Below are 104783 nucleotides of genomic sequence, written 5' to 3'. Positions count from 1 at the left end.
AGACTACAACATTATCACTCAATAACAACTCAGGTAGCCACTAGGCTCAGGGGGTGGTTACACAAAGATTGTGTCTCACTGACGAGAGTAAATGAAAAAGAATAAGAATTAGAAGTTCAAGGTAAGAAAATGACCCAGAAAATACCGTGCAATACAGAGACTACCATCAGCGGAGTTGCTGGATCATCACTGTAAGTCAACCTGCATTACACCTCTATATGATTAGATCAGGGTTATGAAATTTCTTGGCAGAAAATAAGACAGACTATATGAATGCTTTTTATGCAGGAGCTGGATTGCATTAGATAGCCACATTTTTGCTGGGCTATATGAATTTGTTCCTGGGACCAGATCAGGCGTGCAGATAACCAAAGATTTCCAGTTTCCAGCACGTGATGGGACTGTGCAGTTTTATATTTTAATTTCAGCTTGGTATGCAACGCTTGGTGAAGCCACATAGCTTTTGAAAATCCAAGTTTCTCAGTGCCTATGACAGCATCAAGATACTGTGGTGCTCACAATTTCCTCTGCAATCCGCAAGGATGGTGTTATTACTCATCCATTTCACTAGGATATAACTAGTTCTCACCATAATGTTTTTAAACCTCCCAAACTCCTTGGAGAAAAAGGCATATGGAGCTTTAAAGTACTTTTCCCTCCTGCTTTTGGGGCCTGTCTGTTGAAAGAATGAGTCAGGTTTCACCATCCCTGCTCTCAACAGCCGATATTAATTACTGGAATTACACTGTTTTCCATGTCTGTTTTATCTAGAGGAAGACTGTATTCACACATATGAAAGCAGTAGCACACAACATTCCAAAGCAAAATGACCTGTGCATTAAGGGATATTTGCACCCACTCTTTGTTCTATTGCTCTGGAAACCTATTCCTGATATTTCTTGATTGGCAGGACAGGCCCACAGGATATAAACTAAGATACTGTGATTTTTAGGTAAAATATATTCCAGGAGCTATTCTGCATCATCTCACTGGATGTGGAAAGTGCAGAGAACTCAGCTTTGTTGCTCTTGAAATACTAATTTAAACTCATATTCATGTCCAGATCCCTTTCCTCGTGGACTATAACATTCAGTTGATTTATTTCCTTATGTATATTCTGGCTTCTGAGGAATCACACTAAAGATAAACCTGACCCAGTGTCTCATACACACTAGATTTACCTTCTTTTACCCCTTTTTGAGGGATTCACAGACCAGTTCAGCAAATTATCTGTTTCAGAACAGAAAAGGAACCATTTCACTATGTTATTCTACAGAGAAAAACTCTGTATTTGAAAATTTAAAAATATAGGTTCTTTTTCTTTCAGATAGCTTTTCCAATCAATAGGAATATTAGAGAGAAACTTTTTCTTTCTGAGCAACTGATACCACAAGAGATCAATGATGTTACTATGGTATCATTGCTACTATAGTAGCATTAAATACCTATAAAATAGATACTAATCATTTCTATCTCTATAGGCAACTTTACATAGTCATGTAAATTTAAGAGGCTAATTTTAATTAAGTTTTTTAACTATTTGTCAGCTGTATAATGTATTCTATATTGATACAGACAGTGACAATCCTAGCCCTGATTCTTTGTGGAACTTATATTCTAACCTCTGCTTGTAAATATTCGATTTGAATTTGTACCTGTGTTTATAAACATTTTTTAAGAACCCAAAGGACCAGGAGTATCCACTTCATGACCTACTGTGAAATATCCTGAACATTCACAACTCTACCTGGCGTGAATGGAAACAGTTTGCAGATAACTAGGAGAATTGTAAACTAATTGTATTCCACGTTTTTGCCTCTTTTTTTTTTTCCACTGAGGACTAGATGTGTTATTTTTGCAAGGGCAAGGAATGAGGGACAGAATCCAACACTCAAGTGTCTATTTCTAATTATGCTAACTAAACTGGGAGTTCTATTTGCATGAAGTGACAAAATCAGCGTACAAAACTGTCGTTATGTTGATAGCCATACATAGAAACACACATAGTTATGCCCACATGCATTTTTAGGGATTCACATTAAAGTACACCCAGAAATATTTATAGCACCTGGGGGAGGGGGGGAGAAATCGCTCATCCTTCTTGTTTTTCTTTGCTCATGTCAAATTTTTCTACCTTTGTAGAAAGAAATAGATCTTACTTGTCCACTCTAGTTTATAAAATTCTTTTTATTTCACAGACATTGCAGCTTTTCAGTATTTCTCATGAAGGATGAGCACATAGTTGTTTTTTCTCCTATAACTGCTACATGCTGCTGCATAAGTCACAGGTGGGAGGTATTACAGAATCAAAAGCCTATTTGCTGCTAACATCCTTGTAACTCAGTTTCTTGCTGGAGAGAAAATGGAAGGCGTTAGGAGTGATTCTGAGTGCCTGCAGTTCTCTTTCTCATCAATGGGAGGTGTAGGTTTCTCAAGCTTTTTAAAAACCAAGCCTCGCCGTCTCTGATGCTCGAGTTCGGGTCTCTCTGGGCTGAGTGATTACAATTGCTGCAGAACTGTTTAGATAGACTCCACGATATTAATGAGTGCTTGTAAGGGTAACGCTGCAGGTGTACACTGTGGTCTCCTTTGCTTACAAGAATCTCTGCAAGACGTGAAGCAGGAGCACAGTTTGTGCATCTTATGGTTTTACACTAATATTCATCGTCTGAGAAATCTATGTAAAATTTGCCAGTATTTCTGCAGGCTTTTACCACTTCCACAGCTCCTTTTCTTCCTTTGTCTACCTGGAGAGCATCCTATTAGCTCCACCTGTCCCTCCAGTGCACTTTTGCCCTTTGAGACCACAGTAAATTAGACCAAGGACCCCCTTAGACACCCCCCAGGAACAAATTTCCCAATAATTAAGTACAAGTTGCACATAAAAATAAACCCAGAGAACATATGAAAGAATACCTGCAAAGAAGTAATGCATGAGCTTTTGCTGTACTAGTTCCTTAGTACTGGCAACATGAACCCCATTTTTTCCCCCCAAGTCTTCAATATCAGCTGCTGACATACTGTACTTCCAGTATTCTTTCACAAACCTTTCTCAAAACAAATGGATTAGTTTAATTTTAGCTTTTCCAGAAATTGGTATAAACCTGAATGATTATTCCTGGACTGCAGTTTGCTTACCCAGAACAAAACACCTGCTTAGAGTGCTAAGCCCGGAATGGTATACAATACTTGCAGGTTGATGTTTCTATTGTTCAAAAAAATTTTGATAGCCACAATTAAATATAGTTGCTTTTATACAAGTATTAAAGGCAAGTATGGATTCATGGGGTGGGGTAGAGGACAATAAGGGGACTAAGTCAAGTCACTTTATGTACTAGTTAAGCAGCTAACACTGTTAGGGAACAGCAAGGGTAGGGCTCTTCCACAGGAGCTACGGGGTAAATCCCACAACTGGCAAAGTTACTGGTAGTCAGGACCCAAACCCAGAGCACCCAATGGAGACAAGCAGGACAGACCAAAGAAAATGGGTGTGTCCAACAAAAAGTTTAGATTATAAAGTAACAGTGCAGCAACAAGGCATGTCTAAGGTCAAGCAGAGATACCAACCTGCAAGCCAGGACTAAATCTAGTGATCTCCAGGCACAACTCTAGTAGTAAGGCTGAACTAAGAAGCCAGTCTACAAGTTAAATCAGACTCAAAGAGTCCATGAGCATGTAAGGCTAGAACTGAACCACAGACTAACACTTATTTATAATTCATCAAGGACTGATGGCCCTGGGCTGAGCTTAAATAGAGCTCCTGGGCCCACAGATGTGGGGAAAGGCCTCAGGTGGGGCTGGTCATGGCCGTTAAGGCTTATTAGCACAGCTGTTAAATTATGTGAGAGTATTGTAGTGATATAGCTGGGCACTCCTTCTCTGAAGTTAGAACTGTGTGGGTGAACTTCAGGCTACAGCAACCTCTGAGAAGAGAACAACTTTTTTTTTATAGTTCCTCAAATAAAGCTTCAAAGATCCTCATGGTCTAAAGCTTCCTAAGCATCAGCTCTGATCCAGGGAGGAAGGTGACACCATTCTTCAAGTCTTTGATACTCTTCACTATTCTTTTTATGGTGGTCTCTAACAAGGAGTAGGTATCAACTGCTGAAGGAAAAAAAAATGTTTTTCCTCCAGGTTCCTTCAACATAAATGGTCAGAGTGGCTGCACAGATGCTCAAAGATTTTTGTCCACAGTCTATATGGAGTTTCTTAAGCTTGTTTCTTGAGAGTTATTGGGCAATTTGCTGAGAGGAAAAAATAGCATTGACAGCCCCCAAAACAGCCCACATATGCCCTGCCATGGTGTTACCCATACAGATGGAGCCGCTCCCTTCCCTTCCCTCAGTGCTCTTACCTGCACACTTGTGATGTTTTCAATGCGTTTTCCTTGGGCATCTTCACTGACACGGTGAGAGAAATTTACCCCTCAGTGTGGTTGTTCCAATTTCTCTGTACACCCAGGTAGGTATTTTTACATGGATTACATTTGATGGACATCTGTGAAATCCTAGAATCATTATAAATAAAAAGTTGCTGTTTAAAACAAAACATACAGCTCAAAATCTGTTGCAGTTTTTTGTTAATCCTTTCCCCCACCACCCCCGGTTCTCTCTGAGCTGTGAACAAGAGTACTGGGTACCACGAACTGAGAGGTGTTTGAAATGCAGCACTCTCCATCCTCCTGAGTCACTGCTAGCCATCAGCTTCTTTTCTGAACACTTGTTTTCACTGCTATACTTTCAAATCAAATATGGCCTCGCACTATATTCTTATTAAAAACCCATCCCTTTTAAAAACCTAAAATCAGTTTCCTCTTTATTGTAGACAAGTGATTTTTAAAAACAAAATCTAAGTGCATTTAATGAAGCATTTGTTTGTGTTTCTGTAAAACAAACATAGCAATAACATCTATTGTTTTGCAGCTATAAACACAAATTGATGCTTTTTTCATCTATGTTGGAATGAAGAAGAAGCAGCAGAAATGCAGTAGTGTTATTGCAAGGCTCCAATTTAATCGTATCAAGTATTTCTTGTATTCTGACACTTCCACAAGTGCTGTCCTGGCACAAAGCCCTCCCATACGGGCATATCAACCATGGGTACAGGTACTGTGACCATGCTGCACAGGTGTGTTGGCTGAGCTGGATGGGTGTAAAGACCGAAGTGTGTGGGTGTGGTCACCAAACCGTACGGGCACAGTGACCGAACCCCCCAGGGGTAGGGATCGAGCTGCACAGGCTCAGGGACAGGTACCGGCTGACTGAACCTCACAGAACCACAGAATCATCTAGGTTGGAAAAGACCTTGAAGATCATCCAGTCCAACCATTAGCCTAACATTGGCAGTTCTCAACTACACCATATCCCTCAGCGCTGGGTCAACCTGACTCTTAAATACCTCCAGGGATGGGGACTCCACCACCTCCCTGGGCAGCCCATTCCAACGCCCAACAACCCGTTCTGTAAAGAAATGCTTCCTAATATCCAGCCTAAACCTTCCCTGGCGCAATTTGAGCCCATTACCTCTTGTCCTATCGCTTGTTACTTGGGTCAAGAGACTCATCCCCAGTTCTCTGCACCCTCCTTTCAGTGAGTTGTAGAGGGCGATGAGGTCTCCCCTCAGCCTCCTCTTTTCCAGACTAAACCCCCCCAGTTCCCTCAGCCGCTCCTCGTATGACATGTGCTCCAGACCCTGCACCAGCTTCGTTGCCCTTCTTCGGACACACTCAAGTAATTCAATGGCCTTTTTGTAGAGAGGGGCCCAAAACTGAACCCAGTAATCGAGGTGTGGCCTCACCAGTGCTGAGTACAGGGGTAAGATCCCCTCCCTGTCCCTCTGGGTACACTGATCGGGCCTGGGCCATACCCCTGTATCAACCTGCCCCGCGCAGCCCCCGCGGCCTGGGGACAGCCTGTGGTGCTGTGGTGCTGGGGGAGCGAGCCGGCCCGATCCCAGCGCCATCCCTGCCCTCAGAGGAGCGGCTGTAAGAGGCCTTTGCCCCTCAGGGCGCTCCCCCGCCCCCGGACTACATCTCCCAGGATGCAGCGCGGCGCCCGCGCCCTTAAGGCCCCCTGGCGGCGGCGCGCGGGTGCCTGCAGGCGCGGCGGGGCGGGCTGAGGCGGGACCGAGCCCGGGCGGGAGCGGGCGGCGTCGAGCGGGGCGAGGGGCGCGGGCTGGTGCCGGTGCCCACCGGCCGGGGAGGGGAGAGCCGGGTTACCCGCCGGTTGAGGTCGCGGGAAGGGGTAGCGTGAATTCGTCTGTGCGAGGAGCCGGTGCCGCGCCGCAGCCATGGGGAACCGCGGGATGGAGGACCTCATCCCGCTGGTCAACCGGCTGCAGGACGCCTTCGCCGCCATCGGGCAGAACGCCAACCTCGACCTGCCGCAGATCGCCGTGGTGGGAGGGCAGAGCGCCGGCAAGAGCTCCGTGCTGGAGAATTTCGTCGGGAGGTAACGGAGGGGGTGTCCCTGGGGAGCCCCGCCACAGGCAGGGCTGTGGGGGGGGGCGCGGGGAGAGCGGGTGCGTGGAGGAGCGCGGGGCGCCGGCAGAGCTGCCGCTTGCGGGGACGGGCGCGGGGCGCGCAGAAGCGCCGGTGCGCGGGCAGAGCTGCCGGCGGCGGGGGCAGCGGCGGGATGCAGGGGCAGCGCAGCTGCCGGCGGAGCGGCTGGGCGCAGGGGCAGCGCTGCGGGACGCCCGGGCGCTGCGGTGCGGGGCGGGGGGGGAAGGACGAGGGGTCTCCCTGCCTCGGGTGGTGGGGATCCCCCGTAGCGGGGTCCCCGCCTTTACCGCACTGTCGGGGCCGGTGGACACCCACATTCCCCCCCGCTTCCCCCCGCCGGGAGGTGCGCCCCGGCTGTTACATAACGGGGGGGGCTGCAATGTCGGTGGGGAGCAGCCGCATCCTCTCCCCTCCGCCGTGCGGGGCCGGCCGGGTGCCCCCTCCGCGGGGCTGCGAGAGATGGATGTTGTCGTTGGAAAGGGGGGGGGTGTGTGTGTTTAAGTTTAATCTGCTCCATCCCCCTCCCCCAGGCCAGCTCTGCTGTCCTCCATAGCGGATGCCATGTCAGGAGCTGCGGGGAGGCTATAGGAAGGACGGGGTTATCTCTTTCCTATATGCTCAAATCCCTGGGTGCTACCATTTTGTGACAGGCAATATACTGATGCCTTCCCTTCATGTGACCTTCGCATTCATCATCTGCAACTTGAGTAAATTGCAGACTGCGCTGCCTGGTTATCTGCTCCAGTGTAGACACACAACACCTGGGGAGGGGGGTTGTTCCTCAGGCCTCGTTAATTAATTGTATTCAGTGATACACAGGCTTTAGTTATCAAGGGGGTTTTCTATGCTATGAGGGGCATGCAAGTTGCAGGTGACTTGTCTTAGAAGCAGTGACTGCTGTGATACCTGGTCAGATGCTTGTGTGGGTTATTCCCTTTCAGCAAACTGCATTTGTGACAGCATCTATTGGATGTCATTCCCCCACCCCCACTTTTTCTTTTAAGCTGTTTGCTGCCGGATGGCTTATAAAGCTTTTCTACTGTTGGAAGGGTCTGCAGTGCGTATGAATTGTTTGTTTAGTTGTGAGTAGCCCCAAATTTTGGACTTGTGCAAGGGTAGCCTTGAGCAGCCGAGTGCAGGGTGTGCTGTGTCTATGAGGATGAAGGCACAGGGAGGGATATCTGGTGCAAAGAAAGCATGGTCGGAATAAGATTTTTTTTTTTCTTCACTGTAGATACACATTGAAAGAGTTTGGGATCCTTGTTGGAAGCTAACTTCCAACAGTCCGTGCAGTATCCCCCGGGGTGCTGGGAATCATGCCAGGGATCTTGCAGGAACATATTTTACTGAGCCCCATTTTACAAAGACCAGGATCCACTTGTTTGTCTATAGGCACAGGAATAAAGGAATGTTTCCTACCACCAAAGTGAAAAACTAGTTGTGCTGTGGCTTTCTAAGAAGAAAGGGAAAATAGGAAAGTGTGAGCAAAACAGGTTCACCTGTTGGCTCTGCTGTTTTCATGCTTTCTAAGTACTGGCAGCCTAACCTCGTAAATCCTTTTTAGAGGATCTATGCAGTCAGTGCTGCAGTGGCGTAATATATAATGTATGGCTGTCGGGCCAGAGGAGGGTTTGTCGAAGGACAGTCAGTGTGTTGGGGTACGCTGCCTCTCTCTTTTAGACTGAGCAAACAGGAGATATATTAATCGTTGTTGCATCTCCACTGGCACCAGTTGAGAACTGGGGATTTTATCTGCCTGGTTGAGAGCAAATGAATTAAATTGTTTTCTGTCTCTTTCTGATGACTGCTGTCCCAGGAGAACTTGTGACCTCACTGTGTCCCGTCAGTTGTCTTTCTAGCAGCAAGTTATAGTGCTGTGGCTTTTAGAAAATGAAATAATGAAGGGTCCCCTGAGCAGAAGCTGAGAGACCTGTCTGTAGAAAAGCATTTAGAGGAAATAATTGGAGTGGAAATGGAAAATATGTCAAAGGGAAGAGGTCTTTTTCCATTTGATACCCTCGAGTGCTGGCTAGTTTAGAGACTGGTAACATGAGACATCTTACCACAGAATGTATGTGTATATGCTGCAAAACCCAATCCTGTTAAAATAATGTTGGGGCCCTGCTGTAATGCATAGTCTCTTTTCTTTTTGTGTGGGTATGGGAAACTATGATAAGAAGCTATGGAAATAGTATCCAGAGTAAGCATGGCTCCTCAAGGTAATTGTGATGGGGCTGTTTTCTTGTTTGAATAAGCATAAGAAAAAATTGTGTGTAGACCTACTGTGTACAAATACAGTTATTGCTGTAGCGTGGACATGACATATGTCACTGCTCAAGCTTGATACCAGGATGGTGGTGCAGCTATCGCTCAGCAGCTGCTCACTGCACGGTGAATCTGAGCGCTGATGAGTTTCTCTTGAGTGGATGGAAATTTGTGCAAGGACAAATGCTGGTGCAGTTGGTACTGACTGATGGGCTTGATGGCGACACTTCAGCAGAGGGGCTGGATGCCTTGCCAGGGCTGGCTTCCCTGCTCAGTACCTGTGGGGCTCCTTTCAGACTGTCATCAAACCTTGTTCATGTAGCAGGGCAGCACGCTTGCCCCCACTGCCAGACCTAGCCTGTGGCTATACAGGACTTCAGCCTCGGGCTGCTGCTGGCACCTTGCAGTACCACTGAATCCCACGCATGCTGGAAACCTCAAAGCACAAAGGAGTGATGCTGACTGCAATCAATGTTTAGTTACATGTCTTACCAAACAAATATTTTTTTTTCTGTTCCTGAATGTGATCGCTTACTAGTTGCTGCTAATTACTCTTCCAGTGTCACTTACTCTGCTGTTAACAGATTATCCAACAGTGCAGAGCCTGTATTTATAATACCAGATGTCAGTGTGGCTGCTATGTGTGCATTTGCTGCCGGAGACTCAGCATGGTGACTAGGATACCAGCTGATGGTGTTAAAAATCACTGAAGAGATGAGAGAAGCCATGTAGAACCCAGACAGGTGACACATCTCTTCGCAGACTGGTTTATCCTGGGCCCCAGGACTGGAAGGAAGGTTAATCGGGTCAGCTCCAGGCATTTCCTGTTGGTGTGGTTATAGGCTCGTAGGATAATTCAGGTTGGAAGGGACCTCAGGGGTCATTTAGTCCATTCGTATGGTGTTGTTACTTCCCTGCTGCCACCTTTCTTAAATTAGAAGGTTTTGGAGCAGGCACCAGTACCAGCAAAATTGGTCAGATAAAAAGAACAAAGCATGTCGCATGTGCTAATTTGAGTTGAGAGAGCCCAAAGGACTCAGAAGAGGGATGTACAAAGCAGCCCATAAAGCTGTTTGTAAAATCATTCATGTTCATGCCACTTATTTTGCCATGTGAAAAGAACAAATATAAATGTGGGGTTTTTTTAAATCCTAAGATCTCAGAGCACTGTTACACAAGTCTTTGGATTTGTGGGAGTATTACTGTTATCTCTGCTTTACGAACAAGACAAACTGAAAGCACTAGGCTGTGTTCAGATGGCTGCATAAACGTCTGTGCCTTGTGTTTTTGTTGTCTGATCCAAGGCAGCGTGCTGCTCAGCCCTGCTAGGACAGCTGCATTGCTCTTCATGGAGAAAACAAGGCACCTCTGACTTGGGGAGAACAGATGGTTTAAGGGGGCTGCTGCGGAGGCAATGACTAAGAACTGGGAACAGTAGGTGGAGGGACTTGAATGGAGGTGAAACCATCTCATTTATGATCAGGGGAGCTAAGCAGTGCCAAAGTTTTGGGAAGTGAATCAGGGTTTACTTGACCCCAGACCTGAGCATTAGCCCAAAAGCATCCTCTCTTGGGATCTTTTATATCCCAAACCAAACAGGGGCACTTAGCGGTCTGTCACCAGGCTCTGATGGTATATGCTGAATTAGCTGATGTTTGTATGTTGCCTGGAAGGAAACGGGAAGCAGGCATGGACTTTGTTGGGTTAGCCTTGCCTCTCTTAGCAAACAGAAATTTCGGCATGGTTAAAAGAGCAGGGAAAATGCAGCATTGCAATGCCTGTGGCAGTGGTAAGGATAATTACCTATTAAGGTTGGTACTTGTGCTATTGTAATTGCCTTGACAAAACCAGGCAAGCACCAGGTAGCATGTGCTGCCAAGTGTGTCTTTGCCTTGCAGTGTCACATACTGAAAATGCAGAGCTAGATCTTGAAGCCACAGGATTTAGTTTGGTTTCAGGCATAACTTTGAGGAGCAACATTCTATCTTCATATCTCAACTTTCCTCAGCCATATAGAGATAAATACACCCCCCAAGATATGATGAGGGAATGCCTTCTTTCATAGCACTTTGCTTTGTTATGGGAAGCTTCTCCAGCAAAATACCTTCAGCAGTATTTAGCAACTGTCTAGAAGTGAAAGATCCTATAGGAATGCATATAAAGATGCAGATACTTGGCCTGTTCAGATGCTTCAAGAATGCTGTTTTGTCAGTGATCTTTGTGCTTTTAAGTTGCTCAGGCTTCTGCTGTAGTACATGCTTTGAGTTTGAGTGCTAGAGAGAGAACTGAGGGTCTAAATATTCTAAAAATTATAGATTGAGGATGTCTGCTGTACCGGGTAATGCTGAGCATCAATGCAGTACTTTAGTGGCAGGTTTAAATTTAAACAAGAAGATACGCTCACTAATTTGTTCTTCTCTGGCCACAAAAGGCGTCCTTAAATATGATTATTCTTTTTTTTAATTCTGCTTTGAGATACGTTTACATGCCTAGAGTGCTGGCAGAGAGTGTAATTGCAAGTTATGGACCTTTAATTGTAGTAAGATAAATACATCTGTGAGCTGACCAAATGCTGTTGTGTATTTGCAGGTTAAAGACATAGGCATTGCCTGGGAATGGATTTATTTAGGGTTGCAAAAGGTGATGCAAGAGCCAGGAGTAGGATTCTGCTGTTTAGAGATATAAATCGTGGTCAAATCATTGTCCTGCAAATGACAGCAAGCCTTTGGTCTTCAGTGGAGAAAATACCTATTTTCATCTCAGATTAATTGGGGAAGGAAGAAAATGTGGAGCACTGGGGGAAATGGATAATGTGTTACAGCAGACCACAAGATCAAATAATTTAACTTAAGAGAAATCTGTACAGCTCTGAGCAAACCCTTGTGGGAGGAGGAATGCTAGGAGGAGATACATAATTAAGTTAAAACATAACATAACATGGATGGCTGTAAGGGAGAGGGGGAAGCGTGAATCTCAATGTTTGTAGATGCAGTGTCTGCCTGTATTTGTCCTCTGACTACTTGCTTTAATGTTATAGGGATTGGCTCAAATAAATACAAGTCTAATCTTTTCTACTTCCTGCAGCAGTTAGATGTTCTCTGCAGATCTTGTTGTCTGACTGTATTCTTCAGCTTAACTCTTTAGTGATCTCATACTTTTGGTAACTGCCCGATAGCCTTATATTCACTAGGAAAAGCGATCCTTATGGCATGTCTCCGATCATATCAGAATTTACCCAGGGAAAGGAAACCAGCTGTTTCTCCAGTTTGGAAGCTGATGCTCAGTATTGTGCAAACTGGGGCTTGCCTGGACCTACTGGTGTGTGAAAATGACAGGTTGTGTTGTCGCTGGTGGAATTCACCATCCGATAGCTGGCAGATCGGGGGGATGTAGTCTTTGCTAGTGTGGACCTTGTTACCATGATAATCCTCATGTTGGGAACTTAGAGCATCTTGAGCTTCAATTAGTCCTTACTGTACTTTGAGATAGGTAAGTTATTGTTGTTTTTTTCCTATAAACAGTATGCTGTGATATAGGGGTGTAAAAAGTGCAAAACTGGTGTTGGAAAGAAGTCAGAAGTTCCTGAAAGCATTCCCCTAAGCTAAAACTGTCAGCTGCTACTGTTTTTCAAAACTTCATGTATCTTTTCACACAGGGGAAAAAAAAAAGGCGAAGCCAAGACAAACTTAAATGTTTTAAGGCTACTGATTGTTTTCATAAGTCATAGTTCAGTACCTAGCTGGGGATGCCAAGTCAAGTCCTTGAACCCACCTTCTCCAGATGCTCTGAGCAGACAGAACTCTGCTAGACTTGAATAGAAGGTGTGGGAGTCTGTCTGCAGCACCTCCTATCTGAGGCAGCTTCTGAAAATGTTATTCTAAGGCAGGAAGCTAATCCCCTTCCTGATCTGGTGAATTACTGAATGTCCCTACTTTGTACTTCAAGTTTGAGCCTGTACAAGTGTGAGTGAAAATTCTTTTGAGTAAGGATTTCCTAGTGTCTTTAAGATGAGCCTTTTTGAGGAGAAATGGAAGAAGTTGACAACTTAGCATAGATTAGTCAAGAAAACAGTTCTTGCTGTGTTCTAGCTACTGGGGTGAAACTTGTTATGGTGCCTTGAGCAGCAAATTCATTAGGCAAGAGCAAACCCATGTGTGCTCCACCCATGCGAGCCAGTACTCAGATTTTTTTTGTTTCAGGCAGTTCATTTGAGTGTCAAACCCAGAAGATTTACTGAAGGGGTGGCAGGCAGTCACCTAGAAGCATATGGTGTTCAGCGTATATGCCCAATGTAAAATTGATTTTGAGATGGCACCTGTGAAAGGAAATTTACTGGTAATACGCAGGGTAAACCTATTTCCTTGATACGCCACTAAAAAAAACCCACCCAAAAAACTTTGGGTGTAATACTTTCCTTCTTGAACTTGCAGATCTGTAACCGTATGAGTCAGAGTACTGCTAGTTGGGAGGAGAGCTAAAACTAAATCTGGTCCAAAAAAATAGAAAGAAATCTAGTCATGCATGGTGGGAAAATAACTCACTACTGGGACAATTTCTCATTCCGCTTGAAATTTTCTTTTCCTGATCTCAGACCTGGTTTTGCATATCCTCATAGAGAGTGAAAGCTCAAGGTAAAGGAATATTGTCTCTGATAACAGGGAGACAGGCATGTTCAGCCTTGAGATAAGAGTTCTGTTCTCAGCTCTGAAGCTAAATTATTGTGTGACTAATTTTTTTTATACCTTTTTCTCCATCTGTAGAAAGGACAGGCTGTTCGTCTCATGTCATGTAGGTGTATATCATTAATGGACACTTGAAATAGCACTAGAAAACGTTAACCATAAAGTAAGAAACTATTTTCCCTAACAATCAACTAAAACTCTGCAAGGGTGGTACAGCGATGTCTGCCTGAGCCCTTTGGAAGACCTGCCTTCTCTCCAGAAGTGGTGTGCCAAGAGCTGTAGCTGTTCATGCAGCCTCATTTGCCCAGTGTTTCTGGTTAGTTAGGTCTGCTCTGCAGAGAGGCTGGGACTGATGCAGCCACCTTTAGCTGCTGGCATAGGTCAGATACTGGATTTGAGGAAGCAGGGTATTCTTAGAAAGCGTTGTGAGATGAGAGGCTGCACTGGATGAACTAGTAGCACTTATATGTTTGAGCATTGTCTCTCAGAGCAGAGATGGGTGGCACAGCCCCGTAGAGGAATGAGCCCAGGGTCTTGTCCCTAGTGACTTTAAACACTCAGATGGTCTGGTCAGACCTGGAGGTGGTCAGACTGCAAGCAGGACTGGTTTTGAAAAGCTCCAAAATCTCTTTCTCTTTATTTACGTTTATCTGTGATCCTTCGTAAAGCATGCATCATGCTTATTTTTCAGTGACTTAGTGGAATTTAGTCATGAGGATTGGATGTCTTGCTCAGGACTAACTACTTTAAATACTGGGGTGACTATGAAGAGAGGACTGAGACAACATTTCAGTGTTTACTGAGGAGCAGGCAAGAGTATGCATCAAAACATTGTGACTGGCTTCCGAGAGCACGATTTAATGTTAGATATTTAAACAGTTATTCCAGGTGACCCGTTGATACTTTGTACTTATGTCCAGCTTTTTGTTTTCAAAGTCCTATTAGTGAATAGCTTAATAACAATTGAATGGAAGGGGCTCAGTAATTTTCTCAAGCAGTTTTATATAGATGGGCAGACAGGACAATTAAGTTGTTGGAAGTTTGCTTCCTGCATGACCTTCAAGCTTGTCACAGCTCCTAGGCTGGTGCTGACTATAACAACTGCTTTTCTTTCCTTCAAGACACAGCATGGGAAGAATGAGCCCTGAGTCTGAAAACAGTGTCTCTGATTGTTCTCTGCCATGTTAGATGCTCTGAAAGGTTTGGCAGATCCAGCCACCACCAAATGGTAGTGAGATGGTGTTTCAAACCCTGGTCAGTAGCTTCTTGCAGTTCAGCATAACATGCTTTTGGAAGCATCTTGGAAGCAGACGTTATGCAAGCTCCTCAAGCTGTGTCTTGCTGACTGGAGGCAAACTCGCCAACTTCTGCCACTTTTTTGCAAGTCTTGTGACTTCTGTGGCTTTTCTTAGAGCCCTGGACACAGCAATTAAGCTAACAGAAGAGCAGTGTATCTTTTGGGTTGAAAGAATCGATTTCTAACATGGATGCTTGAAGGTACTTTTTTTTTAAAGATGCTTGCTGTTCCCTAAGTGCTCCTGGAGACAAGTATAAAGAATCCCAGAACTTCTGAGACCTGTATTGTCAACTGTTCCCTTCCTAAAAATCAGGGCTTAGTCCCAGAACTATAAACTCTGCTAAAATACTTGTGTTTCAGTCACAATGAGCAATAAATTATACAAAATGAGGTTTGGAGTAAACCCAGTTTCTCACTTTTGGCTGAAATAGGAATTGCACTCAAGTCTCTGGGGGTGAAAATACTATTTTAATAATGTATTGCCTCAACAGTCCCCTTTAACACTCCCTTTCCTGTTTCTTACAGCTTTAGGTTGCAGCTGTGTTGAAGGGTGAAGAGTTAACACTACTGTAACAAACATGAGAATTGCTGGGATCCTGTCTGACTATGCTAGGACTGTTATTTTGTGGCTCTGAAACAGTCTTGATGGAAGAGTGGCCAGTGTAGTATATGGGGTGCCTGAGAGAGGACATAGCTGCTATTAAACTGATACTACTGTGGATTTTGGCTGAAGAGCCAGGCAGTGTTGCTGTAATACTGTATAAAAGCTGAGCATAAACTGCAGCTGTGTTTCAGAGTAGTTCTTCAGCTGCATGTAGACCTTTTCTCAAAGCATCAATAGGCAGAAGTCTACAGAGATGCTGAGTACTCGGTTCTCAACATCTGCAAATGTTTTTACAGCAGGGCTAACTTACCCTGGAGAGCACTAGGAAAAACTATTATTTTTGCTTTTTTTTTTTGAGAAATCCAGGGATGGGGGAGGCTGTGCTGAATTTCTTAGAACAAGAAAAGAGGTACCTAAAGGCAAAAGTCTTGAAGTCTTTGTTCAGTTCCTCCTCTTTGCTTTCCTGCCACTCTTGCATGTGTAAAGGCAGAGTAAGTTATGTAGGATCTGACTCGGTGCTCTGACAACAAATTAACAGGTAGTTTCAGTTCTGAGAACTTCTCCCCATCCAAGTAATTATAAATTTCTAGAAACAGGGGCTTATAAGGAAAATAACTGTCCATTTGCCACCTACCTGCCAGCACAGGAACAATTCTCTGTCAGCAGGGGAATACACCTGATGACCTGTTAGTTTAGAATTAAGCCAGTAAAAAACAAAGCTCTAACCCTCACAGTTTTTATGCTGATATTTAGCTCCATTGACTTGTTTATGATTTACTTTAGTCTTATGCTACTCTGGATCAGGATGAGGCCTCTTCATTGTAATACACATATTCGGTTTTCTCTCTTTTTGGCTGCTGTGATCTCTTGAGTAATCTCTGGCTATTTCTTAAGATGATTGTGCTTTTACTTTTAATAGAAGCTCCTCAGTGAATAGCTGGGAAGTGTCTGAGCATGACTGTGGCCATGAGAGGAGATCTGTTGCAGTGGGGTTATAGCCAGAGGTAAGGAAGAGATTGGTATATACCAAAATGCAGAATACTCTGAGATTGGTGCATGACAAGGGTCACACTGCAGAGCTGGTGCTGTAGCTCTAGTGCTGAAACTCAGGTCATCTCTTCTACACCAGTGCAGCTCTCAGCAGAGAGCCCAGCAATGTACTTTCCTCTGGGCTGTGCTACTTTGATATTCCTGTTCCTAGGCACTACTCTCTGCTTATGCCCGTTCATACAAGATGTGTTTGTTATGCCAGGACTGCATACTACCTGGCACCCCAAACTCATCTTGGAGAAAGAGGTCCATTTCCTGAATGAATTTGTATAGACTGTTGAAAAAATGATATTTGAAGAATACTTACTTCAAAAGAACAAGTGAGGCACTGCATTAGCACTTGATATTTTGCCGTCTTCTGTTTGGACTTAGTTGAATTCAAACTGGACACCTGGACAGGCAAAAGCAAATGTTATTAGAAATCAATGTATTGGTTTGAAGGGGTGAGGGGAAGATACCAGGGAAGGAATTTAGATTTACTTATGGAAAATAGGGAAAGGAATGGAAGACTGGAAGACTCTGGTCACTACACCACAATTTTTCTGTAGATTCAGAGTGCCTGTTAATAGGCAACACCAATTTGACCCTCCTGCTTTTTGAATTTAAGCCCTAAAAGTTTTCCATGAAGACTTGGACTCCTTTAGAAATTCTGTGAATGTGTATCTGTATATAAACCTGCCTTTTTGTCACCTCCTGTGGTCACTGCCCAAACTTAAACAGAGAAAAAAATGTTCCTTGGAACATGAAAACTGCTGTCCCACTTCTTGGTCAAAGGGGCTCTGGCAGACACATTGGAACCAGCCAGGAGGTCAAAAGCTCATCACTTCTGGGACTACTGATCCAATGTTCATTCTGGTATAGCCTGAAATGGAGATGTCTTGTGTGGTTTTTGAAGTAGAGTTTAATGCCTCTGACTTTGCTCTGCACCAGAGGTGTTAGCAGTCAGTCTGCTGTTTTTTCTTCAAGGGCTTAAGAAGCAGTGCCTCTGCACCATGTTTCTAGCCAGGGCGATCCTAATTATATCTGAGACTGCAGAGGTGCAGTGCATAGCAAGGAGCTTGGCACTGTTCCTGCATACTTAAGGCAGAGCAGAGAGATAAATTGGCATCTTAAATTCCCTCTGCAGGACAACCATGCACCTTGGACAGTTTGGTCAGGATGCTCGAGTGGGGCATAACTCTGTACCCCACAGAACTCTGTCCTTCCTGCCTGGCCTGTTGGAGGGGAAGCAGCCTGCCTCCCTGTCCACAACACACTCTGCCTCTTGCTGCTGAACCAAGATAAATTATTAGGGTACATGCATTCAATTTCATAAACCCACCATCCATGTCTGGCCACTAATAGCACATAGTGGCTTGAGGTACCACCTCCTTTCTTCATACAGCTTCTGTTTGGGTTTGTGTTAGTGGGCTCATAAAAGTGATTTTTGCCTTTTCCAGTGAAGTCTTTCTGTTGTCTGTACCCTTTATGGCATTCATGCTTTGGGGAGACTGTCTCCTTTTCTAGCACACAGTGCTGTTTGGGAGTGGAGGAAGTGCCATACTGCTGTGATGAAATGTGCCTTGAACTACATTTGTTCTTCTCTTAGGTCTTGCAGCAAATACCAGGACTCCAGAGGTGGTGGAGTTCTGATAAGAAATTTAAGGTGATACTTACCATGAGTGTTTGGTATCTTTAAGTCTGCCGTTGTACCTGGTTTCCTTCTCTGAAGGAGAGAATGGCAAAAAGGGACAGAAACCCCTTTTATCCAGAGTTCTGTGACAAATAGCTTGAATATTAGTTACTACTGCATAGTCTATGGGCGTCCCTGAACACGGGAGAGCCTTTACTGTTGGACAACCTTTAGTCTAGACTCAGCTGCAGCCTGACTCCAGAGAGCTAGGACAGATTAAGACACTGGTGGTGGGAAATAGCAAGGTCAGCCTGTTGCTCATCAGTCTTAGCATACATTAATCCTAGGGTGTTATTGTGGCTGTGCTTTCCCATCAGTTATTCCTGTCCCAGAGTTTTAGTGCACAGCTTGTCCTTTTGTTTTCTCCCAGCTCAAGTTGCAGGTGCTGTACAGGTCATGTTTTTCAGGGCTGCAACCCTTCTGTCATGGCAAAGCCAGGATTTATCAGTAGATTTGTTTGTGCCAAAGCAGAGTAGTGTTACTGCAGTATTATGACAGATCAGTGCGGCTTGAGAAAGAGACAAGCAAAGATGCTGGGTCATGGATTTACTTTTATGGCCATAAAAAAACCCTGTGTCTCTTCATTACTGCCATCAGGACTGGACCAATTTGATGCTCTAGGGTGCTGTTGATGCCTGGTATTGTCGTCTTGGGAACTGGAAGTTGCAGGGAGATTCTGAGATAACATCTATGTGACTTTTTTGTCAGGATATATATGCTTCAGAGGGAGCAAAAGGAAAACTTGTTTTCATGCTATGAGCAAGGCAGACAGAAAGGTCTGGTTTACAGCTTCTGGGGTGGAGAATACATCATGCTAGTGCAGTATTTCTTATACCTGTGGCTCTGGAGGGCTCTTGACCCAGCCAGTGCTGTGGTGCTTTTCCCCTGAATCCTGGTATTGCCACACAGATCTGGCGTTTTTTTTTTTTTTTTTTTTAAATGAGTGAAACCTGCCTTGTTTTCTTTCTCCTGGGATTGTAATTCTTGAAATAAAAGCTGCATTTTCCACAAATGTGTAATCCTTACAGCCACATCCATTCAGGATATATTAGGCTGCTTATTCCCTTGAGTTCCTGATATTGTCATGTAGAATCAGCACTGTGTCGTTCTTTACCTTGAATATCCCAAGGCAGCAGACGAGATCTAGGACTTCATTTTCTATTACCCAAAAGATCCCAGAGGAAGCTGCACAACAGCAGTGCTGCAATTTTTTACTCTCTCAAGACTCTTTCCTTCCCCAGCGCTGCAGCCTAGAGTCAATGCGGCATTTGCTATAATGGGCAGTGACTTTTTGAGAACAGGCAGTGCACTGTAGGCTGTACCACTCTAAATAATCCTCCACAGTAAAATGCAGAGTTGCAAATAAGAAAATCCCTTTACAGTTTTTACCTGCAAATATACAAAGAGGAAACTGGCTCACAAGTGCACTTGAGGTGTTGGAGTACCCTCCCCATCTGTGTTCTACATCCTCACGTATTCTGGGCTAACCCATCTGCAGAAGATAGCAGGGAGGGATCTGGCAGATAAGTCAACCTCCAAAATGGAGGAGAAGGATGTTGCTGATTAATTCTCTCACAGCAGATATGAATTTAAGCAAATGACATCTCAAGTGAGATGGTGGGTTTTGTATGCCAGGAATACACCTTGTTTCTAATGCAAACTCTTGACCTATAGCTGTAGACACTTGCTTAAAATCAGCTTCAGCAGCTTGGGGCTGATGCACAGCAGTGAGGGATGCAGGAACTGTGTGGACATCAAACTGATTTGTTTCTATGGAAACAAGTAGATTTCACCATGTTATAGGGAAGTAGGAGGGGAATTTTCCCCCTGGGTCTGGTTCTGGCTCTGATGGGATTGGTTGCTGCACTGCAATTGTAGAGCAGCAGCCCATGAAGGGATTATCTATCTAGACAGTGATCACAATTAGGGAGAGAAACGTGTGGATCCAATCTGCTCCCATTTCTGGCTTCCTCAGCAGGGATGACACAAGGCACTGTCGTGTGCCAGGATTCCCAGGGTCACAGCCCTCCATGGCACTTAGAAGCAAGGAATTAACCTTGGTCACTGATAGCCAGAAAGGAGGCCTGCATTACAGTATAGGCAGCTGTGACTGTAGCCTGCCCAGACTGTTCAATTGGGATGCCTAAGGTGATGAACTGTGCTTATATACTACACACATTCTGGGCAAGAGCTGAGAACTGTTTGTAGTATCTGCAAGGACTAGGGGAAGCTGAGAGCTTTCAGGCAGGCTTCAAATGTTGCTTGCTGATGAGATTACTGTATGCCCTGTTATATTTGGTGTACTCCTTTGGGAAGTCCAGCACCTGAAGTCCTGTGACTGGAGGTGATGATTTTAAAACCTTTTTTTCTAAAATGAAAGTTAATCTCGTGATACCAGAGAAGAAACCAGAGCATGAATATAAACATCCACCAACAGGTTCTAATAAAAACGGTACTTACTAAACTCCATATATTTCTAGTGGGATGTAGTACTGAGAGTGAATGGACCTTGTGCAAGGTTCTAGTGCTGAACATTCAAAAGGGGCTGACCAAGACCTCTGTATTTCAAGACTCCCATGTCCTAAAGGTACTTGTCCATCTAGGCCCCAGCAATGACTCTGAGAGGGAAAGTTTAGATTTCTAGATAGAAAGCAGACCACTGGCAAAAATGGGAATACCTGTATGTGTGTGAAACCCTTCCCAAGGTATTCCCTTGTCTGTTCTCTTCCTCACCTCCTACAAATGTAGTGCAGGAGCTATACAACCCTCTAATGGAGAGAAATTCCCTTTGCTTGGTTTTTTTCTCCTCTCCCTGTATATAGGGACTTCAGCACATGTTATATAAGCTGAGTTAGGGATGGAGTGGAGCTCTATCAGAAATTCTTGCTTCATGCTTTGTGACACAGCCAGTGAGTTGATTGGATGTGGTAACCCTTGGTTATGAGTTTGCAGGGGTGCATCAGAAGAATGTAGCAACATCTCTGCCTTACTTTCAGGTCATTTAAAAATACATATAGTGCACCCTAAGAGTCAGGCCAGATCCTGCTGCAAGGTCTAGCAAGCATTAAGCTGGGGTATATTGGCTTCCTTGGAATTACTGTAGACATTCAGCAGCAGAAATCCCTGGGGCAAACTCTTGGCAGTTTACTCTGTGGGCTGGCGGGCCCCCAGGCCATTGAATAAAAGTGTAATAGCTAAGGTGTAAGAACGTTTCTGACCTCCTTGTCTGTCTCTTGCTCTGTGGAAGCAGTACAGCTATGAAGCTCTGTAGGTTTGCATCAGATTAATTTGTGCACAGAGGCTCAGTTGCAGCCATGACTTGGCATAATGCATACAGCTGTCTTCCAGATTTTGATGTACCCTGAAGCTAGTGGAGTGTGAAATGGAAAAGTCAGCCCAAAGGGTTCAAATAAAAATAAACAATAGAAAAAATTTTTGTTTTATCCCACTGCTTTGAGAACTGCATAGAGGCATGTGAAGGAGAGGGGCTGAGAGACATGTGGAAAGAGTGAATGAGAGAGGCACTGACTGCAGTGACTCTTGGGAACCAGTCTGTGCAGCCAGAGATAAGCCAGAAAAGCAGAATTTAGTGCACTCTGGAAGAGATTTAGTGCGCTGTGGGAGGGGTAGGGGAGAGTGGTGTTTCTAAGCAAGCGTTCATGTAAAAATTGCTATGCGCTTTTCTTTTTGCTTTAGCAGTGTTTATGGAAGTGCTGCAGGCTGAGGTCTGAACACGGCCACTGCAGCTGAAATATCAGGGAAGTGGGAGAAGATTGCACAGGGCCTCTCCCCTCTCTAGTTGTCTGAGCCCCCTCAGACCGCGCTTGACTCAACGAATGTGTTCTGAGTGAGGGAAAACACATTTTTGATTAACACTTTTGATGTTCATGGCATGTGGGTCCTCTGAGAGACCAACAAGAGCACATAAATATGATAATGCATTTCGGTAACAAAAAGCTTTATGCTGTTCCATAGGAAAGAGAAGATCCGTGCTCTACCAAGAATTACCAGGAAGGTGACACAGAGTACAGTACTGGAAACTGTCACCTCTGTATATCTAGATAAGTGACCAAGTACTACTTCTCTGTCCCATGATGAGAAGGCAAGCCCTACGGCTGAGATGGAAGCTCATTCAGCTGCTGTCTCTCCATGGCACATCGTTTAGTCCCAAATGTCAGTGAAACAAGCCCCACTATTATGCTTGTTCACGAAGAACTGGATTTGACTCGCCACACTTGGTGTATGTAGGCTTTCAAACAGCCAGCCATGCAGTTTTCTATGGAGGTGGATTCTCTCGGGGCGGGGGGCAAGTCTCCGGAAAGGTTTCCTGTCATTTTGGCAAAACCTGTGATGTGGGATCGTTACGGCTTTTGAAATGCTGCCTTTTGCCGTAAATATATGTTTCTTATGTGGCTTTATTTACTTCATATGCTAACTCTGTGAATACACTACTTTGTTTTCTTTGAATAAAGTGGGAGCACAGCATAGGAAAAAGATGCAGGAGAGCTCCAGAACACCACGCATCCTGGTCAGTGGTAAAAGGGTCAGAGGAAACAAAACAGAAACATGATTATTGCAGTGAGAATCGTGTCAGGTTTGGAGCAGGATGTGTGTGTGAACATGTAATACAACCTACTTCTGCGCTTTTTTTTTCTTACAGTGAATTATCATAGTTGCGTCCTTGCATGTTTGAACACCAGTCTCTGCATAAAACCTTAATAAAGTCATCTCAGACAGAATACCCTTCACACTTGCTGGGGACCTGTGCTGGTATCAACTGCAATGTTGTGCAAAGGAATATAAGAACTCAAGGCAGATGGGGGAATAGGAGAAGGTGCAAACTTCAGAAGTTACTTTCTAGTTGGTTATCGATCCCCTCTAGCTCTTGTTTGCAAATTATCCAGTAGTATGCTATAAATGTGTCCGGCTTATACTAGCATTTGTGCTTTGCCCTACTCAGACAGCACCTCTGAGACAGTCTCGGGGAACTCACTCTATGTACAGCAGATTCTGAAACTTGAAAAGAGATCTGCTTGGCTCTTCTTGGCCTACTGATCTGAAGAGCTGTACTGGGGAGAAATGGCTAGGTGTTGGAGATGCTATTCCAGTGCCAGAACTACTTAACAGAGCAATTGTAAGTGTTCTAAGTCAGCACAATAGTGTTAACCTCCCTTAGTGCTACTGTAAATAGGAACTCAAGGTACAAGGCAGTGGGAAGCCTTCTCTTTCGTTTTTTTGTTTCTGCTAACATGTATATTATGATGACACTCATGAACTATTGCCTGTCTTTATTTTTCACAATTGTATTCTTGAATAATGAATCATTGTGGACAATAATATTGCCAGTATGCTGGAATGTGGTGTACTCACAATAGATCTTTATTTCTATATGTATTCATTGTGTGACCAGTACCAATTACACCCTAAGAAATTATACCAAGTGCGTATGAAATTGCTTTCTTTCACTGTGGGTCAAGGCTAGGCGCACTCTTGTGCTGTGCAGGTTGGCAGATACATAACATGCATCTCCTGGCTTAAACTTCTTTGAGTCTAAAAGTGCTAACCTTAATGCAAAAAAGAGTGGCTACCTAGGAATGAGACTTATGTGGTTATGAGGCTGTAGGACTGGTGTCCCAAGTTCACTTGATGCAGCATGAAAGGAAGATGAAAGTTAAGGGCAGAGAAACAGAATAGCAGGTTGATGGGTGCTTTTGTTCCTAATGCATCCACTTTTAAATGCTTGCTGTTCATTGTTGGCCTGTCTGGCTTTTTTTGTTTGAGAAATACTTAGGTTCAGGAAAGGTAAGGGCTCATAGAGGCCACAAAGTCAGCAGGAAAGTCAAGTCTGAATCTGTAATGCAGCTTCTTGTTATCCTAATGGGTGGCAGAGAAAGTTCTGGAATTGTTTATGAATGTACTTGCATGTCACTTGAAAGATCAGACCAGGAAGGTGTTCTCGAGGGCAGTTCCTGCGTCAGGTTTCTACCTTCTGGTGGAACTAGATGGTGTCTATTATAAAGGAGCAACAGCCTTGAGTTAGTGTCTAAGAAGTGGAAAGCTACTACCATTTCGGAGGTGATTGTTTTAGCAGTCAGTAAGATTAATAGCAAATTTTTTTAGCCTTGCAGGTATTCTGTGTTGCACAGGTGTCAGCCTGTGTTTTAAGGATTCATTTGAGACACGTGCTGGAGTAAAAATATGTTTGAAAAAACATAGCTGTTGTGCGGTGAGATGAAGTGCTGTTCAAAGAGATTTAGAAGCTGTTCATAGAATGCAGCCTATATGAAGAGGATGTGAATGTTGCTCATCAGTGCAATGATCAGAGGAGTTGTATATCAAAGGTACTGATACCCTAGATTGTCTTGGGATTCTTGTAATGCATTGTGCCATGATGAGCTAATGAAGAACTTTTGATTGGGATGTGTGTGAACGGTGAATGATCAACTATAAGACTTGACAGATGAAATGAAGATGGTTCTAAGCTTAAGCAGGAGCAGGTCCCAACTGTGTAACCAGATAGTAAAACCCGTAGGGGCAGGAACTGTATTTCTTGCAGTGTATTGGCACAGTGCCTTGTGCCGTGCAGTTCTGGTAGGATTGCTGTCCCTGCGCACCACCAGAACACAGGAAATAACAAATACTGGATTTAAACAGAAACAGCCATGTGAAACTGTGGAGGCTGTGTGAATCTTAATTTTCTGAAACTAATATAATCCAAACTGGGTATTAATCACATCCCTTAATACCCTATTTGTCTGTAGATGTTTAATAAGAAATCAAATAGAAATTAATGATCAGATGGTGGTGGTCACTCTTCTGTTCTTTGGAACTACTTTTATATCTTCATAAGCTGCTGTTTTGGCTTTTTAATTGAGGCTTTACCTTCTCTAGTGCATTCTAATCCAAGAATCTCAAATAATAAACTGCAAGGATGCTGTATTGGTGTATATATAGACTATGCCTAGATTTGTGTTTCAGAGCCCTCTACAAACAGCTTTGCAAGCTTTCCAGCTTCCCCGGAGGGCGGGAAGGTAAGTGGTGGTAGATGCATTTGGTCTGTCTTCCATTTTGAGCAGGAGACAGTACCATGGGCTTGGTTCTGTTGTTGGCTGACGATGACTTTAGTTGCAACTTCAGTGAAGAATGAAACTATGCATGAAAAAGTTTTGACACAAAGTCCTTTCAGAAATACAAATTACCAGTGGATGGAGAAGGTGCAAAACCACTTTAATTCTGCAGTACAGAGTAACTTGTTCATGAGGCTTGGTAAACCGGGGGCAAAATTAATTGTATAGTCCAGAGTCCTAACTGCCTGTCCCGTGAACTGAGAAATGTCTTTGGGTTTCTCTGTGTGTGTATTTTCTATGTATCCTTCTGTTTTGAAATTGAGTTCTTGCTGGGTTGAGAGCTGGGCTTGTTAAAATTCGTTTGTAGTGTTGCATAAAGGATTGGGGTAAGCTTTCTTATCTGGCCACATTAAGGTTACTAGAACATAAGAGCAAAAAGAAAGTGTTTCTGTTGGGTGTCTCTGAAGATCTGCGTTAATGCAGTTGCCTCTCATGGGTATGTTTATAGCTGAAATAAATTTCTTGGTCAGTACTACATAGTGATCTGTTGACAAACCTCAGGAGGCCTCTTATTAAAGCGATGAGCTGCAAAAAAGTAGACAGTGTCTATATGTGATGCAAAGGAGACAGCTAGCAGAGGTGCTTTTCCATTTGAATTTGGTGGAAGGAGGGAATGCACAATGCTCACGCTTGCAGCGGAAGAATATCTGTTAAGCAGTTGCAGTCTGATGTTCAGGGATGCCATTAGCATGTTACCTTCCTTCGCTGTTAGAAGTTATGGAATTAAATGCCACTGTAACTGTCACGGGGAATCTCTAAGTGTTAGAGCACTAACCTGTAACAGTGAGCTAACCACTCCTAGCGAAGCACGAAGGGATGGACTTGCTCATGCAATTGCTTTTCTCTTGTGTTTATCAGGTTTGAGAGCATTTATTCTAACAAAGCAGGCAAACCAAGCACATTATGCCCGTGATGATCACTGAGATGCTGGAAGACTAGTTCTTCCTCGAAAGATCTAGTTATGTCTTGTTTAACAAGAAAACATCAGATCAAGATGAAGTGTTTGACCAAAGGGGTAAACAAATTGGGGTTTTTGACTAGCAAATTGTGCATGTTCTTTAGGAACAAATGCTGCCATACTGCAGCAAACCAGCTCATGCATGTTGTCTTTTAATGGAGACAGTCACATTTTCTTCAATGTAGTAGCAAAGAACACACACAACAGACTTGTTTGAAAGTTTCAATGTGTGCCTCTTCAGGAAGTCCCAAACTTTTCATATAGGTATCTGTCCTCCTTCTTTTGACTGCATCTATCATGGTTTCCTTCCCTTTCCATACAACATATGTTGAATTATCTGAACAGTTTGTCAGTCTCCTGTGTCTTGCAAATACTCTAGTGGGAAATGTCTTTGGTCCATGTTACCTTTAACTTCTAATCCTCTGTACTGTGCAAGTCATTAAATGAACTCGGAAACTTGTTTATAGAGCGAACGTGCTTTTTCTGTCATTAATAGCACCTTCTTGTTCTGTAGCATTCCAAGATACTGAATCCATGCAGGTTTTTCATATAGAGTCTGGCTTTAATTTAAAAAACTAGTAGGGAAACCTCAGGTTACCAGTGTCTTGATTGTAAATGTATTTGTTGCATGACATTGAGATTGCCTTAATATGTTTCTGATGTGTTTGGATTTTGTTTGAATGTTGCTCTACAATAACTGCTAAATTGTTTTCCATCCCTCAGTTTATTTTTTTTACTATTGCGTTACTAATGCAGCTTTCAGCCCAAAGCTGTACTTTAATGCAGCTCTGCATACTAAAATAGAAATAAGACTGAAAGGGATGATGTGATTGGGCTTGCCCTGAGGTAGCTGTGAAGCTAGTTGAGAACACGTATAAGCACTCCAGAAGTGAGCAATGCAAAATATAACAATAAATGCCTTGTCAGGTCAATTCCCTGCTTGAACTTTTTCAGCCTGAGACCCATCAGGGTTTTCATCCTTGGCTCTTTTTGTTGTCTTGGTTTAGAAGAGGAGATCTATCACTGGTCAGATCAAAAAATTTACCTAGCTCAACATCCTCTCTCTGACAGTAGTTAAGAAAAGATGAGTGTGAAATATGTATAAGTCAGTCTTCCAATAACTGACAGTTTGGGGAATGTAGCTGATCTGAGCTCAGTGTTCCAACCCTGATAAAATGCTTGGAATTGCATTGCTAAAACTGATACCTCCGTATCTTAATAGGGAATTTTGAGTCAATAGCTAAGCAAAAAAGATACAAGCAAATTAAGTATTCCCTGAATACAGCTTTGCTGTTTTAGCTGCTACTTTGCTGTGTTTTCTGGATGAAGCCCAACCTGAAGCAGCACAGTGTGGTATTCCTACTTAAAAGCATACGAAATCAATTGTTGGCATGTCACTTCTGCATGTTACAAACAACGCAACAAAAAAGTAATTTTCAGTTCTTAAGACACAAAAGTGAAGGAAGAAAACAGGGTGTTGGTGCCCTCAATTGATTAACGTATTTCAGATACAAAGTCTTGTATAGTGATGTATGTAATGAGGCTGCTTTTGATGTCATGCTAGAGGTTGCCTTGTCTTACAAGTGGAATCCCTGCTGACCTTGTTCCAGCACTCAGAGCCTTACAGCATGTTATTTATGAAGACCTGTTCCATCCTTTTATATCCCTCCTTCAGCCTTGCTGCCATACATCTCCTGTGCTGGAATTGAATAAGCCAGTTTATCTCACCCTTCTGTTTTTGTCTGCCCAATTCATCTGGCATGGGATTGTTCTTATCTCATGTATCATTTCCCTGATTCAGACTTAATTTCATCACTTTGTGCTGCTCTTTCTGAAGCTATAGGTGTGTGTGTATGTGTAGATCTGGCTCCTCAAAACCTGGGCTGTGTATGTTGTCCATGCCACATGTGCTCTGTTGTTGTAGTTTATTTACAGAAGCAATTTATTGTGCCTACTGCAAGAGGGCAGGCAAGACTCCCTACAGTGCCTTCTACTTGGCACCCAGCCAGCTTGCCACAGACTTTACTAATCTGTACTTTTTAGCGTTTATGATTTGAAAGGCTTAGCTGGAGCAGGAGGAAGGAGTTTGTCCCAGATACTGTAGAGAAAAAGGAGGTGAATAAAATAATAGGGAATAGTGTAGATACAATGGGGTGATACTGAATCAGTTGGTTTTTATAGAGCTTTTTGGCTGTAACTCTTGACAGGAGTCATGCATAGAGAAACTTAAAAGTTGAACTGTATGTACCCCCCAGTAGTTTGTAGACAAGAACGCACATACCTTTTTCTGATATTAAAGATCAGATTGCACATATTTTCACTCACAATCAAAGCGGCACTAAGGTTGTTGATTTAGGTGACTAGACTTGGCTAATGGGTTTGTTGTCTTGTCTTCTATGAGGACATAGTGTTTTTTCCTTGGAATAGCCTAGCTATTCCATAGCTACTCAGTTTACACAATAAACTGGATCATTTTTTTTATAACACTGGAACCCAGATGCCACAAAAGTTTTGCATCTACCTTTGTCCTGAGTTTTTCCCTTAGCAGCTGTGACAAGGACAGCAGAGAAATCAGGATTTTGGCCAAAGCAGAAAGCATCAGGAAAACATGGAGCACAACATGAGTGGAATCCTAATTCCTGGAGAGGTCATGCTTGCAAATGCAAGTGGTGCTTTTCCTACAGTAAACCAGGATTTGATACTGCAAGTTGGAGGTTGATAACTAGAGTATTGTCTCAGTGTGCTAGAAAGGGAATCTATAGTAATAGGTTACCTTTTTCTCAGGTACAGTAAATTCAAAATAAGTCAGTGCAGCTCAGATGGATTTGTTATGCTAAAAACTGATGCTAGGGTAGGACTTTTTCACATATTGACCACAGACATCTATAGGAACGGTGCTGACGCAGCAGAAAGCTGCTGGAATGATGCAGTGCCTCAAAGATTCCAGGGTTAATCCCACTGGAATGGAAAAACTAGAGCTGTATTATTTGAAAAACAAATGAAAGACAAACCCCAGTTAACTCTTTATACTTCTGAAAAGTCTGAAATAATGAAAATGGGTTACAGTCTTATTTTAACCAGTAGAGTTGTACCAGAGGTCTCATTACTCCAGATTTAGTAACTTACAGGAGACATTTTTGGAGATGTTAGAGATTGTAGGATGCCTCTTTACTCTCCCTTCACTTGAAACTACTCTGCAGTTTTTGATATTATCAAGTTATTCTGACAGTCCCACAGATGGAGAATTACTTTTATAGCTGAGGAAGGGGAAATACAGAGAAGTAGAACTTGCATAGGATTACACAGGAAATCAGTGGCCAAACCAGGAGCTGAAACAAAACTGCTCAAGTCCTTGTTTGATGTGTTAAAAGCTCATTCCTCATCTTCACACCCTTTGTCAGTCTTAAACTCATGCAAGACTAAAGAGCAAGATGCTCAAAATGGGTAGCCCTGGATTCCTCACTCACCAGAGCAGTTAGTCCTTACTGAATTAGTAAAATTATTCATTGCCCCATCTATCAAGAGAGGGAAGATTGTGCACCAGAATCCCAGCGATGTAGGTAGGACTTCTTTTAATAAACCCCCCGATATTCATACTGTAGGAACCATGTTTTGAAGTGATGCTTCTCCCACTAGGCAGGGAAGCAATTGATCATATTTTCAGAAATGCTCAGTGGTTCTTGAAGAGCCATGTGAACAGCTGAGTACTTGAAAACCAGGCCACAAACTAGCAAGGTCATCAGCAGATGCAGAGAACATGCCTAGCTTTGCTCAAAGCACTTGGATTTGGTAAAAGAAAAAGCAAAGGAGAACTTGTGGGCTGTGGCTGCTAAGTCAGCATTTGGAGAAGGGTAGTGGAAGGCTTTCTTCCTTTGAAATGATTTGAAGTACACAAAAATTCAGGATTCTTGTGAATATAGAATGAAGCTGCTGCTTTTGCCTTGGCAATACTTATGTCTTGAGTAGTTATCCAGGAGAAACCCTGGGTGGAGCAAGCCTTTGACTGCTGTTTAATCTTTCAGATGTATTGTATGGTGTTTGCATGCTGGAACAATGGTATCTTCTCAAGTCCCAAAGTGCAGGGCGTGAGTGATTTTATTATAGTTCAGGTAATTGCCTCCTTTTGACAATATACATGCTAGTTTTCAGGCTCTGCTTCAACTTCTCTTTCTGATGAAATATATTATTTTTTTCCAAAGTACAGACATGTATTGAATGGGCCTGTTAGCTTGGAACTTCAGCTGAAGGAGCTATACGTGTTACAGGATTAGAGGGGATGTGCTGTGAGTATAGGCTTCTTCAGGAGAACAAGCTCTTATCCTCCTTAAGGAGGAGCACTTGGTTTTTAGCGTCTTAAACTTTTTTGTGCCTGTGGCTGAGTCTCCCTCTTGGAATCCCTGTATGCTTATAGAAGCAGAAAAGCTGTGAAAAGGGAAGGAAACAATCATTCACTCATCTGAAACTTCCTGTTTCATTTCAGGGACTTTCTGCCACGTGGATCTGGCATCGTAACCAGACGCCCGCTGGTCCTGCAGCTGGTGAACTCCAGCACGGGTATGTGAGCTACCTTCCCTGTGTGTCCAGCTGGATTGCTGTCTTAGTCAAGAAGGGTCTTGCTTGATCGGTGGCACTGCTCAGTGTGGAAAAAATAAATGAGTTTTCCCCAGTAAAAATGATCTGCAGCTGGTTTTCAGTTCTACCTATTTAACATCTGATGCATTAAGTGTTCAGAAGCAAAGTGCTTCTTAAGTTTTTTTTGTTTTAATTTATTAGGCAAGGCTCCATGCGTACACTTACCGCAATTTTCTGTTACCTGTGCAGCTGTGACTCGTATGAGTGGGTAAGACCTAAAAGCCAGATGACCCTTCTGATAATCTACTGAAATAAGGGGGTGAGATAATGTAATGTACTGAAAACCCAGTGTGAGAACACTGGGGTCTGGAAAATAAACTACAGAGTTCTGGGCAGTTCACTGGTTTTGCTACAACTTGCAGGATATTTTCACTACCATTCTCCTTAATGTAAGTTAAGATCTCATCCAGGAGTTGACAAGTGAATGTTTCAAGATACTTTTCCTCTTTTGCCAGATGAACTTTATCTATCCATGGCAGTCCTCTTGTCTACAGTAAGGAGACAATTTGACTTTTAGGCTTTTAAAATTAAAACAGAGGGTTCTTGGATTGGTTTGCCTATTCAAAGACTGACACTTAAACCCCAACCACCAGCCAGTTCAAAACCATGTCAAGAGAAGGTTTTGGTTTTTTGCTCTTGAGTCTGTTCTCATTACATAATGAGACTGTTACTTACTCCCAGCACTTTAATACAGAGCTAGTCCAAGTTCTCCTGAGTACCAGGGTATCTCCCAGTGTAGCTGTGGAAGTCACTGCTGCTGCAGGCAGGTGCGTGCTAAGTTCGCTTAGTATCAACAGAGAAGGTCCTGGATTATTACTTGAATGAAGGTAAGTGAGAATGCCACCTCTGCTGAGATAAAAGTTGGGTTGTGAAGATGTTGGCCTCAGATGAATTCTCTCAGATGCTGATCAGATAACATGACTGAAGTAACTTTTATGCCAACCTGCCAAGTCCTAGTGGGAAAGGCCCTTGCCAGCCTTCATCCCTTCAACTGTTTTTTGTTTTGCTTTGGGACATGATGTTTTCATTACACTTTGAGTGTTTCTCTGATTTCAGTGACTACTTCTGACTCTCTGCTTCTGTTTAAATAGAATATGGTGAGTTCCTACACTGCAAAGGAAAGAAGTTCACTGATTTTGAGGAGGTCCGTTTGGAGATTGAGGCTGAAACGGATCGTGTTACTGGCTCCAACAAAGGGATTTCACCTGTGCCCATCAACCTTCGAGTCTACTCTCCCCATGGTGAGTCCTAATGCAGCATCTGAGTCAGGAGATAGATGAGGCAGGTTGCTGCTTTGTCATGAAGACAGAAAGAACAGAGATGAAACGGGGAGTGTGCATGGTTTTGACTGTAATTTCCATGTGCCTGGGCCATGCTGTATCAAACTGCCAGCCTTAGCCATACTGCTAAAACAGGTTTGTCTGCCAGCTGAAGTAGCTGACTGCTAGCAGAACAACTTCTTGAAGTAACTGAGGTCTGTGCAGAAACTTGTTCCTGAGGCTGTTCCTTTCCATCAGTATGGGCATTACAGCGAAGAGCTGCTGTCTCTTCCTGCTTTCTGCTACTGCTTTATTGGGCAAATAAATGGAACAAAAAAAAATTGACGGAGAGAGTGGCTTTCTCGAAGAGCACTTGTCTTCTGTTTGCATGTAAATAGTAAAAACTACTTTGTGTAGTTCTCTTCAGGTGGTGCCTGTGTCATACATAGCTGATATCAGTGGAAGAATTCTGCTTTAAAAAGGGAGTGACATAGTCCCAAATTTGCCAGTTCTTTAAATGTGAGCAGCTGTATGGGCATTTTTTGGAAATCAGCAGCTCAGTGCTAGAAAGCATTTGGCTGGGTAGAACTCGCGCTTGATTTTTAGTTGGGTTTTTTTTTTTGTCTCAGCGAGACAATTGAACAGTTATAGGGCTGCATATTGTAGACCTTCAGGAGAAGGCCCAGCTGACTTTGACCGGAGCCTCCCTTGAATAAGGGTGGCAGGACTGAGCTCTTCAATACCAGCGACAACTCTTAATGAGTGGAACCAACTCTTCTGTCTCCTGTCTTTGTTATGAAGTGAAAAAACGTACTGTCATCCCTGCCCTTTCAGTGTAGCATATGTAGAAGGACTTTGAGGACACAGTTTCCCTGATCAGTGTGAAAATAAGTGGTTTAAAGGGAAGGGTGATGAGAACATTGACAATCACAACTAGTAACAGCTAGCAACTAGTTCTTACTAAGCAGTAACAAAAAGGAACGAGGAAGCTCTGTGTGATTCTGTGTGTACATCTGTTATGCCTATTGTATATTGGAGACACTAAAGCTACAGGTGGTACTTATAGACCAGAACGTTCCTACCTCACCACTCGCTTGTGCTATCTCCTGTTTCCTATGTCTAGTCCTGAACCTGACCTTGGTGGATCTACCGGGTATGACAAAAGTTCCAGTAGGGGACCAGCCCCCTGACATCGAGTTTCAGATCCGAGATATGCTCATGCAGTTTGTCACCAAAGAGAATTGCCTCATCCTGGCAGTATCCCCAGCCAACTCCGATTTGGCCAATTCTGATGCCCTGAAGATTGCAAAGGAGGTGGATCCTCAAGGTAAATATCTCTTAATTGAGCATGACATTACTAGACAGTGGTCTGATTTTCCTTTTACCTTTTGGTTGTGATTAGCCCAGTAGCTGTGGGCTCCTGCCTGTTGTCTTGGGTTGTATCTTCAGGCATTCTTCTGAGTGGTGTTAGTGTCAACAGTTATTGTAATAGAATTTTTGTTATTCCCCTCTTCCTTTCTGAGCCCCATTTCTGAAGTGATGAAGGATTTCCTTTCGTTTAGTCATCTGCATTCTGCCTGGAGAAAAGTAGGAAAATCTGCACTAAAATCCCTCTCTGCTGTGTCATAGCATGTGCATGTTTCAGCAGGATATAAGTGAGAACTGAGCTTGATTGTCTATTTTGCTCTTGTGGCCTCTTGGACATGATAGGAACTGTAATATTTTGAGTTCAGGCCCTTGAGTAACCAAGTTGGGCAATATGTAAGCTCTGAACAGAGGAAAATTTTTCTTGATCAAGTAAACAACTCGTATGTTTGTGTTTTTTCCATAGGGCAACGCACTATTGGAGTCATCACTAAGCTGGATCTTATGGATGAAGGAACTGATGCACGAGATGTATTAGAAAATAAATTACTTCCTCTTCGTAGAGGTATTTTTCCCCATGCTTTGTCCGTGATCTCCTTCCTCTGTTTTCCGTGTGTGAGGTGTCCTGGCCTCATCCCCTTCCTCCAGTGCATCCCCTTCCTGCAACATCTGTTACAACTTGTGGTTAAGCCATCTCTGTTCCAAGCTGGAGCTGAGAAGTTGGGGAACAGGGATCAGTCAAGCTGTTAATGGGAACTTTTTAAGTATTCACACCTTGATATGTAGTCCTAGCAGAAGCATAGCCTTATCCTTACATTTACTTTGTCTTTCCTTCTTTTAATAAGGCAAGCTGCAAAAATGGAACTTCTGTCTAAAAGACTCCTTGTGTTTTGTCTAGATGAGATCACCATAGTATATCAGTTGAAATAATTGTGGACACAGCAGTACATGCTGTGTATAGCCATAGCAAAGTACCTATCCTAAGGACTTTAACAGAAGAGTCTCAAATGAATGATACTAGGGTATGCTTTGTGATTGGGGGGACAGTAATAAATAGGCTAATTCTCAGTTGCATAGTTATTTTTGTTCTGCATACAGAAATATCAGAACCTGGGCCGTTCAGAGGAAATTCTAGTTTTAAACTCTTTCAATTTGTTCCTAATAACGTGTTGCAACTAGAATTCCCCTTTTGCAGTGCTGCCAGCTGGGTAACTTCCCTCTTGGTCTGAGTCCTGTTTACATTCTCATCCTTGGAACCATCTGATCTCTAACCCCACTGTTACAGGTTACATTGGTGTAGTCAACAGAAGTCAGAAGGACATTGATGGCAAGAAGGACATTCAGGCAGCTCTGGCTGCAGAGAGAAAATTTTTTCTCTCCCACCCAGCCTACAGACACATGGCTGATCGCATGGGAACCCCCTACCTGCAGAAAGTATTGAACCAGGTACTGTCAAGAGTTAAGAACTGCTGCCCACTATGTCACAAGGATGGCTAGGCTGGCCATCAGGGCTCTGCTGAAGTAGAAGAATACAGGAAAAGCTAAGATTTGGTCAACAAACTAATAAATACTTTAAATTGTTTGGCTGCAGTGAGAAGATCGGTTAAGTCTTCCGCCTCTGAACCATAAAAGGCATTTTGGTGCCAAGTCCTATGAAGTTTGCCTGACTTGTGTAATACTGATACAGTGAAACACGTTAAGGCCAATAATGGGGCAGACACACTGCAGCCAGAGCACTGCTTTATCCTCTGTGACACTGGTGCAAAATCAGTAGTTGGTTCATGGCATTTACACTATCAGAATGCAAGGTCCTTCTGGTTAAGCTAAAAGATACCTTCTAAATTTCTAGTGGTCTCTGTACCTAACAGTAAGCTGCAAAGATGGATTTAAATATGATACTGGTAGTTATTTTTCCATCTATTAAGGCTGTCTTATCTCCTGTCTTGTACAGTAGCAACTTACTGTTGCTTCCCTCTCTCCTCCCTTGAAATACTCCTTTAACTGAAGAGTTACTTTGTCTTTTTTCCTCCTTAATTAAATATTCATCCTTAAACTGGAGTTTTCCACAGCTGTGCTCTGTGGAAACCCTCTTATTAGAGCCTCATCAGTGGCTTTGGCTCCTTCCACCTTTCCTTGTCACCCTTATCACTGAAAAAGGACTTAACCACCATCTTGGGTGTCAGTGGTGTGCTAATCTGAAGACAGAATAGCCTTTACCCTGGTGTAGTTATCAAATGCTAATGCTTGTATGTGAAACTTATTCTTGGATTGGAGACAACAGGCTTGTATGAACGGGAGTTTTGTACCAGACTAGAAGGCAAAATGAAGGTCAGGAATACAGGGGTGCAATATGTAGGAGCTGGGGAGGCAGGATACACCGAGCTCGTAACTGGTATATGTGCTGGGATAAACTTTGTATTAGGACCACTCAGAAGGATTGAACGCAGAAGAGAGGAGCATCCCCCTGTATTTTGTGGTGCGGAGGTAGCATACTCTTCCCAGTAACCACCTAGAGGCTTATTATCATCTTAAACCTTCTTCTTGTGCAGCAATTGACCAACCACATCCGTGACACCCTGCCAGGGCTGCGGAACAAGCTCCAAAGCCAGCTTCTCTCCATTGAGAAGGAGGTGGAGGAGTACAAGAACTTTCGCCCTGATGACCCTGCTCGCAAGACCAAAGCTCTGCTTCAGTAAGTGGCCTCAGCTGCGTGTCCCTGCCTGGAGGTGACTGCTCAGCCATGGCTTCTACTTCATGCTTTTTGTTTTCTTTCAGGATGGTCCAGCAGTTTGCTGTGGACTTTGAGAAACGCATTGAAGGCTCTGGAGACCAAATTGATACCTATGAGCTGTCAGGAGGAGCTAGGATTAACCGCATCTTCCATGAGCGTTTCCCCTTTGAACTGGTGAAGGTACTGTTTCCCTGTGCTGCTGAGATCCACACTGTCATCTTGCCTATTGTCTGTTACCTCTTCTGTCTGTGTCCTTACTCCTCTTGGTATCTTTGATCATCTGTCTTTCCCTTTGTCTACTTTGTTTCATGTTTTTCATTTTATCACCTTTCTTATTTATTTTGTCTCTCTTATTGGAGCCTTCCCATAGTACTGACCTTTCCCTTGGTCCCTGTCCTTGTGAGAGTACTTAACCTTCTCTTAGTTAAATTACAATATTTCTTTGGCTCAATTCATATATGCTAAAATAAATGTGCAAATATCTTCCTTTAACATAAACAATAGTAAATCAATGACTGAATGTCCTTGCAGATCTGTTGCATCAAAGCTACTTTGACTGAATTTCACATAGTACAAACGGTGCTGAAACTTATACTTCCTTGATCCTGAGCACCAGACTAGACCTAAAGTTGCCCTGATATGCAAGAAGCAGGAAAGAGGGTGTAGATATACCTGGGATTACTTCTGTCTCTCCCCTGTCAATGGCCTAGAGGTGGGAACAGTGTAGAAACGGTTCTGCTGTCATAATAGTTGAAGAGGATTTTTATTGAATGATAGTTTTCTTGGATGGCAGAGTACATTAGCCTGATTAGAAGTGGTATGGAAAAACTTTTTTTATGTCAGTTGGAACAGACTTGAGAGCCAAATCATTCCATTCTTGGATTTTCTACATCTTGTTTCCTTTTTTTTTTGCATTTGAATAGGATGAGGCCTTTTTAATTAAATACAAGAGCCTGCCTTGCATGGGATAATACATTTTTGTATCTCCATTGTAAATCTGTTTGTGATGTTCACTGAAAAAACAGCTGCCAAGACTTCACGCTAAATCTTGGGAGACAAAACAGTTTGTTTTAGAAAGCAATCTAGCACTTCAGTCCTATTGCTTTATCTCAAAGAAGCTCCTTGAGAGCTGCTGGGGCTTGGCATCTGTAAATGTAGGCCCTTGGCTATTCGTATTTGTTGAGGATGTCTGCATTGGCAATAGAAGCTTTATGGCTGGACTCTGTATGCAACACTTGGGCTAATATCTCATCTGTCATGTGATGGTGCTGGCATGGGACCTCTTCTCTGTAAAGCATGCTGTTGTGTATCCTGGGGTTGCGTAAGTAAGTGTTGAACAGTTTCTGATACAATTTTCTCTTGGTGCAGATGGAGTTTGATGAGAAGGAGCTGCGGCGGGAGATCAGCTATGCCATCAAGAACATCCATGGTATCAGGCACGTATCACGCACTAGGCAGACCATTGGCTGCATAGCCTTGTAAATACCTCTAGACCTTCCGCATGGAGTTGAAGACTTCAGAGGTACGGTAGGTCAGCTGAAGGGGAGGGATAAGCTCCTTGGACCACCCCGGTGGCTTGAGTCTGGGAGTAGGGGCAATCATTCAAGTCAGTTTTCTTTCTCTTCCCATGTGAGAGTCGCAGAAGCCTAAAAGGTAAAACTGCCTTTGTGACTAGACACTTTCTCTCTCCTTCTTGTGTCTTGACATAAGAAAGGATAGAAAGAGGGATGCAAGCCCATATTACTCCTTCATTTAGTTAAAACTAAAATGTTGGTTTTCACTTTCTGCCTCCATACTAACCAACAGTCAGTTGTTCAAAACAGTTGTTGATACCAAGCACCTCCTTCCCTAGAGATCTGAGGGAGCATTGGGGTGCCCATCACCAGGATCCCAGTGTCCCCAGGATGTAGTTAGCAAACGTTCTTGTGTTCCCCTCAGTGGAGGTTAGCTGTCAGAAACCACAGCCCTGAGACCCTGAGCTGTGCTGCTCCTGGGAAGGTGGGCAGGGTCTGGTGCCTGTGAGATCCCTTCCTGCATACTGGGATGTGAACAAATACTGACCTAGATTTATTTTCATTCCTTTCGTTTGCTCAGTCACTAGCTGAGCTTGATAAAGGGTATCAGATGTTAGTGTCCTAATCGTTAAGAAAAATCTTTCAGAAAAGGCCTCCCATCTGCTGCACAACTCTGAAGTCAAATATTCTGCAGAGGGATCAGCCCCTGACACCCTTAGGCCTGGTGGCTGAGGTGAAATGGTGGCTTGGCCATGGCTGTCCAGCTGGGATCCATTTTTCCCTCAGCACCTCCTTCCTGGGAGGTGCCATGCGTCCCCCATTTTCCATGGACTCCAGTCAGGGCTTGTCCAGGAGACATGACACTCCCCAGCCCCACGTGCCGGGTTTCAGTGATGGCGGTGCCTTCTCCAAGATGTGTGTGTAACGCTGTGACATTCTCCTTGCCCCTTCTCACCCTCCTGCCTTGTCTTGTCCCCACCCTGGGTGTTTAGAACCGGTCTCTTCACACCCGACATGGCCTTTGAGACCATTGTGAAAAAGCAGGTGAAGAAGATTAAAGAACCTTGCCTGAAATGCGTGGACATGGTCATTTCGGAGTTAATCAATACCGTTAGACAGTGCACCAAGAAGGTAACCAGAGGCAGCATGGAGCTGGCACCTTCCACCCCCTCGCTGGCTGCAGCGCAGCATTGTGACCTGGGCAGGGACTTGCCTGCAGCCACACTCGGTGTTTCTAACCACCTCCTCAGCATGACTAGACCTGAGTGGTACCAGCCTGGGGCCATCCAGCCAACAAGCCAAACAAGAAGCCCTGTGGGACATGGACTATGGCCCTGCTCCCTGAATGTTTTAGAGCTGAGGGGTGCTGGAGATGTCCCCGCCACCCTTCTTCTGTAGCATGACTCCTAATTCCTTCTAAAACCAAGGGTATTTCTTATGCGGCCACATTTGACTTGAAATTTAGTATCTGGGGTTTTTTTTCCAAGCTGGAAACTGGGATTTAAATTTTGTCCCCTCTGTTCTTGTAGAAGTGAGAGGGTTAATCCCAAACTAGCCTTTGAGTGCTGCTGGTGGGGGTGTATGGGGCTGAACTTCAGAGACTGCAGCAGTTATAGCTGTGGGCTGTATTGCAGGGAAATGTTCCTGTGGTGTTTGGCTTGGTTTCTGGTTGGCTTGGTCCATATCCTGTTCTGGAAGAGCAGCACATGGCTGAGGAGAAGCAAGTTAGAACTGTCCATCAACCTCTGGGGTCCTCCTGCTCTCTCTGAGGGGGCTTTAGGTTTTGCCCTTTGGGATCCATACTGTTGTTTGTTGGGGCTGAGGGAGGGAACCTGCCTTGATTATGCCCTTTGGATATGGCACCTTTTGTTTCTGAGGTTGGGGTCGAAAGGCAGCAAGGTAAAGACTTGTGCCATTCCTCTCAGCCATGGCTTGCTGCTTCAGGCAGGACTAGGTGCTGGTGAAAAGGCACCTCAGTTAGGTTGGTGGTATGGGCACTGGAGACTGGAATCGCCACTGGCTATTCAGGTGCAGGTAAATGGACATTGCAGGAGGTGTCTGGAGAGTCTGACACCCTGTCCCTGCAAGGGTGGGGAAAGGTGCCGAAGTGGTGATACTTGCCATTGCTTGTAGCAGTGCCTAGTCCTTAGGGCCAGGAGCCTCTGTAGAAGGACTCAGGCATGCGGGCACGTGCTTTGCCCCCCCAGGACAGACTGGGAAAGTAGTGAGAGATTGCTCAGGTTTCTAGAGTGCTGGAGGAGCTTCCTTTTTCTGTCCCGCTGTCCTCTCTCGGGGTGTGTGACTGTGGGGAGCACCCAGAAAATTGCCATTAGAGCCTGGCGACAGGTAAGCACAGGCCCTCGGGCTGCCAAGTATCCAGAGTCGCCTGCTAACTGGATCAGAAGGGCCCTCCTTTTTCATGCCCTCTGAAGCTTCTCTTGATTTGTTCTCTATTCATCGGTTGCTACTCAAAATCTCCCATTCATTTTTTCTCTTTGCATCATTCCCTCCATTTCCCACTTCTTTCTTCATTGTTTCTTTTTGTTTCCTCTTTACTGACAATTTCAGAATAGACCATCTGTTCTGACAGCAGCAGGTTCCTCAAGTGATCAGGTGGTGGGTACAGCAGGGTGGGAAATAAGGGAGGAGAAGAGACCACAGGGATGGGGGGAAGGAAGTGTCACAGATTCAGGATTAAAGCATTCTGTTGTAGCTTAGCTCCTACTGCTAAGAACTTGATGGTTGACTTCAGCGTTAGTTGCTCTGTGTGCTCTAGTAGCCATAGTTACAATTTTGTATCTGAAGAAACAAGATATTGTCATTCAGGTAATGCTCAGGTACTGGAAGGGACTGATTTTTTTAAGTGGGGGAAACAGTGTATATTGAGCTTAGCAGGGCAACTGAATTAGGAAACTGCTGCTGAGTCAGAGGATGTGAACTTAACTCTGGAAATGCCCTTGCTTTGCTCAAAAGGGGCATTGTTGGCACCTTGAGAGAGACTCTTGGGTGAAGCTGAATCCTGTAACGTATTCCAAGTCTCTGCTGCTTAAAAGGCAGACTAGTTGTAGGTCCTATAATATGTGTTGAAGGGTTATTTTAATATTGGTGTTGCTTGGGGTCTTGCAGCTGTTATCCACAGACATGTGAAAGATGAGGTGAAGGGGGAAATCCCTGATTTAAATGAGGTGGTGGTTATTTATAGCTAGTCCTGGATTGGTTGTTAGCTGTAGGCACCCCAGGTTTGACTATTAACTGTACCTTTAGAAAGGCAGTATGTCGTTCCCATGTCAGGGGGACATTGCCCCCTTGAAAGCACTTGCAGAGGAGTAACGCCCCATGCTAAAGCGAGTCACTCAAGATTGTGTAACAAAGAGCATCCTGGTAGAAGCTCTGAAGTGTTAAAGATGTGCTGGAAAACTTCTTTGGGTGCAGTATTCTTGAATTGGATTAATCTTGGCCATATTTTAGTAACTTTAGTTTTTGTGGACTTTCTGCTCTTTCATAGTGGAGCCACTGAGAATACAGGCCACTTAAGTAGTATCAGTGGAAATTAATATTTCCCTATAAACCTCAATAGGCCTGTATTGGATCTGATGCTACAGGTTAGCAGGGGCAGAACAGATGCTTTATATAGCTATGGATGCCCTGTAGCATGTTTGCATTTTCCTAAATACTGGGTACATCTGTTCTTACTGAGGAAGTTAATGTTGCAGGGAAGGCAAGTGAGATGAAGTATGCTCCATAAGTGGGACAGTTTGTCTGAATCCCTGAAACTGAGAGACATCAAATCAGTTCAGTTCTGCCAAAACAAGATGCAAGTGGCAGACCTTTGCAAGACAGCCGGGCTCCTGTTCAGGCTTTCTGCAGCTGGAATAAGGAAAACATGAAGGGGAGATAACCGTGGTGGGAAGGAAAGGGGAATGGCTGAGACAAAGGGAAACGAGCCATGGTGAGCCTCTGGGAAGAGAGACAGTGGCTCACTGTGGCAAGCAGCTTTGTCTTAAAATCTAAAGAGGCTTTCCTTCAAGAGGAGATCACTTGAGCCGTTTGGGGTTCCATCCATTCATCTTGCTCTTGACAGCTCACCATTTCACTGGCCCAGCTACTCCTACCTCATTCCCCTTTGTCACTTCCATTTGCCTGTAGACTCTCCAGATACTTGGCAGTGCACAGGCCCCATAGCAATGCTCACCTGGTTCAATAAACTAATGGAATGAACCAAAATCTCACTTCTCATTTTGCCTTGTGTTTTCTCTCTTTTCCCTTTTCCTTCCTTCTCTTTCTTCCTCCTTCCTGCTCTTTCTCTGCTTCGCTTTCTTCTTCCTCGTTGCTTCCTCCCACCCTGCCCCTGCCATGCAGAACGGGTCTCTTCACGCCTGACCTCGCTTTTGAAGCCATAGTGAAAAAGCAGGTGCAGAAGTTGAAGGAGCCGAGTCTGAAGTGTGTGGATATGGTAGTGAGTGAGCTCACATCCACCATCAGAAAGTGTAGCGAAAAGGTAAAGAAACAAACAATGCAAAGAAAGGTCAATGCCCGCCCCCTTCCCACACACTTCCATGCTGTTTCTCCACACATGCCCCAGGAACTCCAGCAAACCTAGTGAGAGAAAATGGGTAGAAAGATGCATCTAAAGGAGAGCAGCAACCTGCAGGTATAAGAGCAGTATGAAAGCAGGCCAAGAGAAGTCAGCTCATGGGCTTTTCAGCTGAGCAGTGAGCTGGAATCCAGTGGATTACTCTAGCATTGCGTTTTCTTCTCTCCGGCTCAGTGGCATTCATCTCAGTGTGGATCAAGCCCCATTTGCTGTGCTGCTGCCTGCACATTTGGAACTTCTTGTTTTTTTTCTGAGATTCGCTTAAAAAAAAAATCCAGATACCCTAGAAAAAAGATAAAAAGCTAGAAAAAGACCTCCCATCCCCACAGCATGAGTGGTCAGCAAGTTTCATTGTCTGCAGAGCTATGTTGAGCAATAGCCTATATAAAACAGTTGATTAGAAGTTTGAGGTGCAAGATGTTCTGCAAGAGACATTCAGAGTCAACAGAGTACTGTCCCAGAAGACTTGGAGAAAAGCTTTTCCAGGCATTACACCCTCTGCATCATTCTCCTGCTGATCTCGCTCCATGGACTATGCTCAGTGGGAGGTAGTGTGGATACTTTTCTTTGTATGCTGTGAACCACAGGAGGTGAAGCCTTAGGCTAGGGGAGGGCAGCAGCAGTGCAGCATGTCCAACACTGCTCAGCGGCTGGGGCAGGAGTGGTTTGTTTCCCAGGCTGGTTCCTCCAGGAGGGGGCACCACATGCCTCCTTTAAAAAAAAAAAAAAGCAGATGTGGCAATTAGTGTTAAACTTGCCAGTGAGGGGCCAGAAACCTGTGGCACAACAGAAGTATGGTCTGGAAACTGAGTTGGAACAGGCTGTGTCATGAGTTATTTTAGGACTTGAAAATTACAATTCCCTTCCTCAGGGTTACAGCCAGACCCACCAATGTATACCCCTAAATTGGGAAGGAAGGGAAGTTAAGAATTGAAGGTGTTGTACTTAAGAATATGCGCCTCCACTTCTGTTAAGGAGACATCTTTGACGTGCCCCGAGTTCTGCTCAGTCTATTTCTTGCAGAGTTCTGCTGTTGCCAGATTGTGGGGACTGATGTGGCAAGGCAGAATAACTCCTTTCCAGCCAGTTTCTCTTGTGGATTTTTATTTTGATGGGTTTGACTGCTTACATTGTTTTCTGTATCTGGCTGGAGATGTCTGTTCTGGGTGGGAAGGGAGAAGGATCATAAAAACCTCAAGGGTGTTGAATTCCAGTTTCTCTGTCGGACCACATCATTAGTGGTTGGATACCTGCTTGCTCAGTGAATTTTATTCATGACATGGTGGAGGAGCCTGTGAGGATGTTCCAAGGTAATGCAACCAAGATACATCCTGTAAGGAAGGTGATAGTAGCAGTGACACTGTAGGAGACTAATGGCTGTAATAAAAGCTGGGAAGGCCAGGGAGGCAGATGTTAAATAGAGATAAGAAATAACTGCCTGAGTGAAGATATATACAATAGTATTGGAAAATAAAAGGAAGGTTTTGTGAGAAGCTTAATCGTGCCTGTATCTTGCTCTGAAAGAGTAGAAGGTAACTGCCATACACCACTTTAGGATAGCAGCCAGCCTGAGATGGGTTCTGATGGCATAAGGTAGTAACAGCACAGGGGCATTAGTTAATTTCTGATATTTATCTTGCATGTTATAGCCCTGACTGCTTGATGTGGACAAGAGCATGTGCAATTAGGGAAGGCATCTGAAAAAGGCTACTTTAGGACTGATGCTAATTGTAAGGTAATATACAGCCCGCTGTGTTGTGGACTGATGCTGCCTTTCAGATGACAAAAACAAACCTTTAAACTCACAAGAAGTCCTGCAAGGCTTCTTGAAAGGAACACTGCTTGGGCTAACATCTCTTGAATTAGCTTAACAGTCCTGTAGCCTTGGTTTGTTGCTGTCCTGAACTATCGTGTGTTACTGTTTGTGTGCTGTCACAATTATTTCATTTCACCACAGATGGTGGAGAAATCTTTGTATGTGCAGTTGGTAAAGCTGCATAGATGGAATAATATGAGACTATCAATAAAGAACACAGAAGGCGGCAAACCCATCTGTTGTCTACAGAAATACAGCTTTCCTGTATGAAAAGAGATTTGCAGTTGACTACCTCTTGCCTATTAGACAAAGCTGAGGGCTGAAGAGAAGGTAGCCATTAACAGCTGTTCTGACTGGCCTGATTCTGAGCTTCTTCCAGTTGGTTAAATGGAGACTAGCTCCAAAATCAACAGAAAGCTGATGTAAGCCTGTAAGCCCTTACATTTAGGAGGATATGTTCTAGCTAGTGTTTTTCCAAAAGCAGGAACCTTCTGTGCCAGACTGCACTGCAGCATCTCTCAAGTGCAGGAAGGTCTTGCAAGTCAGCAACCCTTCAGCTAAAGGTTGATCTTTGGTGTGCTGGCAAGGACTCCTGGAATCTGCAAAGGGAACTAAGGAACATTGGGACAAACTGGTTTTCAAAGAGGGCTGTAAGCTTGTGTTTTGATTGAACAGGCAAATGCAGCTAAAACAGGATTGAAAACCCACTTGAGCTGGGACATGATCCCAGGCTGACAGACTTAACCCCTTGAAGGGTCGCCTGCTCTCCTGTCTTTCAGAGTCATGGCGTTTCTGGGTGCTGTTTGTACTGCTGGTGATAACTCCTTGTCCCTCTATGCCCTACTGCATGTTCCCTCGTGGTGTGACATTCTGTGGCTTGTCTGTGTCCTCTTTCCTTGCCCACCCTTGCTTCTCCTGTGCATGCTTGAGGTTGGAAGCTCCTGCATGGGGACTGATGCCGTTAATTTATTTTTGCACATGAATGTTGCTGGATGACCTGGGTTCTGAATAAACCACAACTTGTTTTGCACTTTGCGTGCATTTGTACTGGTTGGGAGGGGGGGTGGTGGTGGGAGGTTTGATGTGGTTTTTTGTTTGACTGTTTTTTTTAATTTGAAGTGGAGAAGCTGAGACTTGCTTAGAGGTTTTCCAACTTCCTGTTTTTCTGTTAGACATAACTTGCCCATCTATCCTTTGCCAACCCCCCAAAGGAAACAGGAAGCTTTGCCTGTGTGTCTCTGAAGCAACCAGCTGCCTGAACCAAAAAGATCATGGAGAACACCCAGTTTGTGCTTTCAAGACAAGGTGGTGGGGAACACTAATTCCACTTGTTTTTTCCTGCCTCTGTAGGGTCATTGGCCTTCAAAACAAACCACACATTTGAAAAATGGGCAGTGTCAAAGCTAGTCCTCAATTTCAGTTCCAGGCTATTGCAACTTGCTTGATTGCAAGGGTGTTGAAAAGGTTTGAGACCGCTTATAGTCAGATGTGAGGAATATTGTGGCTGGTTAGTGTGGAACCTGGCTTCTAGTAGTGATGCTGCACACTTTGAGCCAGTTTCTTCTAACATGTTATAATTGCTTATATATACAGAACAAAAGGCCAAACCAGTTTAAGAAGCTGTCATGTAAACTGAAGGAACAAAACAAATGTAGTACAGATCATGGACAGATGAGATTTCTTTTTTCATAAACCCCCTTGAGGGGACATAAAGGACTGATGTTAGGAAATGCTGTTTGACAATATAGTCAAACTGGAGGTAATATTAAAAAAAATAGGGAAATGACTTCACAGAGGATAGGCAAAGTGGGGAAGAAAGGGCTAGATCCTGGGTCTGGAGGATTAATTTCATTTGATTGTGCTGGGCCTGACCTGAGAAGTGTACAGTTACTGCTCTTGAAATCACTAGAGGCTTATGAATCTGGGCAAGTAGGTAGGTGCCATGTGAAACCCAGAGGGTGCTGATTTTGGAAGTGTTTCTCATGTATGATCTCTGTAGATATTCTTCTTTTGAACCACAACTAGTAAAGTCCTTTTGTTTGTCTGGGTGGAAAAGGATTCCCTCAGTAACGTGCCAAAAAGTGGTGTAGGTATGATGTGAATATAGGCCTCAGCTATGTAATCCTCCCCCAGTACAGGTGGAGAGCAGGTAGAAGCAGCTAGGTGCCTGGAGCATGGTGTTTCTTGAAGACACATACCCTGGAGTTGGTCAGATCCCCTGTCTCTGCTTGCAGATGTTGATGGAGAGGGCCAGATGCTTTCACATAGTGCCTCAGCAAATGGGGATTGAGATCCACTTCCCAGGGAGACTTCCCATAGGATTTAGGAGGTTGTAGCAATAGGCTGTTCACCTACTTAGCTGACTAAAATGAGATGCTGAATATCTAGAGAATTTGTTCACTTTAATGGGAAAAACCCAATAAGAAATAAGCAGTGTGTTTATATCTGGAGTTTGTCAAGAGCCTCATGCCAGGAAGAACGTGGTGGGTTTGGAGCAGGCCTCCAGTGAGGCAGAAAGGTTGCTGCAGGAGTGTAAAAGGCTTTTCTGTGAAGCCCAAAGCAAGAGGGAATGAACTTTCCCCCAGCAGACCTCCAGGAACTTGGAAACATCTGTGTGCAAGTCCAGCTTTCTAGAACTTCCCTTGAAAATACATGATTGCAGGGTGTATGTAAGCATGCATACATGTGGGGGGGCTGCTCCCCCCTTTATACCTCCCTTTCCCATGTGCACGTGTTTTCTCTCTTCTGCAGCTCAGCCAGTACCCTCATCTTCGTGAGGAGATGGAGAGGATTGTTACCACTCACATCCGTGAGAGAGAAGGCAGGACCAAAGATCAGGTAGGGGATCAGGAGTATGTGTAAGAGGAGGGATTGGGTCGGGTGGGGGACACCTTTGAAGGGACAGTCTAGGCTAGAGGAGCCTGAGCCAAGGGGTGTCTGGCAGCAGAGGGCTGATCAGATGAACAATGTACAAGGCTCTGTCTGCCCCTGACTACTAGCAGTGTCAATCACTAACCTCTGTCTTGCTCTGTCTGTGCCTCTGTTTGGCAGGTCATGCTTCTAATAGACATCGAGCTGGCTTACATGAACACAAACCATGAGGATTTCATTGGCTTTGCCAAGTAAGCACCCACATCCTAGTGCCTCCTCTTCTCTGCATGTGTTTTCCTGTGGCTCTGTCCTGTAGCTGCTCCAGTAAATGGTTGCAAAGGCCCTGGTGCAGATGCTGTGGTCCCAACGTGTGGTTCAGCTCTCAGTATTGCTTGTTTTTCAGTGGCTCCGGATTGTAAGGCTGGGGAGGAGAATAGGGATGTGTAGAAGGGGGAGTTAGAGTATTAGGGTTGTGTCAGGGGGAAAAAAAGCAGAAGCTGTGGAGGGTTAGTGACCCAAGCGTTGTTCAGGTGGGAGTGAGAAGATGAGTAGACCAGCCTGAGAGAGCGGATGAAAATAGATTGGGTTATCAAGGCTTGGAAGCCAGTGATGAGGGGCATGAGCTCACTGTAGCAGCTATCTGATGGGAGCAGGATTCAGGTGATCGAGAAGAGCCTGAGGAGTTTTGAATGTCTCTGCTGTTGTTTGCAGTGCTCAGCAGAGGAGCAGCCAGATGAGCAAGAAGAAGGCAGCTGGCAACCAGGTAGGCCAAGTTCCATCTCCTTCACTGCTGCAAGAAGGACGTGTTTGCTACCTGGAAGCTACCAGGTGGACAAGTGCTGGGCTGGATGCAGCAGTGCTCTAAGTTGGTTTTTTTTACACATCAAACTCCGTTTATACCTGGAAGATAGTGTTTTAGGTTCACTTAGTCAGAACTGAGCATGTAGCAGCAATGGAGAGAAAGTGTTGTAGAGGGAAATGGATGCTTGATAATCAAGATCTGGTTCTGCTTTTCTGGTAGAAATCCCTATTAATATTGTGTAAATCCCTGTTTGAGCTCCTTCACTAGCTCTGATAACTCTTCTGCTGAAGTGAGGGGTACAGAACACTAGGTCTGAACTGTTACAGTACAGAATTGTCTTTCCTAGTTGTCTTTCCCATCAGTGGTATCTACTTTCTGGAAAGGGGTTTCAAGAGAGTTCATGGACTCTCTTCTGGAAAACTTCACTGGAAATGCTTAAACCTTTGTACAGGGAGACAAAGGATCATTATAGTCATGGTTGCACTGGGTATGTATGAGAACACACCCATGGGAGAAGACAGCAGTGGAGGGGAGGAGTTCCCTGTTCCTTCAGGAGCTGTAAGGAGTGTACATACAATTAAAAAAGGGGCTAATGACACTTTCTCCCAGATTTGCTGGGAACATGGCAAGGCTCTCTGGGCTAGAAGATCTTGTAGAAACAAAGCCTTACAAGCAGCTTCATGGAGAACGGAAGCAAATGGTTTTGCTCAGTCTTTTTAAAGACATTCTCTCCTGATATCAGTCCTCTTTATAACATGTTTGACCACCTTTCCCTGCACATAAACATGCAGACCGTTTCAGTACTGTTGGCAGGCAGGTAGGTCAGCAGGTTGGGCTGGCCAACCATCCATTTCATGGGATCTTGGAGCAGCTGTAGGGAGCCCCATCTTCTGCAGTATACCTTGCAGAATTGCTGAGTGTAAAAGAACACAAAGGGCAAACTCTGGATCTACCTTGTAAGGTGCTTTGGCTTTCCCATTAGCAGACTTTATTTGGGGATTGGGGGTTGCTTTTGTTAACACCTGGGGTAAAAGATTTGGTACCAGCTTCCAATTTATTTTATTTTTGAGCCTCTCTTCTCCTGCTCCAGCTTTCCTAGTAACAATCTCTCCTCTCTTTGCTCCTCTCCTGCTCTCTGCTCTGCTGCTGTTGCTATGGTTCCCCTTTGCAGGATGAGATCCTGGTGAGTAGAAGGCCACTCAGCAGGGTGTGCTAATGAACATTAATGTTGCATCTGGGAAGGCAAGAACAGTGCATAGACAAATTATTCCCTCTGCTGCTGAACGTGGAGAGGAAGGCAGCTGGCACTAGACACAGGTGAAGCAGAAATGAGGTGAAATGGTAGTATGTTGAAGAAGAATTCAAAACTGCTGGTACGTCTTGTGAGTGGGTGGAGATAAAAAGCAGTAATCCAAGGATGTGTGGTTCTGTTTCACTGCCCCCTCCTGTCCACAGAGAGAAATGGAGTATCTCGAGTTTAACAGTAGGCATGAGACGAAGATCCAGTGCTGCTACATTTACCTTTATAGGGCAAACTGACAATTACAAGGATTATATATCTCTATGGTAGGCTGCTCACACAATGCAACTAGCTAATATGCAGTGCAGTCGCGTGGTTTTTCAATGCCAGGTCATTTTCAGCAAGCACATCCATACAACAAGGTACACACACAATGCATGCAGGTGGTTTTGGATGTTAACAGTGCAGTACTACATATAAAAGCTTAATGCATTGAAGCTGACACGTACTTGTATTTGATTACTGCATGTGTGAGGCTCTAAACCAGCACTTCATGAATTGGAGTTCCCTAGAGAGTAATAGCCTGGCTTCTTTACAGACAAAATTTAAAGTAACTTGTGCCCTAAATTAATATGACTACTCAAATACCTGGGTATGCTGAAGTCCAGGGTACTAATTCCAGATGCACCATTTTGTTCTGTTATACTTAGTGTCTCCTTTTTACTAAACTCAATTCTTTCTGGGTTGCTTGCCCACCTCTTCTTGAACTGGTTCCCCCCACCCCTGAGTTGGGTGAAGCACTCCACACGTGCAGTGTGCCAAAAGGTGTGCTGGTGTCCTGGTTTTCTCTAGGCATGGCCTTTTCTGGGTGTGTTGCTGTGATTTGATGCTTGTAGGTTGTGCCAGTGTCCGAGACACTCTTGATGCAGTTTGTCCTGCATCTCTTTCCTCTTGGCAGAGGGTATAATGCACATCACTGCCAGGTTCCTTCCTGCGTCCTTTTTATACTATTCCTGGCCCTTTCGAGGCAAAGACCTTCACTGGCCAGTTGAGTGGGGGGCTCTTTTGGCAGCAGCAGAGAGCACGGTGTTCCTTGTCTTTCCATACTACTCTGTGTGTAGGGATACCCTCTGATCTTTCCTCTGTTGCCTAAGGCCAAGCTTTTAGGGCCCTTGTTAATGCTCACTGCTTCCACCCCCTTAGGTCATCCGAAAGGGCTGGCTCACCATCAACAATATTGGGATCATGAAAGGTGGCTCCAAGGAGTACTGGTTTGTCCTGACAGCAGAGAACCTCTCCTGGTACAAGGATGATGAGGTGAGTAGCTTAACTCTGCAACTTGAGTCTCAGGCATCTGATGAGGATCAGTTCACTGGGTGTTGCAGATGTATCCTCAAGTACTGTCTCCAGCCTGTGACACAAGCTGAAACTATCCTTGGGCTGGGTTCCCTGTGGTCTCAGCACTGCTGAGTGTTTCAGAATTGATGTGAACTTGGCTTTTTTGATGCACAGGGAGTAACATCTATGCTTGAAGCCCTGGCTCAGCAGAAAGTTGACAGACACTTGGAATGAATTTGACCTTTATTTGTCTTGTGGCAGCTGTGACCAAGGGTGTGATGGGTTAGTTCCAAGATTTGGACTTTCTGGTATTTGTGGGGCAGCCATGATGAGTTTCATGAAGGAGTATGACAGAGCTTTTCATGCATCTCTCCTGGTCACAAGAAAGAAGCTATCTCCTTTCTGAGCATAACAGGAGCTGTGGACCTGAAGCTGCAGCTCAGGTGCTGGCTCCTTCTGACTTTGAGTAAATTACTTAACCTCTCAACTATTCAGTTGTTAAACCTGCAGAGCAGGAATGTCTTTTTTTAATGTTTCTGTATTGAACATGCCAATTAAGGCATTACTTGTAAAATTGTTTGAATTGTGGATGGTTAGAGTACTGCTGATCAAAAAAGTACAGTGAAGTGTGGAATATCATTGATAGGAACAGGAACCTACTCTGTAGAGTTGCTTGAAAATCTTGAGTATTAGGAATTCTGGCAATGTGCTGTGGTGTCTTTCTGCTTCAGTAGGAAATGATATAAGTGGACCGAATTGTCCCAGCTGAAATTATTGTTGTCAACAGTGTGTTGCTTCCTGTGCAAGACAAAGGTAGATAATTGTCTTTTCTGATTACTTTGAAAAGAGAAAGAATAGCTGGATGGTTTTAGTAAGGACATGATCAGAAGGGTTAGCCCCACTCCATGTGCTGGGGGATGAAAAATGCCTGGTATGGTATAGTCATGCATTTTGAGTTGATGGGGGTTTCTGATTGCAAATAAACTGCTCCACCTCTTCCTGTGGTTTGTGTCCCTCAGGTGTCCTGAGGTGCACAGTGCTGTGCCTGGGAGCTGCAGCTAGGCCTGTCTTCTTGTCTAGTTCCTATCAGTGGGCCTGTTTCATTCTCAGCAGGTGGAAATGATGACAAATATGGTAATGAATCAGCCTCTAAATACTGCTTTCTGCATGGAGACTGCCGCTGTGCTGCTATGGATGAGCAGGCAGCAATTTCCTAATTAAAGAACCAGGCATTGAAATATCTTTTGCTAAATCAGTAAATCTCGGCTATAAGACCCCTGCCCTTTGTATTCAGAGTTGCTTGGGGAGGCCTCACTTTCCTCTAGGTTGCATATGCTGGTTGAGTGGCTATAAACATCAAGTAGTTTAATCAAAGCCAGCTGTTACATCTGTATTACAGAGATGATCAGAACTCCCTGTTCTTCCCCGGGGAGTGGGAGGGAGGGCTGCAGTGGGGATGTGTAAACTGTTGATAGATTCCAGTTGCCTGAGATGGGGATTGGACCTCCCTTCCCTCCTGAGGGAGGGCAGCCTTGGGGGACAATAGCAACTGGAGGTCTGCACTGTTTCCCTTCTGCATAGCAAGAGGTAGAGCTGCCTAATGAAAGCAGTGCCCTGCCAGCCTTGGTCCCTTAAACACAGGAGAGCCGCTGCTGGTGAGGTCTGAGCTGCCTTTGAGAAAGGAGCCTTTGTCTTCAACTGAGTGGGAGCAGGGGGGAAAGGGAAGCATGTTTTTATTTCTTCCCCAAGTTCAACTCCTTGGTCAGTGGCAGTTGTGATGGAGAAGGGAGGCAATGGACTCCATAGTTGAGTCAGGCTAAAAGTTGGTGTATTTGAGGGGCAGCTTGGAGAGCCTTGAGCATGGGGACTCCCATCCCAAACCTCAGTCCTGCATGGAGCTGGCTTCATCCCGAAGAGCTATCTACAGTGCATGGTCCTCTGTCAGACAGGGTTGTCTTTGCATATCTGTCCCAGAGCTCTCCTTCTCCACCAGTCCAGGAGGACTTGTGTCCTCTGCAGCTCCTGAAATATTCTCATGTGTTTTTAAAGGCTGTACACTATGATCTTTCTTCACTTAAGCTCTGGGAGGAAGGGGAAGGCTTTGTCTGCCCCACCCTGTGCTTCTGTGGGCTCTCTTGTCCCAGTTCCCCTGTGCTCTGGCAGCTTTCCAGAGGGAACGAGGAGGGAGCTGAATCCCTTTTGTGTGGATGGGAGTGCTGGTGGCAGAGCTGTGTGTGGTAATGGGGGAAGAAGCAGAGTGAGAAGGTGTGCAGTGGGGTGAGGGTGAAGGCTAGGCTAGCACCTCTGGAGCTGAGAGGAGTGGGGGCACAGCCTTTCCCTGCCCCATTTTGGAAGCCAGGACCCAGAGTCTGCGGAATGAAGACATCTGGACCCCATTAGTGAAATACCAGTCTTTCCGCAGTGCTGGCTTGTTTTTCCTTTGCCTCTGAAAAAAGGAACTGAAACTTAAAATGTCTTAAAGGGCCCAGCATTACATGTTAGCAGGGATATGTCTGTTGATGTTCTGGAGGGGCCTGAAGGAGTGTGCTGGGGAATGGGAGGGGAAGGAAAGAGCAGGCCAGGCGGGGGTGGAAAGTTGGCTCCCCACTCTGCCTTGCTGCCAAGAGCATGTGTGTGTGCTCCTGGGCTCTCTGTTTTTCTTCCTGTCTCCTTTCAGTGAGTCAAACACTGGCCCCATGGAGAGCGGCCCCCCAGAAAGCTGGCCGCCCAAGACCTGCAGACCCTGCTGAGGTACCTGCACCTCCTGAAGCCTGTGGGATTATGCTGCAGGCCAGAGGAGGGAGGGAGAGGTGGGGAGGAGCCTGCTCTGGCTGCTGGCAATAGAGTGAGATTTCCTCGCTTGGGGAGGCCAGAGTTTCCCCAGGGCTGGAGCAGCAGCACATCACCACAGCACACTGGCTAGCTGCTCAGCAAGCACCACAGTGGACACAAGAGCTTGATTTGAATAGTCCTTCTGCCTGAACCTCTTATGAAATTCAGAGTCCACTTCTCTGCAGGGCTTTCCCACCTGCTGGAAAAGAGGGTCTGTGAGCTGGGCTGGAGCTGCTGGTGATGGGCACCTTGTAGCAAGATGAAATGAGTGCTCTGCTCAGTGGTTCCCATTAAAGCTCACTGCCTGCTGGAGGGGACCCCATGCTCTCTGCTCTGCAAGGGTTTCTGCTGGAGTGCCTGTGGCTGTGTCACTGTGTGCCGGAGTGTTTGCACGACTGGGTAGATGGATATATCTGCTGTTTCCTTTGGGAATTTGTGTGAATGTACAATACAGATGGGACCTTCTGTCCTTACTCAGGTAAATCATGTACTAGAAATCTGGGGCTTGTAAGAACAGGTGACTATGAGAAGAATATGGCCTTATTTGCTTGTGTGAAGGTATTCATGTGTTGCATGCAATGTCCATGCATTTGGGTCCTGTGTGTGTACAGGAGGGGTGGGCACAGAGTTTTAGGTACTTTCAGGTGCGTGGGGGGTGCTTCGTATTCTTTATGCATCGTGTTGGTTCCAGCTGCCTCAGTTGTGCTTGAGCTCTTTCTCTGTCTTCGTGCCTTCTCTTTTGCTTGAAGTACAAAGGTATTCTCTCCTGTTCTGGGGAAGATGTGACCTTATCGACAGTCACTAGATAGCTGCTTATTCTGTACCTGTCAATGTCTTGTACCCAAATCTAGTTTAAAAATAAATACATTGATCGATACTGAGATTGTTCCCCCACTGCACACACATGCACTCCCCCCTATTCTTCCCACTGACCCCCCAACAGTCCATGTCCTTGACGCCCAGCTCAGCTGATAGAAATCCTTTTGTCTTTGCTCTGATGCCCACAAGTCATCAGAAACTTGCTGTGATGGGTCTGGCTGCAGCCACATTTTTGCATCCAGCTTGTTTAAAGACCATAGGAGCAGGTCTGCTCTGAGGTTCCTCTCCTGCTCTCACACTGCTCTCAGGTGCTCTGGAACATGTTCCTTCTCTTTACATCCTCTGTGGAGCTCTTTCATTCATTCACTCATCTTTTTTTCACAAGTGCATGTTTTCTCATGGATAATATCTTAGTCTTAATCGGTGCTCATGCTTTCACTCACTGTTTCTCTTCTTTCTTTTCAGACAAACATCAAAGCAAACAAACTTCCAGAGCATCCAAACCTCCAATTCTCAATCCTTTGTGGGTTTTTCTTTATATTAATGACCAGCATTCTTTACAATGTGAAATTCCCCTTTCTCCAGTCACCTTGTTGTGCTTGATCCTGCCTTCTCAGGTAGCAAAGCACAGTGCAGTTGTAACTCTGCCAGGCCCATGTGTCTATCTCTGCATTTTATGGCAAAGTTTAGCATGTGAAACAAGCCATCCTGAACACAGCTACCCCTGGCACAAGTGCATGAAGCTGAAAGGAATAAGAAGGGGATGAAGGAGATGGAGGAGAAGAGGGTTGTGAGTAGGCTGGTGAACAGGCAGGTAAAAAGTTATCATCAAGCATGGCTCCGAAGAGTTATATCCTCCCAGGCTGAGGGATGAGTGAACTTTGCATGCAGCTATCCCCACAGCCCACCCTCTCCAAGCATGTCCCTCTGCCGTGCAGGTGTTGCCGTCCCCGTGCAGCACTGGCAGTGTGTGGTGTATCCCAGCACAGCCTAACCAATGTGCAGACTACTGTACAATCTCGTAGTCCTGAACAGGTAGTCTGAACACTGGGCAGACGGAGTGGAGCCTCTGCGATCTGCTCTCCGGCTATCAGCAGCTCATTAGTCCTTTCCCCTCCCTGCTTTTGGGATGGGGCTTTGGGGGCAGAGATGGGGTGAAAGAAAGTCCAAGTCCTGATTGGAAAAAAAAAAAAACCAAACCAAAAAAACACCCTCCTCTGGCAGCTGGGAAGAAGAAATGTTGCTCTCTGCATGTTTCCAATTTGGAGGAAACTTCCAAGCTCCTTCCTCTTCCAGTGCTGGTTATCAGGCTGGTACCTGGTTTCCACCTGTGGTATGCCGCACCTTTTTAGAAAGAGAAAAAAAATAATCAATTACTGCTGTTTAGGGAGGAAATGCTGTGAAGTCTTGGCTGTCACCCAGGTGTGCAGAACTTGTTGCTTCATTCAACTCCTTTTCTTCCCCGTAGAGCTGTGTGGGAGGATTCCCAGGCCCCATGCACCCTCATCTCCTTCTGCCCAGTTCTGTCCTGTAGATCAGCCCTTTGCCTGGGGTCCGGAGCAAAGCTCAAACAGGACCAGCCTTTGCTTCCAAGTCTTCGGAAGGGTGCTTTGACCCACCTTGGCCAGTTGCCGTTGCAGCTCACCTCTGGCTACTGCAGGAGCAATCCACATCCCCTATTTTTCTCCCCCCTCCACTATGTCTGGCATTGCTGAGCCTCCCTCCCTCCCTCTTCTGGTTTTTGCTCCCTCCCTTCTTGCTTCCCTTCTGTCCTTCTGCTTCAATTGACGTGGCAGTGGAAAGCTAACTAGACTCGAGGGAGGAGCTTGCTGGCTGCTGGGAAGGCCGGAGGTTGGCAGGAAGTGAGCCGGCTGACGGATGGGGTTGTGGGGGGAAAGAAAGGTTCCCTACCCCGCATGGAAACTTGAGGAATGCTGTCGCTTTCTGTGGCGCTTGGCTCCCATGTAACGATTCCAGATGTTAGCCCTAGCCCGTGCGGTTTGCTCCCTCTCTCCCTGGTGCTGCAGGGATAAAGAGGGCTTTATGTACGCCACGCGTCTCCTGTCCAGGGTCCCCTTCTCGTGTGTGCATGCTGGTGGACAGTTAAGACTTGTGGCCGAAAAAATAACACCCAAAACTCCCAATTTGGCTCTGTGCGCTGGGGAAGGGTAACCAAACCTCTCCTTTTCACGGAGGTATGCAACAGTTTGCATGTGTTGCATTTTACCTCATCAAAGCAGGTCAGATACTCTGGGATGGTTCATGCCTGCCCTGGCACAGGTACAGGTCTAGGAAGAAATGTCTCTTTGTCCTTTGCGAAGGCTGGTGGATGTTGCTGTGACCTTAGAGAGGTCATGACAGTGGAGTTTTGGGCACTGTAGCCTCTTAAGCTACTCAGTTTCTGCCTGTGCTTTCTTATATACCCTCTGATGGCTTCCTAGGGTTGCACTTAGCTGCATGTTTAAATCTGCACATTATTTCAGCTGATGTAAATAAAAATCTTTTACTTTTGTGCAGGTAAGTTGGTTACCATTGCTGTGCTTACTAAGCCAACGGTAATGATTGTCGTTAATCACATGAGTCTAGGCCTAGTGTCCACAGAGCTTTGTATTAAATCAGCTTAAAATCTTAGAGTGTGTCATTTAAATTAAACCAATGCAGCTTTCTGATGTAAACAAGCCATTACAGCTGCTTTGCAGCTTGGAGCAGTGATGGAAGTGTCCAGTAAATTTTGTCCTGAGAGTGACAGTTAAGTGACACAGGTGGGCTGTGATTTAGAAAGATGGTCTTGAGATTCGTGTATGTTTTGGGATGACTAGGGCTTCCTGGAAGAATCACAGCTCAAATTCAGCTCTTCTAATGTGCGTTTTCTTTGCAAAGACAAGAAGCAGAAAGCAGTTGGTAACATCTTGTTTGGAGGGGTGGGGGGGTGGTTCAATTTAAAATGTTCAGCTAACTTGCTTTCAGATATTCCAAACTGTTTTTCAGAGACTTCTTCCTAATAATCTTGTAGTGTGCATGTATTCATGCAGTGTGTTTATTATCAATTATGATGTTAATGCTTTTCCATTTAAGTAGAGTTTTATTACAGGAGTCCCCAAAATGTTGCGCAAGTTTTAACACAGATGATTTGACTGAAACTCCAGTCATCTCTGGGCAGGTTTGTTTACCCATAATGCTTTACATCTTACAAGAAGGAAAGGAGATTAAGAGGTTTAAGCAAGATGAATTTCTCCTAATTTCACACAGCCACCAATTAAAACAATGGCAATGTTCTTTCTCATAGCCACAGACCCTTGTCTCTGTACAAAAGGAGGTGTTTGTCATAACAGCTACAGGGAAACCTTTAATTAGTTTATTTGTGCTCCAAATGCAAACTGAGACCTAATAATTCTGCCAATTACTTTCTTGTACTGTGAGTGCCAATTTTCAACCTTAGGGGAGCCCACACATGCATCTGTCAGCTTCATTTCACATGTACCCAAGAGTAGGAAAATTTAACTTGCTGTTGAGGCAGTCCAGTTGAATGGAGGAAATGCTTTGAGTCAGGCTGGCTTGCTGCCTGCTGAATTTTGTGAACTACTTGTAGGCTATTACCTACAGGATAGCAACAAACAATTCGGGTGATAGTGCAAGCCACTGCTGTCTCTGGCCAAAACCAATCTCTAGAGTTTAGCCACAGTCAGGAGGTGTGCAGCCACAGGAAGGATGTTGCAGCATCAGGCTGCAACTGCAGCATCCCTTTTTTCCTCCAGCTATTGTGCTTCACACCCCACAATCAGAATGGCTAATGGATCCTGGTCTCCTTCCTGGCCATGTGTATTTTCTTTCTTTGGTAGATGCAAAGTACAGAGCCATATGGCTGTATCTGCACTATGTTGGGGGCGGGGGAGTAATCCTCTGGCACTTATTCTGCCTGTGCAAGTAGCTTGCAGTCATCTCTTTCTGCAGCTCTCCATGCAAGCAGTGTGACTCCCATTGGGAGCAGCAGCCCTGATTAGGCGTAGCTAGCCCTGTAGCTAGCAAGACTTGCTAGCCAACACTGAGCATCCATGTTCTGTTTTTTACGGCCAGTCTGAGTGCTTCTCACACTTCACTACCCCTCCTTGGCCTCATGGCTCTACAGATTAACTCGCAGCCAATGTGCATGTTTTACATAACATATACTCTGCTGCTGAGAGAGTTTTGCCTGATTTTTTTTTCTTATAAATGAGGGGAGATATCTTATGAGCAACATAAGTCTCTTGGGATCAGACTACTTTCCCATTTCGATATGTGGTGGCTCTTTCTTCTCTCCCCCACCCCCCTCCAAGTCTGGAAAGCTAGAGAGAGAAGCCCTTTTCCCCTCTTGGCCAGGATGCTATTCAGCCATAGCACATACTGCCAGATTGCTAACATATGGGCAGAGGGCTCAGCCAAAGTTTTGAGAGGCTCAGCCCTTGGCAGCTCATTCCACGCTTTCCTGTCTCTACATTCAGGAAATGAAGTCAGAGTGTTGATATAAAACAGGCTGGGTTGAAAACTGAGAAGCTGGAAAGACTGAAGTGGGGGGACTAGTGGGGGAGGTGTGGGGAGATGGAGAGTGGCAGGGGCCGGTTGCAGTGTGCATTGCCCTGCAGCTTGTGTGGGTTGGGGGTTTCTTGCCTCCATTTAAATGCTCTTGCTACCTCAGAGTCAGAGGACTGATATTTTATGCTGGCAGACAGATATATGCGTCTTCCCACTGGTGTATGGAAAGATCAGTATGCAGAGATAGTGTTGTCTTGATCATGCAGCAGCATTTATGCAAGAACTTGGAAGGGGTGAAAGTTGAAACTCTGGCAAACAGCATATATTTCCATATCTGGGACACAGGATTCCCTTACCTTTTGACTTTTTTTTTCCTGAAGAATTACTCCATTGCTAAATTTCTATGGAATGATGTGGTTCTAATGCAGAATTATTTTTCTCGGTCAGCTTCAACATCAGTTATTTTTTTTTTACTAGCCCAGAGTCTCTGTGGGGTGGATGCAGGGAGTTCCAGCAGGGATGGTCTGTCTTGCCTAGGGACTCAGCAGTCGGTGTTCTTCACTTCTAGGTCACTAGTTCAACCTAAACCCAAAGTAATAGCAAGGTGGAAGCTGTTTGTGGCTTACAGAACCTGAAGTGGTCTGTGTGGCTCAGACCAGTAACTGGCTGATAGATGTCCCATTGCAAAAATGCTTGCCCGCTTCTAATCTAGACTGATCAACGTTATTAAAAATCCAGGGAAATTTGCTTGGAAGAGCTCTCCTGCTTTCATAGCCTGGCATCTTTGAGAGAGCATGGAGAGTCTGGCAGCTACCCAAATGATCTCTTCTGTTTTCTGGATGCTGGCTTCTGGGTTATTCTTGTTGCATAAATTTTGTAACAGACTGGTATAGTTTGATCTGAACTGTGTAGTGTCCTTAGCAAACTCAAGTCAGTTTAACTGAAACTTAAGAGGAGGCTGGGCTGGACCTGCCATCCTCTGGGTGTTTGAGCTCAGCAGCTTTGTCATCCTTATCTGCTGCTCTGTCTGCCCCTCTTTTCTAGCTAGCTCTTCAGGATCTCAGCTCACTGACTGTCTTTGTTTTTCCATTCTTGTTTCCCCTGAGAGTAATCATGTTTTGTTGTTTCCAGCCAAGGAAGGTCTACAAACACACAAGATGCTCACAAGGGGACAGTCACACATGCATGCTTGCACACAAAAGCATGCTCTGTTTCTATTTCAGTCTTGGATAGCTGCGTTTTGCCTTTTGGAGACCAGCGTGATGGCTCCCTCTCTTGTTATGTTGGGGTATAATACCCAGCTGGAATAGAATGTTCCAAATGGGAACCTTAAACCAAACTAACTTCTGTTAATTTGCTGTAGATCTAAATTTGAGACTAAGCAGGGAGGATGACTTCTGAATGTAAATGTAAAAGTTAAGATTAAGCGTGGTGTTTAAAAGATGATACTTAAGGTCAAATTGAGTTTGGTTTTTGAATGCCTTGTTCTGTGTTTAGCTGGAGATGTCTTACAGGAACCAGACAGGAGGGTTGTGGTTGCAGTTACTCTGAAAAATGGGTCCCTTAAAGTTCTCTGAGTCTGGTCGCCAGAATTTCAGACTCTGGTTTTTAACATTCACCAAGCAGTAAAGTGCCCGTATTACTTGAGTGTCTAATCATTCAGATCATGAGATTTTTCATTAATGAGCATAGTTACTTGATTTTTTTCAACACAGGGGGCCTTCAGATAACCTTACAGTAACATGTATTATTATAGCCAGACCTGGTCTTTGATCATCTTATGCATATTTATTATTGCTTAGTGAATACTTTAACAGGGCTCACAGTAACCAATAGAGTGTAGGACAGTGATGGGATGAAGTGAGAAAGTCAGCTTTACTGAAGAGGTGAATTTAAGTTGATATAGTTCATAACTTCTGTGTCAAACCAGCTTCTCTATCACAGGCCTGGCTTTTCTTGAACCTGGATATAGGCTTGTAGTGATGAAAAGGAAAGCACTGAGGTGGCGACAGTGGGGCTGTGAGGGCTGTTGTGCCCCCTCTCTGACCAGCAGCAGTGTTCCCCCCGTTAATGCTGTCCTGAGAACAGAGGTCTGAGGAACCTTTCCCAGGCAGACCTGCTCTGGGTGTCAGGTGGCTGGTGAGGGTCTCGGTGCTGACTGAGCCCTTGCTGGGAAGAGTGAGGACCTTGATGTGGATCACAGCCTGGGGAATTGGGACAGTGCCGTGCTGCTGCCTGGTCCTGGAGGAGTTAATGGAGCGGGGTTGATGGACCACAGGACAAAATCAGTCAGAAAGAATAAACTCTGGTTTCTAGAGGCCCCTTTTTCTTACAGACTGAAGGGACCAGAGGACCTGGGTTGAGAATGCCTCCCTGGTGATGTGGGGGCTGTATTGCTGATCCTCTGTGCTGGCAGAGTAGAGAATTCATTTGAGCAGTGAGTGACTTGTTACTGATTCCCTTTTCAGGAGAAGGAGAAGAAGTATATGTTACCAGTGGATAACCTGAAACTGCGAGATGTTGAGAAGGGGTTCATGTCCAGCAAGCACATTTTTGCTCTCTTCAACACTGAACAGAGGTATGCTCACATCTCAACACTCCAAGCTGTTGAAGCTACGGACAGGGTTTATGTAATACTAGATAGGAGGGAGTAGAGATGAGTGTGTTGGGATAGCTGTCCAGGGAGGATGTGTGTATCCTTTAAGGACAGCCATTTCTGGAGGAGATGGGGGACTTCAGACTTCATTCCTTCTGATCTTACAGACGTGTACCATTTTCTTTCTTCACCAGTTCATGGCCTGCAGCATTACCTTAGGACTTCATCTGTTTGGTGTGACTACCTGTGTCTAGCTGTGGCTGGAGTATATATATTTGTAATCTATGTTCTTAATGGGTGATTAGGGAAAGCCATAGGAGATAGGGGACTGAGGTTGGCTGGAGAAGTCCAACAGTGAGCGGAATTGAAAAGGGAATCTTTCAAGCTCTGCTGAAATACACAATTTTGGGGGCAATCAAACTTGCTCATAAAAAAAATTTCCTTTCCCTTCTGCAGTGTCATCATGATGATACTAGCAAAAGACTAACTGTCCCTGCCTTAAAATGATAGGAAGACTCTCTGGTCGTTGACATCTTTGTCAAATATGGGCAAATCTCTGATTTGCAGTAGAGAAGAATAAAATGTTTGTCTTCCTCTCAGGAATGTTTACAAGGACTACCGGCAGCTGGAGCTGGCCTGCGAGACCCAGGAGGAGGTGGATAGCTGGAAGGCTTCCTTCCTTCGTGCAGGAGTCTACCCAGAGCGTGTTGGGGTAAGTTACAGCCATAATAATGGGATGAGAAGGAACACAGCATGTATCTTAAGAAGGGTAGCTTCATCCTCTTATGCTAAAAATAAGTCTGTGAAGGTTTTGTCTCTTTTCTGAGCAGAGGATATTTTTGAACAAAAAAATGAAGTTTTTGGTATGTCCTGCTGCTTCCTTTAAGGAAGCTTGGGATAAAGTAACTGGCAGCTTGAAAGGGGGCAGAGGCTGCCTTGATAAACCCTTCCAGCTCCCTTGTTCTGTGGGCATTAAATTTCCAATATAAGGAGGACATTTAACTACCTGAATACGAAGTGGTATGTGTCCGCTGAGCGAAGGCACCATTCCTTTTCAGTAACACTTACTGTACAGCCTTGTTAGGAGCTTTCTGTCTGCTTAGTAGCTGTTTTCCCATTCCTTCCCCCACCCAATTAGGAAGGGATGTTCTTTGAATTTTTCTTCTGCTTGGTAGATACCTTAATATGCTACTTTAGCAAGATGTCTTATCTCTTCCCTTAGCCTTGTCCCACAACACTTGCTGTCAGCATTATGCTCTGCTTTAAAAGTATGTTCTAGAGAATTGTGGTATGTGTTCCTGTTCAAAGCCTTCCTGTTCCTCTGTGAGAGGAAGCTGCTATAAATAGTTTTCCCATTAGAAAAGTGATAATTGCTAATCTGTTTGTATTTGTTGCTCCTAATAGACTTCTTGCATTCATCTTCCCTGTTACACTTGAAGACTGTGGGTTTTTTGCCTTAAAGCATTTCCTGACAAACTGATGTGATATTAAAAAAAGAGGGTTAGGGATGGACCTTAACAGTGACATGACTTCAGATGGGCTTTGAACCAGACTGGGCCTCCTAAGCACATACTCAAGGGACACGTGCCACCTATTGATGTGCAAATGGAGTGGTGTGACATAGGAGCACTGATCACTAGGTTGACTGTCCCAAAACCCTGTGTAAGGACTAACAAGCAGCCATTGCCCTTTGTTGTGAACAGTTAAGATTTACTTTGCAGATGGTCCCATTTTGACTTTTGGTTTATCAAAGCAATTCACTTGTTTCTCTTCCAGGGTAATCTAGGTATTTATGTATTTTTAGTGGGATTGGTCTTTTGCTTTTTCAGTGCTGTTATGGGATCTTCTCCAAATTCTGAGACCAACTAAAAGTCTTCTTTTATTTTTTTGTCCCTTTTTGTTTTAACTTTTTCCACATATGCTCAAACTGGCCTGCCAGGACAAGGACAAAGTAAGTCTGACTCTTTCTGCCTGTGTTGCCCTCTGGGGCTCTCACCAGATAGTGTTCTCTTGTTTTTCCCTTTTGTCACAGTTTCCTGAGAGACATTTGCTTCTTCTCCCTCTTTGTACCTTCTGTTGGATTGCTGCTGTTCATTTCTGTTCTTGGTTTGAGTTTTCCTTTTTTTTTTAGTTCTTCCTTTTTGTATGACTTCTGAATCTCAGTACAAACTTATTTTGGGGGTTTTTACCCTCTTTTTTTTTTTTTAAATTGTCCAGTTTGACATCCACTTCCTTTACTTTGTTTCTCACTGAGAACTTGCATTCTTCATTATGTAAGATCTTCCCAGGAAGAGCTCAAATGAACAAAAGAATTTGCCCTTTCTCATATATTTTGTTCCCCAAAACAAAAGCAATTTCCTCCACTGCTGAAAATCCTTCAGACTGGGACTGTTCAAAATAAAGATTTTTCTTTATAAAATTAAGGGTTTTTTTTAAAATAAGCATTGAGAAAGACCACAGTCTTTCATGCTTTGCTGCTTTGAACTTGATCCCAAATGGATGAGCCTTGGCAATTGCTTGCTGCCAGACAGCACAGTCCAGGTGTCGTGGTTTAACCCCAGCCAGCAGCTAAACAGCACACAGCTGCTTGCTCACTCCTCTCCCTTCTCAGTGGGATGGGGGGGAGAATTGAAAAAAGTAAAACTTGTGGCTTGATAAGAACGATTTAATAACTAAAATATAATAACAGTAATAAAATAAAACAATAATAAAAACTATTATAACAATAATTGTAATGTGAGGGTATGTAATAAAAAGAGACACATAAAACTCGAGAAAAGTGATGCACAATGCAACTGCTCATCACCTACTGACTGATGCCTGAGCAGCAATTCACCCCTCCCGGCCAACTCCTCCCATTTATATACTGGGCATGATGTCCTATGGTATGGAATAGCCCTTTGGCTAGTTCGGGTCAGCTGTCCTGGCCATGCTCCCTCCTGGCTTCTTGTGCACCTGCTTGCCAGCAGAGCAGGGGAAACTGAAAAATCCTGAACTTGGGATAAGTGCTACTTAGCAACAACTAAAACATCAGTGTGTTATCAACATTTTTTTCATACTAAATCCAAAACACAGCACCAACTACTAAAATTAACTTTCTCCCAGCTGAAACCATGACACCAGGTTTTACCTTACGGAAAGCTAAACAATGCATTTAAGGCAGACAGGAAGATTCATCTGCTTGGTGTGAAAGAAAAGATAATTATGACTTAAGATGCAGGATTTGCAGTTAACCTAGAAAATCTTCCTGATCACTTTTATTCCATCTACTTGTGGTCGTCTGAGGTATGCAGTTATTTCACCTCTCTGTATCTGTTTTCTCATTTGTATAACGAGGCTAAAGATGCAGTGTGTCAGAGCCTGTAGGGCTTAATTTATGGTGAGTGATTCTCAAGTTTAAACTGAATCTGGGCATGGAAAACCCAGCTCAGATGAAGAACCTTTCAGGAAGTTGTAAACATTATAAATATAGCTTTGAGTATTCACTACAGCCATAACCTGTGAACAGTGGTCAGCAGTCTCTGTTGCCTTTCACCTTTGTGTAGTAATTTTCTGCTAAGAGATCAGCTTTATTGTTAAAGCTCCTCAGATCTGAGCTGAAGAACTCTGTACAAGCTGAGCTGTGCATTGACAATCACAGCTCAAACTGTAAGTTTAAGTTTCAGTTATTGCATGCCCTTCCTGCGTGTCCCCTTCTTTTCTTAGCGCTCTGACAAGGTAACTTTGCATTACATTTGAAGAATCAATGTTTCTCCTTTTCTGTGCAGGCCAGTGAAGCAGAGGAGAATGGATCAGACAGTTTCATGCACTCCATGGACCCTCAGCTGGAGAGACAAGTGGAAACGATCAGGAACCTGGTGGATTCCTACATGGCAATTGTCAACAAAACCATCAGAGACCTCATGCCGAAGACAATCATGCACCTCATGATAAACAATGTACTTATCAGACTGTGGTCAGTGGTGGTGGGGAGACACAGAGGAGGGAAAAAATAGGGAAGGAGAGAAAGAATGAATTAAAACCGAAGGCAACTTGGAAGGAGGAAGAGGTGGGGACAGAATAGAGTGTTTTGGGGAAGACAGTGGAAATTGATTCCCCCTTTGTGCTTGTTTACAGACTAAGGACTTTATCCATTCGGAGTTGCTGGCAAACCTCTACTCCTGTGGTGACCAAAATACGCTGATGGAGGAATCTGCAGAGCAGGCCCAGCGACGTGATGAAATGCTGCGCATGTACCATGCCCTGAAAGAGGCCCTCAACATCATCGGGGACATCAACACCAGCACCATCAGCACCCCCATGCCCCCACCGGTGGACGACTCTTGGCTGCAGGTGCAAAGCGTACCATCTGGACGCAGGTACCAGAGGCTCAGGGGGAGAGCCCCACAGACCTGCCTGATGCCTCTTTAGTGGCTAGCTGGGGCCTCCTACTGAGACAGGGAGTCCTCCTCTTTCCCTCTTCTCCCTGTGGATGAAGAGCTCTGGGTACTTGTGTTGGGAGGCTCCTAGGCCTTGACAGCCGTGTAGGGCTGCTACATCTTTACAGAGGATGTGGAGGCTTCTAAACCCTTAGGTTAGATGGGGCCTGAAGTAGCTTTGAAGGCAACCTGAAAGCCAAATGGTGGTACATAAAGTGACATGAAACTAAAAAAGGAACACTGAAGGCAGTGTATGGGGACCTGATGGTGACACAGAGGGATCCCAGGCCTGTTGTTGCAGTTGAATTTCTCCATTTGTTTGCCAGGTCTCCTACCTCCAGCCCCACGCCACAGAGGAGAGCTCCCGCTGTTCCACCCGCCAGACCTGGGTCTCGAGGCCCAGCTCCTGGACCACCTCCTGCTGGTGGGTCCACGCTGGGTGGTGCCCCCCCTGTGCCCTCCAGGCCAGGTGCCTCTCCTGATCCCTTTGGGCCCCCACCTCAGGTTCCTTCTCGGCCTAATCGTGCTCCTCCTGGTGTCCCCAGGTAAGTCCTGAAATGCTGCTCCATACAAGTGGGATACGTCCAATTTTTGAGTAGCAGCCATGGCAGTACTTAGCCTGCCTGGACCATAGAAGGAGAATGGAGTGTGTGGTCTTTGGCTATTTGAATTGGGTCCATAGGCAGGAGCATCGTTGTCCACTGAGATCTCATTGTACAGATGAGGCAATGTCAAGGCAGCTCTCAGGAACAGAGGGGCAGCCTCTTCTCTGCACAAACCTCTGTGCAAAGCTTGGGGGAAGAGGACCATGTTCCCGAGGGCTTTATTAAAGCAATCGTACCAATGCCTCTGCTCACAAGTAGGTGGTGGTCACCAGAAAAATCACAGGACTGGAGTGACAGTATATCTTTCAAGGCAGTTTCCCTCTGTGTAGGGCTCCCCAAAGTCTGAAGTTGCCCGTTTTTCTCCTGGCCTAGAGTTCTTCAAGGTGAGTTGGAGACACCTTCATTTAAGCTGTTCAGATGCTTTTTGGCTAGGAAAATATTACAATATCACTGGCAGAGAAATGGATTTTTTTAGGCATTTTTGTTGCTTCTGTAATCAACTTGAACGTTTTTCCAGTCTAGGGGGTTCAAATCACAGGGCTTTGGTTTTTCCATTAGGAGACTTAATTCCTTTCCTGTCAGTCACTTCAAACTCAGTTCAACATAGTAATAAGGGATTATCCCCTGTGCAGCTAAACATGTGTTCCTGAACAGGACTTAGGAGGCAGTCTGGAACTGGGAATGCTTTTGTGTTGGGTGCTTGGTCTCCCCGAGAGGAAGGGAAGGTAATTTCAGAGTAAAGAATGAATGTAACCAGAAACTCCCCAATGACATGCCAGAGGGAACACTTCCCTCATGGAAAATGCATCTCTTCCAGTGGATGCTAGTGGCACACGTCTAAAGCTTTGCCAATTTTTGTGAAAACACCCAGATGGTCAATGAGTGGTGATGGTATGTGGCAGAGACAGTTCAGTCTTCCTCCTGTGATAGTGCCCCAGCTCATACTTGGTGCTGCCTGTTTGGAGGGGAAGTGTTCTCTGCCCGGCTGTATCCAGCCCAGAGGTGGATGAGTCCAAAGAGATTGTAGACCAGTTTGACTCTGGTGTGTGCAAATGGTTTTACTTTCTTGGTGTCTCTGCCCCAGTCCTCCCTATGCACCTTGATGCAGCTCCCACAGTAGTTTGTCCACATGTCTCAGTGTTGCCCCAGGGACTGCAGTCCTGCTGGTGGCACCTGTGGATGTCAGCATGCCTCTACTGTGTATTTTGGCTTTTGCTTCTTGTGACCCTGCTTTTCCATATACTGTTACTTTGTGATTTTGGTTTTAGTATACTTATGCTTCTTTCTGTGTCCATCTTTCTTCTTTCACTCAGTTTCATTTCTTCACTCATGAAATATTCTATATACCTGATCATCATGATAGGATTCCCCAAAAGGGCTGAAATGAATTGGCCTTTTTTTAAGACATCTGTCAGCCTATCTTAATGGCTTTTCTGCCTTTTGCATGGGGTAGAAGGGTTATGGGGAAGGTAGGAAACAGCTCTGGAGCAGAGGAAAAAAGTGTGTTTCATACTTAACTGAGCGATCCCTTGCTTTAGAAGGAGAGATGGTAGGTTGGATTGCGTGCTTCTGACTGCCCTGATCTGGAGTTGAGAATGTAATTCCAGAAGCTGTGAAGTGATGCTCATTCTCTGATCCCCCTCTCTGATTCTTCCAGTTGTTCATAGACTCCTCCGGATCCTGATACCAGCTTGTCATTTGAGTTCACTGGTGAATGGAGAATTTCCAATGACAAGGGACTCTTTCTCTTCCTCTCCTGTATATAGAATAAGAATGTTCCCTGCTAGCACTTGGACTTGGGTCCTTCTGCCATGGGTGAACGAATGCCATCTCCATTGTTGCTTTTTTAACACCCATCTCTTCCCTTGCTAACCAGGCTACACTAGTGTGTGTGTGTGAGAGGAGCAAAGCTCTTGTATATGGTGTGAGTGGGCTTTGCTGTAGAAATTGGTGTTACGGAGTGAACTGGAAGTGCATGGTGGTGGCTGGATGTACTTTGCGTGTGTAGGCACACTGATGCCCGTGTAGAAGTTTGGCAGTTTTGTGCCTCCAGTTTGTGTGAGCATCTGATTTTATGAATGATGAACTTACACAAGTGTCACTCTACTTCTTTCTCATAAACATAATTGTATAGACACATGCTTTCATGTATAAACACCACATGGTCCATTTGCTTGCACAGAAATGTTTTCCTGCATATAATTAAGGACACTTACAACAAGACTTGCCACCCTGCCACTGTACTTAGCATTTATTCCGTCTACTATGGAAGTCCATATTGCCAAATACATACCTTTGGGAGCTTAAAGTTACAGCCAATGTGAGGTCCTGTCTGTGTGCAACAAAGGACTGAATTCGAACTATATGCCTATTGGAGCTATGAAGGAGGATTTGCTCTGGAAAAGAGAACTATGAAGATACTCCTCCAGGTAATTTAGGCTCTTCGGTTTAAAGTAGTTTGATAGAAACTGTAGGTGAAAGAGTTTAGGCAAGCTCAAAGAAGAAATAAGAAAGTTTAAGTGAGAATGACTTAACCACTGGGAAAAAAAATCTGTTGAAGGCATTAATGGGTTCTCCATTCTTTGGTACATCTAAGGAAAAAGATGCAAGTGATCAGCATCACTGCGACAATAACTTCACACAGCTTTATGACTTGAATTATTCAGGAAGTCGGAGTAGCTGATCGCATGATTTGTGACCTTCAAAATATAAGCCTTCACCTGCTGCTTCCCTTTTTGGGTAGTGCTCAGGACTGCGTCTCCCTCTTTCCTGAGCCATTTGTTTCAACTCTAGCATTTCATATGGTCAGAAGATAGGAATCCTCAGTGAAAGTCAAGGTACCTGTGCCAAGACCTAGGTATACCGCTGGCTCAGCAGGTATGAACATCGGCCTGGATGTGTGAGTGGTGGGTGAGTGAGCAATGGCCTGTAGGTGTGCGAACAATTGCACGGCTTTCAACGCACCCCTGTGCCCAGCAGCGTTCTGGCTGTGTGCAAAGATGATGCTGTGATTGTGTGTGTGTGTGAAGTCCTGCACGGTGGAGAGCAGTCCGACCCAGCAGCGCAGGCTGGTGCCGTGTTCTGGAGGGGGACGTGTGAAGGTGTGTCTGTGCAAGCGCATGTGTCTCTGTTCCACCTTCCTGACAGTCTGTGTGGCCTCTGCCTTGAACTGTCTGAACTGCCATGTTGATTTCATGTTGTCTTTCAGAATCACTATCAGTGACCCCTGAGGACTGGCAGCCACGGTACGTTTTGCACTCTCCCTGCAATGCATGAGTCACTGTGTCCCCATCCTCCATTACTTTGCTCTGCAGCTCACCTCTGCTGCCTAGTTCTTGTATTAGTAACAGGGTCCCTTGTCCAATGAACCACCTCTGCCAGGATCTCATAAAAGGAGGAGTCTTGAACAGAAAAACTGGCTGATCAGAGACAAAGCAGCTGCTTGAGCTGCAGGAGCTGGGAAAGCCTCAGTACCTGACTTAAGGTCACCAGAGGATCTTTTTCTGCTTCTAGATAGAGGAGATGGGATGGGGGAATGAGCTCTGGCAACAAGGACTAAACTGTGTGTGTCTTTCATTTGGCTTATATCCACACTGACGGGGAGATCAGCTGAGTGAACTCTGTTTTGATTTGGTTTGTCAGCTCTGTTAGGATCAAGATAGAGACTTGGGGAGCTGTTAGTTCAGACTCCTCTTCTTATATTCTAATGTCTGGCTGGAGAAGTGCTCCCATCCTTGCTGTGTCCCTAGTGCTCACAGAAGGCAGGAGGAGTTTGGGTTGCTAATATCAGGACTTCCATGTCTGAGTGCAGGGGGACTCCGACATTGAATGTTCCCTGTTACCCTTGTGTCCCATCATCAGTTAGAAGCGAACTCCTTTTGCTTGTTCTCCACTTGACCCTTTACCTTCTAGGTTACTTTTCTGCTTCCAAACTGCCTTCTCTCCTCTGCCTTCTGCCCCTGTGAGAAGAAGCGTTTAGTGATTCATATCCCCCCCAAACACTCTGCCCTGACCTCCTGCCTGTTTCCCTTTCCTATCTCTCCCTGCATTTTGCAGCCTTATACTTGTTCAATGATGTAGCAGGGTACTGGGGCAGGTGTAGGTGTACTCTGTTGGCCCAACAACTCTTCCTTGTCCTGTTAATGCTGAGAGTGGGGGCATGAAGAGGGAGATCTAGCAAATTCTCCTGAGTCTTTTTTCCTGCGAACTTCCAGCCCTTATTGACAAAGAGGTTAGAGAGGGCAGAACAGGGCAGGTGTGGGTTTTTTGGGCCCCTTCTCCCTTTCTCTGTGGATGCTGTTTCTTGAAGTGAAAGGTCTGACTGAGGAGTGGAGCAGCAGCAGTTTCTGTAGGTTCCCTTGCTGCTGGTTGTGGCAGAGAGAACTGGGGGTGGGGAGTGTGTGCTGAAGTCCTATCTCAGTGGGAATAGCAGAAGTTCAAACCCCTGTTCCAGGGCAGGGGAGGTCACAGCTAGCCCCCATCTTGCAGCAGATGGTGTCTGTCTCTTAACTGCTGCATGTAACTGCAGTGAGAGCTGAGAGGTGCCACATCACATCAATGCAGGGATTTTTCAGTGATTGACATGTTCTTTGAGGACGTCATCCGTCAGCCCTCCTCAGTGATGACACACTGCAGAGGTGTTGGAGCAATCCGCAGTTTCCTCCAATACTCTGCCTGCAGCCCTAGAAACGTGTGTCTTGGTGAACAACCTCAGGAAAGAGGCTTGCTGTTGTCTGTACCTCATTCTGGGACTCGCTGTTATGGGGCGTTCCGTTCTTAATCTGGCATAAAGAGCACCAAGGAAATAAAAATTAAAACAACACCAAAAAGCAAACGACTCAAAAAAAAAAACCCCCCAAAAAAAAACCAACCAAAACAAAAAAACCCCAAACCAACAAACCCCCACCCCAAACCTTTTGCAGCCCAAGGGAATAAAAGTAATGTTCTACCATCTCTGTTAGGACCATATCAGCAGAACTCTCTGTTAGGCTGTTAGTTTCTAGATAGGACTAGCTCAGTGTTCTAGTCTGGGTGTGGCTTGAAAGACTGACTTCAAGGGACATGACAGTCAGTATAACACATCTCCTTGGGCTCCTGACAGGACTCAGGTCACGCTTCCCTTGACCTGGAGACTACCACAGGCTTCCCCGTGAGCAAAACTTTGTTTCTTGTTGTTCTGACGGAAGAAAGTGACTTTTCAGTGATGTAAAAGGGCTTGGCTAGCAATGTAGTGGGACAGACTGAAGCAGCATTTCAGGGGTGAATGTTGCTGTCTGAGAGACTTCTCTGTCCTTTTTTTGTGCTGGGAAAGTTTTCAGCCTTTTGTAACCTTGCCAGGCAGATTCTGAAAGTGTCTCCAGAAAACCTGAGCAGAGACAAAGCCTGTAACTTTAAAAAGTGACAGCCTCTCCCCCTAAAATACCCTGAGTGCTGAGAGAAGTAAGTGTCTGCAGAAATCAGTCGTAGTACGCTACAAAAAAAAGCAGCCCATCTACCTGAAAATTATTTGTGCTCCTTTCAGCCCTATTCATTCTGGTAGGGTCAAGCAACCTCTCTTGCCAGAACACATTACATGGTCCAGCAACTTCAAGCATCCTTTTCATGTAAATCCACAGTCTGTTAACACAACCTGTCCAAACTCCTGAAATGCAAACGGCCCTTCAAGCTTCTCAAAAAATGACTTCTAACACATGTGGCAGTGTCGCAGCATCTCACTGAAGGTTGAGCTGCTTTTGTAAGGTTTTAATTCAAGTGCTATTACTGTTCCAATGACAGTAGTAGCCATTTACATGGCTGCGTTTACACATGAGCACCCTTCAGAGATAATGCACAGATCCCTCATGTCATGAAGCTCAGGTTCACAGATTCCCCAGCTGTAACATCTCATTACAAGTTCTGCTTCTGGGAGATAGTATTATTTCAGCATCCTTCCAAGGTGGTTGTAGCTTCCAGATTAGCTCAATCCCATCATTATTTGCTGTACAGGAGCAGTAACTTGATTGGCATGCTGACAATGGGGTCTTGCAGTCCCCATTGACACTTTCAGTTGAGGAAATAACATTTGGAAATGTTTTACTGCCTTAAGCTTTTTTTATATATCATTTCCCAAGGCAAGGAACAAGTGGTTGTAATTGTTTTGAGATCTGGGCCTTAATAGAGATGGAGCAATAAATTCTGTTGAAGTCTAATAAACAGGACTGTAGAGTTGCTCTGGTTCCTTTGCTAAAATGAGGGAGCTTGCCCCAATTTATGGGAGTATAGCTCCTCTGGTGCCAGCATGATTATAGACTTGCAGTCATTACACAATGAAGACTTCCCTACCTCAGAAGACTGTACTGGTGCAAATATCCTCCCCTCCCTCAGCCCCTGTGTTAGGGGAGGGCCTTCATTGCCAGCAGGCAGTTGATTCTCTGTAATCTTAAGTTAAAGCTTCTCAGTGTGGAATTGTTCAGGCATTAATTCCAGGACACCTGGTTCTGTATGATCAGTGCAAATACTTCCTCTCTACCTGGTCTACATCCTGTTGGGTTTGCTCTTTGCATTTCGGGCAGTTTGGACTGTAAAACTACTCTGGCTTGGTACTGAACAATTTAATTATCATAATGATGCACCATCATGTGTAGATTGTTTAGGTTGCAGACACTGCAGGGAGCATGCTTTAAAGGAAAAACATAGATTGGACTTGTGACTTACAGAACACTTTTTTTATTTGTAGACTTCTTAAAACCCGTAGTCTGAGTCTGAAGCGATCTTTCAAGTAATGAGAGAGATGGCAGGCGTGTTGTCTTCTGTCTTCTGGGGTTTTGTTTTTCCTCAGTCCCTTACAAGAAGGAGATCCTAGAACACTTTAATCTATGCAGAGGGCAAACACTTGAGTTGCTGCCCACTTACCTAGCTAAAGGACCAGCAAAAGAGCTGAAACAGAATGGAGTAGCAATGGCTGAAGTTCCTTTTACTGAAGTAGAAGCTGCATTTGCTGAGCACCAGAAGTAGAGAACTGAAAGCAGCAAGCTCGCCCCTAACATCAAAGATCAGTGTCATGTGTTGGAATAGGGAATCTCAGGCTTGCCCCGAGGGCAGGGGAAGAAGGTGCTCCTCCAAACAGCCAAGAACCTCTGACAGCAGCGCGTCTCAGAGGACCCCATCCATGCTGTGTGACTGTCATGTGCTTGATACAGGAGCTCACTGTTGTCCATGCTTCTCAACTCTCATCCCAGAGCCAGCACACTCACTGGCAATAAATCTTTGCACTTCCAAATTTTGGAAGGAAAGCAAAACTGGCTGTCCAGCGGGTTGCTTTGCTGGGGATCCACGCTGTGCAGAAAGGCCAGTGCGAGGCCTGATGTAAACCTGTAAGCCTCCTTCGTGGAGTTGCACTGAAGTAGTTTGTGCCTCAAGTTTTATTCTCTTGCTGGCTCAGGCGAGGTGGAGAAGCATGTGTGATTGTGACTGCGATTGCTGTGCTAACCACAGTGTGTGTTCTCTTGTTTTTGTTTTCTGCTTTTTCACAGCAGAAGGGGCCCTGCCTCACCTACTCGACCTACCATAATCCGACCGGCTGAACCGTCCCTCTTAGATTTATAACTCGAGGCTGTAGACAGCTGGCGACGAATGCCGTGCTGGCGGCTTCCCCATTCCATCCTCCCTTCCACAGCCACAGTCACTCCTCTCATCCATCCCACATCTCTGCCTCCCACCACCCCTTCCTGGTGTGTCGTAAAACACTAGCCTAGTGATCGAGCTCTTCGTCTTCACTCGTGCGTCCTGTATTGCTTTGTGAGCGTAGAGTAGCCTTCATTCAGTGGCATGGATCCCTGAAGTACACAGGCTCCCTGGAGAGAGCAGCTGCAGGGACGTCCTTAAGTCCGAGTGGCAGCTGTCCATCCAGTAATTTCATCTGCCTGGTCTAGCCTGGATAAGTGTCCTGCCTGCACCAGTTAGCTGTAGCACCTAGGACTGATCTGTAGCTATTTTCTTTTCTTGTAGTTAAGAAGACGAAAGCGTGACTTAAAAATACTGTCAAAACATGTGACACCGTTAGGAACAGATTAAATGTCCTGTGTATTAGTTTGACTTCTAAGGTGCAAAAATTCATGTTGGGAACAGTGCAATCAACTTGATATATCCAAGTGAGGCAGGGAGATCAAGAAAGGGGGGAACTCAATGGATTGGCATAGTCCTGCTAGAGTGAAGTCTGAGATAGCGCACACACCTCAGCGTGCAGGGAGCACACGGACCTGCTCGCGCTCAGCTCCCCGAAAGAGCTGGGGAAATCCTGCTGGTGACGCACTGGCTCCTGCCAGCAGTTGTCTTGCATCATCACTTTTGGCTGACTTTCCTGAACCCAGCAGGGAGAGGGGAATAGATACGCTGCTCCCCCCTTGCAAACGGACAACCAAATGTTTTCAGGGAGTTCGCTGTGTAATGTTTTGTTGAAAATATTTCTGCTTTGAACAAGCACATCTTTCAGTGTTTTTGGGTACTGTGGTGACTTCTTCCGTAGCCTTTTCTTCTTGCATGTGGATGGTATGTGTTTGGGGAAACGTGTAACCGTTGTTGATCGCAATTCATCTTCTTAAGGTTTGGTTTTTACTTTTCATGCTACGTGTATTAAAAAATACTTGAGAATTAAAAGTATAACAACCCTGTACATCTCGGATGTCATGTCTCTACCAGAGCTAACTGAGCCACCTGTGTTGCAGGCTTTCAACCAGGCCTGATTCAGATTTAAGTTATCTTATTTCAGTGCTATTGCTCTTTATTTCTGTTGTGGATCCTATTGTTCTGATGCTAGTTCCTTTCTGTATTTTAACTATTGTTTTACTACTTCTCCCCCTTTTCCTTCCCTTCCCCTTTTCCTTTTTTTCTTTGTTTTTCTTGTCTTTAAACTCCAGCCGGCCGGGTAAGGCCAGTCCCTCCCGCCCGGAGAGCCCAAAACCACCATTTGACATGTAGGCCTGCTCCCTCTGAGACTCTTTGCCTGCCTCTTAGCTGTTCTGTCCTGGAATGGTCTGACTCGAATCTCACACATGGCTTGTTTTGTTTGTATTTTGTGACACACGCATATCAGATGTGATTGTAGTGAAACTGTTTGGGTTTTTTTTTTTTCTTCCCAGCTGCTTAAAGGAGTTAAACAAGTATATTGTAGTAATGAGAAACATATCTTTACTGTTATAAATATCTATAAATATATATATAAGATGAAAAATCTATATATGTCCAGGTGTTTAAAGCCATTTGTGCTTCCATGTGGATTTTAGGAAATACTTAAGTAGGGAAAGAATATCTATATACATATATATATACACACACACACACATCTAAAAAGTTAACCAAATCCTAATGTTGAGTTTTTGAGCTGATTGTTGAATTCTCTGCTGTGTGCAGTTGGGTTATTGTATTACCCCAGACTTGTGGGTGAACTGTCTCAGTGCTGGTAGTAGCTGTGATGCAGTTTGTGATCTACCTGTCACTCTTGTTTATTGGATGAAATAAACTATCATTTCTGTATAATGAAGGTCTCCATGACTAGAATAAAACCATCTCTTTCTCTTGCTCTTTCTCTGGGTGATTTTCAAACTGTGTTTAATTATAACCTAATCTTTTCATCCCATAGAGCTTAAAAAGCTATACATGCAAGCAGGTGCTATCACTGATAGGGAAGGTGGAACAGATCTGCATCAGCAGTGGTGTCCAGGAGCTGCAGTAGAGTGAAACAGCTTGTCAGATGTGGAAGTTAACTCCCTTTCTCCGTTGTAAAGGAAAATGCATGGAGGTGCTTCAGTGACTGGACATACAGAAGGTGGGAGTTTTGCACACAAAATTGCTTGGTTTTAAAAAGGAATTTTTGCCTAGGCTGTTTGTGGAACACAGCAAGTGGGTGTTGAGTTGTAGTTTCTCTGCCAGGTGGTCTTTTGGGCCCGTATTTGAAGTGCAGTCTAACACACATGGCTGTCCCTATTTGGGAGTTGCTCTTAGGCCGAAGAGGGATTTCTCCCCTGATATGAACTGAGTAAACCTGTTCCTGCTGCCTCCATGCCAAAACAGTGAGTGCTGTAGTCTCAGATCATGGTTGCTGCTTCTCACCGTGACAACCATGTTTCTCTGTAATTCCTGAATTTACCACTGTTGTCATCCCAACAACTGCAGCAGATTTGTTAAGCCCCTGTGTAATGGGGCTCCAGCCCTACTTCTGCAGGAAGGGACCAGGAGCACTGGGGTTGCTGACTTAAATCACTGTAACGTTGATGCCTGATCCAGCCGAGTGCTCTTGGCTACAGCTGACTGCGATACCTGGGGCATCTCCCTAGCACCCTAGTAAGACTTTAATAAGCTAAAAATCTCCTTGAAGGTTTTATTTGTAGTAGATACTGGTGTGGGTTGAGTGAACAGACTTGATCTCTAGCAGTCTCTCTGTGTGTTCTAGCTCTGTCATCTTATTGTTGTGTTGTAACTGCAGCTTCTATGCAACTGAGGCAATAACCATTGCTTGCCCTACTCTGTCCTATTTTTTCCCCTCACTGGAACTGTTCCATCTGTCCCTGGTGTTGTATATAGGATTGTTCTTAAAGAATATTATATTTTTGAAGGCTCAATAAGTATCAGAGCCTTATTTTGCAAAAGTAGGAACCTCTATTGGCTGGTTGTCAGAGGTTAAGCATGTTTGATGACAATACCTGCTACCCTGCCCAGGCATGATGAACTCCTGTCCCCTGATCGACAACCGTGTCACACCATGTTCTCTTTCCAGCATAACAGCTGTTTCCTGTTGTTTGGTGCTTACGGCCTTTAAGAAGCATTTTTCTACCTTTTCCTGAAATCAGATGTGCAGAGGCTGTTCAGTTGCTCCTATTTAAAGCTACTCTGTGTCAGCTGAACAGTAGTTCCTGCTCCAAGTAAAGGTGGGGTCAGAGAAACACTCTTAAAGGGGGTACAAAATGAATCTGAACCTAGGGTTTGGATGTGAAATGCAAGCCAGGAGCTCTCAGGCTTGTCAGCAGTATGTCTACAGAAAAACATTCATGAAAGCAAAGTGAAATAGGGCATTGATACCAGTGCAGGTATTTTTAATAAAGAATTCATTCTTCACTCTCCTTTTTCTGGCCAAATTTCAATGTGATCAATGCAGAAGAAATACATCTAGTCAGTGCCCATCTGAATAAGTTTATTCAGGAAGCAAATTTGTAACAGGATTAAGTCACCTCTGCCACAGCCTGCAGACCTTCTTCACTGGTCTCCTTCACAGTACTAGAGTAGAACACCCAATAAATATTTATTCCATTTATAATAATGCTCTGTATTAAATCACAGCCCTGCCCCTGTTAGTTCTGATACAGATTTACGAATAGCCTGAGCAGGCACGAACACTGCAAAAGGCTTAGTCTCTCTTCAAGGAATATACAGCATTTTACACAGATACACTATGTACACAAACCCATGCAGCCCGGAGCCCCTGGGTTGTGCCAGTAGCTGACAACGCCAGCACCATTCGGATGAAAGGAGTTCAGACAACAGCTTCCATCTTCCCCTGGTGGCTTCACAGGAAAGCATTAATTGTTCTGTGTGTGGGTTTTTTTCAGTTGTACATGGAAACATCACGATGAACCATTTAAAAAAACAAAACACTACCTGCTTCTGGTATTAAAAGAAAAGCTCTCTACTGTGCTGGTGTAAAGCTTGACAGACTTGGACACAGGAGATCTGAACTGTCTCTTTTTGTCATTGACAAACCCCAGAATCGATACTGCGTTCCTGTGCTCCCATCTCTTCTCTTGACAGGTGAACAGGGAGGTGGTGCAGGCTCCTTCAGGCATGAGCCCAGGCTCCAGCTGTCACTGTCAGGTCCCTTAAACCTCCCCTGTAGTCTTCCTTAAAACTCCCTTGCTGAAACTAACCCTCCCACCAAGGGCAGTTCTTGCCTGAAAGGCAGGTTTAGTTGCAGGATGTCCACACGCAGTTCATCATTGCTTGCACATCCAAGGGATTTGCTCTGCTGCTGCTTCAGGGGACTCTCGCCTCCCCCTGTGGCTTGTTTTCTCCTTAGAATTAGGGCTCTGGCTTCAGGGCAGTGCCAGCTGATACCTCGCTTGCTGATGTGTGCCAGGAACTTACACCAAGGGCACAGGATCTGAGAGTCTGTGCATCAGATACGCTCCTTACCAAACTGGGAGAAAAGGAAAGTTAAGCAATGGAGAACTAGAACCCCTAGAGTCCAGAAATTCAAAACAAAGCATGTTTATTAAGTGGTTTCCTTTTACTTATTTCTCCCCTTTTTTTTTAAAATAAATAAAACCTTCAGACACATACAAGTGAAACACACCATCCTTCAAAGTGCAGTTACATTTCCACCCCACTCCCAAGAATCACATAAAGCTTTGTCAAGTAACCAAAAAGACTCAGAAGGCAACCTGCGGTCCCTTCCCCTAGCCACGAGCCTGCAGGGGCGGCCGTGCTGCCCAGCTCGCCAGGAGCCTGTATCTTGGGGCTGTTGAAGATGACAAGGCCGGTTTCAGATACAGTTTGCAAGAGGCAGGCTGCAGAAGAAAGTAGGAAGTTTAAGATACGTAGTATGAAACAAAAACAACCTGTTCAGAGTCCAAAGAGTTCGTTACCAGAATAAGTTAGTTACTTTGGGAGCCCTGGAAGGAACGAGGCCAATGACGGTCATGAGTGATGGATCAGAACCGCTGCTCAGGCTGCTGGCAGCAGAGTCTGCGATAAGGGATTAAATCATTTTGCCCAAAGTTAGGGAATCCCCTTCCCCCCGGCCTGCACCTGGCCCAGGTGAAGTGCCAGCACCAGCTGCTGCCCCGGATTAGTTTGAGTCTGCCTGTACTCCGAGCACACCAAGTAACAGAAGAAAGAGAAGGAGAAGATGAGGTCTGATACTCAAGTTCCGTCTGATGAAATCCCTCTTTCCTGATGTCTTTAGGACTCTGTTCTGCCCAAGGGCACTGAGCAGAGGTGTGGGCACATACAAGTCAGTTAAGTCCTTTCAGGCTCGTAGAAAATTGCCGTAAGTAAGATTTAGCGCCACTTAAACTACCATGATTTTGACCTCATCGTTCTCATCAGCACGATAGAAGAAGGGAATGCAGGGGTTTTCCAGCAGGGAGCCCAGCCTCTCCTGAGGGTTCTGGATTTCTCTGAGAAGCTGCATTATTTGCTTTGCTGTAGGGTCCTCTTGGCTTGGCTGAGCAGCTTTACTGTCAATAGGGGCAAAACCAGATTGATGAAGAGCAGCAGCCTCTTGTTCTGCTTCATCTGACAAATTCACTTCTCGTAACCCTGCAAGGAACACAGACAGGGCAGGCAGGTAACTCTTCCCGTCCACACACGACCCTGAGAACACGGGTTATTCCATGTTACGGAGCAGGTCCTGGCTGCAGCTTACCTTCTCCATCAGTAGCGTTCAGTTCAATGCGCCTCTCCGCTGGAACTACGCTTTCATTCTGGCTCGCCAACAGCTCTGGGTTTTGAGCAGCCGCTACGTACTTGCTGTACCATTCGTTTCTTTCCCTGACCAGACGCATCACCAAATCCTGCAGTTCCAGTAGTTTCATCTGCACCAAAGGAAAGGAAAGCCTGTGAAATGTGAGCACAAACACCGCGCTACGGTTTGCAGTCCTGCCTCTGTCACAAAATTAGCAGCTTCAAAGTTAAAAGCTCGCGGAAGAGCAGCACGCGAAGGTTTGGACTGTGCAAGTGCTCCCCGGGCCTGCCCTGCTTGCAGGAGCAGTACAGAAAGGATTCCTTGCCTTCATCTCTTCCTTATCCTGAGCCAGTCGGCTGATGTACTCCTCCTTCTCCTGGTGCCGCTGTTTGAGGATGGCCCTTTGGCTCTGGTATAATGCGATGTATTCCCCTGGAATACAAGAGAAGTGTAAGGAGGGAGCGTTGGCAAGATCAGGGTACAAGCCTTATGGTGAGCATACAACTATGTGGCACGAGGATCCAGCGAATCCAGCCCTGGACTGGAGATCCAGCCTAGTGAGGCAGCAGAGGAGACATGAACTGCTTGGTAGAGGGAGGACTCCAGCTCCAAAAGCTGTTGGGGACCTTCTGTTCCCCAGATAAATAACGCTCTGAGCAAGCTTTAGCGTGTGCTGGTGTTGCCTGAACATACCAATGGTGTCCGTTTCCCCAGACAGCTGTATACAGCGATGTTCTAACTCTTCTAGCCGGTCCTTCAGATCAGCTTTCTCACGCATCAGGTCTGTGAAACGGGACTGAACACAAAAATTGGTATCAATCATCTGAACTGCTCACGTACAAAGACTACCCATGTTAAAGACAACACCCTCCATTCACACCAGTCTGAGCCTAGGGAACAAATCGTGCTGCCTTTACAACTTGTCTCCAATTTGATGCTAAAAAGGAACAGAGAGGAGAGAGCTAGAAAAGGTGTAAAAAAGCATCTCTGTGTTTTGGGAAGCAGAAGGGCTGATGAAACAAAGTGCCTTTTAACCTTCTCAGTGCTGGGACAGCACAGCTCTGGTCATACCTGGCTCCAAGACTGCAGACCACCTGCTTCATCCCAGCAGGGTGAAGATACTCAAGTCTGGTTTTCAGCTATTTCTTTAGAAAAAGACCACAGATCAGTGTTAGGCCCTTACACTCAGTCTTTGGGGGTGGGAGGGGAGTTACTGCTGCAAGCTTTCCTGTGCTGAGACAAGCAGTGATAAGCTTTTTAGGAAGTAGCTTATTATTATGGAACATTGCTACTTATTCCCCTACAATGTGTCTGTGTGTGCTGGAAGAGGCCGATGCTGGATCAGAGTCTGAGGAGATCCTTTGCTTACCTGTAATTTCTCCATGGCAGTTTTCAAAGCCTCGTGAACCTCCACTGGAACAGTATCCACAGTGGAACCTGGAAGGGACATGTGTAATTTAATTCCTCCCTGGACATGATGCGCTCACAAAACCTTTCAGAGGCCAGAGCAGCTGGCGGGGGCATGCCTCCGTATTCACACTGTCCCCAAACTGCACCAAATTTTTACCTCCACCCAGCGTGATGTTATGTTGCTGCTCCTGCCTCAGAGCTGCTATTTGCTGCAGGAGGCTTCTGCACTGCTGTTTCTGAGCAGCCAGCTGCTGCCTCATGTCTTCTCGCTCCTTCTCCACCTGGGACATGGCAGATGTCAAGAAAGCAACCTGAGAAGAATTCCAGAGTGTACACGTTAGTGCTGCTGCTGTGTGAAGCACCATCAGTGGTGCATGTTGGGACAGGGTAACAGCTCACCCCTTTTTATTTGTGGGTACAAAACCAAAGTAGTAAGTGACTGCCCTGGAACTAAATCAGGCAGCAACTACTGCATCTTTTCTCACTCCCAAGTAGTACAAATATGCAGGTTAAATACTAGCTCCCATGATAGCTGTTTGCTTGCAGTATTTTTCAATTATGACTGCACTTACAGAAAAATCTAGTAAATATTCGACACCATTTCCAAATTACCTTCCAAACTAAAGAGAACATCATCCTTGTAATTAGAGAGCTACTCTGCCAGCTGAGTTGTCTTCCTAGTTAAAGCCACTGCCAGACTTCCAGCCTATCTTGCAAGGATGCTGCAGAACTCTTGGGTTTTTGCTGCTATGCACAAGGCACTGTTACACTTCCCTCATTACTGCACCTCAGCTGGCAGAGATGACAGCTGATAAACAGCCTACTCCATGCACCCAACAGAACCTCTCTGCAATTTAACCTGCCTCCTTTCTTAAATGTTTGTATAGAACTAAAACCAAAGGCTTTTCTACCCATTAAGACTCACCATTTCTTCATGGCTTTCAAACTTCTCTGGGATCACAAATGAAGATTTCTGAATTTCTTCGGTCATTGCTTCACTTTCAACTCCGTCTCCTGTAAAAGGAGGAAGGTGAACAAGGAGGTGGTACAGCAGAGAGCCCAGCTCTACCTCCACCCTGGAGACCAGCTGCAGCTACTCACCCTCTAGTCGGTGCAGAATCCTGCCATCCAGGTCTGCTGCTAACTGACTGATCTGGGCCTGCAGCTCTTTGTTTTCCTTAGCTACAGCTTCCAGACTTTCCTGCAAGAGAGAAGCAGAAGGTCACTGAAACTTGTGCAAGCCAGACTGCAGATGGTCACTACATCTTCAGGTAGCAGTGTCACACACACACACAAGGATTGGTTCTGCTCCGGCCAAGTATCGTTCAGCTGTAATCGCACAGGATGTAGTCACAGAACCCCAGAACAGCCCGGGTTGGAAGGGACTGCGAAAGATCACCTGGTCCAACCTTTTGCTTAATTAATACTGAATGTCATTAAGCACTTTTCCTCCCATCTTTCCACTTGCCCCTTTTTCCCATTACCTTGGTCTGCTGTAGCTCTTTGAGGTGCATTTCCACTGTCACCTTCCCCTGCACCTCCTCGTGCTGTAGCCGGTCCATCAGCTGTGTCTGAAGCAAGTACTGTTTGTGCAGTTCCTCCTTGTCGGCAGCCAGCTGCTGGTACGCCACGGTGTACTGCTGCAAGTGGCTGTAGTACTGATCCCGCTGCTCCTGCAGACCCCGAGCCTCCTGTGTTTTCAGTTCCAGCTAAAATAACAAGATGGAACCGTCACATCAAACCATTTCTGCCAGAAAAGCTGATCCGTGTGACATGATCTAAACTGTCAACATTGCCCCAAAGCCACCAACTAGGCAGGCAGCCACCATCTGCCCCCACATGCTGGTCCCCCACATCAGACAGCAGACGATGGGGGAAGGCTCCCAGCTTGATCATTACAATACCAATTTCCATCCTCCCATCACAGTTTGGAAAGTTGCCAGCAGTTTATACTAACTGCTACGTACTTGCCCTGCCATCCCGCCGGCTGTTGCTTACCGACTCTTTGAGCTCCCCCAGGTTCTCCTGCAGCTGCCCAAGCTTCTTGGCCAGCTCCTTCTTTACATGTTGCTCTGACTGTAGGGCACTTGTAACCTCCATGTTTTCATTTGTCTGCAAGACAAATACCTCACTATAAGGAAATTGCCTCGACCAACATAAACTATATATTCACAATAAACCATGTTCATTCCTGATACAACAGGGTGCCATCCCTTGTGTTATTCTGGGGTGTAAATAAGGGCCATAAATTGACTGTTCAGGGCAGTAAATAACTTACAGAAAGGTTCAGATGATGGGAGAAGAGCAAGGAAAGGGCCAAGGGAATCAGGGCTGGGACAGTGCCAAGAAGAGGCCTGGCATATCACACAGCCTGTCAGCTCCAAAGCAGATGGGTGGTATGAATATCCCAAACAGAGCCAACAGACATTCAAAAACAAGGAAGAGGAGCTCAGAAAGGACTAAAGAAAAATCAGTGGCTAGACCATGTGTCAGTTTGCCAGGGCCCCAGAGGGGAAGCTGTTACACTGGAAGAAGCAAGAGCAAGGATTCAGCTCCAGGATGGATAAGAATGACAGCAGCAGGAGAGAAGACTGCTGAGAACTTCTTCCTCATGGGCAAATACAGGGAACAGAGAACAGGTATCTCCAAAGGTAAAAGGGCAGGAGGAATACCCGCAGAAAGAAACAGCCTGACTGCCAGGGGATGAGAGGGAAAAGGAAACTGCTCTGGACAAAGGTTCATCTGCCAGAGCACCTGAGGGAGTAAGAATTACAGGGAACCTCCTGTCAGGGTAGTATGTATCACAGAAGATGGAACAGACAAGAGACAGGTAATGCTTCTGCCAGTTTTTCATATCTGTGCTACAAAAGGATTGGACCAGTGAGGGAAGCAGTGGGAAAAGATGCACGAAAGAGACGTACCAGTTTGACAAACCCATTCTGCAGCTCAGCCAGCTGCTCCTTCAGCTCCCGATTCTGGCTCAGTGCCCTACTGATGGTGGCCTTGTCACTCTGCATGTCCTCCAGGATCTGCTGTCTGTCCACAGACTCCTCGTTGTAGCGCTGCACAGCCTTCTCAAGCTCCAGCAGCCGCTCCTCCTGCTCCCGGTTGAGGTGGCTCAGCTGCTCGTTGTCCCGGACCTGGGCCTGGTACTGCCCATGCAGTTCCTCCTTCTCCTGCTGCAGCCGCTGGATCTCTTCCTGCAGGCTCAGCTCAGCTGCTGTGGGCTCTGCTGGTGAGGAAGGCTCAATATCCATGGGCTTAACTGCTGAGGAAATGGAATCAAAAGCAGCTCAGTCAAATCGCTGTGTAAGACACATCACGCTTACTTACACAAAGCATACCCCAACCTATAGGGCTCTGTGTCCCAGAGGGGATCACCAGCTGCAGTATCCAATCCTCACTGCAGGGCACGGAAAGGAACAACGGAGCAAAACTACCCCAAAACCAAGCACAGCATCCTGCCACGTGCTGCCAACTCCCTCAAGCCCTCGCAAGAGCATCCTGCCTTCCCAAACTCCTGGGCCAGAGGGGCTGCCAGTACAGTCAGGCAGATGCTAAGGACACAAACAGTCTGCTGGTCATTAGCTGAAGTAGTTCACTTGTTGGTTCCTAGGATGAAAGGTTTCTTAGGGACACCAGGCTTTCAGCTGCCTTCACAGCTTCAGAGCATCAGACCTACTTGCTCCTCGTGTACAGAAGTTCCTGCACAGCGGCGACAGTGTGGTACTCTGCAATGTGAAGCCCCACTTTGGAAGCCCTACCTGATTTGCTCAACAGCTCTGCAACATTGGCTTCCAGCTCCCGAATTTGGGCCATGTGCTTCTCCTTCTCCTCTGCCATTGTGTGGACCTGCAAGGTCACACAAGTGAAAGTTAAAACAATGTTCACGGTGCATTTCCTCCTGCCTGTGTTTGTCAAAAGCAGCTGTGATACTGCCCCTGATGTTACCTGCTCCGAGAGCTGCTGTACCCGCTGCTGCCAAATGCTCCGCTCCTCCTTCAGTTTTTCTACATACTGATCTCGTTCTGCCTGGAGCTGGTGAAGTGATTCTGAGAGCTGTTCAAAATCAAACACAAAGAAAATTGTATTGGCTAAATAAATTTGGCAGTGACTGCTTAAGCTTGAGGAAACCAGTGTGAATGCAAAGCTCAGGCTACGTTCTTCTGCCACGCAAGTTTCTTTACAGACATCAAGATTTGGATCATATTTCATACAACCTCTTACCTGAGCAACCTGGGTTTCCAGGCTTGCCTTCTCCTCCAGTGCCATCTGCAACTGCTGATTTGCATCCAGACTCCCTGCCTGATTTGAGAACTGCCAACAAAAATCAAAAAATTATTGCAAAATACTAATACTCAATTTCTGAGTAGCCTTTCCACTGACAGTAGCCTGCCACACGATCCATGTCGTAACCTTCTACAGTACTTTAAAGTGCTCCAACTCACAGTTAAGTTCAATGAACAAAAAAAAAGGACAAAAATCAAAAACCATAGATTTTTAGCCCTGTAAAACAGGCTGAACAGGACAGCTCCTCCCTACCAATTTTATATTTACTGCGTTTTTTAATTAAGAAAATAGGCTTTAATCAAACAATTTGGCTCAGAAACTTTGTGCATTTCCAGAGTCTGTATTATACAGCCAGATCAGATGGTATGAAAGCTCGTGACCTTAAAAGTTGTCAAACATGTCAGGAATTTAAAGCCAGTGTCAAACATGTCAGTGGGCTAAGTAGCAAGGCTGGTTCAGTTGACACAGTACTTTTCCCAGGAGAGCAGCAGTTGGCTTTATTTCAAGGGTAACTTAAGCCACTGTCTAGAGAAGGGGGGGAAAAAAGGTGAAAAAAAAAAAGGAAAAAAGCATTTTTTACCCTCATAGGCTCACCTGAACACTAAGCTTTCTCTCTGAACTGTTAACAGCTGGCTTCATGCATTCCCCTTCTAACTGGCTGCTTCTCTCAACTTTCCCCAGCTGACCTACAAGTTGTCATTGTCCAATTCACCTCCTGCTGCTAGGGTGGGTACAAACACCACCCCTACTCGACTCAGCGAGACTGCACAACCACCAAGTAACCAAAATGCTGAACAGACACAAGCAGGAAAAGTCACCATATTTTCACACTTGGTATGTTCAGTCACCCTCTCATACTGTGTAACGTTCTTTTAGCAGACCAATGTCACAATGTCTTTCAATCTACTGCTCCAACTCACAGAATCATCTAGGTTGGAAAAGACCTTGAAGATCATCTAGTCCAATCATTAAACTCCTTAGAATATAGACTGTTCTGTTCCTCAGAGGCCTCAGTGAAAGCCTTTCAAAGAGGATGTCTTGACGGGATTTTCTGCTTTCCTTTAAAAATAAGAGTTAAGTCTTGCCCCCCACTGTCAGAAGCAAAGTCTTACAATGATCAGTGAGATCTACCTTCACATCCCAGAAGTGTTATGGTTACCTGTTGAATCATCAGTTCAGCCATTTCCAGTTTCTTATGCAAATCCTCCATATCCAACTTCATAGCCGAGTTCTTGGAAACCAGGGAGTGAACCTTCTCTGACAGCTCTGAATTCTGCTGCTTTATTTCCTCACTACTTTTGCTGAAACAAGCAAACAATTAAAATGGCATCACTTTATGTACTATGGGTCTGCTGATGTCCATGTCATGAATTTACAATCCAGTTCTTCATAGCAGCTAGAATCAATAGAAACTCACATCTAATGACTTTTTTTTTTTTTTAATTGAATAGCCAGCCTCCCAAGTCACCACCTGTGGTCCGTGTCCCGTGTTATGTTTTGTGGCTCTACTGAGAAGAGTAGTGTTACTCTGCAGTAACAAGCAGAATGGACTTACCTTCGTTTGTACAGTTCCAGTTTCAAGTTGTCTCGCTCCTTCACTAACTCTTTATTATGCTGGAGAAAAAGGAAATTATTGATTCATCTACTGACTTTAGCCAAACAAATAAAATGTTAAAAAAATACTTCATTTCACCTTTAGCAGATCAGCTAAAGTGGAAAAGGTCATAACTCTGTCAAAATCCTCAGGGTAAGTTTGCTTAGAACCTCCTGAATTTGCCAGGAATAAGTCTGCTCAGTCTTTTCAAATGTGATGCTACTAACTGAACATGAGGTTATTTCTGCAAACTTTTGGATGAACATCAATACTAAAGTGTCTGTTTGATGGAGACCCTCCTGGGACAAGGTCTCAGTCAGGCTTCTGTTGTGTGGAGCTGGCAAGACTAATGAAGTAAAGCGCCAGATCTGAAGACAGCAGCTGGACCATATGATTAGTGGTCACAGAAGCCTGAACAAAGTTTGCCTTGATCATGGAGAATACAGGGCTTTACAAGGTTAATTAACAATTAACAAGGTTAATTTCTGTCTCTTCTCTAAGCAGGGACTTACAGACACTGCAGTAGTGTAGTGACAAGCAAATAGCCAAAGGCAGAGCTGCTGGTTAAGCATAAATAGAGGTGACTCTTACCTTCTCTGACTGTTTTTGCTGCATAGAGATGGAGGACAAAGTACGTTCTAGCTCTGATACCCTCTGGCGAGATGAATGTAAACGAGCAGCAAGGTTTTCAGCTTCTCCTGAACAAGTCAGAGCACAGTCAGTTGAGGCTAGACCACACAGAGCTTTTTGGAACTGGCTGAACAGCACTTTCTACTTTGTCAACAAGCTTTTAAGGCAGCGCAGCGCTTTGTAAATCAGTAGGCCTGGTTTCACTCCTGGCTCTACAGGTGATTCACGAGCAACTCCAGGCAGTAAAGCTCTCTATAACTACCTTCCTCACTTTTAGAGGGAGATGATGAAACTTCCTTTGCAGAACAATAGACAATATGTTGTTTGGTTGGTTTTTTCTAATAGAATAAATTGCTCAAATTTAGTTCAGAATGAAAGGCTCGGGTAAAACCTACATTAACACAACAGCTGTGTGGGAGGGAGGGAGGCCAGAGAAAAGGGAACAAAGTTTTAAAAGAATCAGAATAAAGTCAAAAAGGAACAGTCTGGGGTAGTCACCAGGCCCAAACAGAGCTGACAAGACTTTAGTGATGCACAAAAGAACTTCAACTGCCATGGGATCAACACGCTCCCATCTGGGGGCAGCTACGATGACAGAAGCAGTGGCAGTGCCAAGTATTGCTCATTAAGGAGTCGGTGTGTGTTGTGAGCTGGCTGCCAGCAACTATCATGCCTGTGACTTGAAATCCACAGTTTAACCAACAGCTTGAGCTGGAGTGCTCACAATTACCTGATTTCTGCCGTGCAGCTTGCTGAGTATGTCCAAGGGCTGTTTGCAACTCAGACTTCTCAGAAACTAGAATTCCAATAGTCTGGATATGAACCTTTGGGAAAGAAAAATCAGCTAAGCACAAAATGTCTTTGCTTGTAATTGCAACATCACTGTTGCCACGGAAGGATTAATTCAGTAAAGGTAAAGAGCTCTTGCAGTTAAGTACAGTCTGGCTGACTGACTCCCAGTTTTCCTGAAGGAATGAACTCATGGCTTCCAGGATAAAGACTATGAGTGGTCAGGAATCCAGAAAACAGCAGAAGCCAGGTGATATTACTGTAATGGAGGCTCTGCCTTACCTGTAGCTGTTCCCTCAGCGCTGCTTGCTCTTTAGAAAATTTCTGTTCAAAATCCTTCTTTTCCTGTATAAACAAATGATGCCTATTCAGCACAAAAATGTAAATAGTTAACCCTTGTTGTTTTATGTCAAACTAAAAAAAGCACTGATTTACTGGTAGTACTTCCAGCATCTAAACCAGTATTTTTAAAGACATACTTCAGTTTTCCATTATTTGAACTATTTATTATTTACTATTTATTATTTATCCATCCTAGAATGGCAATGACAGCATAATGCAAGCGTTGCTAGCATAAATGTGGCAATGTCTGGAATGCAAGCTACTGCCAAGGACTTCAACTGTAATCTCCTGCCTCCACTGCACTCCTCCAATACTTGAGCATTTAAATATTAGCTTTTGGCAAAATAAGAACGCTACCTGCCAGGCCTAACTCATGAAGTCAAAATATTCAACGTTATGCTACAAATGAAACTGAATCTAAGATCACATATGCCTGTGCCACAGTCCACTATGCTTTCTGCTCACAGAAACAGATACCTATTTCTGTATCTATCCAAAAATAGGACATGCTTTACCTTCTCCAGCTGATTCACTGCTTCTTGGTTCTGCTGTTTCTACGGAAGAAAATTGATGTGGCAGTATTAAGAGAAAATACTCTCATACTGCTGAAACACATTTTCAATTTAATGAAGTAGATACATGCCCAATTAATGCAAACAGAATTTCCATTATCATTTCTCTAGAAGACTGGGAAGTTTGCCTTAGCTATTAAAAATAAGAGATCTGGGGCTCCCTTCACTAATATATTTTACATGCCAGATATGTTTTTCATTGCTCAGTACATTACCACAGTTCTTCCCAAATACCACTACTGAAACCCCTGTAGGTCGTATCTGAGCATCCTCCAACTTCAGTTAAACTTGCACCCCACATCTATGAAATTAATCGTGGTAATCCTGATGTATTAGGATAATCACCAAAAATGCTTTTTTTTTAAAAAAAAAAAAAAAAAAACACACAACCAAACCTCCAACAAAAACCACAGTCTTTTCCTTTAACCGAGACCTTAGACCCTTATCCCACTTAACAACTGGCCTTTAAGTCATGCAGAGCTGCACTTATGTTGGCAGGCTTCTGCAAAAGCAGGTACGAGAGCGAGCTGAAGCCAAATGCAAAGAAAAGGGATAATTCTGTCCTAGCTAATTTCAATCTTATGGGTGAAGTGTCCCTTCCAACTTGAGATATTCTATGATTCTAAGTATTTGGAGATTTGTTGACTATACATGGTGCATCTCTAGATAGGAGGTGAGGGAGACACCAGTGGCAGCTGTCTACCCAGGCTGCCACACAAACTGTGCTGCTGCATTTGCCATTTGCTGTTGTTGTCCCCCTGGCAGTTTTCTCACAGATGCCTCATAAGTAACTACATAATTAGTACTTTTTCCCCTTCCCAAAGAATGAACATTGGCCAAGCTGTTTCTTTACTACTACTACTACTTCAGTGCATTTTGAAACATGACTACAGATGGAAGGGTGATGAGTTATAAGTTTTGATTCTAACAATGCCAGTGCACAACATAACCAGGAAAAGCAAAGGCAAGACCACAAATGCAGCAAAGGCCCTACATAGTTCCAGGCAAACAGAAAAGCAGGCAAACAAGGAGAATCTCGGGTGGGCAATGCACTATACCAGGTACCTCTGCAGCCCAGCTAAAAGAAAAAAAAAAAAAAAGAAACAGAATGGAACAAAAATAACCCAAAACCAAAAATAAAACAACAAGAGGGGTCATGGGGTACACAGGGAAATGCTGAACTTTGGGAAAAGTGTAGTTTTAGAGAGGAACAAAATGGGTAAAAGCATTGGACACAAGAAAGGCTCTTTTCAGACTGAAACAAGTCCACTTAGCTGCATTTCTTGGGGTGTTAAAGCTGAAGGCTGAAAAGCAGCAGCGGGAATCCATGCAGGCCACAGCACAAAGCAGTTCATTCATCGTGCCAAGAGAAGCTGAGGATATGATCAGAAACCACCCCAGGCTCTCTCTTAGACCTATTGCTCCCACTCTGCTGGTATATTTAGAACAGCATCACCACCTGCAGAAACAGGTTTTCACAGTGCTGCCAGCACCAGAATTCTGTATTTCAAAGATTCAGACCAGGACCAGAAATAGCTGTTTTATCAGGATGCTTATCATCCAGGGAAAGCATGATGAGATCAACAGAGCACACTTAAATGGAAACAACAAAACTGTTTCTTGTCCCTCAGATGAGCCAATACATTCTCCAGTGGCCTTAGAGTTTGATCCTATTAATGGGTTTTCCATACAGCCCATTTTGTTCCTTACAACAGCCTTCCTTGTGGCACTATGAGAGAATCCATAACCCTGCAGACACCCAGAGAGCATGGAGGAGCAGCAAAGACAATGTCAAACTGGTTGGTTGGATTGTTTCTTACCAATTCCTCTATCTTTGTAACGAGCTGTTTGTTAGTTAGATTGCTGGAGTCCAGGGCTACTGCCAGCTCCTGGTAACGTGTCTGATGGGCACATGCAATCAGGAAAAAAAGGAAGGAGCAGAAGAGGAGGAGGGGAGGAAAAAAGCAATAATTAAAAAGGACAGAAAAATAAATCATTATCACAGTTTGATATAATCAGATTCTCCAAACAAAACAAAATCTAAGGTTTCAACAAAAGCAGCTGGGACATCAAGATACTTTATCCTTTTCTGCCGAGGCTTCATTTTGACAAATGCAGTTGCATGGAAGCTAGATTATCCCCAGTCCTTGAACTGGAAACGCCTCTGACACCTGCCTCCTACAGCTGATCACAACTACCCACCTACAGCACCAGACGACCCTAGACAGCGATGTATGTGAACTGTGCATTCAGTTAGGTCTCATTAACACTGCTGTAAGCACAGAGTCCAAATAAGTGCTCAACAGTAGCAAGTAAAAAAAGAAGAGGAAAAAAAAAAAAAGATAAGACTGAGAAAAACTTACTTCCATTTCCTTAATATTTGTGGAAGAAACAGCACTTTCCCCATTCACATACGATGTAGACTAGAAGTAAATCAGTCAAATAAATCAGTTTTAATCCCAAGGCAACAAATCACTATTAAGTAAGAACCGACTATCATAATAATACTTCTTATAGCACCTTTCACTTCAAATTACCACACACAGGCGCAGAAAACATACTTTCCTGGCTCAGGATAGATGCAAGACTCCCTCTGTGACAAGCTGATATGAATTATGCAGATTGACTTCAGATTCTTTTACACTAAATCAAGAATACGTCTTTCCATGAATACATGCTGTTCATTCATCCCACTCTACTTTTCTTCCTACTGCTGAAATTTCACATTCCTAAAACAGGATTTTTTGCTTCTCAATGCTTAAATATCATCTTGTTTAGTAGGATGACTGCAGACACCTCTGCGATTGAAGAGTGTTTTCTTGACCTGACTGCTTAAAGCTCCACATCAAACATCAAGAGAATTAATAGGACAAGTGGATCAAAACGAGGCCGTACCTGAGAAACCAGGCCATTGAGTTGTTCAGACAACTGGCGGAGACTCTCTGTTGACGAGAAAGACCTGAGAACAAAGAAAGACCTTGCGATGAAAATTTCTCCCAGAGAACTGCCCCAGTCAGAACAGCACTGGGGAGGAATAAAACCTTAATTTGTTGAGATCCTGTTGCAAAGCTGTTTATCAAACACAGACACTCACCTGTTCTCATCCAAAGCATTTTTATGATCTTCAGCTTCATGAATCTGTGGATGGAAATACAAAAACTTACAAGCCTGTAAAAGAAGATGGGAGTCACATTTGTGAATGTGTCACTAAGACTTGATTACATCTGGGCTCAGGTTCCCCAGCACCTGTAATTACTGCTTCCAGAGAAAGATGAACTTAAAACCACCAACTCAGTCCTGGCTTACACATAATTTCTGAGTGGTGTGAGCCCAGGTTTCTTGGAAATGGAGAAACTTAAGTGTTACAGGCTTTATGTTTGCTTTACTATTTATCAATATAACCAACACTTTGCTTTGCTGGAAAAAAACTTCAACTGAATCTTAAGTAGTGAAAGGAAACACAGATTGGTCTGACTGGAGACCTGTCTTATTAAGGGTACTTTCTGCTAATGAAATAGGAGAGAAGGGGAAGGAAAACAGCTTTGGAAGACACAGGGGCACGTGCACGCTAGTACTCTCCCTGCTCTCCCAGACAGTGACTAGATGGAGAGTGGAGAATGCAGTATTGTTAGCAGGAGAAAATCTGAACTAGTCATGTCATATTTATGCAGATTGTCTTTCTCAAAAAAAAAAATGTGGTATGGCTAACCAATATTCAATGGCAATATTCATGATAATTCACAAACCTGTGTCAGCTGCATGCTCGCAGGAGCAGGCAGAACAGAACCACAACTAGGTAGACTGTTGCTGTTAGATAGCACAGGGACATCGGTAGCAAGCTGTTCAGCATTACGAGTGGCAACATCACTGTCAAAGTATGCCTGTCACAAAACACATCACAGGAATTACAGCCTTCATGCAAAATGAATGAAAGCACACATGAACGCATCACCTTGTGATCTGCCTGGGAAAACTAGACAGATATGAACAATCAATCATTTAGAAACATGTGGAAGGGAATCTGTGTTCTCCCCAGAGCAAACAGGTGACTCCATCAGCCCACGATCAAACACTGTCCCAGACCTGTGCCCTCTCAGAGCCAGTCTGAAGAACCGGTGTCCCATAATCAAACTCACTTCTTTAACAGGGGGCAATAACAGCACCCAACTCTAAGTTCACACACTAGATTTACTGCAAAGGACTTGCCAAAAAGCAAGCAAGGGCAAAGCCAGATGGTAGTCACTCTGCTTTGAAAAGCACTACCTTCAAGATGTGCCTGGGGAAAACACTGATCGCTGTTTGCAAATAAGATGGAAAAGAACAGGTTAGTGACTACTTGAAAACTGGGTTAGTCAAACTCAAATGCTCCATCTAAAACTCAGTGAAATTTGTGGCACGCCATGAACCGCAAGTTTAGAAACAGGACATTTATGAACAGGCCAAACTCCACATGGCTGGGAGCAGGTGCCTGTGGCTAGGAATCCCGTGACTACAAGCATCTAAATAGAAAAGAGAAGGGCCAAAAAACTATTTCTGGACAGCGATGCAAGTTCTCATCCAGCCTTTGTGGGAGGATGAATAGCATCTGATGACACTTCTACCAAGCCACAGTGAACTGGACAATTTAATTTATCTTGTACAGCATCAGAGAGCCGTAGAGGCCCAGAGCAGTGTTCTAGTGTTTTATGGCAATTTGGTTTATTGCATCATCCAGCTTCAGTTAAGTCACCATTTAACAACACTAAGCAAGCGAAATCACCTGTCAACACTCAACCCCACCAATATACTGCAGCTCTCTGCTATTCCATCTGAAAGAGCTCCCTCTTACTTCAGTCACTTCCTTCTTGGCACTTCACAGGAAACAAGAAATCTCTCTCTTGGCATTCCCTGTTTACCTGCTCAGCACTTCACTCATGAATCAAGCAGCAAGGAGAATACAGTAACAGTGAAGACAGATTTAACGAAAGCAATAAGCTGGAAGACTGCAGAGGGAAACAAATAGAATTTTCTCAATTTCTTTTTAGCAGGACAGATACTTGTGCTCTCAAAGAGCCACGTATGTTAGGTGCTTATAGGAAGGTCAGGAATTCCCTTACTTCTTCCAGCTACAGGTTACTTCAGCTTTATTGGTTCAGACACTCATCAACATAGAACATCAGATGGACAGGAGGAATACCTTCCCCACTACCTCTCAAAAATGTTTCCCTAATTTCTTCTGATCAGGACATTCTTTTTGCTTAATGCTTCAAGATGCAAAAACCAGTAACGTGCCTTAACCACAAGAACTCCTTCCTTCTTCCTCCACAATAAGCAGTTTTGAAATATTTTTTTTTAAAAAGAACAAACTATTTGAAAAGCTGAATTTGTTGGAAACAAAAATAGTTAGGAGCAAGACACTTCTGTGGAAATTATGCATTGTGGGGCTCTAATAATGTAGAGTAAAAAGTTAGTAATTCTGCTCAGCTTAGCTTATAGCAGGATCCATTTGCTTTCACACAAAGGCTCCTATTTTGTTGGGTTTTCTGTGTTTCACAGCCAAGAAAGCTGAAGAGGGTGAGATGGGAGGGGTCTGCCTCACATTAAGACACCAATGGCAGCAGTAGCTCAGATGCTAAGGATCAGCTTTTCTGCCCTATTAGCGTCAAGTGAGTTTCTGAACAGCATTTTCCTGACTCAGGATTTTTACAAGACAGCAACTGGAAAGATAAATCTTTCTTTCATTAAATATTGCAATTAAAAATTAGTTTTCAAAATTATTCCTAAAACCACAGACAAAATAATCCACAAATTCCATAACAGCCAATCAGATCAAAATGTATCTCTGTGCTAAAGAAACAGAGCAAAAAAAATGGGAAAACAAGAATGCACAGAAGTGATAAATTCTCCATTTTCAGATCAGGACTAAAATTGTAGACACAGGTAGGCCTTCACTGCAAATGCCATCTCAGCGGCAGCACTGGACCACCCATCTTCATCTCACCCTCCAATGTGGAACAAGTCTCTTTCTCCAAGATCCACTTACACTGAGCTTATGAGTATTAACTGAAAACAGTCCCCATGACAAGAGTGAAGCTTCAATCAAAACACATGCTCCTGCTGCCAGACAGGCACACCCAGTAAAAGCTGACAATATGCCTTCACGTCGCTCAAGTTCTACTGATACACAACCTACACACACAAAATTCCAGTTGGAGAAAGTTTCTGCTGTTCACTCTGGGTGTTGGACAAAACAGCTGCTGTATTATCACACCCAAAAAAAAGGAGAAAAGGGATACAAAGGCAATTCAGAGTGAACTCCATTCCATCTTGCAGGTTTCACTGCATCTCTCCGGTGACCCTGGTGATTACTATAGTTATACAACTCTATTATTGCTGGAGACACAGGGACATGCAGTAAAAATAATAATGAGTTACTTTATGACAACCGAATTGAAACAATGGTAGGGAAATAAGCTACAAAAACGATGCAAATGAAAATGAAAAGCAGAGTTCTGATACGACAAAATTGGAAGAAAATTCTGGGCTACAAAATTTGATGTCACTGAGCTTCTATCACAATTTGAGCCTTGTTCAAATAAACTGTCTGAAAAGGAATTTTTAAAAAGGCTGTTTATGTTTGCTCCTGAACACGTTTCTATTGCTTATTGGCATGCTTCCTGCCCTTTCCTCTTCAGAAGCTTGGGAACACGAAGACGCTGAACGCTTGACTCGAAGTATCTGACTTCCTGCCTATACATATTTAAACCGGTGGTACTTGCCAGACTGTACATCACCTGGGCAAGTTTCATCGCCTGCCATAAAATGGATTGGCTGGAATAACTAGGCAGCTTACTCAGGGCAGCTGCTTGCCTGGAGATAAGCAGAAACTTGCCCTTCAGAAACGAGGTGCTAGAAAATACAGCAATGACATGCAGAACTGGAGAAATACAGACTAAGAAGACACTACCACTTCCTAGTGCAGTTTTCCTCAGCGGTTATGTTAGTTTATCGCCTCACCCCAAATTCCTGGTTTTCCTCAAAGCTCAGCTGTCTCAAGGAAGAATTTTTGACAAGGTTCACTTTTTCACATGTTAAGTTTGACACAAACCAGAAAGGGAACAAGCACTTACGAGCAATGGAAATGCATGGTAACAAATAGCTCCATGTTAATAAACACAGCAACAAAACTCAAGCGACTGACAATGGATGTGTCAGGACAAGGCTCCATCCGAAAAAGTCAAGGTCAGTGTAAACAGAACCCGAAGCATGCAGGAGGGAGAGCGCGTCACTGCGAGGGACACGAGCACTGCCTCACCTTCCTCTTGTCCAATGAGGGTATGGCTACCCCATTGGAGCGGTTAAGGTCTGACACCAGCACCTTCAGAATGTTCTGAATCTAAAGGAGGCGAAAGAAAAGGGGAAAGAGAAATGGCTCAGAAAAGGACAGAGAGAAAACGGCAATCAAAGGTAGCCAAAGAAACCAGCATCCTCCAGCTCAGTAGGAGCACACACCTCAAAACAGCAGCTCTGGACACACCCAGGGCTGCGCGACAGCACTGTACGATCAGACGCCGCTTCGGCACGTACCCTGACTCTAGTGTGCACCTTCCAGGAGAGGCAGTTGCTAACTATTGTGGCACACTTCATGTGCTGGTGATACAGGCATCTACGCCATTCATCTATTACACTGGCACAACCCTTCCCCGGCTCTAGTCGCGTTGTTCGGAAAACCAAAGAACAAGAAGGTGGCAAATGATTTGGGAGAAAGAATGAGACACTCACGTTCTCTGGAGGCTGCCGGTCATCGTTGGTGGGGGTCTCGGGTCTACTGCCTTCTTTAGTTTTGCGTTTTTTCTTAGTTCCTGCAGTTGCTCCAGGGCTATTCTTCTGCTGATATTCCTTCAGCTGTGGAAAAAAAGAAGAATCTGAAGTCCGAACACAATATGCCTTCTATGAATATATAAAAAAAAAAAAAATCAAACAACAAACTCCACAGGGTAAAAGGATGTAAAAAGTGTAAAGACAAGAAAAACAGTCTTCAAAAAGTTTGTCCCTCTGGGGGAAAAAATAAAAAATTGAAACAAATCCAGAGAAGCCTAAAGAACTAGTGTAAGGGGTTTATGACAAGAGGCTCAGAGTTGTAAACGTTCAACTTTTGTATACAGCTAATGATGTTCTTGGGAAACAATTTGATACTCCATACTGCAACTAAAAGGAGATTAAAAGAAGTATTTTGCGGGGTTTTAGTGTTATAACTAAGACCAATAAGGAAAAATTAATAATGGACAATTAATCCTGAATGCAAAGTGAAAAAGCAGTGCCTGATAGCAGGATCTTCCACTCTGTGAAAGATTTTAAGAAGGAAAATGACAATCCCCACAGATAACACATTAATACAGGTATTGTAATAACTGTGAAGTAAGAGGAGAAACAATCTACAACTGATTTTTAAATCATATCCACTTCACCCGGGAAAATCTAGTCTGATAAGCTGTAACTTGAAACCTGCTAGGTCTTCCGGCATTTTTGTGTATGTTACTGAACACCCAAACCCCGAACCAAGCGAGTCCCAGGCAGTTATGTAAACTGCCCGCTTCCACCTGCCCCCCGCCACAGCCAAAACACCCCCGCGCCCCCCGCGCCAGACACCGGCACCGGGCATGGCTGCGGCCGCGCTTCGGAGTCAAGGTGGGAAAAAAATAATAAATGAGAAGGATCCCATTATTCGGAGGATTTCAAAATGGAAGCCTGAACTGCTCCAGGACACTTTCCCATTCGTATGACTTTGACACAGAGGCGCATCCCGCCGGGACGGACGGGGCCGAGCAGCCCAAGGGAAAAAAATAAGGGGGAAAAAAAAAAAAGGAAAAATTAAAAAAAAAAAAAGGGGGGGTGGGGGGTGCGGGGGGAAGGGAAAACCACCAAAGCAAGCCAGGCAGACCGCACAGCACCGCAGCAGCACAGGCCCGGCCTCTCCCCGGCCGCCTCCCCCAGGCTGGGGGCGGCCGCCAGCGCCGGACACCCGGGGGCTCCCGGCGGCCCCCGCCGCAGCCCGGTCCGCAGCGAGCGGGGCGGCGAAGGACGGGCCTGCTCCGCGCCCCTCGGGGGAGGCCGAGCCCGGCCCGCGGCTCCCGATCCGCCCGGGGCCCGTGGAAACCGGCCGCCGCCTGCCCGGCCCGTCGCGGCCCACCAGCCCCGTCCCCCGCCGGCCCCTCACCTTCTTCTTGGCCGCCGCCAGCCTGCTCTGCCTGCTGCCGTCCGCCATGTCCGCCCCGCGCCCGGGCCACGTCAGCCGCGGCGGGGAGCGGCGGAGGCGGCCGCCAGGCCCCGCCCCGCCCCGGCCCCTCGCTCCGCTCACCGCGGCTCGGCTGCCGGGCGGGTGGCGGCCTGCGGTGCCCCGCTCTTCCGCCGCGACACCCTGCGACACCCCGCGACACCCCGCTCCGCCTGTGTGACACCCTGAGCTGTTCCTCCAGCGTGACACCCTGCAACACCCGGCTCTTCTGATGTGACACCGTGCGACACCCCGCTCCGCCTGTGTGACACCTTGAGCTGTTCCTCCAGCGTGACACCCTGCAACACCCGGCTCTTCTGATGTGACACCCTGCAACACCCCGCTCCGCTTGTGTGACACCTTGAGCTGTTCCTCCAGCGTGACACCCTGCAACACCCGGCTCTTCTGATGTGACACCCTGCAACACCCCGCTCCACCTGTGTGACACCTTGAGCTGCTCCTCCAGCGTGACACCCTGCAACACCCGGCTCTTCTGATGTGACACCGTGCGACACCCTGCTCCGCCTGTGTGACACCTTGAGCTGCTCCTCCAGCGTGACACCCTGCAACACCCTGCTCTTCTGATGTGACACCCTGCAACACCCCGCTCCACCTATGTGACACCCTGAGCTGTTCCTCTAGTGTGACACCCTGCAACACCCCACTCCACCTGTGTGACACGCTGAGCTGCTCCTCCAGTGTGACACCCGGCAACACCCTGCCCCGCTCTGCTTGTATGACACCCTGTGCTGTTCCTCCAGTGTGACACCCTGCAACACCCTGCTCTTCTGATGTGACACCCTGCAACGCCCTGCCCCACTCCTCCTGTGTGACCGCGTGACCCACTCCATGCTCCTGTATTGACTCAATTGCCCAGAGTACATGCTGGGGAGCTGGGCGGGCTTCCCTCGCCCTTTGTAGGGCACATCCTACAAATCCACATAGCTTTACATTTTGTGTGCGTCGCTTTGATGTCTGAGCTCTGCCTTTGAAGTCACGGTTAGTGCAGGCGGTTGGTTTTTGCCGGTGTGGAATCCCATTCCCAAGTCCTTTGACATTCCAAGTGTGGCAACAGCAGAGCTTGGCTCGTGCGGTCAGCCCAGGAAATCAGATACGGCTCCTGCCAGCGCCTGGCGCTGCACAGGGACACGTTTACCTTTGCCAGCCAGGCCAGGAGAGCTGCGGGCAGGAGGCGCCAGTCCGAGAAGCGTGGCAAGGTTGTGGCAGTGGGGCCGGGGTCTGCGGGGGGCACGGCCACGCACACGGGAGCTGCGCTGGACCATCAGCAAGCGCTTCCTCCGGCCGGGCAGGACAGGCGGGGCAGCCGGTGGCTCGGGCAGTGGCAGCTTCTCCCCTACAAAAATAATAATTGTGTGAGTGACCCCACAGGCCTCCAGAGCTCTCCCTGAGACCCTGGCTGCAGCCCCGGAGGTGAGGTGGCTCTGAGGCATTTTTTGAAGGCACTGAGTGTAATCACCTTGGCTGCGGTAATTAGGATAGTTATATCCTGCCCCACCTAAATATCACCGGCAGCTTCACACGGGGAAGTTTGTTCTCAAGCGCTATCCCCCGCGTCGGGGGCAGGAACAGCGACAGGGCCCTGTCAGGGTAAAACTACAACTCCCAGCGTGCCTCGCGGCGGCTCGACTACAGCTCCCGGCATGCCCCGCGGCGGTGGCGGCTCGACTACAGCTCCCGGCATGCCCCGCGGCGGTGGCGGCCCGACTACACTTCCCGGCGTGCCCCGCAGCACAGGCCGCGCCGGCCCGGCGGGAGGCGGCAGCCCTGGCTGAGGGGGTCCCGCCGAGCGCGGGCCGCAGCCCGCCCCGCCAGCCGCTTCCACCGCCGCGGGCTCTGTCCAGGAGGTAGGAGCCGGTTCCCCGCTACCCCTTCCCCTTCCCGCGGGCCGTGCCCCCGCCCCGGCTCCGCCGCGGGGGTGTCCGGTCTCTGACGTGGCGCCCCTCTGCTTTGCCAGGACCTCCGGTGGCGGCCGGCGCAGCGGCACTGCCGGCTTCAAGTCACCGGTGAGTCCCCGCCCTGGCTGGGGGGGAGGTGGGCCCTGCTCGGTGGCTGCCCCCGGGAGCGGCCTCTGCGGCGGAGGGGACCGGCGGCGGGTGGTGCCCCCCGGCCGCTGCCCGCACCCTTACGGGAGCTCGGCCGGGCTCAGCAGGGAGAATTTTTCCTGGAGGATGAAGTTGCTCGTTGCCTGAGTAGCTGCCGGCCCCGCCGTTTGGCGCTGCGTTGTCCTGGGTGCTTCTCTTAAAGGCCAGATTGTGATTTTTCTTTTTTATTTTCACTTTATGCTGTAAATCTATAAAGTCCTGTAGGACATGATATGGAGCAGGCTAACGTTACATAAACTGACAAGAGCTTCCCCCACCTCCCTGCCCAGGAAATACTTTTTTTCTTTTTTCTCCTTCTCCTAACCACAAAGTATTTTCTGATCAGTGCCCTCCAGCACTGTAGCATCTTATCCAGAGCTGAGTTAGTGTTAAATGTCTTCTGTGCTCCACAGGTCCCATCTCCAAGGTCCTGCCAACCTAATGGAGCCAATTCAGAAGCCCTGAAGTATGAAATCGAAGAGCTGAAACAGAAAGACCTTGCTCTAGACCAGGAAATTGCACAATTATTGTCAGAGTATGTCATTGGCAAGCTCAGTGTTCGCTGTCATGCATCAATTACTTTTGTTTTTAAAACAAAATGTGGTCCAGGAATTAGAGCTAAAAGCTGACCTCTTATGATGCTGTTTTATTGTGGAGTTATACGAGGTTGATTACAGTGTTGTTTTGAGTTATGGGACCTGTTACAGGAGGGAATTCTTTCTGGTTTATTTGGTAAAGCAAAACAAGTTTTACTGGGAGCTTGCATAAGAGGATTTTAACCGTCATACCACAACACATCATGCTACCAGAAGAGCTTGTTCATGTGAGAATTAAAATTGAGATAATTACATGTATGACCTGCCAAATTTAGTCCCAGATAAAACTGTTTCCTTTTTTATTCCATCTTGATCAAGTGTTCACTTGTTTTGTGTCTGAGGTGAGTGGGTTAAACCTTTGTGTTCAAGAAGCAGAGGCGTTTTCCAGGCAAGCAGGTGGCCTGTAGAACACTTTGGCATGACACAGGGTAGTGCAACTGTTTTATTGTGGTTTCTTATGACATGCTGTGGCAGCTGCTTATTTGCAACTGTTTTGAGATAAAATTGCTGCTTGATTTTTAAAAGACAGGGAATCTCTGTGGTTATTCATTGCAAAGGAGTCATATTTTTGAAGGTAATGTCTAGTGCATAGAATGGAAATGGCAGAACAACAAAGGCTGTTCCAAAAGCTTTTTTGTTTTAGCCTCTAGGATAAACAGACTGATTTTTTTTTTCCCTAGCTACAGGTTAGAGATACATATAAATTGAATTCACTACAGCCTATTTCTGCTTCTACTTGATTCTGAGAATTCAGGTGAATTGGGGTTTTTTTATAAGTATTGATGTGGCAAAAAACCTCAGAATGAGGATCTGCTCATTTGTAGCTTTCATGTTTATGACTTGCAGCAACTGTACCTGCTGCCTTAGATTCTGCTTTTGATGTGCCAGGCTTGGGTACCTCAGATATCCTTGCCGTGCTTGGTCAGTAGTGGCAGCACTCGCTCTGCAGCAGCAGCAATCCCTCTGTGTCATCTCTGACCTTTCTGGTTTTATTGTTCCAGAGGCTACAGCCTGGAGGAATTGGAGAAGCACATCTCTCTGCTCCATGAGTATAATGATATTAAAGATGCTGGACAGATGCTGCTGGGCAAGCTGGGTAAGGAAGGGGAAAGCTGTTGAAGAACTTCTTAGTCAACATTTTCATATAGATGGAGAGAGAGAAGCCGCTATGCCATGAAGGCAGAGCTTGTTTTAAAGATTCTTCAATTCTAGGCTTCTATTACCCAATCACTTGCGCAAGCACAAACGCTTCAGTCGTTACTTTCTTGGGATGCTTTTAGAACTGAACATGAAATAATTGTCATTACTGGTATTTTAGTCTGTGTTATGGATTACCAAAATTTGGTAAGTCTTACTAATTTTTTTCAGTTTGGTTCTTCATATGCTTAAAAAAATAAAGTGTTGAGACAAGCAGAGAGCATAGCTGCAAAACCTGAGATTGGTTTCTTAGCTGTGGGAGATTTTATGGGATAGTTAGGGGCTACTGGGAGGAAAACACAACTTTTCTGACTGATATGATCTTTGTTTCATGAAAGCAATGGTATTTCTTTCTTTTCTAGCTGTTATCCGAGGGGTTACTACAAAGCAGCTCTACCCTGAATACGATCTGGAGCTTAACGACTAATATTGAACCTGAAGACTGCCACGTTCTGCAAAAATGGCTGTTACTGGGCCACTGTGTTTTGGTGTCATATCAGTTTAGAACTGACATAATGCGGCCTCAAGTATGTATGTAGAATTGCAACAGAGTGTGGGTTAGCAGCCTTATTTCTGAGAAGCTTTGGAACTTGAAAGTTGTTGAATCTGTCAACTGCTTCTTGCTTGTGGAAAAGGGATGTAGGACTTTGGATAATTTCATCTACTATCTGATCAACAGTATTTTTATTTTTTTATCGGAAAGGTTGTAATTCAGGTTGGTGTTAAGACTCTTTTCATGGAGCCTTTGCTTCTCTACCACATCCGGGGCTATTTGGATACTGAATAGATAGAGGAGGGAGGACGTACAAATGTGCAATGTAATAGCTGCTTTGAAAGAAAAGAAAAAACCCTCAGGAGTAGGGAGGGAAGAAGGCTGAAGTTGTTGTAGTTTGGGGGTTTTGTTTTGTTTTATGATCAAATCTGGGTAAGTCTGGGTGTTCTGCATTTTTGTACTTAACTGCTCTGGTATCTAGAGGTTTTGTATCATTTCTGTAGTAAATGGCAAAATGTGAAGTTGTGTTGAACTGTCTGGTCTGAATAAAGCAGCTATCACATTTCTCAGTAATTCACTTGAAGATCCTATAAAACATCACATGAACCTGGGAACGAATTCTTAAACTATATTCTGAGACAACTCTAACATCTATTATTCAAATGTTTTCTGAGGGCTCTTAATGGAGACCGTGTGGCAGCGCTACCCAGGGATGGGTAGGTGCAGAATTACCCTTACTCTTCTAAATGCAGAGTCACTGTGAAAGTGAGTGGTGTCCTAAACACAAAATTGAGTGCATGAGCGTTTCAATGTCGGGTGTTAGGATGGAGGGTGACTGCACAGACTAAATTTGGCTGCTTTGGGCAGTTCTAAGTGATAAAGTGCTCAGCTGACTGCAGACCCATTGTCCCTTTTTCACTCAAGCTTGATGTCCTTCTGCCCATTTTTACTTCTAAGACCTTCTCGCCAGTACGTTTGCCCTGGTCTCCAGTCAAGCCCATGCTGCAGTCTGTTCGTTATTTCCAAATTTGAATCGAATCTGTCTTCATAGTGCTTAGAAACCAGAAAACAGTCACAAGGCTGCTGCTGAGAACAGATAATTGTTTCTGTGCTCTTGGTTCTGGACCTGGCACGGAAGCATCACTAATAAGTATCTTGTTTTGCCACAAAAGCTGTGGGGAGGGGTCTAGAGCAGGGGCACAGACAAAGCCTGTGTATTCTGTGATTCATTCCAGTGAGTCTCTGCTGATGTGCAGCTGTGCTTCTCGGGAGGGATTTTACTGTGGCCATGTAAGAATGGACTCTCAGGGGTATGGTTACAGGTGTATCCTTCCCACCATAAACCCCTCATGCCAAGCGTGGAAAGCTCCCGAGTTTTGGATTAGTTTTTAGGGGAGGAAAAAAGTCACAAGGTGGCTAGAACTGGGAAATGTTAACTTTGTTCTCAAAATCCATGTTGCTGTTTTGGCTGGTATTTTCTGTGTGCAAGAACGAGTTGAGCCTGGAGTGTTCCAGCCAAAATGTTAGTCTGGCAACAGCACGTGCAACTGGAAATGGTTTTTGCAATGGGATGTACAGAAATTCCTTCAGTTTGTGTAAGGTGTAAGGGAGGATGAAGTATACTCTGTTACCAAAGTTACTGAAGGTTATTTAAGGACTGAGAAGTCCATGTTTTCTTCCCCTCCTTGTAGGAGCGGGAGGATTAAAACTTGCAGCTGTGGGAGCGTTGTGGCTGGCTCCAGAGCTCACGCTCCTGCAGCGATGGGTCTGCACTTCAGTTGGCACAAGACAGTTGTCCGTGGGAGGTGCCCTGACCCCACTCCCTTGTCCGCGGAGGATGAAAACCCACAGAACCAACCAGCTGAGATAAGAGCAACTGCCCTTGGGGAGTCCCTGCGGCTGGCACGGTGACGTGCCACATGGTGGCACTCCGCGCTGCTGCTGCTGCTTTGTGCAGAGCAGGGAAACCCAGAACAACTGAAAGATTC

General features: G+C 45.2%; 2 protein-coding genes across 26 annotated transcripts; one reads left to right on the top strand and one right to left on the bottom strand.

The window, feature by feature from the left end:
- Positions 1 to 6133: 6133 nt before the first annotated feature.
- On the top strand, positions 6134 to 75654 carry DNM1 (dynamin 1). 19 transcript variants are annotated; one of them, XR_012631807.1, is made up of 23 exons: positions 6135 to 6449; positions 30635 to 30708; positions 31878 to 32027; positions 33169 to 33372; positions 33877 to 33975; positions 34696 to 34856; positions 35960 to 36102; positions 36186 to 36321; positions 37510 to 37577; positions 38648 to 38786; positions 46817 to 46903; positions 47117 to 47187; positions 47648 to 47699; positions 48910 to 48921; positions 50182 to 50295; positions 60945 to 61054; positions 61673 to 61784; positions 63012 to 63023; positions 64840 to 65010; positions 65189 to 65404; positions 65817 to 66035; positions 69304 to 69340; positions 74990 to 75654. XR_012631807.1 is itself a non-coding variant. In XM_074890961.1 (23 exons), exons 1-22 carry the CDS (start codon positions 6289 to 6291, stop codon positions 69323 to 69325), a joined length of 2559 nt encoding a protein of 852 aa, XP_074747062.1. In that variant the 5' UTR covers positions 6136 to 6288; the 3' UTR covers positions 69326 to 69340; positions 73610 to 75654. The 19 variants fall into 19 exon arrangements, 13 of the variants coding, with proteins under 13 accessions (XP_074747052.1, XP_074747053.1, XP_074747051.1 ...); XR_012631803.1 differs by having other exon boundaries at positions 73610 to 75654; XR_012631804.1 differs by having other exon boundaries at positions 73607 to 75654.
- Positions 75655 to 77242: 1588 nt separating this feature from the next.
- On the bottom strand, positions 77243 to 98438 carry GOLGA2 (golgin A2). 7 transcript variants are annotated; one of them, XM_074890927.1, is made up of 28 exons: positions 98351 to 98438; positions 96916 to 97038; positions 96449 to 96529; positions 92901 to 93035; positions 92249 to 92292; positions 92050 to 92113; positions 91518 to 91577; positions 90975 to 91055; positions 89098 to 89136; positions 88523 to 88585; positions 88182 to 88275; positions 87413 to 87519; positions 86783 to 86841; positions 86387 to 86528; positions 85165 to 85254; positions 84889 to 84996; positions 84702 to 84789; positions 83859 to 84205; positions 82936 to 83049; positions 82422 to 82646; positions 82039 to 82138; positions 81863 to 81951; positions 81095 to 81248; positions 80897 to 80964; positions 80221 to 80323; positions 79853 to 79959; positions 79489 to 79657; positions 77243 to 79382 (listed from the first exon to the last, which is right to left on the bottom strand). In XM_074890927.1, exons 1-28 carry the CDS (start codon positions 98396 to 98398, stop codon positions 79132 to 79134), a joined length of 3153 nt encoding a protein of 1050 aa, XP_074747028.1. In that variant the 5' UTR covers positions 98399 to 98438; the 3' UTR covers positions 77243 to 79131. The 7 variants fall into 7 exon arrangements, with proteins under 7 accessions (XP_074747028.1, XP_074747029.1, XP_074747030.1 ...); XM_074890928.1 differs by having other exon boundaries at positions 83859 to 84202; XM_074890929.1 differs by lacking the exon at positions 89098 to 89136.
- Between the last annotated feature and the right edge of the window lie 6345 nt (positions 98439 to 104783).

Source organism: Strix uralensis, chromosome 21, assembly GCF_047716275.1.
Source record: "Strix uralensis isolate ZFMK-TIS-50842 chromosome 21, bStrUra1, whole genome shotgun sequence".
Taxonomy (NCBI): Eukaryota; Metazoa; Chordata; class Aves; order Strigiformes; family Strigidae; genus Strix; species Strix uralensis.
The sequence above is the reverse complement of the archived record's forward strand: the minus strand, read 5'-3'. Positions and strand labels throughout refer to the sequence as shown.

What these genes read in the sequence shown, in the direction of transcription:
- DNM1 (XM_074890951.1), top strand. Translation starts at nt 6,289, where the DNA reads ATGGGGAACCGCGGGATGGAGGACCTCATCCCGCTGGTCAACCGGCTG. An exon ending in AAGACCAAAGCTCTGCTTCA is followed by an intron (nt 36,103 to 36,185) that starts GTAAGTGGCCTC and finishes GTTTTCTTTCAG; the next exon opens with GATGGTCCAGCAGTTTGCTG. An exon ending in TCAGAAAGTGTAGCGAAAAG is followed by an intron (nt 42,154 to 46,816) that starts GTAAAGAAACAA and finishes TCTCTTCTGCAG; the next exon opens with CTCAGCCAGTACCCTCATCT.
- GOLGA2 (XM_074890927.1), bottom strand. Translation starts at nt 98,398, where the DNA reads ATGGCGGACGGCAGCAGGCAGAGCAGGCTGGCGGCGGCCAAGAAGAAG. An exon ending in TTACAAAGATAGAGGAATTG is followed by an intron (nt 89,137 to 90,974) that starts GTAAGAAACAAT and finishes TTTCTTCCGTAG; the next exon opens with AAACAGCAGAACCAAGAAGC. An exon ending in TGGGGGAGCTCAAAGAGTCG is followed by an intron (nt 82,647 to 82,935) that starts GTAAGCAACAGC and finishes TTGTTATTTTAG; the next exon opens with CTGGAACTGAAAACACAGGA.